Raw genomic sequence first — 144,179 nt, forward strand, 5'->3', positions numbered from 1 at the left:
TCCTAGAATTCATCAATGGTTGAGATCGATTTCAATCAGCGGTCAGGATTAAAGGTGAAGTTCAGTCATAAATGGAGATTTCCAAATTAAAGGGAGTTAACAGATTTAATTTGAGTAAAATAAAGAGTTAATTGATTCAATTTGAGTAGAAAAAGCAGTTAATAGGTTTATCTCATTTTTTGTCAATAGTGAACAGGAAATTTCCCTTTTTAAACTGAAGAGAGATTTTGTTGAGATATTTAATTTAATAAAATGACATATGCTCTCATAATTACTTGTTTTATTTAATTAAATAATCTTTAATTAATTAGAAACACTTTTCTTATTTAATTAAATAACTTCATTTAATTAATTAGGAATGGCTTCTCGTTTAACTAAATAACTTTGTTTAATTAATTAGAAGTAAGTACTCCATTTAATTAAATAATTTTGTTTAATTATTTCAAATATTTTTTCGAAACTAGTCAACTCAAGTCAATCGTGGTTAAATCTGGTCAACTTTTGGTCAAACTTGATCTTAGCGTATGTGAATATGAGCAAATGTGAGTATGAATTCCAGCAACAATTCGATGCAAATTCTCATTCAACCTTTCAAAATGAAGAGATGAGGGTCTCTTAAATAGACTTTCCTAAAATTCATCAACGGTTGAGATCGATTTCAATCAACGGTCAGGATTAATGGTGAAGTTCAGTCATAAATGGAGATTTTCAAATTAAAGGGAGTTAACAGATTTAATTTGAGTAAAATAAAGAGTTAACTGATTCAATTTGAGTAGGAAAAAGAGTTAACTAATTTAACTCATTTTTGATCAATAGTGAACTAGAAATTTCCATTTTTGAAGTGAAGAGAGTTTTTGTTGAGATATTTAATTTAATAAAATGACATATGCTCTCATAATTACTTTTTCTATTTAATTAAATAATCTTTAATTAATTAGAAACACTTTTATTATTTAATTAAATAACTTCATTTAATTAATTAGGAATGGCTTCTCATTTAATTAAATAACTTTGTTTAATTAATTAGAAGTAAGTACTGCATTTAATTAAATAATTTGGTTTAATTATTTTAAAAAAAATTTCAAAATTAGTAAACTCAAGTCAACCGTGGTTAAATCTGGTCAACTTTTAGTCAAACTTGATCTTTGCATATGTGAATATGAGCAAATGTGAGTATGAATTCCAACACCAATTCCATGCAAATTCTCATTCAACCTTTCAAAATGAAGAGGTGAGGGTCTCTTAAATAGACTTTCCTGGAATTCATCAACGGTTGAGATCGATTTTAATCAACGGTTAGGATTAAAGGTGAAGTTCAGTCATAAAGGGAGATTTCCAAATTAAAGGGTGTTAAAAGATTTAATTTAAGTAAAATAAAGAGTTAACTAAATCAATTTGGGTAGAAAAAGTAGTTAAATGATTTAACTCATTTTTGATCAATAGTAAACTGGAAATTTTCCTTTTTGAACTGAAGATAGATTTTGTTGAGATATTTAATTTAATAAAATGAGATATGCTCTCATAATTACTTTTTCTATTTAATTAAGTAATTTTTAATTAATAAGAGACAATTTTCTTATTTAATTAAATAACTTCATTTAATTAATTAGGAATGGCTTCTCATTTAATTAAATAACTTTGTTTAATTAATTAGAAGTAAGTACACCATTTAATTAAATAATTTTGTTTAATTATTTCAAAATTCTTTTCGAAACTAGTCAACTCAAGTCAACCGTGCTTAAATCTGATCAAATTTTGGTCAAACTTGATCTTTGCATATGTGATTATGAGCAAATGTGAGTATGAATTTCAGCAACAATTCGATGCAAATTCTCATTCAACCATGCAAAATAGAGAGATGAGGGTCTCTTAAATAGACTTTCTTAGAATTCATCAACGGTTGAGATCGATTTCAATCAATAGTCAAGATTAAAGGTGAAGTTCAGTCATAAATGGAGATTTCCAAATTAAAGGGCGTTAATAGATTTAATTTGAGTAAAATAAGGAGTTAACTGATTCAATTTGAGTAGAAAAAGTAGTTAACTTAATTAACTCATTTTTGATCAACAGTGAACTGAAAGTTTCCCTTTTTGAACTGAAGAGAGATTTTGTTGAGATATTTAATTTAATAAAATGAGATATGCTCTCATAATTACTTTTTCTATTTAATTAAATAATCTTTAATTAATTAGAGACACTTTTCTTATTTAATTAAATAACTTCATTTAATTAATAAGGAATGGCTTCTGATTTAATTAAATAACTTTGTTTAATTAATTAGAAGTAAGTACTCTATTTAATTAAATAATTTTGTTTAATTATTTCAAAAAAAAATTTGAAACTAGTCAACTCAAGTCAATCGTGGTTAAATCTGGTCAACTTTTGGTCAAAATTGATATTTGCGTATGTGAATATGAGCAAATGTGAGTATGAAATCCAACAACAATTCGATGCAAATTTTCATTCAATATTTCAAAATGAAGAGATGAGGGTCTCTTAAATAGACTTTTCTAGAATTCATCAACGGTTGAGATCGATTTCAATAAATGGACAGGATTAAAGGTGAAGTTCAATCATAAAATGAGATATCCAAATTAAAGGGTGTTAACATATTTAATTTGAGTAAAATAAGTAGTTAACTGATTCAATTTGAGTAGAAAAAGGAGTTAACTGATTTAACTCATTTTTTATCAATAGTGAACTGAAAATTTCCCTTTTTGAATTGAATAGAGATTTTGTTGAGATATTTAATTTAATAAAATGAGATATGCTCTCATAATTAATTTTTCTATTTAATTAAATAATCTTTAATTAATTGGAGATACTTTTCTTATTTAATTAAATAACTTCATTTAATTAATTAGGAATGACTTCTCATTTTATTAAATAACTTTGTTTAATTAATTAGAAGTAAGTACTCCATTTAATTAAATAGTTTCTTTTAATTATTTTAAAATTCTTTTCGAGACTAGTCAACTCAAATCAACCGTGGTTAAGTCTGGTCAACTTTTGGTCAAACTTGATCTTTGCGTATGCGAATATGAGCAAATGTGAGTATGAATTCCAGCAACAATTCGATGCAAATTCTCATTCAACCTTTCAAAATGAAGAGATGAGGGTCTCTCAAATAGACTTTCCTGGAATTCGTCAACAGTTGAGATCGATTTCAATCAACGTTCAAGATTAAAGGTGAAGTTCAGTCATAAAGGTAGATTTCCAAACTAAAGGGAGTTAACAGATTTAATTTAAGTAAATTAAGGAGTTAACTGATTCAATTTGAGTAGAAAAAAGAGTTAATTGATTTAACTCATTTTTGATCAATAGTGAACTAGAAATTTGCCTTCTTGAACTAAAGAGACATTTTGTTGAGATATTTAATTTAATAAAATGATATATGCTCCCATCATTACTTTATCTATTTAATTAAATAATCTTTAATTAATTAGAGACACTTTTCTTATTTAATTAAATAACTTCATTTAATTAATTAGGAATAGCTTCTCATTTAATTAAATAACTTTGTTTAAATAATAAGAAGTAAGTGATCTATATAATTAAATACTTTCGTTTAATTATTTCAAAATTCTTTTTGAAACTAGTCAACTCAAGTCAACCGTGGTTAAATCTGGTCAACTTTTGGTCAAACCTGATCTTGGCATATGTGAATATGAGCAAATGTGAGTATGAATTCCAACAAAAATTCGATACAAATTCTCATTCAACCTTTCAAAATGAAAAGATGAGAGTCTCTCAAATAGACTTTCCTAGAATTCATCAACGGTTGAGATCGATTTCAATCAGCAGTCAGGATTAAAGATGAACTTCAGTCATAAAGGAAGATTTTTAAATTAAAGAGAGTTAACAGTTTTAATTTCAGTAAAATACAGAGTTAACTGATTCAATTTGAGTCAAAAAAGGAGTTAACTGATTTAACTCATTTTTGATCAATAGTGAACTGGAAATTTCGCTTTTTGAACTGAAGAGAGATTTTTTTGAGATATTTAATTTTAAAAAATGAGATATGCTCTCATAATTACTTTTTTTATTTAATTAAATAAACTTTAATTAATTAGAGACACTTTTCTTATTTAATTAAATAACTTCATTTAATTAATTAGGAATGGCTTCTCATTTAATTAAATAACTTTGTTTAATTAATAAGAAGTAAGTACTCCATTTAATTAAATAATTTTGTTTAATTATTTCAAAATTCTTTTCAAAACTAGTCAACTCAAGTCAACCATGGTTAAATCTGGTCAACTTTTGGTCAAAATTGATATTTGCGTATGTGAATATGAGCAAATGTGAGTATGAAATCCTACAACAATTTGATGCAAATTTTCATTCAACCTTTCAAAATGAAGAGATGAGGGTCTCTTAAATAGACTTTCCTAGAATTCATCAACGGTTGAGATCGATTTCAATAAATGGACAGGATTAAAGGTGAAGTTCAATCATAAAATGAGATATCCAAATTAAAGGGTGTTAACATATTTAATTTGAGTAAAATAAGTAGTTAACTGATTCAATTTGAGTAGAAAAAGGAGTTAACTGATTTAACTCATTTTTTATCAATAGTGAACTGAAAATTTCCCTTTTTGAATTGAATAGAGATTTTGTTGAGATATTTAATTTAATAAAATGAGATATGCTCTCATAATTAATTTTTCTATTTAATTAAATAATCTTTAATTAATTGGAGATACTTTTCTTATTTAATTAAATAACTTCATTTAATTAATTAGGAATGACTTCTCATTTTATTAAATAACTTTGTTTAATTAATTAGAAGTAAGTACTCCATTTAATTAAATAGTTTCTTTTAATTATTTTAAAATTCTTTTCGAGACTAGTCAACTCAAATCAACCGTGGTTAAGTCTGGTCAACTTTTGGTCAAACTTGATCTTTGCGTATGCGAATATGAGCAAATGTGAGTATGAATTCCAGCAACAATTCGATGCAAATTCTCATTCAACCTTTCAAAATGAAGAGATGAGGGTCTCTCAAATAGACTTTCCTGGAATTCGTCAACAGTTGAGATCGATTTCAATCAACGTTCAAGATTAAAGGTGAAGTTCAGTCATAAAGGTAGATTTCCAAACTAAAGGGAGTTAACAGATTTAATTTAAGTAAATTAAGGAGTTAACTGATTCAATTTGAGTAGAAAAAAGAGTTAATTGATTTAACTCATTTTTGATCAATAGTGAACTAGAAATTTGCCTTCTTGAACTAAAGAGACATTTTGTTGAGATATTTAATTTAATAAAATGATATATGCTCCCATCATTACTTTATCTATTTAATTAAATAATCTTTAATTAATTAGAGACACTTTTCTTATTTAATTAAATAACTTCATTTAATTAATTAGGAATAGCTTCTCATTTAATTAAATAACTTTGTTTAAATAATAAGAAGTAAGTGATCTATATAATTAAATACTTTCGTTTAATTATTTCAAAATTCTTTTTGAAACTAGTCAACTCAAGTCAACCGTGGTTAAATCTGGTCAACTTTTGGTCAAACCTGATCTTGGCATATGTGAATATGAGCAAATGTGAGTATGAATTCCAACAAAAATTCGATACAAATTCTCATTCAACCTTTCAAAATGAAAAGATGAGAGTCTCTCAAATAGACTTTCCTAGAATTCATCAACGGTTGAGATCGATTTCAATCAGCAGTCAGGATTAAAGATGAACTTCAGTCATAAAGGAAGATTTTTAAATTAAAGAGAGTTAACAGTTTTAATTTCAGTAAAATACAGAGTTAACTGATTCAATTTGAGTCAAAAAAGGAGTTAACTGATTTAACTCATTTTTGATCAATAGTGAACTGGAAATTTCGCTTTTTGAACTGAAGAGAGATTTTTTTGAGATATTTAATTTTAAAAAATGAGATATGCTCTCATAATTACTTTTTTTATTTAATTAAATAAACTTTAATTAATTAGAGACACTTTTCTTATTTAATTAAATAACTTCATTTAATTAATTAGGAATGGCTTCTCATTTAATTAAATAACTTTGTTTAATTAATAAGAAGTAAGTACTCCATTTAATTAAATAATTTTGTTTAATTATTTCAAAATTCTTTTCAAAACTAGTCAACTCAAGTCAACCATGGTTAAATCTGGTCAACTTTTGGTCAAAATTGATATTTGCGTATGTGAATATGAGCAAATGTGAGTATGAAATCCTACAACAATTTGATGCAAATTTTCATTCAACCTTTCAAAATGAAGAGATGAGGGTCTCTTAAATAGACTTTCCTAGAATTCATCAACGGTTGAGATCGATTTCAATCAATGGATAGGATTAACGGTGAAGTTCAGTCATAAAATGAGATATCCAAATTAAAGGGAGTTAACAGATTTAATTTGAGTAAAATAAGGAGTTATCTGATTCAATTTGATTAGAAAAAGGAGTCAACTGATTTAACTCATTTTTTATCAATAGTGAACTGGAAATTTTCCTTTTTGAACTGAAGAGAGATTTTGTTCAGATATTTAATTTAATAAAATTAGATATGCTCTCATAATTACTTGTTCTATTTAATTAAATAATCTTTAATTAATTAGAGACACTCTTTTTATTTAATTAAATAACTTCATTTAATTAACTAGGATTGGCATCTCATTTAATTAAATAACTTTGTTTAATTAATTAGAAGTAAGTACTCCATTTAATTAAATAATTTTGTTTAATTATTTCAATTTTTTTTTAAAACTAGTCAACTCAAGTCAACTGTGGTTAAATCTGGTCAGCTTTTGGTCAAACTTGATCTTTGTGTATGTGAATATGAGCAAATGTTAGTATGAATTCCAGCAACAATTTGATGCAAATTCTCATTCAACCTTTCAAAATGAAGAGATGAGAGTCTCTTAAATATACTTTCCTAGACTTCGTCAATGGTTGAGTTCGATTTCAATCAACAGTCAGGATTAAAGGTGAAGTTCAGTCATAAAGGGAGATTTCCAAATTAAAGGGAGTTAACAGATTTAATTTGAGTAAAATAAGGAGTTAAGTGATTCAATTTGAGTAGAAAAAAGAGTCAACTAATTTAGCTCATTTTTGATCATTAATGAACTGAAAATTTCCCTTTTTGACTTGAAGAGAGATTTTGTTGAGATATTTAATTTAATAAAATGAGATATGCTCTTATAATTATTTTTTCTATTTAAATAAATAATCTTTAATTAATTAGAAACACTTTTCTTATTTAATTAAATAACTTCATTTAATTAATTAGGAATGGCTTATCATTGAATTAAACAACTTTGTTTAATTAATTAGAAGTAAGTACTGGATTTAATTAAATAATTTTATTTAATTATTTCAAAATTCTTTTCGAAACTAGTCAACTCAAGTCAACCGTGCTTAAATCTGGTCAACTTTTGGTAAAACTTGATCTTTCAGTATGTGAATATGAGAAAATGTGAGTATGAATTTCAGAAACAATTCGATGCAAATTCTCATTCAACCTTTCAAAATGAAGATATGAGGGTCTCTTAAATAGACTTTCCTGGAATTCATTAATGGTTGAGATCAATTTCAATGAACGGTCAGGATTAAAGGTGGAGTTCAGTTATAAAATGAGATTTTCAAATTAAAGAGAGTTAACAAATTTAATTTGAGTAAAATAAGAAGTTAATTGATTCAATTTGAGTAGAAAAAGGAGTTAACTGATTTAACTCATTTTTTATCAATAGTGAACTAAAAAAATTTCTTTTTGAACTGAAGAGAGATTTTGTTGAGATATTTAATTTAATAAAATGAGATATGCTCTCATAATTACATTTTCTATTTCATTAAATAATCTTTAATTAATTAGAGACACTTTTCTTATTTAGTTAAATAACTTCATTTAATTAATTAGGAATGGCTTCTCATTTAATTAAAAAAATTTGTAATGTAATGTTCATCAAAATCATACTCACACAGAAACTCCATCCACCTTCTTTGCCTAGCATTAAGGTTCGATTGAGAAAATATGTACTACAAGCTCTCGTGATCGAAATGAACCTCGAATCTATGACTTAGAAGGAAATGTCGCCATCTCACCAAGGTATTAACCACTGCTGCTAGCTCTAGGTCATAAGTAGGATAATTGAGTTCATGAGTCTTCAACTTCCTAGACTCAAAGCAGATAGGTCGTCCTTCCTGCATAGGGACTGCTCCTAAACCATCTAAAGATACATCGGTGCACACCACAAAATTTGCAACAGGATCTGGTACTGCAAGAATTGGTGCACTCGTGAGGGCTCTCTTGAGTTCTTCAAAAGCTCTACCACACTTCTCTATCCACTCGTACTTCTTCCCCTTTCTCTGAAGAGAAGTGATGGGGTGTGCCAATCTAGAATATCCTGAAATGAAGCGTCGGTAATATCCTGCTAGCCATATAAAGCTCCTCACTTCAGTAACACTGGTGGGTGCTGGCTAACCCATGATAGCCCTAATCTTTGAGTAAAATTAAATATGCTCTCATAATAAAATGAGATATGCTCTCATAATTACTTTTTCTATTTAATTAAATAATCTTTAATTAATTAGAGACACTTTTCTTATTTAATTAAATAACTTCATTTAATTAGTTAGGAATGGCTTCTCATTTAACTAAATAACTTTGTTTAATTAATTTCAAGTAAGTACTCCATTTAATTAAATAATTTTATTTAATTATTTCAAAAAAAAATTCAAAACTAGTCAACTCAAGTCAACCGTGGTTAAATTTGGTCAACTTTTGGTCAAACTTGATCTTTGCATATGTGAATATGAGCAAATGTGAGTATGAATTTCAACAACAATTCGATGCAAATTCTCATTCAACCTTTCAAAATGAAGTGATGAGGGTCTCTTAAATTGGCTTTCCTCGAATCCATCAACCGTTGAGATTGATTTCAATCAACGGTTAGGATTAAAGGTGAAGTTCAGTCATAAAGGGAGATTTCCAAATTAAAGAGAGTTAATAGATTTAATTTGAGTAAAATAAGGATTTAACTGATTCAATTTGAGTTGAAAAAGGACTTAACTAATTTAACTCATTTTTGATCAATAGTGAACTGAAAATTTCCCTTTTCGAACTGAAGAGAGATTTTGTTGAGATATTTAATTAAATAAAATCAGATATGCTCTCATAATTACTTTTTCTATTTAATTAAATAATCTTTAATTAATTAGAGACACTTTTCTTATTTAATTAAATAACTTCATTCAATTAATTAGGAATGGCTTCTCATTTAATTAAATAACTTTGTTTAATTAATTAGAAGTAAGTACTTCATTTAATTATTTCAAAATTATTTTCAAAACTAGTCAACTCAAGTCAACCGTGGTTAAATCTGGTCAACTTTTGGTCAAACTTGATATTTGTGTATGTGAATATGAGCAACTGTGAGTATGAATTCTAGCAACAATTCGATGCAAATTCTTATTCAACCTTTCAAAATGAAGAGATGAGGGTCTCTTAAATAGGCTTTCTTGGAATTCATAAACGATTGAGATTGATTTCAATCAACAATCAAGATTAAAGGTTAAGTTCAGCCATAAAGGGAGATTTTCAAATTAAAGGGAGTTAACAGATTTAATTTGAGTATAATAAGGAGTTAACTAATTCAATTTGAGTAGAAAAAGGAGTCAACTGATTTAACTCATTTTTTATCAATATTGAACTGAAATTTTTTCTTTTTGAACTAGAGAGAGATTTTTATTGAGATATTTAATTTAATAAAATGAGATATGCTCTCACAATTACTTTTTCTATTTAATTAAATAATCTTTAATTAATTAGAGACACTTTTCTTATTTAATTAAATAACTTCATTTAATCAATTAGGAATGACTTCTCGTTTAATTAAATAACTTTGTTTAATTAATTAGAAGTAAGTACTCTATTTAATTAAATAATTTTGTTTAATTATTTCAATTTTTTTTTTGAAACTAGTCAACTCAAGTCAGCCATGGTTAAATCTGGTCAACTTTTGGTCAAACTTGATCTTTGCATATGTGAATATGAGCAACTGGGAGTATGAATTCCTACAACAATTCGATGCAAATTCTCATTCAACCTTTCAAAATGAATAGATGAGGGTCTCTTAAATAGGCTTTCCTGGAATTCATCAATGGCTGAGATCGATTTCAATCAACGATCAAGATTAAAGGTGAAGTTCAGTGATAAAGGGAGATTTCCAATTTAAAAGGAGTTAACAGATTTAATTCGAGTAAAATAAGCAATTAACTGATTCAATTTGAGTAGAAAAAAGAGTCAACTTATTTATCTCATTTTTGATTAATAGCGAACTGGAAATTTCGCTTTTTGAACTGAAGAGAAGTTTTGTTCAGATATTTAATTTAATAAAATGAGATATGCTCTCATAATTACTTTTTCTATCTAATTAAATAATCTTTAATTAATTAGAGACAATTTTCTTATTTAATTAAATAACTTCATTTAATTAATTAGTAATGGCTTCTCATTTAATTAAATAAATTTGTTTAATTAATTAGAAGTAAGTACTCCATCAAATTAAATAATTTCATTTAATTATTTCAAAATTCTTTTCGAAACTAGTCAACTCAAGTCAACCGTGGTTAAATTTGGTCAACCTTTGGTCAAACTTGATCTTTGCGTATGTGAATATGAGCAAATGTGAGTATGAATTTCAACAACAATTCAATGCAAATTCTCATTAAACCTTTCAAAATGAAGAGATGAGGTTCTCTTAAATAGGCTTTCTTTGAATTCATCAATGGTTGAGATCGATTTCAATCAACGGTCAGGATTAAAGGTGAAGTTCAGTCATAAAGGGAGATTTTCAAATTAAAAGGAGTTAACAGATTTAATTTCACTAAAATAAGGAGTTAACTGATTCAATTTGAGAAGAAAAAAGAGTCAACTGATTTAACTCATTTTTTATCAATAGTGAAATAGAAATTTTCCTTTTTGAATTGAAGAGATATTTTGTTGATATATTTAATTTAATAAAATGAGATATGCTCTCATAATTAATTTTTCTATTTAATTAAATAATCTTTAATTAATTAAAGACACTTTTCTTATTTAATTAAACAACTTTATTTAATTGATTAGGAATGGCTTCTCATTTAATTAAATAACTGTTTAATTAATTAGAAGTAAGTACTCCATTTAATTACATAATTTTGTTTAATTATTTCAAAATTATTTGCAAAACTAGTCAATTCAAGTCAACCGTGGTTAAATTTGGTAAACTTCTAGTCAAACTTGATCTTTGAATATGTGAATATGAGCAAATGTGAGTATGAATTCCAGCAACAATTTGATGTAAATTATCATTGAACAACCTTTCAAAATGAAGAGATGAGAGTCTCTTAAATAGACTTTCTTGGAATTCATCAATTGTTGAGATCGATTTCAAACAACGGTCAGGATTAAAAGTGAAGTTCAATCATAAAAAGAGATTTCCAAATTAAAGGTAGTTAACAGATTTAATTATGAGTAAAATAAGGAGTTAACTGATTCAATTTGAGTAGAAAAAGGAGTTAACTCATTTAACTCATTTTTGATCAATAGTGAACTGAAAATTTTTCTTTTTGAACTGAAGAGAGATTTTTTTGAGATATTTAATTTAATAAAATGAGATATGCTCTCATAATTACTTTTTCTATTTAATTAAATATTATTTAATTAATTAGAGACACTTTTCTTATTTAATTAAATAACTTCATTTAATTAATTAGGAATGGCTTCTCATTTAATTAAATAACTTTGTTTAATTAATTAGAAGTAAGTACTCCATTTAATTAAATAATTTTATTTAATTATTTCAAAATTCTTTTCGAAACTAGTCAACTCAAGTCAACCGTGGTTAAATTTGGTCAACTTTTGGTCAAACTTGATCTTTGCGTATGTGAATATGAGCAAATGTGAGTGTGAATTCTAGGAACAATTCGATGCAAATTTTCATTGAACCTTTCGAAATAAAGAGATAAGGGTCTCTTAAATAGACTTTCTTGGAATTCATCAAAGGTTGAGATCGATTTCAATCAACGATCAGGATTAAAGGTGAAGTTTAGTCATAAAGGGAGATTTCTAAATTAAAAAGAGTTAACGAATTTAATTTGATTAAAATAAGGAGTTAACTAATTCAATTTGAGTAGAAAAAAGAGTTAACTGATTTAACTCATTTTTGATCAATAGTGAACTGGAAATTTCCCTTTTTCAACTGAAGAGAGATTTTGTTGAGATATTTAATTTAATAAAATGAGATATGCTCTCATAATTACTTTTTCTATTTAATTAAATAATCTTTAATTAATTAGAGACACTTTTCTTATTTAATTAAATAACTTCATTTAATAAATTAGGAATAGCTTCTCATTTAATTAAATAACTTTGTTTAATTAATTAAAAGTAAGAACTCCATTTAATTAAATAATTTCATTTAATTATTTCAAAATTCTTTTCGAAACTATTCAAGTCAAATCAATCGTGGTTAAATCTGGTCAACTTTTGGTCAAACTTGATCTTTGCGTATGTGAATCGGTAAAAACATAGATCTGTGTCACCGTTTGTGTTACAAAAACCTGTTTTAGTTACATCTCATTTCTCTATCAAAACTCAATTTTTAAAAAAAACTAAAAATACCTTTTTATAGATCTCAGATTTAATATCATCATTATATAAATTTTTAGTATTTTGATTAGTTATAATATGTTAAAATCTCAAAATATTATAAGTCCATATTTCAACATTTCAGAAGATGTTCTCTCAAAAAATGAAAAAAAAAAGTATATCATATAAAAAAAATTTAAAAAATTATATTTATCACTAGAGGAGAGAATCCTCTTCACGAATATGTAATTTTTTTCAAGAAGGTATAGATTTGAGAGGGAAGTTTTGACAGGAGGAAAAAACTGTTGGATTCTGACAAGGTCAAACTTGAGTACTGATAACAAAGAAAATATACATAAAAAATAATTATTTCTTTTTTTGTTCACTAGCTTTATAAAAGGTGACATAGGTTTGTGCTTTTACACGAATATGAGCGAATGTGAGTATGAATTCCAGCAACAATTCGATACAAATTCTCATTCAACCTTTCAAAATGAAGAGATGAGGGTCTCTTAAATAGACTTTCCTGAAATTCATCAACAGTTGAGATCGATTTCAATCAATGGTCAGGATTAAAGGTGAAGTTCTGTCGTAAAGGAAGATTTCCAAATTAAAAGGCATTAACAGATTTAATTTGAGTAAAATAAGGAGTTAAATGATTCAATTAGAGTAGAAAAAGGAGTTAACTAATTTATCTCATTTTTGATCAATAGTGAACTGAAAATTCCCTTTTTGAACTGAAGAGATATTTTGTTGAGATATTTAATTTCATAAAATAAGATATGCTCTCATAATTATTTTTTCTATTTAATTAAATAATCTTTAATTAATTAGAGACACTTTTCTTATTTAATTAAATAACTTCATTTAATTAATTAGGAATGGCTTCTCATTTATTTAAATAACTTTGTTTAATTAATTAGAAGTAAGTACTCCATTTAATTAAATAATTTCGTTTAATTATTTCAAAATTCTTTTCGAAACTAGTCAACTCAAGTCAACCGTGGTTAAATTTGGTCACCTTTTGGTCAAACTTGATATTTGCGTATGTGAATATGATTAAATGTGAGTATGAATTCCAGCAAAAAATAGATGCAAATTCTCATTCAACCTTTCAAAATGAAGACATGAGGGTCTCTTAAATAGACTTTTCAGGAATTCATCAACGGTTGAGATCGATTTCAATCAACGGTCAGGATTAAAGGTGAAGGTCAGTCATAAAGGAAGATTTCCAAATTAAATGGAGTTAACAAATTTAATTTGAGTAAAATAAGGAGTTCACTGATTCAATTTGAGTTGAAAAAGGAGTTAACTCATTTTTGATCAATAGTGAACTGGAAATTTTCCTTTTTGAACTAAAGAGAGATTTTGTTGAGATATTTAATTTAATAAAATGAGATATGCTCTCATAATAACTTTTTCTATTTAATTAAATAATCTTTAATTAATTAGAGGCATTTTTCTTATTTAATTAAATAACTTCATTTAATTAATTAGGAATGGCTTCTCATTTAATTAAATAACTTTGTTTAATTAATTAGAAGTAAGTACTCATTTTAATTAAATAATTTCATTTAATTATTCCAAAATTCTTTTCAAAATTAGTCAACTCAAATCAACTGTGGTTAAATCTGCTCAACTTTTGGTCAAACTTGATCTTTGCGTATGTGAATATGAGCGAATGTGAGTATGAATTCCAGCAACAAATCGATGCAAATTCTCATTTAACCTTTCAAAATGAAGAGATGAGGGTCTCTTAAATAGACTTTTCAGGAATTCATCAACGGTTGAGATCGATTTCAATCAACGGTCAGGATTAAAGGTGAAGTTCAGTCATAAAGGGAGATTTCCAAATTAAAGGGAATGAACATATTTAATTTGAGTAAAATAAGGAATTAACTGATTCAATTTGAGTAGAAAAAGGAGTTAACTGATTTAACTCATTTCTGATCAATAGTGAACTAGAAATTTCCCTTTTTGAACTGAAGAGAGATTTTTTTGAGATATATAATTTAATAAAATGAGATATGCTCTCATAATTACTTTTTCTATTTAATTAAATAATCTTTAATTAATTAGAGACACTTTTCTTATTTAATTAAATAACTTCATTTAATTAATTAGGAATGACTTCTCATTTTATTAAATAACTTTGTTTAATTAATTAGAATTAAGTACTCCATTTAATTAAATAATTTCTTTTAATTATTTCAAAATTCTTTTTCAAACTAGTCAACTCAAGTCAACCGTGGTTAAATTTGGTCAACTTTTGGTCAATCTTGATCTTTGCGTATGTAAATATGAGCAAATGTGAGTATGAATTCCACCAACAATTCGATGCAAATTCTCATTCAACCTTTCAAAATGAAGACATGAGGGTCTCTTAAATAGACTTTCCTGGAATTCATCAATGGTTGAGATCGATTTCAATCAACGGTCAGGATTAAAGGTGAATTTCAGTCATAAAAGGCGATTTCCAAATTAAATGGAGTTAATAGATTTAATTTGAGTAAAATAAGGAATTAACTAATTCAATTTGACAAAAAAATGAGTCAATTGATTTAACTCATTTTTTATAAATAGTAAACTAGAAATTTCCCTTTTTAAACTGAAGAGAGATTTTGTTGAGATATTTAATTTAATAAAATGAGATATGCTCTCATAATTACTTTTTCTATTTAATCAAATAATCTTTAGCTAATTAGAGACACTTTTCTTATTTAATTAAATTACTTCATTTAATTAATTAAGAATGGCTTCCCATTTAATTAAATACATTTGTTTAATTAATTAGAAGTAAGAACTCCATTTAATTAAATAATTTTGTTTAATTATTTCAAAAAAAAAATTGAAACTAGTCAAGTCATGTCAACCGTCGTTAAATCTGGTTAGCTTTTGGTCAAACTTGATCTTTGCGTATGTGAATATGAGCAAATGTGAGTATGAATTCCAAGAACAATACGATGCAAATTCTCATTCAACCTTTCAATATGAAGAGATGGGGGTCTCTTAAATAGACTTTCCTGGAATTCATCAATAGTTGAGATCGATTTCAATCAACGGTCAGGATTAAAGGTGAAGTTCAGTCATAAAGGGAGATTTTCAAATTAAATGGAGTTAACAAATTTAATTTGAGTAAAATGAGGAGTTAACTGATTCAACTTGAGTACAAAAAGGAGTCAACTGATTTAACTAATTTTTGAGCAATAGTGAATTGGAAATTTCCCTTTTTGAACTGAAGAGAGATTTTGTTGAGATATTTAATTTAATAAAATGAGATATGCTCTCATAATTACTTTTTTTATTTAATTAAATAATTTTTAATTAATTAGAGACACTTTTCTTATTTAATTAAATAGGAATGGTTTCTCATTTAATTAAATAAATTTTTTTAATTAATTAGAAGTAAGTAGTCCATTTAATTACATAATTTTATTTAACTATTTCAAAATTCTTTTCGAAACTAGTCAACTCAAGTCAACCGTGGTTAATTCTACTCAACTTTTGGACTTGATCCTTCCATATGTGAATATGAGCAAATGTGAGTATGAATTCCAGCAACAATTCGATGCAAATTATCATTCAACCTTTCAAAATAAAGAGATGAGGGTTTCTTAAATAGGTTTTCCTGGAATTCATCTACGGTTGAGATCGATATCAATCAATGGTTAGGATTAAAGGTGAAGTTCAGCCATAAAATGATATTTCCAAATTAAAGGGAGTTAACAGATTTAATTTGAGTAAAATAAGGAGTTAACTGATTCAATTTGAGTAGAAAAAGGAGTTAACTCATTTAAGTCATTTTTGATCAAAAGTGAACTGAAAATTTCCCTTTGTGAACTAAAGAGAGATTTTGTTGAGATATTTAATTTAATAAAATGAGATATGCTATCATAATTACTCTTTCTATTTAATTAAATAATCATTAATTAATTAGAGACACTTTTCTTATTTAATTAAATAACTTCATTTAATTAATTAGGAATTGCTTCTCATTTAATTAAATAACTCTGTTTAATTAATTAGAAGTAAATACTCTATTTAATTAAATAATTTTGTTTAATTATTTCAAAATTGTTTTCGAAACTAGTAAACTTAAGTCAACTATAGTTAAATCTGGTCAACATTTGGTCAAACTTGATCTTTGAGTATATGAATATGAGCAAATGTGAGTATGAATTCTAGCAACAATTCAATGCAAATTCTCATTCAACCTGTCAAAATGAAGAGATGAGGGTCTCTTAAATAGGCTTTCCTAGAATTCATAAATGGTTGAGATCGATTAAAATCAACGGTCAGGATTAAAGGTGAAGTTCAGTCATAAAAGGAGATTTTCAAATTAAAGGGAGTTAGCATATTTAATTTGAGTAAAATAAAGAGTTAACTGATTCAATTTGAGTAGAAAAAGGAGTCAACTAATTTAACTCATTTTTCATCAATAGTGACCTAGAAATTTTTGAACTGAAAAGAGATTTTGTTGAGATATTTAATTTAATAAAATGAGATATGCTCTCATCATTACTTTTTCTATTTAATTAAATAATCTTTAATTAATTAGAGACACTTTTCTTATTTAATTAAATAACTTCATTTAATTAATTAGGAATGGCTTCTCATTTAATTAAATAACTTTGTTTAATTAATTAGAAGTAAGTACTCCATTTAATTAAATAATTTTGTTTAATTATTTCAAAATTCTTTTTGAAACTAGTCAACTCAAGTCAACCGTGGTTAAATCTGGTCAACTTTTGGTCAAACTTGATCTTTGCGTATGTGAATATGGGCAAATGTGAGTATGAATTCTAGCAGCAATTCGATGCAAATGCTCATTCAACTTCTCAAAATGAAGAGATGAGGGTATCTTAAATACACTTTCCTGGAATTCATCAACGATTGAGATCGATTTCAATCAATAGTCAGGATTAAAGGTGAAGTACAGTTATAATGGGAGATTTTCAAATTAAAACGAGTTAATAGATTTAATTTGTGTAAAATAAGGAGTTAACTGATTCAATTTGAGTAGAAGATGGAGTCAACTGATTTAACTCATTTTTTATCAATAGTGAACTGAAAATATCCCTTTTTGAACTGAAGAGAGATTTTGTTGAGATATTTAATTTAATAAAGTGAGATATGCTCTCATAATTACTTTTTCTATTTAATTAAATAATCTTTAATTAATGAGAGACACTTTACTTATTAAATTAAATAACATCATTTAATTAATTAGGAATGGCTTCTCATTTAATTAAATAACTTTGTTTAATTAATTAGAAGTAAGTATTCCATTTAATTAAATAATTTCGTTTAATTATTTCAAAATTCTTTTCGAAACTACTCAACTCAAGTCAACCATAGTTAAATTTGGTCAACCTTTGGTCAAACTTGATCTTTGCGTATGTGAATATGAGCAAATGTGAGTATGAATTTCAGCAACAATTCGATGCAAATTCTCATTAAACCTTTCAAAATGAAGAGATGAGGGTCTCTTAAACAAGCTTTCTTCGAATTTATCAACGGTTGAGATTGATTTCAATCAACGGTCAGGATTAAAGGTGAAGTTCAGTCGTAAAGGGAGATTTTCAAATTAAAAGGAGTTAACAGATTTAATTTGAGTAAAATAAGGAGTTGACTGATTCAATTTGAGAAGAAAAAAGAGTCAATTGATTTAACTTATTTTTTATCAATAGTGAAATGAAAATTTCTCTTTTTGAACTGAAGAGAGATTTTGTTGAGATATTTAATTTAATAAAATGAGATATGCTCTCATAATTACATTTTCTATTTAATTAAATAATCTTTAATTAATTAGAGACACTTTTCTTATTTAGTTAAATAACTTCATTTAATTAATTAGGAATGCCTTCTCATTCAATTAAATAACTTTGTTTAATTAATTAGAAGTAAGTACTCTATTTAATTAAATAATTTCGTTTAATTATTTCAAAATTCTTTTCGAAACTAGTCAACTCAAGTCAACCGTGGTTAAATTTGGTCTACTTTTGGTCAAACTTGATCTTTATGTATGTGAATATGAGCAAATGTGAGTATGAATTCCAGCAACAATTCGATGCAAATTCTCATTCAACCTTTCAAAATGAAGAGAAGAGGGTCTCTAAATAGGCTTCCTGGAATTCATCAACGGTTGAGATCGATTTCAATCAACGGTCAGGATTAAAGGTGAAGTTTAGTCATAAAGGGAGATTTTCAAATTAAAGGGAGTTAACAGATTTAATTTTAGTGAAATAAGGAGTTAATTGATTAAATTTGAGTAGAAACAGGAGTCAACTGATTTAACTCTTTTTTTATCAATAGTGAACTGCAAATTTCCCTTTTTGAACTGAAGAGAGATTTTGTTGAGATATTTAATTTAATAAAATGAGATATGCTCTCATAATTACTTTTTCTATTTAATTAAATAACTTCATTTAATTAATTAGGAATGGCTTCTCATTTAATTAAATAACTTTGTTTAATTAATTAGAAGTAAGTAATCCATTTAATTAAATAATTTTTTTTAGTTATTTTAAATTTTTTTTTGAAACTAGTCAACTCAAGTCAACCGTGGTTAAATTTGGTCAACTTTTGGTCAAATTTGATCTTTGCGTATGTGAATATGAGCAAATGAGAGTATGAATTCCAGCAACAATTCGATGCAAATTCTCATTCAACCTTTCAAAATGAAGAGATCAGGGTCTCTTAAATAGACTTTCTTGGAATTCATCAACGGTTGAGATCGATTTCAATCAGCAGTTAGGATTAAAGGTGAAGTTCAGTCACAAAGGGAGATTTTCAAAATAAAGGGAGTTAAAAAATTTAGTTTGAGTAAAATAATGAGTTAACTGATTCAACTTGAGTAGAAAAAGGAGTCAACTAATTTAACTCATTTTTTATCAATAGTGAATTGAAAATTTCCCTTTTTAAACTGAGGAGAGATTTCGTTGGGATATTTAATTTAATAAAATGAGATATGCTCTCATAATAACTTTTTCTATTTAATAAAATAATTTTTAATTAATTAGGAATAGCTTCTCATTTAATTAAATAAATTTGTTTAATTAATTAGAAGTAAGTACTCCATTTAATTAAATAATTTTGTTTAATTATTTTATAATTCTTTTTGAAACTAGTCAACTCAAGTCAACCGTGGTTAAATCTGGTCAACTTTTGGTCAAACTTGATCTTTGTGTATGTGAATATGAGCAAATGAGAGTATGAATTCTAGCAACAATTCTATGCAAATTCTAATTCAACCTTTGAAAATGAAGAGATGGGGGTCTCTTAAATAGGCTTTCCTAGAATTCAACAACGGTTGAGATCAATTTGAATCAACGGTCAGGATTAAAGGTGAAGTTCAGTCATAAAATGAGATTTTCAAATTAAAGGGAGTTAACAGATTTAATTTGAGTAAAATAAGGAGTCAACTGATTCAATATGAGAAGAAAAAAGAGTCAATTGATTTAACTCATTTTTTATCAATAGTGAAATGGAAATTGCCCTTTTTGAACTGAAGACAGATTTTGTTGAGATATTTAATTTAATAAAATGAGATATGCTCTCATAATTACTTTTTCTATTTAATTAAATAATCTTTAATTAATTAGAGACACTTTTCTTATTTAGTTAAATAACTTCATTTAATTAATTAGGAATGGCTTCTCATTCAATTAAATAACTTTGTTTAATTAATTAGAAGTAAGTACTCCATTTAATTAAATAATTTCGTTTAATTATTTCAAAATTCTTTTCAAAACTAGTCAACTCAAGTCAACCATGGTTAAATTTGGTCAACTTTTGGTCAAAGTTGATCTTTGCATATGTGAATATGAGCAAATGTGAGTATGAATTCCAACAGCAATTCGATGCAAATTCTCATTCAACCTTCCAAACTGAAGAGACCAGGGTCTCCTAAATAGACTTTCCTGGAATTCATCAACGGTTGAGATCGATTTCAATCAACGGTCAGGATTAAATGTGAAATTCAATCATAAACGGAGATTTTCAAATTAAAGGGAGTTAACAGATTTAATTTGAGTAAAATAAGGACTTAACTGAGTCAATTTGAGTAAAAAAAGGAGTTAACTGATTTAACTCATTTTTGATCAATAGTGAACTGGAAATTTTCCTTTTTGAACTAAAGAGAGATTTTGTTATGATATGTAATTTAATAAAATGAGATATGCTCTCATAATTACTTTTTCTATTTAATTAAACAATCTTTAATTAATTAGAGACACTATTCTTATTTAATTAAATAACTTCATTTAACAAATTAGAAATAGCTTCTCATTTAATTAAATAAATTTGTTTAATTAATTAGAAGTAAGCACTCCATTTAATTAAATAATTTCGTTTAATTATTTCAAAATTCTTTTTCGAAACTAGACAGCTCAAGTCAACTGTGGTTAAATTTGGTCAACTTTTGGTCAAACATGATCTTTGCATATGTGAATATGAGCAAATGTGAGTATAAATTCCAACAACAATTCGATGCAAATTCTCATTCAACCTTTCAAAATGAAGAGATAAGGGTCTCTAAAATAGACTTTTCTGGAATTCATCAATGGTTGAGATCGATTTCAATCAACGGTTAGGATTAATGGTGAAGTTCAGTCACAAAGGAAGATTTCCAAATTAAAGGGAGTTAACAGATTTAATTTGAGTAAAATAAGGAGTTAATTGATTCATTTTGAGTATAAAGAGGAGTTAACTGATTTAACTCATTTTTTATCAATATTGAACTGGAAATTTCACTTTTTGAACTGAAGAGAGATTTTGTTGAGCTATTTAATTTAATAAAATCAGATATGCTCTCATAATTACTTCTTCTATTTAATTTAATAATCGTTAATTAATTAGAGACACTTTTCCTATTTAATTAAATAACTTCATTTAATTAATTAGGAATGGCTTCTCATTTAATTAAATAACTTTATTTAATTAATTAGAAGTAAGTACTCCATTTAATTAAATAATTTCGTTTAATTATTTCAGAATTCTTCTTGAAACTAGTCAATTCAAGTCAACCACGGTTAAATCTGGTCAACTTTTGGTCAAAGTTGATCTTTACATATGTGAATATGAGCAAATGTGAGTATTAATCCCAGCAACAATTCGATGCAAATTCTCATTCAACCTTTCAAAATGAAGAGATGAGGGTCTCTTAAATAGACTTTGCTGGAATTCATCAACGGTTGAGATCAATTTCAATCAACGGTCAAGATTAAAGGTGAAGTTCAATCATAAAGGGAGATTTCAAAATTAAAGGGAGTTAACAGATTTAATTTGAGTAAAATAAGGATGTAACTGATTCAATTTGAGTAGAAAAAGGAGTTAACTGATTTAACTCATTTTTGATCAATAGTGAACTGGAGATTTCTCTTTTTTAACTGAAGAGAGATTTTGTTGAGATATTTAATTTAATAAAATGAGATATGCTCTCATAATTATTTTTTCTATTTAATTAAATAATCTTTAAATAATTAGAGACACTTTTTTTATTTAATTAAATAACTTCATTTAATTAATAAGTAGGAGATAATTTCCACAGCTAGTCAAATTGTGATATGAATATCAGGATTTAACTGTGTGATTTTTGAGTCAAACTCGATGACCCATGTTTCATGAGTAGTGATTCAACATGAATCCATCTCTCATGAGAATAAATGGAACACTTAGCACTCATTGGATCTAGGTGATGCTCACAGGGGTGAAGCACCGGGACTTCCCGGGAGGTCACCCATCCCAGTACTACTCCAGCTTGAGCGCGCTTAACTACAGAGTTTCCTCCATAGCTAAACCCAAAGCTTGCAACCCCATTTGCAAAACCTTCACCAAGTGTTGTGCCTTATGAACCATTCATTAGAAAGCCCCTTAAGCTCATCAATTGATAAGTAGGAGATAATTTCCACAGCTAGTCAAATTGTGATATGAATATCAGGATTCATTTATTCTCATGAGAGATGGATTCATGTTGAATCACTACTCATGAAACATGGGTCATCGAGCTTGACTCAAAAATCACACAGTTAAATCCTGATATTCATATCACAATTTGACTAGCTGTGGAAATTATCTCCTACTTATCAATTGATGAGCTTAAGGGGCTTTCTAATGAATGGTTCATAAGGCACAACACTTGGTGAAGGTTTTGCAAATGGGGTTGCAAGCTTTGGGTTTAGCTATGGAGGAAACTCTGTAGTTAAGCGCGCTCAGGCTGGAGTAGTACTGGGATGGGTGACCTCCCGGGAAGTCCCGGTGCTTCACCCCTGTGAGCATCACCTAGATCCAATGAGTGCTAAGTGTTCCATTTATTCTCTTGAGAGATGGATTCATGTTGAATCACTACTCATGAAACATGGGTCATCGAGTTTGACTCAAAAATCACACAGTTAAATCCTGATATTCATATCACAATTCATTTAATTAATTAGGAATGGCTTCTCATTTCATTAAATAACTTTGTTTAATTAATTAGAAGTAAGTACTCCATTTAATTAAATTATTTCATTTAATTATTTCAAAATTCTTTTCGAAACTAGTCAACTCAAGTCAATCGTGGTTAAATATGGTCAACTTTTGGTCAAACTTAATGTTTGCGTATGTGAATAAGAGAAAATGTGAGTATGAATTCCAGCAACAATTCGATGCAAATTCTCATTCAACCTTTCAAAATGAAGAGATGAGCGTCTCTTAAATAGACTTTTCTGAAATTCATCAACGGTTGAGATCAATTTCAGTCAATGGTCAGGATTAAAGGTGAAGTTCGGTCATAAAAGGAGATTTCCAAATTAAAGGGAGTTAACAGATTTAATTTGAGTAAAATAAGGAGTTCACTGATTCAATTTGAGTAGAAAAAGGAGTTAACTGATTTAACTTATTTTTTATCAATAGTGAACTAGAAATTTTCCTTTTTGGACTGAATAGAGATTTTGTTGAGATATTTAATTTAATAATATCAGATATGCTCTCATAATATTTTTTTCTATTTAATTAAATAATCTTTAATTAATTAGAGACACTTTTCTTATTTAATTAAATAACTTCATTTAATTAATTAGGAATGGCTTCTCATTTAATGAAATAACTTTTTTTTATTAATTAGAAGTAAGTACTTCATTTAATTAAATAATTTCGTTTAATTATTTCAAAATTCTTTTCGAAACTAGTCAACTGTGGTTAAATCTGGTCAACTTTTGGTCAAACTTGATCTTTGCGTATGTGAATATGAGCAAATGTGAGTATGAATTCCAGCAGAAATTTGATGCAAATTCTCATTCAAACTTTCAAATTGAATAGATGAGGGTCTCTTAAATAGGCTTTCCTGGAATTCATCAATGGTTGAGATCGAGTTCAATCAACGGTCAGGATTAAAGGTGACGTTCAGTCATAAAGGAAGATTTTCAAATTAAAGGGAGTTAACAGATCTAATTTGAGTAAAATAAGAGTTAACTAATTCAATTTGAGTAGAAAAAGAAGTTCACTGATTTAACTCATTTTTTATCAATAGTGAACTTTAAATTTTCCTTTTTGAACTGAAGAGGGATTTTGTTAAGATATTTAATTTAGTAAAATGAGATATGCTCTCATAATTACTTTTTCTATTTAATTAAATAATCTTTAATTAATTAGAGACACTTTTCTTATTTAATTAAATAACTTCATTTAATTAATTAGGAATGGCTTCTCATTTAATTAAATAACTTTGTTTAATTAATTAGAAGTAAGTACTTCATTTAATTAAATAATTTCGTTTAATTATTTCAAAAAAAATTTCAAAACTAGTCAACTCAAGTCAACCATGGTTAAATCTGGTCAACTTTTGGTCCAACTTGATCTTTGTGTATGTGAATATGAGCAAATGTGAGTATGAATTCCAGCAACAATTTGATGCAAATTCTCATTCAACCTTTCAAAATGAAGAGATGAGGGTCTCTTAAATAGACTTTCTTGAAATTCATCAACGGTTGAGATTGATTTCAATCAACGGTCAGGATTAAATGTGAAGTTCAGTCATAAAGAGAGATTTCCAAATTAAAGGGAGTTAACAGATTTAATTTGAGTAAAATAAGGAGTTAACTGATTCAATTCGAGTAGAAAATGGAGTTAACTGATTTAACTCATTTTTGATTAATAGTGAACTCGAAATTTCCCTTTTTGAACTTAAGCGAGATTTTGTTGAGATATTTAATTTAATAAAATGAGATATGCTTTCATAATTACTTTTTCTATTTAATTAAATAATCTTTAATTAATTAGAGACACTTTTCTTATTTAATTAAATAACTTCATTTAATTAAATAGGAATGGCTTTTCATTTAAATAAATAACTTTGTTTAATTAATTAGAAGTAAGTACTCCATTTAATTAAATAATTTCGTTTAATTATTTCAAACTTCTTTTCGAAACTAGTCAACTCAAGTCAACCATGGTTAAAACTTGGTGAACTTTTGGTCAAGCTTGATCTTTGCATATGTGAATATGAGCAAATGTGAGTATGAATTCCATTAACAATTCGATGCAAATTCTCATTCAACCTTTCAAAATGAAGAGATGAACGACTCTTAAATAGACTTTCCTGGAATTCATCAACGATTGAGATCGATTTCAATCAATGGTCAGGATTAAAGGTGAAGTTCAGTTATAAAAGGGAGATTTCCAAATTAAAGGGAGTTAATAGATTTAATTTGATTAAAATAAGGAGTTCAATGATTCAATTTGAGCAGAAAAAAGAGTTAACTAATTTAACTCATTTTTGATCAATAGTAAACTAGAAATTTCCCTTTTTGAACTGAAGAGAGATTTTGTTGAGATATTTAATTTAATAAAATGAGATATGCTCTCATAATTACTTTTTCTATTTAATTAAATAATCTTTAATTAATTAGAGACACTTTTCTTATTTAATTAAATAACTTCATTTAATAAATTAGGAATGGCTTCTCATTTAATTAATTAACTTTGTTTAATTAATTAGAAGTAAGTACTCCATTTAATTAAATAATTTTGTTTAATTATTTCAAAATTATTTTCGAAACTGGTCAACTCAAGTCAACCGTGGTTAAATCTGGTCAAGTTTTGGTCAAACTTGATCTTTGCGTATGTAAATATGACCAAATGTGAGTATGGATTCTAGCAATAATTCGATGCAAATTCTCATTCAACCTTTCAAAATGAAGAGATGAGGGTCTCTTAAATAGACTTTCTTGGAATTCATCAACGGTTGAGATCGATTCCAATCAACGGTTAGGATTAAAAGTGAAGTTCAGTCAAAAAGGGAGATTTCCAAATTAAAGGTAGTTAACAGATTTAATTTGAGTAAAATAAGGAGTTAACTGATTCTTATCTGAGTAGAAAAAAGAGTTAACCGATTTAACTCATTTTTCATCAATAGTGAATTAGAAATTTTCCTTTTTGAACTGAAGAGAGATTTTGTTGAGATATTTAATTTAATAAAATGAGATATGCTCTCATAATTACTTTTTCTATTTAATTAAATAATCTTTAATTAATTAGAAACACTTTTATTATTTAATTAAATAACTTCATTTAATTAATTGGGAATGGCTTCTCATTTTATTAAATAACTTTGTTTAATTAATTAGAAGTAAGTACTCCATTTAATTAAATAATTTCGTTTAATTATTTCAAAATTCTTTTTGAAACTAGTCAACTCAAGTCAACCATGGTTAAATTTGGTCAAGTTTTGGTCAAACTTGATCTTTGCGTATGTGAATATGAGCAAATGTGAGTATGAATTCTAGCAACAATTCAATGCAAATTCTCATTCAACCTTTCAAAATGAAGAGATGAGGGTCTCTTAAATAGACTTTCCTGGAATTCATCAACGGTTAAGATCGATTTCAATCAACGGTCAAGATTAAAGTTGAAGTTCAGTCATAAAGGGAGATTTCCAAATTAAAGGGAGTTAACAAATTTAATTTGAGTAAAATAAGGAGTTAACTAATTCAATTTGAGTAGAAAAAGGAGTTAACTGATTTAACTCATTTTTTATCAATAGTGAACTCAAAACATCCCTTTTTGAACTAAAGAGAGATTTTGTTGAGATATTTAATTTAATAAAATGAGATATGCTCTTATAATTACTTTTTCTATTTAATTAAATAATCTTTAATTAATTAGAGACACTTTTCTTATTTAATCAAATAACTTCATTTGATTAATTATGAATGGCTTCTCATTTAATTAAATTACTTTGTTTAATTAATTAGAAGTAAGTACTCCATTTAATTAAATAATTTCGTTTAATTATTTCAAAATTCTTTTTCAAACTAGTCAACTCAAGTCAACCATGGTTAAATTTGGTCAACTTTTGGTCAAACTTGATATTTGCATATGTGAGTATGAGCAAATGTGAGTATGAATTCCAGCAACAATTCGATGCCAATTCTTATTCAACCTTTCAAAATGAAGAGATGAGGGTCTCTTAAATAGACTTTCCTAGAATTCATCAACGGTTGAGATCGATTTCAATCAACGGTCAGGATTAAAGGTGAAGTTCAGTCATAAAAGGAGATTTCCAAATTAAAGAGACTTAACAGATTTAATTTGAGTAAAATAAGGAGTTAATTGATTCAATTTGAGTAGAAAAAGGAGTTAACTGATTTAACTCATATTTTACCAACTGAAAATTTCTCTTTTTGAATTGAAGAGAGATTTTGTCGAGATATTTAATTTAATAAAATGAGATATGCTCTCATAATTACTTTTTCTATTTAATTAAATAATCTTTAATTAATTAGAGACACTTCTTATTAATTAAATAACTTCATTTAATTAATTAGGAACGTCTTCTCATTTAATTAAATAACTTTGTTTAATTAATTAGAAGTAAGTACTCCATTTAATTAAATAGTTTCGTTTAATTATTTCAAAATTCTTTTCGAAACTAGTCAACCGTGGTTAAATCTGGTCAACTTTTGGTCAAACTTGATCTTTGCGTATGTCAATATGAGAAAAATGTGAGTATGAATTCCAACAACAATTCGATGCAAATTCTCATTCAGCCTTTCAAAATGAAGAGATGAGGGTCTCTTAAATAGACTTTTTTGGAATTCATGAATGGTTGAGATTGATTTCAATCAACGGTCAAGATTAAAGGTGAAGTTCAGTCATAAAGGGAGATTTTCAAAGTAAAGGGAGTTAATAGATTTAATTTGAGTAAAATAAAGAGTTAACTGATTCAATTTGAGTAGAAAAAGGAGTTAACTAATTTAACTCATTTTTGATCAATAGTGAACTGAAAATTTCCCTTTTTGAACTGAAGACATATTTTGTTGAGATATTTAATTTAATAAAATCAGATATGCTCTCATAATTAATTTTTCTATTTAATTAAATAATTTTTAATTAATTAGAGACACTTTTCTTATTTAAATATGTCATGCCCTAAATTTACCCTAAATGTACATTAAGCACAATTTTTTAAAAAAAAATTATTATTATTATTATTCTTAATTAATTAATTTCATAAGCCTAAATAACCTCCAAAAGAAATATGTGTGTTACAACTATATCATCACTGAGTTGGACATCCCTCTGACATCTACAGACCCAGGGTTTGGAAAGAGAATACTCATACCTACTACTTCAATCTGTACTCCACATTTCAATGTCATCTTAACTAATTTGTCATATGAGTTAACATTTCTTCAATGCATGTAACCCTCAATTAACCATCCATTAGAACTATCATCAACTTTGATGCCAACTATGCTACTCTAGGCAATCGATTCAAATAACAATATATACATAATTAACACTTTTCTAGAGTATTTAAAATGTTCCCAAAATCAATGGGTGTATAGTTTTATTTTTTCATATCCCAACTTACATCTTTCATTGACATAGTTATTAATATTGAATTATCTATTTATTATTCATATTATATCTCTAATGCAAGCGACATCACATTTTAATATTAGGGTCAATACCTACTACAATTGAAATTGTAGTGAAAAGAATGATCAATTCATTTATATAAACATATATCATAAAAGAATGATTTTAAAAGATAATCTATCCTTACTAATACTAAGGTAACAAAATGAATGCATATGAACATATTAACTATCCATCTATCTAAAATACCCTATTAGTCATGGTCCATTAACTTGACTCCACTCACATTTCTTTTAAGAAGATGAAATACTTTTTCTTTAGCAAAGTTCCAAATCACCCTACTACCCACATGCTACTACCCCATAATCTTCTTCACTTACCCATAGACCAAGCAAATTCCTTGGTTTTCTCTCCATGGTGGACTCACTTACCAAAGTTTTGGCCAAGAAAAGCATAGGCACCTTTTCCATGAGTCAAATCCTATTAATTTTGAGCTAGAAGATATGCATTTCGAATTCCCATGTTAAATCGACTTGCTACTTGGTCCCATATTGTTGATAGTGTGGAGTTTATCCTAGTCTTAATTAGGTGGGTGAAGAAAGACATATAAAATGCCATAACTTCTTCCAAGGAAAATCAAGGTGTCAAGGACAAAATGGAAGCCATTCCCTCTTGTCAGAATTATGTCATAAACTTGCACAGTATTCCAATATAATATTTGAAGGCACAAAGTGCCTAGGGAATAGGTGGATGAAATAAGTCTTGGTCATGTCAGAGAAATTAAATACCTTGGTCTCCATAGCATATTAAATTGTTTTCTCATTCACCAACCCATGCTAGCCTAGGGTAGATAATATAGTAGGTTGTTTGTCACGCTATGTCTTGTTTAAAATATTACTTGGTGCTAGTTTAGGTTTGTTTAACATGAGCATTGTATATTTTTTTTAAAAAAAGTTTCTTTTGATTTGATAGGGTGTTGACTCGAGTTATGTGTCTCATATGAGGTCCCTTCTAATGCAATTAATATGATGGTTAGTTTATTATGTTAAAATATGCTTTATAGGTTATAGGGTCCTAGGAGTCTAAGGAATACTCTTGAATATTTTAATGTCTCTATTAATAGAAGAGATTTATTTTACTTTCTCATACATTTTCCAGAGGATAAAATGTGCACCTACAGCAAGCTTATGTCTTAACTCTTGTATATTTTATATCATCACTTGATTTTCTTCTTCTGTAATCTAGGATATTCAAGGTAAGTTATTGCAAGGATAATTAGGAGATAATTATAAACTAAGTATAGTTTTAAAATTGTGATTCATTTAGCATTCAAAACATTAACTTTATTCAATAACTCAACATTTCATGACAAGACTTTATATGAAGTTATCTGGATTATCCCTATCTATGAATTATGAAATTTAGAAACCATTTTCTCAACATTATCTTCTTATGCAGATCTAGATTTGAATGTACATTCACAATTGGTAAACAATGGAACTAAAATGATAATAGCAATCCACCAAGATAATCCTTCCTATGAATATTATCTCTTCTATGATATCAAATTTCTTTTGCATTCCACTCAAGAGCATCAAGTAATTTGGATCTCTGATTGGTGTTACCATCCAATAAAACAACAATATTATTACAATGAATTATCTTCAGTGATACGCTCATGATACACAAAAAGGTGGTGAAGTCAACATATCATAATATACACAATGGAAAATACTTTTACTACACATGAGCACTCACAACCTTTCCATTGACAATCAAACTAAGACATTAGCTTTCTCTTACAATACATTTAGGCTCACATAACAAAATGGAGTTTTTCTCTCTATCTCATCTCAATGTAATGTTGTCTTCTCCTCCTATGCACATGGAAGATAACAAGGACTCCAAGTTTCTAAGATTTTTCTCTAAGAACTTGCAAATGCATCACAACAAAACAACAAGGACCATGGGTGCTTTCCACCCAACCATAGGCCTCAAAGAGACCACCCACGCACTAGGGGAACAAGGCTCAAGCAAAATCCACATACACACTTGTAAGAAACATATACACCACATAACAAAACTGCAACAAATCCCATCCCAAGGATATTTCACAAAGGCTCACCATTGGAACCTTGAACATAGGGTGAAGGTAGAAACACAAGGAGGTTTACCATTTCATATCATATTTTCCATAAAACTCATGCCCTTTCGGGGCTAAATCAACAAAATACAAGGCCCTTTCGGGGCTTCATAATATCATGCCCTTTTGGGGCTTCATAAACATCTTCCACCACACACACTACCAACACAACATCCTCCACCACACACAACCAACAGCTTTAGCTTCCTACAAACCCATACTTCAGTTACTTCCTTCCTCACCAATTCTTTTTTTTTTTTTCTTATCCTCCCCCAAGGCAAAATATGAATATGACAATGGCATACAATGGAGCCCATACTCCAAGGTCCTCAACTATGCAATCCAACTGCTGCCCGTTCACCCTGGACTTTTCTTCCCTTCCCACAAGGGTGAGTGTAAGTCCCACACCCATAAGAACACTCGAGCACAACAAGAAAATAAAACCAAGTAGCAATAAAACAACAGATTTTCAAGAGCACATCACATTATCACAACACAATATCAACACCCATAATGCAACAAGGAAATAGAGGAAATCCAAACCTCATACTCACAATACTCCACACAATACAACAAGATGCACAATGGTGTCACACTAATCTACATGGAATGAACACCATTCAAACACTCACATGAATGCTACTCCACAATGCAATGCAATGCATACTCCATTGATAAACTCCACACTTGTAGATTGGCTTAACCATGCTAAAAGAAAGAAAAAGGAAAGGAAGCAAGCTTGAGATACCAACCTTGGTCCAAGCTAGGGTAAGGATAGTTGCAATAGAGCTCCCCTCCTCTCCCTCCAAAACCTAACTGTCTCTAAAATTAGATAGTGGCCAAGTGGTTTCTCATTTAGCCATACCTCTATATATATATATCCTTCTCATTTTCGGATTGCATAAAGAATGTCATTTTCATGGGGTCTCCTAGGTCCACTAGACACCCTAGATGTCATCAATAGCTCCCTAGCCTATAGTACTAACATGGGTGGGGTTAATTTCAATCCCAACTTACCTTAAAGTTACTTTATGACCCTCCCAAAGCTAGGTGATTCAAATTTCAAATTCCCCAAGGTGACGACCTTGTCCTTTTACTAACTAAGGCAATAATCAAATTCCTCAATTGAGGCATTTATCACGGAATAAGGTGGCCACATGATCCATTGACGAATAACATGTCATATCACATAACAAGCACAAGTGTCAAGTGATACACAAAATATCACATTATATTAAAAAAAATGACTTGTTTTACAATAATACATGAACTAGGCTACTACGCACACATACAATTCACATATACAAAATAAAACACATTACAATTAGGTTTGAATATTTTCCACTAATTCAACCTTGGTTATGTTATGTTTGTAGTAGTTTGAGCCCTAATTCTCCTTTAATCCATGGTCAAATTCCTGCACACTAAACTCGAGCGTCAGTAGTCCAAAAAAATCATATAAGCATATGTAAAATAAATCATTATCTCATTCAACATTAGACTTGAATATATTTCATCATCTCAAATTAACTTTCCCTTTCTTAATCATTTCAAATATAACCTTCAAAATATTAAAATATCAAAACTTACATATCACATTCGACATTTGAGTTCCATACTTCATTCCTTATAATTACATTACTTCTTCTAACAATTTTCATGTAAAATGCTCAAAATACTATAAAACTAAACTTTACTTATCAACATAACATGGTCAATTTAATATTCTGAATAACTTCATATTCTATGACAAGATGCTGAATCCATAACTATTGAATCCCTAGGTATGCGGGTTAGGTCTCAATGCATAACAAAATTTATCTTTTAACTCTAATTTCCACTTCAACATTACCTTCTTATATTACAAGCATTTCTACCATTCAATTTCTATTAAAGCAATGTCAATAGCTTACAACATGAAATAGAATCATTAAATGCATCAATTAGGTCATAATATGCAGAGGTAATTGTGGATCATCAAAATGCAGATATTAAAATGACATAACCCTACAGTCTTAAAAGTGTATCAAACATAGGATTAAAATCACCTAATGCAATTATCTCATTGGTACTATGACGAATTGGGTGAGGCCTCACAAATTAAATCTAGTCAACTTTTGGTCAAACTTGAGCTTTGCGTATGTGAATATTTGCAAATGTCAGTATGAATTCCAGCAACAATTCGATGCAAATTCTCATTCAACCTTTCAAAATGAAGAGATGAGGGTCTCTTAAATAGACTTTCTTAGAATTCATCAACGGTTGAGATCGATTTCAATCAACGGTCAGGATTAAAGGTGAAGTTCAGTCATAAAGGGAGATTTTCAAATTAAAGGGAGTTAACAGATTTAATTTGAGTAAAATAAGGGGTTAACTAATTCAATTTGAGTAGAAAAAGGAGTTAACTGATTTAACCCATTTTTGATCAATAGTGAACTGGAATTTCCCTTTTCAAACTGAAGAGAGATTTTGTTGAGATATATAATTTAATAAAATGAGATATGCTCTCATAATTACTTTTTCTATTTAATTAAATAATCTTTAATTAATTAGAGACACTTTTCTTACTTAATTAAATAACTTCATTTAATTAATTAGGAATGGCTTCTCATTTAATTTAATAACTTTGTTTAATTAATTAGAAGTAAGTACTCCATTTAATTAAATAATTTCATTTAATTATTTCAAAATTCTTTTCGAAACTAATCAACTCAAGTCAACTATGGTTAAATCTAGTCAACTTTTGGTCAAACTTGATCTTTGCATATGTGAATATGAGCAAATGTGAGTACAAATTCCAACAACAATTCGATGCAAATTTTCATTCAACCTTTCAAAATGAAGAGATGAGGGTCTCTTAAATAAACTTTCCTGGAATTCATCAATGGTTGACATCGATTTCAATCAACTGTCAGCATTAAAGGTGAAGTTCAATCATAAAGGCAGATTTCCAAATTAAAGGGAGTTAACAGATTTTATTTGAGTAAAATAAGGAGTTAACTAATTCAATTTGAGTAGAAAAAGGAGTTAACTAATTTAACTCATTTTTTATCAATAGTGAACTGGAAATTTCCCTTTTTGAACTGAAGAGAGATTTTGTTGACATATTTAATTTAATAAAATGAGATATGCTCTAATAATTAATTTTTCTATTTAACTAAATAATCTTTAATTAATTAGAGACACATTTCTTATTTAATTAAATAACTTCATTTAATTAATTAGGAATGGCTTCTCATTTACTTAAATAACTTTGTTTAATTAATTAGAAGTAAGTACTCCATTTAATTAAATAATTTCATTTAATTATTTCAAAATTCTTTCCAAAACTAGTCAACTCAAGTCAACCGTGGTTAAATCTGGTCAACTTTTGGTCAAACTTGATCTTTGCATATGTGAATATCAAAAAATGCGAGTATGAATTCTCGCAACAATTCAATGCAAATTCTCATTCAACCTTTCAAAATGAAGAGATGAGGGTCTCTTAAATAGACTTTCTTGAAATTCATCAACGATTGAGATCGATTTCAATCAACGGTCAGGATAAAAGGTGAAGTTCAATCATAAAGGGAGATTTCCAAATTAAAGGGAGTTAACAGATTTAATTTGAGTAAAATAAAGAGTTAAGTGATTCAATTTGAGTAGAAAAAGGAGGTAACTGATTTAACTCATTTTTTATCAATAGTGAACTAGAAATTTCCCTTTTTGAAATGAAGAGAGATTTTGTTGAGATATTTAATTTAATAAAATCAGATATGCTCTCATAATTACTTTTTCTATTTAATTAAATAATCTTTAATTAATTAGAGACACTTTTCTTATTTAATTAAATAACTTCATTTAATTAATTAGGAATGGCTTCTCATTTAATTAAATAACTTTTTTTAATTAATTACAAGTAAGTACTCCATTTAATTAAATAATTTTGTTTAATTATTTCAAAATTGTTTTCGAAAATAGTTAACTCAAGTCAACCGTGGTTAAATCTGGTCAACTTTTGGTCAAACTTGATATTTGCGTATGTGAATCTGAGAAAATGTGAGTATGAATTCCAGCAACAATTCGATGCAAATTCTAATTCAACCTTTTAAAATGAAGAGATGAGGGTCTCTTAAATAGACTTTCCTGGAATTCATCAACGGTTGAGATCGATTTCAGTCAATGGTCAGGATTAAAGGTGAAGTTTAGTCATAAAGGGAGATTTCCAAATTAAAGGGAGGTAATAGATTTAATTTGAGTAAAATAAGGAGTTAACTAATTCAATTTGAGTAGAAAAAGGAGTTAACTGATTTAACTCATTTTTTATCAATAGTGAACTAGAAATTTCCCTTTTTGAACTGAAGAGAGATTTTGTCGAGATATTTAATTTAATAAAATCAGATATGCTCTCATAATTTCTTTTTCTGTTTAATTAAATAATCTTTAATTAATTATAGACACTTTTCTTATTTAATTAAATAACTTCATTTAATTAATTAGGAATGGCTTCTCATTTAATTAAATAACTTTGTTTAATTAATTAGCAGTAAGTACTCTATTTAATTAAATAATTTCATTTAATTATTTCAAAATTCTCTTCGAAACTAGTCAACTCAAATCAACCGTGGTTAAATTTGGTCAACTTTTGGTCAAATTTGATCTTTGCGTATGTGAATATGAGAAAATCTGTTTATGAATTCCAGCAACAATTTGATGCAAATTCTCATTCAACCTTTCAAAATGAAGAGATGATGGTCTCTTAAATAGACTTTCCTGGAATTCATGAACGGTTGAGATTGATTTCAGGCAACGGTTAGAATTAAAGGTGAAGTTCAGTCATAAAGGGAGATTTCCAAATTAAAGAGAGTTAATAGATTTAATTTGAGTAAGATAAGGAGTTAACTAATTCAATTTGAGTAGAAAAATGAGTTAACTAATTTAACTCATTTTTGATCAATAGTGAACTAAAAATTTTACTTTTTGAACTAAAGAGAGATTTTGTTGAGATATTTAATTTAATAAATTGAGATATGCTGTTATAATTACTTTTTCTATTTAATTAAATAATCTTTAATTAATTAGAGACACTTTTCTTATTTAATTAAATAACTTCATTTAATTAATTAGGAATGGCTTCTCATTTAATTAAATAACTTTGTTTAATTAATTAGAAGTAACTACTCCATTTGATTAAATAATTTTGTTTAATTATTTCAAAATTCTTTTCAAAACTAGTCAACTCAAGTCAACTGTGGTTAAATCTGGTCAACTTTTCGTCAAACTTGATCTTTGCGTATGTGAATATAAGCAAATGTGAGTATGAATTCCAGCAACAATTCGATGCAAATTCTCATTCAACCATTCAAAATGAAGAGATGAAGGTCTCTTAAATAGACTTTCTTGGAATTCATCAACAGTTGAGATCGATTTCAATCAACCGTTAGCATTAAAGGCGAAGTTTAGTCATAAAGGGAGATTACGAAATTAAAAGGCGTTAACAGATTTAAATTGAGTAAAATAAGGAGTTAACTGATTCAATTTGAGTAGAAAAATGAGTTAACTAATTTAACTCATTTTTGATCAATAGTGAACTAAAAATTTTACTTTTTGAACTAAAGAGAGATTTTGTTGAGATATTTAATTTAATAAATTGAGATATGCTGTTATAATTACTTTTTCTATTTAATTAAATAATCTTTAATTAATTAGAGACACTTTTCTTATTTAATTAAATAACTTCATTTAATTAATTAGTAATGGCTTCTCACTTAAATAAATAACTTTGTTTAATTAATTAGAAGTAAATACTCCATTTAATTTAATAATTTCGTTTAATTATTTCAAAATTCTTTTCGAAACTAGTCAACTCAAGTCAACCCTGGTTAAATCTGGTCAACTTTTTGTCAAACTTGATCTTTGCGTATGTGAATATGAGCAAATGTGAGTATGAATTCCAACAACAATTTGATTCAAATTCTCATTCAACATTTCGAAATGAAGAGATGAGGGTCTCTTAAATAGACTTTCCTGGAATTCATCAACGGTTGAGATCAATTTCAATCAATGGTCAGGATTAAAGATGAAGTTCAGTCACAAAGGGATATTTTCAAATGAAAGGGAGTTAACAGATTTAATTTGAGTAAAATAAGGAGTTAACTGATTCAATTTGAGTAGAAAAAGGAGTTAATTGATTTAACTCATTTTTGATCAATAGTGAATTGAAAATTTTCCTTTTTAAACTGAAGAGAGATTTTGTTGAGATATCTAATTTAATAAAATGAGATATGCTCTCATAATTACTTTTTTTATTTAATTAAATAATCTTTAATTAATTAGAGACATTTTTCTTATTTAATTAAATAACTTCATTTAATTAATTAGGAATGCTTTCTCATTTAATTAAATAACTTTGTTTAATTAATTAGAAGTAAGTACTCCATTTAATTAAATAATTTTACTTAATTATTTCAAAATTCTTTTCGAAACTAGTCAACTCAAGTCAACCATGGTTAAATCTAGTCTACTTTTGGTCAGACTTAATCTTTGCGTATGAGAATATGAGCATATGTGAGTATGAATTCTAGGAACAATTCGATGCAAATTCTCATTCAACCTTTCAAAATGAAGAGATTGGGGTCTCTTAAATATACTTTCCTAAAATTCATCAATGGTTGAGATAGATTTCAATCAACGGTCAAGATTAAAGGTGAAGTTCAGTCTTAAAGAGAGATTTCCAAATTAAAGGGAGTTAACAGATTTAATTGGAGTAAAATAAGGAGTTAACTGATTCAATTTGAGTAGAAAAAGGAGTTAACTGATTTAACTCATTTTTTATCAATAGTGAACTAAAAAATTTTCTTTTTGAAATGAAGAGAGAATTTGTTGAGATATTTAATTTAATAAAATGAGATATGCTCTCATAATTACTTTTTCTATTTTATTAAAAAATCTTTAATTAATTAGAGATACTTTTCTTATTTAATTAAATAACTTCATTTAATTAATTAGGAATGGCTTCTCATTTAATTAAATAACATTATTTAATTAATTAGAAGTAGTGCATTTAATTAAATAATTTCATTTAATTATTTCAAAATTCTTTTCGAAACTAGTCAATTTAAGTCAACCATGGTTGAATCTGGTTGTCTTTTGGTCAAACCTGATCTTTGCATATGTGAATATGAGCAAATCTGAGTATGAATTCTAGCAAAAATTCGATGAAAATTCTTATTCAACCTTTCAAAATGAAGAGATGTGGGTCTCTTAAACAAACTTTCTTGGAATTCATCAACGGTTGAGATCGATTTCAATCAACGGTCAGGATTAAATGTGAATTTCAATCATAAAGGGAGATTTCCAAATTAAAGGGAGTTAACAGATTTAATTTGAGTAAAATAAGGAGTTAACTGATTCAATTTGAGTAGAAAAAGGAGTTAACTGATTTAAGTCATCTTTGATCAATAGTGAACTGAAATTTCCCTTTTTGAACTGAAGAGAGATTTTATTGAGATATTTAATATAATAAAATGAGATACGCTCTCATAATGACTTTTTCTATTTAATTAATTAGAGACACTTTTCTTATTTAATTAAATAACTTTATTTAATTAATTACGAATCGCTTCTCATTTAATAAAATAACTTTATTTAATTAATTAGAAGTAAGTACTCCATTTAATTAAATAATTTCGTTTAATTATTTCAAAATTCTTTTCGAAACTAGTCAACTGTGGTTAAATCTGGTCAAATTTTGGTCAAACTTGATCTTTGCGTATGCGAATATGAGCAAATGTGAGTATGAATTCTAGCAACAATTTGATGCAAATTCTCATTTAACCTTTCAAAATGAAGAGATGAGGGTCTCTTCAATATACTTTCCTTAAATTCATCAACGGTTGAGATCAATTTCAATCAACGGTCAGGATTAAAAGTGAAGTTCAGTCATAAAGGGAGATTTCCAAATTAAAGGGAGTTAACAGATTTAATTTGAGTAAAATAAGGAGTTAACTGATTCAATTTGAGTAGATCAAGGAGTTAACTAATTTAACTCATTTTTGACCAATAGTGAACTGAAAATTTCCCTTTTTGAACTGAAGAGAGATTTTTTCGAGATATTTAGTTTAATAAACTGAGATATGCTCTCATAATTGCTTTTTCTATTTAATTAAATAATCTTTAATTAATTAGAGACACATTTCTTATTTAATTAAATAACTTCATTTAATTAATTAGGAATGGCTTCTCATTTAATTAAATAACTTTTTTTAATTAATTAAAAGTAAGTACTACATTTAATTAAATCATTTTCTTTAATTATTTCAAAATTCTTTTCGAAACTTGTCAACCGTGGTTAAATCTGGTCAACTTTTGGTTAATCTTGATCTTTACGTATGTGAATATGAGCAAATGTGAGTATGAATTCCAGCAACAATTCGATACAAATTCTCATTCAACCTTTCAAAATGAAGAGATGAGGGTCTCTTAAATAGACTTTCTTGGAATTCATCAACAATTGAGATTGATTTCAATCAACGGTCAGAATTAAAGGTGAAGTTCAGTCATAAAGGGAGATTTTCAAATTAAAAGGAGTTAACAAATTTAATTTAAGTAAAATACGGAGTTAACTGATTCAATTTGAGTAGAAAAAAGAGTTAACTGATTTATCTCCTTTTTTATCAATAATGAACTGGAAATTTCCCTTTTTGAATTGAAGAGAGATTTTGTTGAGGTATTTCATTTAATAAAATGAGATATGCTCTCGTAATTACTATTTCTATTTAATTAAATAATCTTTAATTAATTAGATACAATTTTGTTATTTAATTAAATAACTTCATTTAATTAATTATGAATGGCTTCTCATTTAATTAAATAACTTTGTTTAATTAATTAGAAGTAAGTACTCTATTTAATTAAATAATTTCATTTAATTATTTCAAAATTCTTTTCGAAACTAGTCAACTCAAGTCAACCATGGTTAAATCTGTTCAACTTTTGGTCAAACTTGATCTTTGCGTATGTGAATATGAGCAAATGTGTGTATGCATTCCAGCAACAATTCGATGCAAATTCTCATTCAACCTTTCAAAATGAAGAGATGAGGGTCTCTTAAATAGACTTTCTTAGAATTCATCAACAGTTGAGATCGATTTCAATCAACGGTTAGGATTAAAGGTGAAGTTCAGTCATAAAGGGAGATTTCCAAATTAAAGGGAGTTAATAGATTTAATTTGAGTAAAATAAGGAGTTAACTGATTCAATTTGAGTAGAAAAAGGAGTTAACTCATTTAACTCATATTTGATCAATAGTGAACTGAAAATTTCCCTTTTTGAATCGAAGAGAGATTTTGTTGAGATATTTAATTTAATAAAATGAGATATGCTCTCATAATTACTTTTTCTATTTAATTAAATAATCTTATATTAATTAGAGAGACTTTTCTTATTTAACTAATTAACTTCATTTAATTAATTAGAAATGGCTTCTCATTTAATTAAATAACTTTGTTTAATTAATTAGAATTAAATACTCCATTTAATTAAATAAGTTCATTTAATTATTTCAAAATTCTTTTCGAAACTAGTCAATTTAAGTCAATCGTGGTTGAATCTGGTCAACTTTTGGTCAAACCTGATATTTGCGTATGTGAATATGAGCAAATGTGAGTATGAATTCCAAAAACAATTCTATGCAAATTCAAAATGAAGAGATGAGGGTCTCTTAAATAGACTTTTTTGAAATTCATCAACGGTTGAGATCGATTTCAATCAACGGTCAGGATTAGAGGTGAAGTTTAGTCATAAAGGGAGATTTCCAAATTAAAGCAAGTTAACAGATTTAATTAGAGTAAAATAAGGAGTTAACTGATTCAATTTGAGTAGAAAAAGGAGTTAAATGATTTAACCCATTTTTTATCAATAGTGAACTAGAAATTTCTATTTTTGAACCGAAGAGATGTTTTGTTGAGATATTTAATTTAATAAAATGAGATATGCTCTGATAATTACTTTTCCTATTTAATTAAATAATCTTTAATTAATTAGAGACCACTTTTCTTATTTAATTAAATAACTTCATTTAATTAGTTAGGAATGGCTTCTCATTTAATTAAATAACTTTGTTTAATTAATTAGAAGTAAGTACTCCATTTAATTAAATAATTTCGTTTAATTATTTCAAAATTCTTTTCGAAACTAGTCAACTCAAGTCAACCGTTGTTAAATCTGGTCAACTTTTGGTCAAACTTGATCTTTGCGTATGTGAATATGAGCAAATGTGTGTATGAATTCCACCAACAATTCGATACAAATTCTCATTCAACCTTTCAAAATGAAGAGATGAGGGTCTCTTAAATAGACTTTCCTGGAATTCATCAATGGTTGAGATCAATTTCGATCAACGTTCAAGAGTAAAGGTTAAGCTCACTCATAAAGGGAGATTTCCAAATTAAAGGGAGTTAACAGATTTAATTTGAGTAAAATAAGGAGTTAACTGATTCAATTTGAGTAGAAAAAGGAGTTAACTAATTTAACTTATTTTTGATCAATAGTGAATTGGAAATTTCCCTTTTTGAACTAAAGAGTGATTTTGTTGAGATATTTAATTTAATAAAATGAGATATGCTCTCATAATTACTTTTTCTATTTAATTAAATAACCTTTAATTAATTAGAGACACTTTTCTTATTTAATTAAATAACTTCATTTAATCAATTAGAAATGGCTTCTCATTTAATTAAATAACTTTGTTTAATTAATTAGAAGTAACTACTCCATTTAATTGAATAATTTCGTTTAATTATTTTTAAATTTTTTCTGAAACTAGTCAACTGTGGTTAAATTTGGTCAACTTTTGGTCAAACCTGATATTTGCATATGTGAATATGAGCAAATGTGAGTATGAATTTCAGCAACAATTCGATGCAAATTCTGATTCATCCTTTCAAAATGAAGAGATGAGGGTCTCTTAAATAGACTTTCCTAGAATTCATCAACGGTTGAGATCGATTTCAATCAATGGTGAAGATTAAAGGTGAAGTTCAGTCATAAAGGGATATTTCCAAATTAAAGGGAGTTAACAGATTTAATTTGAGTAAAATAAGGAGTTAACTGATTCAATTTGAGTAGAAAAAGGAGTTAACTGATTTAACTTATTTTTGATTAATAGTGAACTGAAAATTTCCCTTTTTGAACTGAAGAGAGATTTTGTTGAGATATTTAGTTTAATAAAATGAGATATGTTCTCGTAATTACTTTTTTTATTTAATTAAATAATATTTAATTAATTAGAGCCACTTTTCTTATTTAATTAAATAACTTCATTTAATTAATTAGGAATGGCTTCTCATTTAATTAAATAACTTTGTTTAATTAATTAGAAGTAAGTACTCCATTTAATTAAATAATTTCGTTTAGTTATTTAAATTTTTTTTTGAAACTAGTCAATCGTGGTTAAATCTGGTCAACTTTTGGTCAAACTTGATCTTTGCGTATGTGAATATTGTTGGAAATATTCAAGATATGACAAGTTACTGAGAGGGGAGGGGTGAATCAGTAACTTCTAAAACTTCAAACAATAAAACTGCATACTGATATATTCACCATTCATCCAAGTAACCTACTTTAAGCATGAAACAAAATCATTTGCAATACTTGAACACACAGATTTGGTGACCCAGAAACCTTCCAAATGGAAATTAAAACTGGGGTGGGGATGAAACCCACAAAGCTTCGTTATTGCAATATGAAGTTGGCCGGTTAAGGCTTACAATGACCACTTCTGGTGATCTGCCCTGTTAGGAGCACAAAGGATTGCTAGATCCACCTTGTTAGAGGATTTACAAACATACAATAAAGTATGCACTCTGTTAGGAGATTTACAAAAGACTGTTAAGTCTACCTTGTTAAAGGATTTACAAAAACTGATTCACCTGTTAGAATGAAACAGTGGATCTGATTACTACTGATTGCTGATAAGATCCGCTATGCTCTGATTCACCTTGATGTGATAGATAAAACTTTTCTACTCCAAAACTTGACCTTGCTGAATACCTTCACAACTCAGCACACATACTTTCGCACGCATGTATTTCTTTCACATTTTCATTCATTACCATTACATTTGAATGATACAATACATTGCATATATATACCATCCAAATAAATAATACATGCAAGGTCGGCCAAAAAAACAAGTGCAAATCTCTATACAAAGTCGGCCCAAGGTAAAAACTCGGGTTCACTGAACTGACTCGGTGTCCTTCTGATACTCGGCGTCCACTGCGTTACTCGACATCATCATGCACTCGATAGAAGTGAAGGAACGGTCCATACTAAACACTTCGAGTAGTTCTGAACTCGGTAACCACTGGAGACTCGGTAGAAGAGATGTCACTCAGTGAACACTTCTATCTGAACTGTAGCTCGGTGATCAAAGGAAACACTCGATAGAACCTTGTGACTCGGTGATAGTTAGTTTCCTTGATAACCGTCTGAGCTCGGTAAAATTAATTTCCTTGATAACCTCAGGAGCTCGGTTATCATGAAGTTCTCGGTCAATACTAAGTACATCTTCACTCGATCAAAACTGATTCCTTTCTTTACCTCTAACACTTGGTAAACATTGGCTGCTTTGTTCACCTCGATCACTCGGTAAACACTGACTTCTTTGTTCACCTCGATCACTCCGTAAACACTGAGAACTAGGTAAAGCTTGGCTTACAAAGGAATGTCCGATGAGAGCTCAGTAAGCATTCAGAATCCAATAAGTGTTGTAACTAATGATAAAAATGTATTATAATGCCAACAATCAGGAAATTTCAATCAACGGTCAGGATTAAAGGTGATGTTCAGTAATAAAGGGAGATTTTGAAATTAAAGGGAGTTAAAAGATTTAATTTGAGTAAAATAAGGAGTTAACTAATTCAATTTGAGTAGAAAAAGGAGTTAACTGATTTAACTTATTTTTGATCAATACTGAACTGGAAATTTCCCTTTTTGAACCGCAGAGAGTTTTTGTTGAGATATTTAATTTAGTAAAATGAGATACGCTCTCATAATTACTTTTTCTATTTAATTAAATAATCTTTAATTAATTAGAGACACTTTTATTATTTAATTAAATAACTTCATTTAATTAATTAGGAATGGCTTCTCATTTAATTAAATCACTTCGTTTAATTAATTAGAAGTAAGTACTCCATTTAATTAAATAATTTCATTTAATTATTTAAAAATTCTTTTCGAAACTAGTCAACTGTGGTTAAATCTGGTCAACTTTTGGTCAAACTTGATCTTTGCGTATGTGAATATGAGCAAATGTGAGTATTAATTCTAGCAACAATTCGATGCACATTCTCATTCAACCTTTCAAAATGAAGAGATGACGGTCTCTTAAATAGACTTTTCTTGAATTCATCAACGGTTGAGATCGATTTCAATCAATGGTCGGGTTTAAAGGTGAAGTTTAGTCATAAAGGGAGATTTCCAAATTAAGGAGTGTTAATAGATTTAATTTGAGTGAAATAATGAATTAACTAATTCAATTTGAGTAGAAAAAGGAGTCAACTGATATAACTCATTTTTTATCAATAGTGAACTGGAAATTTCCCTTTTTGAACTAAAGAGAGATTTTGTTGAGATATTTAATTTAATAAAATGAGATATGCTCTCATAATTAGTTTTTCTATTTAATTAAATAATCTTTAATTAATTAGAAGCACTTTTGTTATTTAATTAAATAACTCCATTTAATTAAATCATTTCGTTTAATTATTTCAAAATTCTTATCAAAACTAGTCAACTCAAGTCAACCGTGGTTAAATCTGGTCAACTTTTGGTCAAACTTGATATTTGCATATGTGAATATGAGCAAATGTGAGTATGAATTCCAACAACAATTTGATGCAAATTCTCATTGAACCTTTCAAAATGAAGAGATGAAGGTCTCTTAAATAGACTTTCCAAGAATTCATCAACAATTTAGATTGATTTCAATCAATGGTCAGGATTATAGGTGAAGTTCAGTCATAAAGGAAGATTTCCATATTAAAGGGAGTTAACAGATTTAATTTGAGTAAAATAAGGAGTTAACTGATTCAATTTGAGTAGAAAAAGGAGTTCACTGATTTAACTCATTTTTTATCAATAGTGAACTGGAAATTTCTCTTTTTGAACTGAAGAGAGATTTTGTTGAGATATTTAATTTAATAAAATAAGATATGCTCTCATAATTACTTTTTCTATTTAATTAAATAATCTTTAATTAATTAGAGACAATTTTCTTATTTAATTAAATAACTTCATTTAATTAATTAGGAATGGCTTCTCATTTAATTAAATAACTTTTTTTAATTAGTTAGAAGTAAATACTCCATTTAATTAAATAATTTCGTTTAATTATTTCAAAATTCTTTTCAAAACTAGTCAACTCAAGTCAATCGTGGTTAAATTTGGTCAACTTTTGGTCAAACTTGATCTTTGCGTATGTGAATATGAAAAAATGTGAGTATGAATTCCAACAAAAATTCGATGCAAATTCTCATTCAACCTTTCAAAATGGAGAGATGAGGGTCTCTTAAATAGACTTTCCTAGAATTCATCAACGGTTGAGATCGATTTCAATCAACGGTCAGGATTAAAGGTGAAGTTCAGTCATAAAGGGAGATTTCCAAATTAAAGGGAGTTAATTTGAGTAAAATAAGGAGTTAACTGATTCAATTTGAGTAGAAAAAGGAGTTAACTGATTTAACTCATTTTTTATCAATAGTGAACTGAAAATTTCCCTTTTTGAACTGAAGAGAGATTTTGTTGAAATATTTAATTTAATAAAATTAGATATGCTCTTATAATTACTTTTTCTATTTAATTAAATAATCTTTAATTAATCTAAGTAAACCCACAATAGTGGGTTACACTTTTTTTCCTAAACTGACAATGAACTATGAATTTTCAAGAAAACTTTCACTTTCAGATGTAAATTGTCATTTAACGGTTAGGAATTTGAAGATGAACTAAACTAGAGTCTTTTAGGATTTTCTATTTAGAATCTAAATATATATATATATATTTTAAATTTGACTTGATCTGATTGAATTATTTTTTCTCCCATGAAAACTGGTATGTTATCAAAAACCTGGCTTTTAAAAAGTGACATTGTTTTTGACACACAACTTTTTTTCTACAATAGATATCAATGTGATTGTTTTAAATTTAGTTTGTTAACATCCATACCAAAACCATAGAGGTGATCTGATGTTTTTATCCTTAGTATTTCATATTTTATTAGCATTTAAAGTTGACCTAACATGAATCTGGACATACATGGCTTTTGACACATGTAACTTATTATATATTTACCTAATTTCAAAATTTCTTCTTTTGATTGATAGAGGACTTGAATACAAAGACCGTAGTTATTTTTCAAATTTATTTTTCTCTTAGTTACTATTTTTCCATGAGCATTCAATATAGAGATTTACTTTTTAGAACGAACCTCTATTCAATTCACATGCAAAAACGTATACCTAACAAATTCAAAATGTATCAAATTCATAGTCATTAGAAAGCTGGTTTAGAAAAATTCTATCATGAAAAATGACATGATTTCAATGCTCCATTTGGACCTAGTAATTGAGCCTAGAAGCCATGAAAATAACTGAAATTATTATAGAATTTGCAAAAGACATCTAGTTTTCTAGTTTTGATAGAAACTAACTTTCTATCGAAAGTTTTTACATAGTTTCGATAGAAACTGTTAATATTTAGTTTCGATAGAAACAAAATAGTTTCTATCGAAACTATTTAGGTTGATTTTTTTTTTCCTAAATAGTTTCGATCGAAACTATTAAGGACCCTTTTCTTCCATTTACTTAGTTTCAATCGAAACTAGGGTGCAAATTAGTTTCAATAGAAACTATATGGATACTTTCTATCAAAAGTTTTTATGAAAAAAAATCATCTTTCGTGATTTCAGAGGAATTACTTCCTCCGAAAAAGTGTAACCCACGATTATGGGTTCACCCAGAGACACTTTTCTTATTTAATTAAATAACTTCATTTAATTAATTAGGAATAGCTTCTCATTTAATTAAATAACTTTGTTTAATTAATTAGAAGTAAGCACTCTATTTAATTAAATACTTTGGTTTAATTATTTCAACATTCTTTTCAAAACTAGTCAACTCAAGTCAACCGTGGTTAAATCTGGTCAACTTTTGTTCAAACTTGATCTTTGTGTATGTGAATATGAGCAAATGTGAGTATGAATTCTAGCAACAATTCGATGCAAATTCTCATTCAAACTTTCAAAATGAAGAGATGAGGGTCCCTTATAGAGACTTTCCTGGAATTCATCAACGGTTGAGATCGATTTCAATCAACGGTCAGGATTAAAGGTGAAGTTCAGTCATAAAGGGAGATTTCCCAATTAAAGGGAGTTAACAGATTTAATTTGAGTAAAATAAGGAGTTAACTGATTCAATTTGAGTATAAAAAGGAGTTAACTGATTTAACACATTTTTTATCAATAGTGAACTGGAAATTTCCCTTTTTGAACCAAAGAGAGATTTTGTTGAGATATGTAATTTAATAAAATGAGATATGCTCTGATAATTACTTTTTCTATTTAATTAAATAATTTTGTTTAATTAATTAGAAGTAAGTACTCCATTTAATTAAATAATTTCATTTAATTATTTCAAAATTCTTTTCGAAACTAGTCAACTCAAGTCAACCGTGGTTAAATCTAGTCAACTTTTGCTCAAACTTCATCTTTGCGTATGTGAATATAAGAAAATGTGAGTATGAATTCCAGCAACAATTCGATGCAAATTCTCATTCAACCTTTCAAAATAAAGAGATGAGGGTCTCTTAAATAGACTTTCCTAGAGTTAATCAATGGTTGAGATCGATTTCAATCAACGGTTAGGATTAAAGGTTAAGTTCAGTCATAAAGGGAGATTTCCAAATTAAAGGGAGTTAACAAATTTAATTTGAGTAAAATAAGGAGTTAACTGATTCAATTTGAGTAGAAAAAGGAGTTAACTGATTTAACTCATTTTTGATCAATAGTGAACTAGAAATTTCCCTTTTTGAACTGAAGAGAGATTTTGTTGAGATATTTAATTTAATAAAATGAGATATGCTCTCATAATTACTTTTTCTATTTAATTAAATAATCTTTAATTAATTAGAGAAACTTTTCTTATTTAATTAAATAACTTCATTTAATTAATTAGGAATGGCTTCAAGCGGACTGGCAAAGCGCAAGGGGTGGAGCTCTGTGAGGCATTTTCGCTCCCTACGAGGCTAGGGCCTGCATGCCCTTGCATGTTGGTCCAGATTCACCCTCTTTGTTTTGGGATTGCATGCAGGGATGAGGGTTTGAGTAGAAGGAGGGAGCAAGCTACATTTTTACTGTTGGTTTATTGTGTGGAGGTGTAGCCAGCCGGGTGTTGACATTTTGCGGGCGTTTTCCTTCAATGGTGGTGGGGGAGACACAGCAGTGAACGACTGGGTCTGATTTCTGCCTTGGCTTGGTGCTATTGTCTTTAAATCCAGGCATGGGGCAATTGGATTCCCTTAAGACTCAAATTTTGTTTGAAGATTTGGAAATGCCTAATACCTGTTGTCAAATGCGAGGGGAGGCTAAAGGCTAGATGGATAATATTCCTTCTGGCGAGAATGTGACTTCTTCAAAAGGTTCTATCCAAATTAAGAAGATGAATGGGTGTTTGGAAAGATCTGATGATCGACCAGTATTGATTATTCAACCAGAGAAAATCTCGGAAGATGTGGAGTATTGGAGTATGTGCTCATATGCAAGTTTTTGGGTCTCCGACTCCCTCTCCATGTGTTGGAATCATGGGCACACAGTATGTGGAATTCAGAAGGGGATATGGAAATTCTTCTAGTAGCTAACAACTATTTTATGGTTATTTTTTCATGCATGTCAGACAGGAACAAAGTATTCGAAGGAGGTCCATACTTTTTTAACCAAGTTGGGCTATTTATCAAGCCCTTGCACACTGGATTCAACTCCGCTGAAGAAATCCCATCTCAGGTCCTTGTGTGGATCTGGTTGCCACATCTACCACTGGAATTTTGGAGAGAGGATATTCTTCATTCGATTTCTCTTCTGCTTGGGAAACCAATTGGATCAGCTTCCCAAACCCAAGATCGAAAGGTAATTTCATATGCACAAATCTGTGTGGAGGTTGATGTTGTTAATCGACTGCCTGATTCTATGGAAATTTGCTTAGGTCCTTCCTCATGGATTCAGTAGTTGGACTATGAAACTCTACCCTTCAGATGCAGGATTTGTCGTGAGTATGGGCACTTACAACGTAAATGCCCTCGAAATAAATTTGCTCAATCATCAACAACCACTTTGCCAAACCCTAAGGATGACAAGGGTAAAGCCCCTATGCCATCTGGTCCCTCTGCAGATAAGGAGGGTTTTATCCCAGTAAAGCCATGAAATAAAGGTAAGGGGCAGAAGAGAACGTAGACGAATAGACAAAATGATGATACCTTCAACAGGTTTAATGTGTTGGAGAACTTGATATAGGAGGAAGGTATACATGTTGAGATATCCCCGGGTGAGGGTTCTCTTTTGGAACCCCAGCTAGAGGAAGTTGGGAATCTAGTCCAGATTCCTAAAGAAGTACAAGGCTAGCCAATGGGTCTAGATGAATTGGTTCAGGAGTTATGTTATGACATTCCTAGTGGTTCACATCCTCGTGATGGTCCAAATATCATAGCCTCCACCCATCCTAACAAAAAAGGAGTGACTAACAGCACAAAAGGCTCTAAAGTTGCATCCACATTGGGCTTACAAAAAAAGCCCTTTAAAAAGGGGGTTTTAGAGAAGCCTTACGAAGAGTGGAAGGAAGACAGATCAAGAGAAAGTTAAGATGATAGGTGAGACTTTAGTTGAGGCAGGGTTTGTGAAGCCCATTGACTCCCATTTTTTGCAATCTTCTAAATGATTGTTATCTCTTGGAATGTTAGGGGGTTGAACAACATCCCTAGACAAAAGGTTGTTCGTAGATTGATAGATTCTCACTCTCCAGATATTATTTTCATTCAAGAAACTAAACTCTCAATTGATGAATTGAATAGTTGTGGGCCGAAGTTATGGCCCTATGGTAGCTGGTAGGCAGTAGGTGCTCAAGGAAACTCAGGTGGTCTTGCTTGTCTTTGGAATCCCAAGAAGGTGACTCCCTTGTGGTTGATTGTGAGTAGGTCTTCCATCTCTTTTATGGCTTCTCACTTTGAGACAGGTGAAAGGTGCTCGTTCTCCAATATTTATGCTCCTAGTGATTTGGTAGGAAAATCTTTTTTGTGGTCACATACTATATTTGTTCGATCTTTAGATCCTTTCCTTCCTTGGATTGTTGCCAGAGATTTTAATGCTGTTACTAGTCTTGAGGAAAAGAGAGGTGGGTCTTCTCGATTGGGTCCTTCTTCTAGTATGCTTAGAGATAATATTAGCTCTTTGAATCTTATTGATGTTAAGCCTGGTTCTAGCATGTTCACCTGGAATAATAGAAGGAGTGGGATGGAGGCTATCTCAGAAAGGCTTGATAGGTTCCTTGTGTCTTGTTTTTGGATGAATATTAGATGGTCTACCAATTCTGATATTCTTGACTGGAGAGGCTCTGACCACTGGCCTATCAGGCTCTCTGTCACTCCTTTCAAGACTGCTAAGAATCCCTCCTTCAAGTTTCAGCTGATGTGTTTGAGAGATCCTTCCCTTCAGAATCTTATGATAGCCTGGTGTTATGAGGGTAGGCCTCCTCATGGTACTTCCATGTTCACCTTTGAGAAGCACCTTCAACATGTGAAATTCAAGCTGAAACAATGGAATAATTAGTGCTTTGGAAACCTTCAAGAGCATTTAAAAGATGCCCAAGCTAGGCTAGATGGTATCACTTGTCAGATCAGGGACCATGGAATGACTCTAGATTTAGTATCTGAAGAATCCTCAGCTTTAAAAGAGGTTGAAGAATGGGAGCATTGAGAGGAAATAATTTTGAAGCAAAAATCTTGGGTAGATTGGCTATAGGAGGGAGATAGAAACACTTCTTTCTTCCACAACACTATTAAAGCTCGCAGGTTTGGAAACTCCATTACTTCTATTGTTTCTTCTTCTGGAGATCATCTCTTTTCCAGGGAGGAAATTTCTTTAGAAGCCACTAATTACTTCTCTCAACTCTTCTCAAAGGAGGAACCTCTTTCCTTGATTGAGAGAAAGACTATTTTAGAATGTATTCCCCATCTTGTGTCTTGTAGTATGAACAGAGATTTGTTTAAACCTGTTACGCTTGAGGAGCTGGAAAAGGTGGTATTTGCTATGAAGAAAGGTAAAGCCCCGGGCCCAGATGGATTTCCCATTGAATTTTTTCAAGAGTTTTGGGAAATTATTAAATTTGATCTTCTAGATGTTGTTCAGGAATCATCTCATAATAAACAAATGCTCAAGTCTTTGAATGCTACTTTCCTGACTCTCATCCCCAAGATTGATGGGGCTAATAGGTTGGATCAATTCAGACCTATTTCTTTATGTAATGTCACATACAAAATTATCATCAAATTAATTGTTGAAAGGCTTAAGCCTTTCGTGGCCTCTTTGATATCCGAGGAGCAGGGAGGCTATGTTAATGGTAGACAGATTCTATATGGTGTAGTTATTGCTTCAGAGGCTATTCATTCTATGGCTACGTCCAAGGAAAAAGCTATGTTTATTAAGCTGGATTTAGCTAAAGCTTACGACCAAGTTAGTTGGGAGTTCCTGAAACATGTGCTTCTTGCTTTTGGATTTGACAGGGAATGGGTGGATTGGGTTCTCAGCTGTGTGACTTCCACATCCTTTTCTGTTCTTATTAATGGAGAACCAACTAATCTATTCTTTGCTTCTCGGGGGCTTCGATAGGGAGATCCTATCTCTCCATATCTATTTATCATTATGGCAGAGGCTTTGGGTAGATTTATAAAATCTCAAGTTGAGCAGGGATTTGTCCAGGGGTGGAAGTGGCACAATAATATTCCAGCATATACGCACCTCCAGTTTGTGGATGATACTGGATTGATGGGTTTGGCTACCATTAATGAAGCAAGAAACTTTAGAATGATTTTGGACACTTATTTGAAAGCCTCTGGACAGCATATTAATGAAGGTAAATCATCTATTTATTTCTTTAATACTCCTCAGGCGATTCAGGTTAGGATTGCTAGAATTCTCAAGTTTCAGGTTGGATCCCTTCCATTGATTTATCTAGGAGTTCCTCTATCCCTTGGGGCTCAGCTGAAAGAGTATTGGCAAGGTCTATTGGACAAATTTCGTAGCAAGGTGAGTCACTAGACTCATAGATGGCTCTCTTCTGCTGGTAGGGTCATCCTTCTCAAGACTGTGATTCAGGCTCTTCCTATTTATAGGTGTCTTGTGCAAACTCCTCCCATTGGAGTTATGAAAGACTTTGATGCTCTGTCACAACAATTCCTTTGGATAGGAAATCTCCTCTCTTCTAAATGGTGCTTGGTCAAATGGGACATTGTTTGGCTGCCTAAATTTGCTAGAGGATTAGGCCTTAAATGTGTGGCTCTTGGTGTCAAGGCTTTGGCAGCAAAGTTATATTGGCAGTGGTGCAAGAATCAAGATCAAGATTGGGATAAGATTCTAGCTTATAAGTACTTCCCAGGAGTGGAACTTCGGGATATTCCTAGACTGGAGCTGGATGGTAAGGGATCCTTTATTTGGGAAACTCTTAAAAGAGAAGCTCCTCTCATCAAAGATGGCCTCTTCTGGATATGTAATAAAGGATCTTGTGGGATTTTCTGGCATGACTCTTGGGATGGCTATCCTCCCATTCTCTCCAGCTATCCACACTTTAGCCTCTATATCAGATTTTTTCAGCTACAGGATGGACCAAAGTAGTTCAATTCAAAACTTTGAGGAGGTGTGGCTCGATGGTTGTGGCTAATTGGAAGGATCCTTAGGATTGGCCCCCGGGGGTCTCTTCAGAAATTCGGGTGGAACTGACCAATCTTCTCTCAGTTAGGTTGTGCAGCTCTTCTATGGACAAAGACATCCTAGCTTGGGGTCCCAACCCTAAAGGTACTTTCAGTGTAGCCCAAGGATATGCTCGACTGGATAGTGAATGCAATGAATTTTAGGAAATTTCCTGGTGGAGGAAAGTTTGGAATAGGTTCTCATGGCCTAAATGTAATTTTTTTCTTTGTCTGGTTGCTCAAAAAAAAGTCTTACTTGGGATAACCTCCAGAAAAGAGGGTTTCAAGGTCCTTCTTTCTGTCCCCTCTGTAGGTGGCATGGAGAGGATGTTTCTCATTTATTCTTCTTATGCCCTCTCTCTAGATAAATTTGGCATAAGTGGTGGGAAGCATGGTGTCATGGATGCATTCATGCTGCATCTCTTATTGAGTTTTGGGATAGTCTTCGTAGGCCCCTTGCGAGAAATTTTTTCCTCTAGGTGGACTGGGCTGTTGGACCTTCTTTCATTCTTTGGAATCTTTGGCTAGAGCATAATCACTGGATCTTCTGTAACTCCAACTTAGGAGTTACCAAACTATGGCAGTTGATCTTAAGCAGGCTTCAAGAGACCATCTATGCTAAATGTGATATGACAAAGCCAGTGGATCTTGTTGATTCTAGGATTGTTAGGAATTTGGGATCGGTGGACAAAGGTTTGGGAAGTAGAAGCAGTAAGAAACTTTAGCCACTAAAAAGAAAAGTGAGCAGGATGGGTAGATGGAGACCTCCACCAGATAATGTCCTAAAAATCAACACCGATGGCTCCTCCCGAGGTAATCCTGGACAAGCGGGTGTAGGAGGAATTGGGAGAGATGCGAAAGGCAAGGTTGTTTTCATTTTCTTCGTTCATAAAGGAGTTCATTCCAATAACGTGATGGAAGCCTTGGCCATTAAGGTGGCTTCAGTGCAGGTTTGTTCTCTTGGATGGAGGAGAATTATGTGTGAATCAGACTCTTAGATTGTTGTGGACATGATTAGTAATCAGAGAATAGATGGTTGTAACTGGCATATTGCCCCTCTTGTTAGAGAGATTATTCACTTGAGCAACTTTATGGAAGAGATCTCCTTTTGTCATATTCCTAGGGAATGGAATGAAGTTGTTGACGTCTTGGCTAAATGGGCTTCAGAGAAGGGAGCAGGTTGGGATATTTCCGATAGAGATGATCTTCTTGTTGATTGTGTGGGGAATTTTGAGCTTTTAGTGGATACGGATAGATATTAAAGGCTTTTGAGTGTGGTTTGGCAAACTGGGCCTGAGGCCTTTGTAATTGGTCTTTTCTGAATAAATTTTTACCCCTTTTTTAGAAAAAAAAAATGAAAATTAGGAATGGCTTCTCATTTAATTAAATAACTTTGTTGAATTAATTAGAAGTAAGTACTCCATTTAATTAAATAATTTCGTTTCATTATTTTTAAATTTTTTTCGAAACTAGTCAACTAAGGTTAAATTTGGTCAACTTTTGGTCAAACCTGATCTTTGCATATGTGAATATTAGCAAATGTGAGTATGAATTCCAGCAACAATTCGATGCAAATTCTCATTCAACCTTTCAAAATGAAGAGATGAGGGTCTCTTAAATAGACTTTCCTAGAACTCATCAACGGTTGAGATCGATTTCAATCAATGGTTAGGATTAAAGGTGAAGTTGAGTCATCAAGGGATATTTCCAAATTAAAGGGAGTTAACAGATTTAATTTGAGTAAAATAAGGAGTTGACTGATTCAATTTGAGTAGAAAAAGGAGTTAACTGATTTAACTCATTTTTGAACAATAGTGAACTAGAAATTTCCCTTTTTGAACTGAAGAGAGATTTTATTGAGATATTTAATTTAATAAAATGAGATATGCTCTTATAATTACTTTTTCTATTTAATTAAATAATCTTTAATTAATTAGAGACACTTTTCTTATTTAATTAAAGAAATTCGTTTAATTAATTAGGAATGGCTTCTCATTTAATTAAATAACTTTGTTTAATTAATTAGAAGTAAGTACTCCATTTAATTAAATAATTTACTTTAATTATTTCAAAAAAAAATTTGAAACTAGTCAACCTTGGTTAAATTTGGTCAACTTTTGGTCAAACTTGATCTTTGCGTATGTGAATATGACCAAATGTGAGTATGAATTTCAGCAACAATTCGATGTAAATTCTCATTCAACCTTTCAAAATGAAGAGATGAGGGTCTCTTAAATAGACTTTCCTGGAATTCATCAACAGTTGAGATCGATTTCAATCAACGGTCAGGATTAAAGGTGAAGTTCAGTAATAAAGGGAGATTTTCAAATTAAAAGGAGTTAACAGATTTAATTTGAGTAAAATAAGGAGTTAACTGATTCAATTTGAGTAGAAAAAAGAGCTAACTGATTTAACTCATTTTTGATCAATAGTGAACTGGAAATTTCCCTTTCTGAACTGAAGAGAAATTTTGTTGAGATATTTAATTTAATAAAATGAGATATGCTCTGATAATTACTTTTTCTATTTAATTAAATAATCTTTAATTAATTAGAGACACTTTTCTTATTTAATTAAATAACTTCATTTAATTAATTAGAAATGGCTTCTCATTTAATTAAATAACTTTATTTAATTAATTAGAAGTAAGTACTCGATTTAATTAAATAATTTCGTTTAATTATTTCAAAATTCTTTTCGAAACTAGTCAACTCAAGTCAACCGTGGTTAAATCTGGTCAACTTTTCGTCAAACTTGATCTTTGCGTATGTGAATATGAGCAAATGTGAGTATGAATTTCAGAAACAATTCGATGCAAATTCTCATTCAACCTTTCAAAATAAAGAGATGAGGGTCTCTTAAATAGACTTTATTGGAATTCATCAACGGTTGAGATCGATTTCAATCAATAGTCAGGATTAAAGGTTAAGTTCAGTCATAAAGGGAGATTTCCAAATTAAAGGGGGTTAACAGATTTAATTAGAGTAAAATAAGGAGTTAACTGATTCAATTTGAGTAGAAAAAGGAGTTAACTTATTTAACTCATTTTTTATCAATAGTGAACTGAAAATATCCCTTTTTGAACTGAAAAGAAATTTTGTTGAGATATTTAATTTAATAAAATGAGATATGCTCTCATAATTACTTTTTCTGTTCAATTAAATAATCTTTAATTAATAAGAGACTGGCTTCTCATTTAATTAAATAACTTTGTTTAATTAATTAGCAGTAAGTAGTCCATTTAATTAAATAATTTCGTTTAATTATTTCAAAATTCTTTTAGAAACTAGTCAATTTAAGTCAACCGTGGTTAAATCTGGTCAACTTTTGGTCAAACTTGATCTTTGCGTATGTGAATATGAGCAAATGTGAGTATGAATTTTAGAAACAATTCGATGCAAATTCTCATTCAACCTTTCAAAATAAAGAGATGAGGGTCTCTTAAATAGACTTTATTGGAATTCATCAACGGTTGAGATCGATTTCAATCAACAGTCAGGATTAAAGATTAAGTTCAGTAATAAAGGGAGATTTTCAAATTAAAGGGAGTTAACAGATTCAATTTGAGTAAAATAAGGAGTTCACTGATTCAATTTGAGTAGAAAAAAGAGTAAACTGATTTAACTCATTTTTGATCAACAGTGAATTGGAAATTTCCATTTTTGAGCAAAAGAGAGATTTTGTTGAAATATTTAATTGAATAAAATGATATATGCTCTCATAATTAGTTTTTTTATTTAATTAAATAATCTTTAATTAATTAGAGACACTTTTCCTATTTAATTAAATAACTTCAATTAATTAATTAGGATTGGCTTCTCATTTAATTAAATAACTTTGTTTAATTAATTAGAAGTAAGTACTCCATTTAATTAAATAATTTCGTTTAATTATTTCAAAATTCATTTCGAAACTAGTCAACTCAAGTCAACTGTGGTTAAATTTTGTCAACTTTTGGTCAAACTTGATCTTTGCGTATGTGAATATGAGCAAATGTGAGGATGAGTTTCACCAACAATTCGATGCAAATTCTCATTCAACCTTTCAAAATGAAGAGATGAGGGTCTCTTAAATAGCCTTTAATGGAATTCATCAACGATTGAGATTGATTTCAATCAACAGTCAGGATTAAAGGTGAAGTTCAGTCATAAAGGGAGATTTCCAAATTAAAGGGAGTTAACAGATTTAATTTGAGTGAAATAAGGAGTTAACTGATTCAATTTGAGTAGAAAAAGGAGTCAACTGATTTAACTCATTTTTTATGAATAGTGAACTGGAAATTTCTCTTTTTGAACTGAAGAGAGATTTTGTTGAGATATTTAATTTAATAAAATGACATATGCTCTCATAATTACTTTTTCTATTTAATTAAATAATCTTTAATTACTTAGAGACACTTTTCTTATTTAATTAAATAACTTCATTTAATTAGTTAGGAATGGCTTCTCATTTAATTAAATAACTTTGTTTAATTAATTAGAAGTAAGTACTCCATTTAATTAAATAATTTTATTTATTTATTTAAAAATTCTTTTTGAAAATAGTCAACTCAAGTCAACCATGGTTAAATCTGGTCAATTTTGGTCAAACTTGATCTTTGCGTATGTGAATATGAGCAAATGTGAGTATGAATTCTAGCAACAATTCGATGCAAATTCTCATTCAACCTTTCAAAATGAAGAGTTGAGGGTCCCTTAAAAAGACTTTCCTAGAATTCATCAATGATTGAGATTGATTTCAATCCACAGTCAGGATTAAAGGTGAAGTTCAGTCATAAAGGCATATTTCCAAATTAAAGGGAGTTAATAGATTTAATTTGAGTAAAATAAGGAGTTAACTAATTCAATTTGAGTAGAAAAAGGAGTCCACTGATATAACTCATTTTTGATCAATAGTGAACTGGAAATTTCCCTTTTTCAACTCAAGAGAGATTTTGTTGAGATATTTAATTTAGTAAAATGAGATATGCTCTCATCATTACATTTTCTATTTAATTAAATAATCTTTAATTAATTAGAGACACTTTTCTTATTTAATTAAATAACTTCATTTAATTAATTAGGAATGGCTTCTTATTTAATTAAATAACTTTGTTTAATTAATTAGAAGTAAGTAATCCATTTAATTAAATAATTTCATATAATTATGTCAAAATTGTTTTTGAAACTAGTCAACTCAAGTCAATCGTGGTTAAATATTGTCAACTTTTGGTTAAACTTGATCTTTGCGTATGTGAATATAAGCAAACGTGAATATGAATTCCAACAACAATTCGATGCAGATTCCCATTCAACCTTTCAAAATTAAGAGATGAGGGTCTTTTAAATAGACTTTCCTGAAATTCATCAACGGTTGAGATCGATTTCAATCAACGGTCAGGATTAAACGTGAAGTTCAGTCATAAAGGGAGATTTCCAAATTAAAGGGAGTTAACAGATTTAATTTGAGTAAAATAAGGAGTTAACTGATTCAATTTGAGTAGAAAAATGAGTCAACTGATATAACTCATTCTTGATCAATAGTGAACTTAAAATTTCCCTTTTTAAACTGAAGAGAGATTTTGTTGAGATATTTAATTTAATAAAATGAGATATGCTCTCATAATTACTTTTTCTATTTAATTAAATAATCTTTAATTAATTAGTGACAATTTTCTTATTTAATTAAATAACTTCATTTAATTAATTAGGAATGGCTTCTCATTTAATTAAATAACTTTTTTTAATTAATTAGTAGTAAGTACTCCATTTAATTAAATAATTTCGTATAATTATTTCAAAATTGTTTTCAAAACTAGTCAACTCAAGTCAATCATGGTTAAATCTGGTCAACTTTTGGTCAAACTTGATCTTTGCATATGTGAATATGAGCAAACGTGAGTATGAATTCCAACAACAATTCGATGCAAATTCCCATTCAGCCTTTCAAAATGAAGAGATGAGGGTCTCTTAAATAGACTTTCCTGAAATTCATCAATGGTTGAGATTGATTTCAATCAACGGTCAGGATTAAACATGAAGTTCAGTCATAAAGGGAGATTTCCAAATGAAAGGGAGTTAACAGATTTCATTTTAGTAAAATAAGGAGTTAACTGATTGAATTTGAGTAGAAAAAAGAGTTAACTGATTTAACTCATTTTTGATCAATAATGAACTGGAAATTTCCCTTTTTGAACTGAAGAGATATTTTGTTGAGATATTTAATTGAATAAAATGATATATGCTCTCATAATTACTTTTTCTATTTAATTAAATAATCTTTAATTAATTAGAGACACTTTTCTTATTTAATTAAATAACTTCATTTAATTAATTAGGAATGGCTTCTCATTTAATTAAATAACTTTGTTTAATTAATTAGAAGTAAGTACTCCACTTAATTAAATAATTTTGTCTAATTATTTTAAAAAAATTTTCGAAACAAGTCAACTCAAGTCAACTGTGGTTAAATTTGGTCAACTTTTGGTCAAAATTTATCTTTGCATATGTGAATAATGAGCAAATTTGAGTATGAATTCCAGCAACAATTAAATGCAAATTCTCATTCAACCTTTCAAAATGAAGACATGACGGTCTCTTAAATAGAGTTTTCTAGAATTCATCAATGGTTGAGATCAATTTCAATCAATGGTTAGGATTAAAGGCGAAGTTCAGTCATAAAGGGAGATTTCTAAATTAAAGGGAGTTAACAGATTTAATTTGAGTAAAATAATGAGTTAACTGATTCAATTTGAGTAGAAAAAGGAGTCAACTGATTTAACTCATTTTTGTTAAATAGTGAACTGGAAATTTCCTTTTTGAAACTTAAGAGGAATTTTGTTGAGATATTTAATATAATAAAATGAGATACGCTCTAATAATTACTTTTTCTATTTAATTAATTAATTTTTAATTAATTAGAGACACTTTTCTTATTTAATTAAATAACTTCATTTAATTTATTAGGAATGGCTTTTTATTTAATTAAATAAGTTTGTTTAATTAGTTAGAAGTAAGTACTCCATTTAATTAAATAATTTTGTTTAATTATTTCAAAATTCTTCTCGAAACTAGTCAACTCAAGTCAACCGTGGTTAAATCTAGTCAACTTTTGGTTAAACTTGATCTTTGCGTATGTGAATATGAGCAAATGTGAGTATGAATTCCAGCAACAATTCGATTTAAATTCTCATTCAACCTTTCAAAATGAAGAGATGAGGGTCTCTTAAATAGACTTTCCTGGAATTTATCAATGGTTGAGATCAATTTCAATCAACGGTCAAGATTAAAGGTGAAGTTCAGTCATAAAGGGAGATTTCCAAATTAAAGAGAGTTAACATATTTAATTTGACTAAAATAAGGAGTTAACTAATTCAATTTGAGTAGAAAAAGGAGTCAACTGATTTAACTCATTTTTGATCAATAGCGAATAGAAAATTTCCCTTTTAGAACTGAAGAGAGATTTTGTTGAGATATTTAATTCAATAAAATGAGATATGCTCTCATAATTACTTTTTTTATTTAATTAAATAATATTTAATTAATTCGAGACACTTTTCCTATTTAATTAAATAACTTCATTTAATTAATTAGGAATGGCTTCTCGTTTAATTAAATAACTTTTTTTAATTAATTAGAAGTAAGTACTCCATTTAATTAAATAATTTCGTTTAATTATTTCAAAATTCTTTTCGAAACTAGTCAACTCAAATCAACTGTGGTTAAATCTGGTCAACTTCTGGTCAAACTTGATCTTTGTGTATGTGAGAATGAATTCCAGCAACAATTTGATCCAAATTCTCATTCATCCTTTCAAAATGAAGAAATGAGGGTCTCTTAAATAGAAATTCCTAGAATTCATAACCGGTTGAGATCGATTTCAATCAACGATCAGGATTAAAGATGTAGTTCAGTCATAAAGGGAGATTTCCAAATTAAAGGGAGTTAACAGATTTAATTTGAGTAAACTAAGGAGTTAACTGATTCAATTTGAGTAGAAAAAGGAGTCAACTGATTTAACTCATTTTTGATGAATAGTGAACTGGAAATTTCCTTTTTTGAACTGAAGAGAGATTTTGTTGAGATATTTAATTTAATAAATTGAGATATGCCATCATAATTACTTTTTCTATTTAATTAAATAAACTTTAATTAATTAGAGATAATTTTCTTATTTAATTAAATAATTTCATTTAATTAATTAGGAATAGCTTCTGATTTAATTAAATAACTTTGTTTAATTAATTAGAAGTAAGTACTCCATTTAATTAAATAATTTTGTTTAATTATTTTAAAATTTTTTTTGAAACTAGTCAACTTAAGTCAACCGTGGTTAAATCTTGTCTACTTTTGGTCAAACTTGATCTTTGCATATGTGAATATGAGCAAATGTGAGTATCAATTCCAGCAGCAATTCGATGCAAATTCTCATTCAACATTTCCAAATGAAGAGATGATGGTCTCTTAAATAGACTTTCCTTTAATTCATCAAAAGTTGAGATCAATTTCAATCAACGGTCAAGATTAAAGGTGAAGTTTAGTCATAAAGGGAGATTTCCAATTTAAAGGTAGTTAACATATTTAATTTTAGTAAAATAATGAGTTAACTGATTCAATTTGAGTAGAAAAAGGAGTTAACTTATTTAACTCATTTTTTATCAATAGTGAACTGGAAATTTTCCATTTTGAACTGAAGAGATGCTTTGTTGAGATATTTAATTTAATAAAATAAGATATGCTCTCATAATTACTTTTTCTATTTAATTAAATAATCTTTAATTAATTAGAGGCACTTTTATTATTTAATTAAATAACTTCATTTAATTAATTAGGAATGGCTTCTCATTTAATTAAATAACTTTGTTTAATTAATTACAAGTAAGTACTCTATTTAATGAAAGAATTTCATTAAATTATTTCAAAATAATTTTCGAAACTAGTCATCTCAAGTCAACCGTTGTTAAATCTGGTCAACTTTTGGTCAAACATGATATTTGCGCATGTGAATATGAGCAAATGTGAGTATGAATTCCAGCAACAATTTGATGTATATTCTTATTCAACCTTTCAAAATGAAGAGATGAAGGTCTCTTAAATAGACTTTCTTGGAATTCATCAACGATTGAGATCGATTTCAATCAACGGTCAGGATTAAAGGTGAAGTTCAGTCATAAAGGGAGATTTGCAAATTAAAGGGAGTTAACAGATTTAATTTGAGTAAAATAAGGAGTTAACCGATTCAATTTGAGTAGAAAAAGGAGTCAACTGATTTAACTCATTTTTGATAAATAGTGAACTGAAAATTTCCTTTTTTGAACTGAAGAGAGATTTTGTTGAGATATTTAATTTAATAAAATGAGATATGCTCTCATATTTACTTTTTCTATTTAATTAAATAATGTTTAATTAATTAGAGACACTTTTCTTATTTAATTAAATAACTTCATTTAATTAATTAGGAATGGCTTCTCATTTAATTAACTTTTTTTAATAGACCCCCTTTTGATAGACCTCGTAGACATGTAGGAGATGACATCAGGGAATTGATTCGACTTGGACCACCATTGTTTACCGGTACCACTGAGGGTCCAGTAGCAGAGGCATGGTTGCAGAGCTTACAACGGTGCTTTGGGTTACGCCCTTATGGGAGTAATCTAAAAGCACGACTAGCAGTTCATCAGTTGAGAGGGGATGCCTCCAACTGGTGGCATCAGGAGGAGATCATTGGTGGAGTGAGGATGGACACCCTCACATGGGAATCTTTCTTAGAAAGATTTTGTGAGAGGTACATGTCAGAGCATTTTTGGCAGAAGCAGATAGAGGAGTTCCATTCTCTTTATCAGAGAGGCCTTACAGTGGCTCAGTACGAGAGTAGGTTTCTCGAGCTCCCTCCCTATGTGGAATACATGAAGGACAAGAAACTTTGGGTGCATCGCTTTATCATGGGTCTAAATTTCTCTCTTCAGGGCCTAGTTAGGATGGCCTTCCCTACCACTTTCAGACAGGCAGTGGAGATAGCACTAGTTGCTGAGGACACTCGAGGGAGGCAGGAGTCACGGGATCGGCCTCAGAACTGAAACTTCTTCCAGCAGAAACCCCCTTGGAAAGGGAATCAGAATTATACAGCAGGGTCCTCTAGGGGCCAACAGTCTCAGCAGCCAAAACCCCAGCAGTAGCAATAGAAGAAACCTTCTCATGGATATCAGGGCTCTAGGCCCAAGCAGTGGCAGTCACAGGGTCCTAGGCAGAGCAAAAAGTACAGGTCCCACAGTCTCAGTCAGTGAAGACTCGGCAGTCTTCTAGGGGAGGATTTAGCAGATCTAGCAGATCAGGAAGCCCACAATAGTCTGGGTCACAGGGTGCACGATCTTATTCTTGCGGACCATGCTACACTTGTGGTGGCATGGGTCATATAGCTAGGGAGTGTCCGCAGGGACAGGCATCCAGTGGTCAGAGCAAGGCATTTTCAGAGCCGACAGTTGGTGACATGGGTAGATCCCATAGAGTTTTTGCAGCGGTTGACAACCGCTAGGCTGAGCATCAGGCCACAGTTATCGAGGCTACAGGTATTATACAGGGCCATATGGTTGCAGTTTTATTTGATTCTGGAGCTACTGACTCTTTTATATCTGCATTTGTAGTGGAGCGTTGCGGGCTAGTGGCAGTTAGACAGGATGTTAGTTTGGAGGTAGAGTTAGCCTCAGGAGCTAGAGTGTCAGTTAGTTCCATGGTGCAGAGTTGTCAGATGCAGATTGGAGACATGTCCACTAGGACTGACCTACGCATTACCCCTCTAGGTTCTTATGATGTTGTCCTTGGCATGGATTGGCTTTCTGCCCATAGCGCCAAGGTGGATTGTTGACAGAAGAGGGTGGAATGTGTGGATGATGATGGTATCTCTAGGGAGATCTTCAGAGTGAAGAGGCTAGTGTCCCTTCATATGATTTCTGCTATGTAGCTTAGACGATGCATGCGAAAGGGTTGCCAGTTATTTGCTATCACTATCAGTGACCGAGAGGAAGAATCAGAAAGGGAGCCATCCCTTGATGATTTTCCAATCCTTCAGGAGTTTGCAGATGTGTTTCCCTCAGAACTTCCTGGTATGCCTCAATCACGGGCAGTGGATTTCCACATAGACCTAGTGCCAGGAGCTGAGCCAATTTCGAGAGCACCTTATAGGATGACTACTCATGAGCTTAGTGAGCTAAAGGCTCAGTTGGAGGAACTCTTGGAGAAGGGGCATATACAACCTAGTGTGTCACCTTGGGGTGCACCGGTGATTTTCGTCAAGAAGAAGGATGGATCACTTAGGTTGTGTATCGATTAGTGGCAATTGAATAAGGTGACCATCAAGAATTGATATCCTCTTCCCAGAATTGATGATCTCTTTGACCAGTTGCAGGGTGCCCGAGTATTTTCAAAGATTGACCTAAAGTCGGGTTACCATCAGTTGAGGATTGTGGATAGTGATATCCCCAAGACAGCTTTTCGTACTAGGTATGGCCACTACGAGTTCACCGTGGTACCTTTCGGCCTTACGAATGCTCCAGCTGTATTCATGAGCCTCATGAATGGAGTATTTCGTACCTTTTTGGATAAGTTTGTGGTTGTGTTTCTTGATGACATTTTGATTTATTCTCATGATGAGAGAGAGCATGAAGAACACCTGAGACAGGTATTGCAGAGGCTGAGAGAGAATCAGTTGTTTGGTAGCTTGTCGAAGTGTGCATTTTTCAGACCCAAGATACACTATTTGGGTCATGTCATATTGGGTGATGGTGTCTCAATAGACCCATCAAAGATCAGGGCTATCATGGATTGGCCAGCACCCACCAGTGTTACCGAAGTGAGGAGCTTTATGGGGCTAGCAGGTTACTACCGACACTTCATTTCAAGATTCTCTAGGTTGGCACACCCCATCACTTCTCTTCAGAGGAAGGGGAAGAAGTATGAGTGGATGGAGAAGTGTGGTAGAGCTTTTGAAGAGCTCAAGAGAGCCCTCACGAGTGCACCAATTCTTGCAGTACTAGATCCTGTTGCAGATTTTGTGGTGTGCACCGATGCATCTTTAGATGGTTTAGGAGCAGTCCTTATGCAGGAAGGATGACCTATTTCCTTTGAGTCTAGGAAGTTGAAGACTCATGAACTCAATTATCCTACTCATGACCTAGAACTAGCGGCAGTGGTTCATGCCTTGGTGAGATGGCGACATTTCCTTCTGGGTCATAGATTCGAGCTTCATTCTGATCACCAGAGCTTGTAGTACATATTTTCTCAGCCGAACCTTAATGCTAGGAAAAGAAGGTGGATGGAGATTCTGTGTGAGTATGATTTTGATGTTCATTACATCAAGGGAAAGGAGAATGTGGTTGCAGATGCCTTAAGCAGAAGGCGCCATGAACTTTCATCTGTGACTACTTGCACCGACTTGAGAGAGCAGATCTTGCAACACTTACCAGCTGATGAACTTTATGTAGAAGTCAGTTAGTACATTCTCAAAAACCCTTGGAAGGGAAGTTTGCAGAATATTCTTTGGAGTCCGATGGAGTTTTGCGTCATAGGGGATGAATGTATGTACCTTCCATTGGAGGTTTGCGCGAGCTCATTGTACTTGAGGCTCACAGAGCACCTTATGCAGCGCACCCCAGTGTTAAGAAGTTACATGCAGATTTGAGGTAGTTGTATCATTAGCCAGGCATGAGAGTGTAGATTGCTAGCATAGTTGCGAGATGCCTCGAGTGCTAGAGGGTGAAGGCAGAGCATCGTCATCCTGGCGGGCTTCTCCAGCCGCATGAGATTGCAGTGTGGAAATGGGACACTATATCTATGGATTTTATTGTTGGTCTTCCTATGTCATCTCATCACCATGATGCCATTTTGGTGATAGTCGACACATTGACCAAGGTTGCTCATTTCTCACCCATGCGTACTACATTTACAGCACGAGACATAGCTTAGGTGTTCTTGCGGGACATTGTTAGACTTCATGGTGTTCCCCGTAAGATCATATTTGACAGAGACTCTTTGTTCACTTCTTCATTTTGGAGAGAGTTGCAGTCGGCTTTGGGCACTAGGCTCAATTTTAGTACAACATACCATCCTCAGACCGAGCGAGTGAATCAGGTTTTGGAGGACATGCTACGTATGTACATGATGGACCATCAGGTCAAATGGGAGGAATACCTTCATCTTGTCAAGTTTTCCTATAACAATGGGCATCATTCTTCCATAGGTATGCTGCCGTATGAGGCTTTGTACGGGAGACCATGTAGGACACCCTTGAGTTGGGATAGGATCGAGGATTAAGTATCTATTGGTCCCCAGTTAGTAAAGGAGATGGAGCAGTAGGTGACCCTGATTAGATAGCGCCTGAAAGGGGCACAGGATAGGCAGAGAAAGTATGCAGATGCGAAGAGGATAGATTGAGAGTATCAGGTTGGTGATAGAGTGTTCCTGAGGGTTCGACCACACAAGAGTTCGATTCATTTCGGAAAGGGCTCTAAGTTGGCACCTCGGTTTGTTGGGCCATTCGAGATCCTTGAGAGGATAGGACCTGTTGCTTACCATTTAGCTTTGCCACCTAGCCTGTCATGCATCCACGATGTGTTTCATATTTCAGTACTTAGAGGATACATTTATGATGAGTCTCATATTATTGATTGGGATGCTTTATAGGTGGAGTCAGATGGGCAGCTAGCACTGGAGCCTATCTGCATTATTGCCCGACGGACCCTAGCACTTTGAGGCCGAGAGCTGGACTAGGTTAGGGTCCAATGGGATTGTTACGATGAGGTCACAACTTCATGGGAGGATGCAGCGCAGATGCGATCTCAGTACCCATACCTTTTTGATGAACTCCAGGAGGAAGTTCATGCCTAGTGGGGGAGGATGTGAGGCCTCGCCCTGACCCATCATAGCATAGTGATACATTACTCTTATTTTGTTATCCGTGACTCGAGATGTCGAGACATTATTAGATGCTTAGAACATATTTTATTATTTCATGTTGTGTGATGTTATTTCCAGATATATTTGATGATTGTCATTTAATGCTCATGTATATGTATGTTGATGAAATCAGTAAAATGTGGGATTAACACATTGAGTTGGAATCTTTATGATTAAGGATATAAGTAGGATGCAAGAAAACCCTGATTTATGTATGTTTCAAATTATGTAAATTTCTGATACGTATATATATGTACATGTGATTTTCGGGACTACTGATGTGTGCAATGATGTGCAGATATTTAGCCTAGAAACCCTACGGAGGAACAAAATTGATCTCCATGTGCTAAAATTTGGAAACCCTATTGTTCGTAATTATGCTCTTTCAGTGTCGCTTGACACTCATAAAAATTTTACGTGCTTAAATTGCTAGTTAGAGTTGTTAGATGGACCTATTTTATTCCTAGATTTTATTTTGTCCCTTAACCTCTTTCCTAAGGCTTTTAACATGTTTTTATTCTAACCTTTGGGTATGGGTATGGGTTAGGGGTCTTTTCCAACCCCTAAGCCCCTAGCTTTGACTTTTGAGGGCACTCAAAAAGTCCCTTTTTGCCTTTGTGCGAAAATTGCAAGTGGTTGTCATGAGTTGTCTTACCCCACCTCCTCTTAGGGTTTAACCATGGTGTAGGTTCAGTTAGGAGTTCCTAGTGTGGCTAGTGGGTGGAAATAGTTATTGCTCCTTTTGGGTGGTTGAGTTGGAGGCTTATTTAGAGGCCTTCCTTGGTCTAGTGGTGTGGTTACCCAATCTCTACATTTAGAGAAGATTTCTTGAAGCTTGAAGGAAGGAGGGATACTCTACTCAAATTGGTTCATTGCCATTACCTCTTTGTGAAGGTAGGAAACTCCCATTTCTCTTATTCAGTTTTTATGATTTGTTTCATGTTCTTGTTACCTTGTTATTGTTTTACTGTTGTATGGTTGTGGGTATGTTGGGAAGTTTTGTAAACCTTGTTATTTTGGTTGTTTTCCTTTCTTGTTAATGTTTGAAATTTTGAGTTTCCTTGCATGGGTGTTTTGGTATTACTCACCCTAGGAGAGGGTAGAAGTGACCAATTTTGGGAGAGGTCTGTTTAGTTGGACTCCAACCTATGTAGAGTCTCTTCTCAGGATGAGAAGAGGGATAAAGGGTAGGGTGTTATGGGCCCCTACCCGTCAGCACAAACCTGGTATGAGTATGGCAAGTTTAAATGGAAGAACGGAAGTTCTTGGTTATTGGCCCCGGTTGGGCATCTGAATTGGTGTTGTGCTTGACTTCTCCAGTTGGAAGAATCCACCTCTCCCTAGTCTTGATTCACTATGAATCTTATTGTGTAAACCATGTATGATTATGCATGCTTGATGTTCTTTTGGTTCTGCTTGGTTGTCACTCGATTAGTTATTGGTTTCCTCCATGGTTCTTGAAATGAGATTCAGAAGACATTACAAACTCCTTGATTATGATCATGAAGAAAATTTGATAAAATTATTGAAAATTGGGATTGAGATCCTATTGTAAATTGTATTTTTTTTAAAACCTATTATATGGCAACGAAGCCGGGTTTTCTTCCTGATTCTTTCCCGGCTGAGCCTTGAATCAGGTTGATAATAAAATAATTGATTGAGTAAATTTACTTCTCTTAAAATTTTCGTATTTTATGTTGTCATATGAATGGGTATCAGAGATAAGATGCAACAATGATGTTCAATTATACATGATTCAATTTGTGATGTATGGTGATGCCTCTATTCATATGGACCGTAGAGAGAGATGTTGCTAATCCATGTAAATGTATGGTGTCTTTATCAAGTTGAAATGATTTAGTTCATGGTTGATTGTGTTGAAAATAAATTTACAAGAACATGTAGGAAGAATTATGTCAAGAGATCCAAGCTAAAATTGAAACATGATAGAGAAATAACTTTGTGTATTTTGATACTCACTTCAAAAAGGAATGGAGCATTATCATTGTGATCTCTTATTTTCTCAAATGCCTTAAGACTAGTTTAGTCATCTTGTTGTTCCAATGTTGATCCATCAGTTTATTAAATAGTTAAATGAATGTGTAGATGGTTATTTCATGAAATGTGGATTCATTGAAAATGCATGGCCATTTGAGGTTCATGGAAATAATAGAGTTGAAATTTATAAGAGAATGTATACACCTATTGCTGTAATATAGCTGCAAAGAAATATACAATGAGTTTCAAGAGAGAAAGAGAAGACAAATTATCAAATACCCACTTACAGGATGCTGGAAATTGTATGGGGAAGTAATTTACTTTCTTGATTGAACAAAGAATATTCCCCTTTGGATCCCTTGTTTCATATTAAATTTTCAAAATTTATAATCAAAAAGAAAGATTATGATTAACTAAATAAGCATTACACTAATAACTTAATATCTAAATATCCCCTCTTCACCTATAAAACTTTATGAACTTATTGCTCTCCTTGGCCTTGCACGTCAGTTTAAGCTTGCCTTTCTAAGGTCTTTAGTGTTTGCCTCATGTCATAGTGGATGGGATGGGTGGGTGACGTCACCTTGCCACCTTGTCCCATCCCCATCCTTCTCCAATCCTAGCGGCCAGTTTGGGTTGGTGGCTTTTATGTTGAAAAGGGTATGGAGGTGGTCACTTTAATTTCCTAGAAATCCCCTTGCTCATCTATGATCACGTGCCCACCCTTGGGATTGCGTTCCCCTTCCTTGGGCTACGTGAAAACATTGGGAGGAGAGATCAATGTCAACACATGACATTAATATTTGGACGCTGGCCTAGCTTGAGAGTAGTATTCATGTTCTAGTGATGATTGTTTTAAAAACTTCAGACCTCATCCCCTCTGTGTACCTTCTTCTTGATGTGCAGGCTTGGGGTTGCGTGGGGCCTAGGGTGAGGTGAAGGGAGGGGTCAAATCGACCTGTCTCATAAGCTAGTGTTATGATTAGTGGTTAGGGTAGGATAGCTGGGATTAGGATAGACTAGAGTTAGTAGGGTAGAGTTAATTGTGTTTAGGTGTAGGTTAGTTTATTTGATTCTTTAGTTTTAGCTCTTTTATTAATATCATTTTATACATATTATTTTATATATGTATTTTATAATTGTAGTTAGCATTTTAGAATATGTTTTAGTATAGATTTAGATAATTTAGTATTTATTAGATGGTTGTTTCCTTATGTTGTTTTAGTTTAAAGTTGTAAAGAGAAATATGCTTAAATAAAGTCTTAAGTTAGCATTACGTATGAAGTTAATTTATAACCACTTAGTTATATAGTTAGTTTAGAATGAAACCTTGAATTGTTATAGTATTATTAGTTGATTTAATAAAGTTTAAAGATATTTTATGTTTTGCTCAAGGACTTTTTTTGTAATTGTTAATAATTTTTAGTTACTTAGTTAGGAGTTAATTTTATAAATACTAATTTATTTAGTTTTAATTTAAATAAACTCTAACTGCCTTAGCCATTGAATAGTTTAAATTTATCGATTAATTGGCTATTTAAGTAAGCTTTAATGTAGGTTTGATTGATTCATTAAAGCAAGTAATTTTAATTCTGAATTCAAGTACATTGTTATGTAAGTAATTTTGATTGCATATCATTGCAAATTAATGTAATATCATAGGTTGTCGATATCAAACTTGTAACAAAGTTTTAAAAATCTGAACGATGTGATCGTTCTCATGTTTTTAATCTTAAAGACGTAATGTAGAGAACCTATACTAAAACTATTATCAATCATTTCAAACCTAGGGCATGATAAATTATTAATTCAAAAAATTTGTGTGTGTGTTTTTGCCTTCAAGTTTTTGGGCATGACATTTTGGTATCAGAGCCAGGTTGTTTCAACACTAGGAACCTTAAACCATTATGCTTCCTAAACTTAACTCAAACTTTTAATTGTGTAGATGACGCCTGTTACTCGCAACCGGCGAGGCAGAGGTCATAAGATTGGGGGTGGTAGAGCGGGACAGGAGGGTGGACCACCACCACCTCCACCACCATCGCCACCACCACCGAACCCAAATCAGGACATAATTGATGCACTCCAGACTTTGATCGGTGTAGTTCAACAGAGAGTGGTACCTATAGTTGAGCCAGTCCAGCAGATTCCAGTAGTGGAAGCAGAGGGACCCGGAGGAGGCGAGCCCAGAGTCAGAGAGAGGACTAGGAATCCCCCACTGAGATAGATAGAGGGTCAGGGTGAACACGAGGAAGAGTCCATACACTAGAGAGGACCCCCTTTTGATAGACCTCCTAGACATGTAGGAGATGACATCAGGGAATTGATTCGACTTGGACCACCATTGTTTACTGCTACCACTGAGGGTCCAGTAGCAGAGGCATGGTTGCAGAGCTTACAGCAGTGCTTTGGGTTACGCCCTTATGGGAGTAATCTAAAAGCACGACTAGCAGTTCATCAGTTGAGAGGGGATGCCTCCAACTGGTGGCACCAGGAGGAGATCATTGGTGGAGTGAGGATGGACACCCTCACATGGGAATCTTTCTTAGAAAGATTTCACGAGAGGTACTTGTCAGATCATTTTCGACAGAAGCAGATAGAGGAGTTCCATTCTCTTTATCAGAGAGGCCTTACAGTGGCTCAGTACGAGAGTAGGTTTCTTGAGCTCCTTCCCTATGTGGAATACATGAAGGATGAGAAACTTCGGGTGCATCGCTTTATCATGGGTCTGAATTTCTCTCTTCAGGGCCCAGTTAGGATGGCCTTCCCTACCACTTTCAGACAGGCAGTGGAGATAGCACTAGTTGTTGAGGATACTCGAGGGAGGCAGGAGTCACGGGATCGGCCTCAAAACCGAAACTCCTTCCAGTAGAAACCCCCTTGGAAAGGGAATCAGAATTATACAGCAGGGTCCTCTAGGGGCCAATAGTCTCAGCAGCCAAAACCCCAGCAGCAGCAACAACAGAAACCTTCTCATGGATATTAGGGCTCTAGGCCCAAGCAGTGGTAGTCATAGGGTCCTAGGCAGGAGCAGAAAGTACAGGTCCCACAGTCTCAGTCAGTGAAGACTCAATAATCTTCTAGGGGAGGATTTAGTGGATCTAGCAGATCAGGAGGCATGGGTCATATAGCTAGGGAGTGTCCGTAGGGACAAGCATCCAGTGGTCAGAGCAAGGCTTTTTCAGAGCCGACAGTTGGTGACATGGGTAGATCCCATAGAGTTTTTGTAGCGGTTGACAACCGCTAGGCTGAGCATCAGGCCACAGTTATCGAGGCTACAGGTATTATACAGGGCCATATGGTTGCATTTTTATTTGATTTCGGAGCTACTGACTCTTTTATATCTCCATTTGTAGTGGAGCATTGTGGGCTAGTGGTAGTTAGACAGGATGTTAGTTGGGAGGTAGAGTTAGCCTCAGGAGCCAGAGTGTTAGTTAGTTCCATGGTGCGGAGTTGTCAGATGCAGATTGGAGACATGTCCACTAGGACTGACCTATGCATTACCCCTCTAGGTTCTTATGATGTTGTCCTTGGCATGGATTGGCTTTGTGCCCACAGCACCAAGGTGGATTGTTGAAAGAAGAGGGTGGAATGTGTGGATGATGATGGTATCTCTAGGGAGATCTTCGGAGTGAAGAGGCCAGTGTCCCTTCATATGATTTCCGCTATGCAGCTTAGACGGTGCATGCGAAAGGGTTGTCAGTTATTTGCTATCACTATCAGTGACCGAGAGGAAGAATATGTTCAGTGGGGCACCATGTCTATATTTGAGGTGACTCGGGTCTCGTCGTGAAAAAGTATGTTGAAAGGCACAAACTAACATAAAACAAATCAACATTCACCATCTTGAGCTCATGGATGTAAGAGTCCATAATGATGATTCTACAATCCAGAATTGTCATGTGGCACATATCGAAGGATTGGAGTGCTTTTTCATCATTTGTCCTAGCTTTACTTTGGAGCTCTCATCGTGAATCATTGAAAGATCAAAAAGCCATTAGTGAGCTTTTTATTGGGTTTAACTTTCAGTATACTAGTTTGCCAAGGAATAAATCTAAGTCATCTGACATGTCTTGTATATGGGCTTTATCACTCAAATGAGATCCCTCAGTTCTGATATTCAAAATGTGCATGTAACACTTTGATGGAAATCATGTGCCAACTATTTGACCGAACAAAACTCTATATTGACTGCATTAGCACGATAGATTAAGTTCCATGTAGCTATAATAAAAAGGGGCATGAGTGCAATATAACCATCGAATAGATTTTTGATGGAAAGGAAAGAAAAACTGAGTTCAGTCCATTCAACCGACATCCATGGGAAGTTAAATCTAAGTGCAAAGTGAAGGCTATAGAAAACCCGAGGGTGTCTTTTCCTTCTAAGTTCTGGATTGAACATGCGTGGTTACATTGTTGGGATAAGACTTTCTCGAAGATCCAGTTTAGACAACACAGAAGCGAAGTGTGGACCCTGCTTATGCTAGAAGGAGGCCGGTGCAAGGCAAAGACATCAGATGTAAAATACACTCTTAGTTCATTCTTTCTATAAACCCGCAGACTTAAATTGCATAAACATGAAAGATATATACCCCAATGCCAAACACGTAGAGCAGGTTTCATAGTATAATATAATCTAATACATCTATTTTGGTATAAAGTTTTCGCATTGAAAATTACCATTACAGTATCCCGAATTGAAGAAAGATACATGCGAAACGCCCTTCAGAGTGCTCCAAATTCATCACATTCAATCCATGGAGTCCAAACCGAACCCGATTAAAATGTTTTAAATCTGTAATATGATTGTTACAATTATTATTCACTTTGAGGGATATCGAGCCTGTTATATGGTGTTAGAGGTAGCCCGAGTCGCCCCAAATTTGTGTTTTTTTTAAATATAACATGCACTCCTTGATGTATGAAGAACCCACGAGTCTGTCTACAGCCACATATATGCACATGAGGAGATACTCGAATACATGTTTAGACATGGGCATTATAAAGATGAAGGCTTGCTTTTCTTTCCTCCAAATATTGTTTCTACACCTCCACAATCTTTTGTACACCAGCAACCACTAAGTCTTCATTGCCACAAAGGCAAGATTCAGTAGCAACAGATTATGGAACAATTGATGATCTTTGCGAATTATGCATTGGCCATGGGGCTATGCCCATGTTAGAGCATGTTATTGCATTGAGAAGTATTGGATCTAGCATACAAAAAATAGATGTGAATCGACACACAGAGCTAATGCTTTGGCCTGTATTACAATTTGAAGACCAATACCATCATCATAACACATAATAATCAAAAGACATGAGGGCATCCCAAATGCAGCTTTAGCCTCAAGAAGACATTAGGCTTATTTCATACCCAACTAAACATTCTTACAAGATCCTAAGTAGTGGACATCTGTCAGTCAAGTTTAATTCACATATATCTAAAGTCCATCTAATAAAGGAAATTCTAATGCCCCAGGAGATAAAAAGATGGGTGGAGATAATCCCAAGAATCAGTTTTTTTAAAACGAAATAGGAACCAACAGCAAAAAAAAAGGGAATAAAAGAGCCAGTGAAAGAAAGAGAAAGGGTTCTAGTTTTTGGAATTCTTCCAACTTCCAAAACTGCAGACTTTGGGCTTCAGGCAAGGAAGGAGGAAATTTTGATAGAATAGTTCCATCTTCTAGGTTCCACTTTGGTTTCAGGCAGCTACAGACTGTGTGCTATTAAAAGGTGGGAAGATTTTTCAATCCTGAGGGAAGGAATACAGACTTTGAAGCTGCAACAGAATAGAGCTTCACTTGCTAAACTTTGTGTTAGTGATCAAAGAGGAATTTGATTTTGAAATGTAATGTAGGGGAGATGCTTTTCATTTTCTGATGCATGTGTAATTGGATATTTGTAGTCTTTTACATCTTAAAGAGGGGAGGTTTGAAAGATATCTACAAATCAGAACTTTGAGTCTATGTAGTTTTCTTTCCACTTATGGTTATGTTGCTATAAATTTCAGTTTTCTTTAAGTGCATCAAATGTGTTGTTTTCTGTATGCATTTTGATATCAGGATCTTCTGGAAGCTTTGGTTCACCTTTTCTCGGGAAGATGGAAATTGTTCTTTGACTTTATCCTTTGTAATGTAGAGTATAGCAGGTTAACTTTGTGTAATCTATTTTATCCTATTTCCTTTCTTTTTAGTTCTTAGGTTTCACATCTACTCTGTGTTTATAGGTAGATGTTAGATATCCTTTCATGCTTTCTAGTAAAAGCACCCACATTTAATTCATTGTAAATCTTGCACGGGGAGTTGTACCCAATAAAATTCAGAGGAAGGTTGTTAATCTAATAATAACCTATCCAATTGTTGGTGTTAGTTTGTCCTTTCACTTGGGCATTCAGGGTCAGATTTCCACACATTCTCTCGAAGGACAATCTGTTCACTAACAGATATTTAATTTAATAAAATGAGATATGCTCTCATAATTACTTTTTCTATTTAATTAAATAACTTCATTTAATTAATTAGGAACTGGTTCTCATTTAATTAAATAACTTTTTTTAATTAATTAGAAGTAAGTACTCCATTTAATTAAATAATTTCGTTTAATTATTTTCAAAACTAGTCAACTCAACTCAACCATGGTTAAATCTGGTCAACTTTTGGTCAAACTTGATCTTTGCATATGTGAATATGAGCAAATGTGAGTATGAATTCCAACAACAATTTGATGCAAATTCTCATTCAACATTTCAAAATGAAGAGATGAGGGTCTCTTAAATAGGCTTTTTTGGAATTCATCAACGGTTGATATCGATTTCAATCAACGGTAAGGATTAAAGGTGAAGTTCAGTCATAAAGAGAGATTTCCAAATTAAAGGGAGTTAACAGATTTAATTTGAGTAAAATAAGGAGTTAACTGATTCAATTTGAGTAGAAAAAGGAGTCAACTGATTTAACTCATTTTTTATCAATAGTGAACTGGAAATTTCCCTTTTTGAACTGAAGAGAGATTTTGTTTAGATATTTAATTTAATAAAATGAGATATGCTCTTATAATTACTTTTTCTATTTAATTAAATAATCTTTAATTAATTAGAGACACTTTTCTTATTTAAATAAATAACTTCATTTAATTAATTAGGAATGGCTTCTCATTTAATTAAATAACTTTGTTTAATTAATTAGAAGTAGGTACTCCATTTAATTAAATAATTTCATTTAATTATTTCAAACTTCTTTTTGAAACTTGTCAACTCAACTCAACTGTGGTTAAATCTGGTCAACTTTTGGTCAAACTTGATCTTTGCATATGTGAATATGAGCAAATGTGAGTATGAATTCCAACAACAATTTGATGCAAATTCTCATTCAACCTTTCAAAATGAAGAGATGAGGGTCTCTTAAATAGGCTTTCCTAGAATTCGTCAATGGTTGAGATCGATTTCAATCAACGGTCAGGATTAAAGGTGAAGTTCAGTTATAAAGGGAGATTTCCAAATTAAAGGGAGTTAACATATTTAATTTGACTAAAATAAGGAGTTAACTTATTCAATTTGAGTAGAAAAAGGATTCAACTGATTTAATTCATTTTTGATCAATAGTGAACTGGAAATTTCCCTTTTTGAACTAAAGAGAGATTTTGTTGTCATGCCCTGCCAAGGGATCCAAAGAATTAACCTAGAATTTCACTAAGTTTGGTAACACTTTTTTTTTTTTAATAAAAAAAAAATGAAAGTAAATGCCACATATAACTTGTACATAATAACGGAAGCAATAGCAATGTCCATCTAAAAGTAAACATAACATACATAACCAATTTCATTCTTTAAGAATCCCTTAACGTTGAGTTACACCTAAATTAACTAACATACATGAGTCCATCTAGTAAAATATCCACATGAAATAATAATGATAAGTCCAATGTTCATACATTACATTTCCAAATGCTCAATCATTCACTGTACATGTCACAGGGTATGAAGGCTTAAAAGAATATACATATGTGAAATAAGGTACATCATCCTATTCCAATCCATGATACATTAAAGACAATCACATGATACACATGATACATCATCATAGAATACATATACATCCATCGTAAGATCAAACATAACTAACTAAGTGTACGATTCCTCCCAACCGTTAATAGCATCATTAGACCATCGTGGGCCCTAGCCATCCCTCCGTGCGTAACATCCCAAATCACCGAAGATATCATCAGTATTAACATAATAGGAATGTCACTCCTAACATATACAACATCATATGTAGAAAGTAATCTAACATGCAAATATAAGCATAAGATAACATCATCTAACATATGCTAATCATCAATGAAAGGATACATATCCACCATCACAAAGGATGCATCAGCCACGATGTCTCAATGAATCTCAAATGATAAGAGTGGAAAATACACTACCAGCCGACCGCGTGGTACCTAAGTGGTCCACTCCCACCATGCTGAGGAGATAATCTCAAGTCCAAAATAGGCTATCCATAACACATAGCGCAAACCTTTATAGTCCAAGAATCCTAAAAGTATACTAACTCAAAGGTTCCAATCACAAAACTGACATCTACTTCCCAGAGGCACACAATGACATGTAGGAACCTACTATGCAAGCATGAAAGTGTCATCACATTTATCACATACAAGTTACCTTGGCAGTTAGCTAAACTCCACGGGTCCATACTGATCTCATGTGGCCAATATTATCCTCTCATACTGACAAGGCATACTATGGAATGCAAGGTCGCAACCATGCATTCTCACTACTCCCATCCTAGCCTATACAAGCACTCAAGGCATGGGCGAGAAAAAATCACTTATCTTTTTAGGTTCATTCAGTTAGTATTAGGTGTGAATGTTATCATTTATTAATCCAACTTACAATGAGTTACCCTGGCAGCCTCTTAGGGCCCCGACCCCCATTGCAAGCCACTTCCCGTCACTACATGCAGATATCCTACCCTAATGCTCATGGAATCATAAATCTCAAAATCACAAAAATAATCCATAATAAAATCATCAAATAAAAGTATCAAATCTCCATGAGCAAACATCCATAGAAAATCATGACCACAATAGCTCTCTATTGGCAACTAAAGCATCACTGATAATCAAAAGTATCCAATGGTTCTCAATTACCAAAATATATCTCAAACACACTGATCGAAGACTCCAAAAATGGTTGAGTCAAACATGTCACAACATGACATCATCAAGAATAAATCCACATTTCAGTCCCATCATGGCGACTAGAAAATAACAAAGGATAACTGATCGATGACCATAAATAATGGTTAAGTCAAGTGTCTCATAAATAAGAATCTCAACTATAACAATCAGTATTCACATCCAATACATAGAGCATTCCATCACATAACCATGGTTGGGTTATAAAGATCGAGATTAAAACATCATCATGGCATCACAATCACATAACCCCCAAGCCTTTGGTAGATGTCCTATACTGGTCAACACTTGTCAACCCAAAACTCAAAACAATAGCATAAAGAATACACAATGTAAACACATGTTTTGGTTTTGTTAAGTTTACAACTTAAATGCAAAAGTCTTAGTTTACGTTCCAAGTTGGATAATAAATGGAGAAACATTTTGTATGTTTTCCTAGCCCACGTAATTGTTGATAGATAAAAGTTTTTCCCTCTAACTCTTAGAACTCAATTATCTAAATGTTTTTAAGAATATACGTTATACGTTATACGTTATTCTAGTATTGATTTATCATAACTCAATTTATAATATTGAAAAGGGCTAAAATATTTGATAATTTAAATGTTATAACTTTTAAATTTACCTTAATTAGACTAAATTCTAATTAATTAATTTTGATTAATTAAAACCCATATTATTTATTTAAAAACTCTAAATAACTTTGAATATTAAAATTTCATTATTATTACATATATATATATATATATATATATATATATATATATATATATATATATATATATATATATTTACATATATATATAATAAATAACATATAACAATATTTACTAATGCATATAACAATTAATATTTAATTTTAATACAAAATCAAATTTTGTTTAAGTGACTTATAACAAATCCAAATGTATTTATAAACAAAGGCGAGTTTATACTCGCACCACCATTTATATACGGCAGCGCCGTGCAGCCTGCCTCTATCGCAGGGCCTGTGATGGCAGTCACAGTACCTGCGATAGCAGGCCCGCTGCCGGCGGCTCTAAAGAATGGGTCGAGTCGAATAAAAACCCTCGCCCTTCTTAAAACAAAGGTTTTGAAAACAAAAATTTTGCATACGAATATATTTTTCACAAATCGTTTACTATGAACGATTTCAGACTTATAAATATATTATATATTTTTGAAAAACGTTTCAAATAACGATTTTTTTATATATAATTTTTAAAGAATAGTTTGCAAATTCGCAGAATTTAATTATCACAGCATATATATATATATATATATATATATATATATAATTATAATTATAATGTGTGTATATATATATATATATATATATATATATATATATATATATATATATATATATATGTATGCAGATACGAAAATATAAACATGTATATTTTACAATGAGCATATACACAATCTATTTAAAGATTCTAATTTTTAGAATTTTCCTATAAATCATTTGGCCTCAAAATTTATCCATTAAATCATTTAATGGTTTTGGCTGTGAATTTAAACCCTAGCCCCGTGTTCTTTTCTGATTTATGCTATATAAAATTTTCAAATAAACTAAATTACCCATATGCATAAAAAAAAAATGAAATTCCTTAGAAAACATATGGAAGACACGAAGAAGATAGGCAATGCATGATGCGGAAATAGCATAATTAAAATCACAAGAATCTACCCGGATTCTAATGTTAATTCGCTCTTCCTCAGAAAACCCGCAGAGCAAGCTCCCTTCTTCAGAGTTCTTGAGTCCTCCAATGCTCCAATTGCTCTCCACGCTATCTCTAAGCTTCTATGAATGCCTAAATATAAAGAGCTCTCAAGAAACCTTTGGAATGCTTCTTGAAATAGCTGGAAGGTGTCACCAACTAAGCATGGGTCTTTTCCAACCTTTTTGATGAGTCATAGAGTTGTAGACACCTTGTGCTTAATTGATGCACTAACCCCCGTGTTGTTGACACATGTTAATTCCCATGCAAGATTATAACTCCAATTTACTTTTTAAATAATTTCTATTTAAATTTTATAAATTTCATTTTAATTTTTATAACTTTTATTATTATTATTTTATTTATTACTTTATTATTATTTTATAATTATTGTTAATTTTAATTTCTAGTTTTCTTTTATTTAATTCCTTTCCTCAATAATTCACATTTAATTAATCACAATCAAAATATCAAAGATCATGATATTTTATTAATTTTCTCAAATAAATAATTTATTAATTAAATCTATTTATTAAGACTTAATTAATGGAAAATTCACCATAGACCTCCAAGATAAAATATGAAAACCCATCATAGAACAAATCATACATAATAAATCTAAAGGGTTAAAAATTATGAAATATGTCATCTGACACATTCGGTGGGTATTCAACTCTGATAATTGTCCTAACTCACTAGGACAAATGGTTTTTATGTTTGAGATTTGGACTTGAGAATTTATCTCCCTTCTCTTATCATTGAGATAGTATAATAGGGTACGCTCATCTTGGCAATTCAGGGAAGTTGATACCTGATACCTGCAACTTGTAGAAAAACTATGCATGTACATACAATATATAATGGTAAGCTAAACAGACAATGGCAAGAAGTGGTGCATCGTGTAGATCCTGACTAAGTAGGTGACTATGAATCCCTTCCTTAACCACATACAAAATGCCATACAATAAGAAAACACACACACCATACACATGCAAGTATAGGGTAAGTAACCATAATAAAACATATGAGATAATAAACCATCTAACTAATCATCATTAATAACTAAAAACAATGTAATGATCATCATACATACATGAAATGTAAAGTCTAAATGATCTCATCATATATCAACTGAATCCCTATCATAATATCTGATAGTGTCAAAACAACACCACTAAACCATCAACATAAAACTAGTCTACATAGTCTGATAATAATAGCAACAATAAGTCTAGAAAAGATGTAAACGAGGGTAGGCCCTACATCCACCCCTCCTTGAATTAGGCTTACTCCTGGAAGCCTACAAAAAAATAGGGATATAACTCCCTCAATCTAGCTGCATCCTCCCAAGTAGCTGAAGAATCATCAGTAGGGTCCCATTGGACCCTTACCTTCTCGATGGTTCGACCCCTGAGGGTCAACTCCCATTGCTCTAGAATACAACCTGGCTCCAAAGCCAGCTGCCCATCCTCTACCTGCAACGCATTCCAATCAAGAACATGCACAATATTAGGAATATACTGCCTAAGCACTGAAACATGGAAAACATCATGAATGCGAGCTAGATTGGGCGGTAGAGCAAGATGGTAAGCAACCGGGCCAATCCTCTCCAAAATCTCAAATGGTCCCACAAAGCGAGGTGCTAGCTTAGAACCCTTTCCGTACCGGATCAAACTCTTTCACGATCGCACTCTCAAGAAAACCTTATCATCCATAGCAAACTGCTTATCAATCCTATGAGCATCGGCATACTTCTTCTGCCTATCCTGCGCCGTAGTCAAATGCTCACAAATATGCACTACCTGTTGCTCCATATCATGAAGCATCTCAGGTCCCAATAGAATGCGATCCTCGAGGCTGTCCCAACTCAATGGTGTACAACAAGGACATCCATATAATGCCTGAAAAGATGCCATGCCAATAGAACTATGATACCCATTGTTGTAAGAAAACTCCACTAGGTAGAGATAGTCCTCCCAATGTGTCTACCTATCCATCACATATATCCATAACATATCCTCCAAAACCTTGTTCACCCTCTCTGTCTGACCATCAGTCTCTGGATGATATGCCGAATTGAAGTTTAGCTGCATTCCAAGCTCATGGTGCAACGATGTCCAAAATGCAGATGTGAATACATGATCCCTATTAGAAATGATCTTTCTAGGAATACCATGTAATCTCACAATGTCACGCATGAAGACATTCGCTACAGAAGCTGCTATGTAGGAAGACCTGATTGATGAAAAATGTGCCACCTTAGTCAACTAATCAATAGTAACCATGATAGCATCATGACGTCGAACTGTCATAGGTAATCTTACTATAAAATCCATGGAGATGATATCCCATTTCCAAGAAGGAATGAGGTTAGGCTGCAATAGTCCTGCTAGGTGCTAGTGTTCTGCTTTGACTCTTTGACACTCAAGACACCTAGCCACAAAATCAGCAATATCTTGCTTCATCCCGGACCAAAAGAACAAACGTCTCAAATCAGCATGCATCTTCTTGACACCTGGATGTGTTGAGTAAGGTGTACGATGGGCTTCTGCCAGAATCAAGATGTGAAGCTCATCTAGTAATGGCACATAAATCCTCCCCAAATGTCTCAAAAGACCATCTAATTCTCGAACGTAATCTGCAAACTTACCTTCCAAGGGTCTTCCTGAATCTATCTCTCTGCACACTTCCTGATACTAGGAATCCATAGGAAGTACCTAAAGAATCTGACTCCTCAAATCCACACTAAGAGTCATCGATGTTACCACATGTCTCCTGTGACTCAAAGCATCTTCCACCACATTCTCCTTACCCTGAATGTACTTAACCACAAAATCATACTCGCATAAAAATTCCATCCATCGTCTCTAGGGAGCATTCAAATTAGGCTGAGTAAAAATGTATTGAAGACTATGATGATCACTATGTAGCTCAAATCTGTGCCCCAACAAGAAATGTCTCCACCTTGTCAAAGCATGAACTACTATTGCTAACTCAAGATTATGTGTAGGGTAATTTAACTCATGATCCTTGAGCTTGTGTGATTCATACGCAATCACCCATCCATTCTGCATCAACACTGCTCTAATTCCTTCAAGAGAAGCATCTGTACACACCATGAAATCACCTTCTGGTTTAGGTACAGCTAAAATTGGTGCACTAGTCAAAAGCTCCTTGAGCCTCTGAAATGCTTCCTCACATTTCTCTGTCCACACAAACTTCTTACCTTTCCTCTGAAGAGAAGTGATAGGATGTGCTATCCTAGAGAAGTTCTGGACAAATCTGTGATAATAACCAGCTAAACCCATGAAACTATGAATCTCTGACACATTAGTTGGGGTAGGCCAATCTATTATTGCATGAATCTTTGCAGGATCCATTAAAATACCATCACTTGAGATAACATGCCCTAAATACTGAATCTTCAATTTGAAGAATTCACACTTAGCGGCATTTGCATAAAGTTGATTGCCTCTCAAACACTACAATACCAACCGCAGGTGTTCCTCATGCTCCTTCTGAGTCTTAGAAAATATCAATATGTCATCAAGAAACACGAGAACTGTAGTGCCTACCCCTAGTCCACATTTTGTTATCATTGCTGAACTCTTGTAGGGCTAGTTGATGGTTAGCAACATTGTTTTGAGATTATCAGATATTATGCTATAGATTCAGTTTACTATGTGATGAGATTACTTAGATTTTACATTTCATGTATGTATGATGATTATTTTTAGTGTGCGCAAATTGTTGATGATGATTATTACATTGCTTTCAATTATTAATGATGATTAGTAAGATGATTTATTATAATATGTGTTTTCTTATGGATACTTACCCCATACTTGCATGTGTATGGTGTGCATGTTTGCTTTGCGTGTCTAATATGGTTAAGGAAGGGAGTCATAGTCACCTGCTAGTCGAGATCTACACGATGCACCACTTCCTTCCATTGCCTATTTAGTTTAGTATATATTGTATTTGTACATGCATGGTTTTTATGCAGGTTGCAGGTACCGAGTATCGACTTCCCTGAATTGCCAAGATGAGCGTACCCTATCACACTATCTCAATGATAAGAGAGGGGAGATAAATTCTCAAGTCCAAATCCCAACCCTTTAAGCCATTTGTTCTAATTGAAAAATTATGACAAGTATCTGAGTTGAGTACCCTCTGAATACGTTGGATAACGTAATTCGTGATTTAAACCTTTGGTTTGATTTTGTATGTATTTTGGCTATGATGGATTTTCATATTTTTACCTTATGAGTCTTTGATGTATTTTCTATTAATTAAGCCTAATTAAAAGATTTGATTGATGGTTTAATTAAATGGAAAATTAATATGATATTTTAATATTTATTTTATTTAATTAATTGAAAAATTAATTAAATAAAATAATTAAATTTGAAGATAAAATAATTAAACTTTAAAAGTTGGAATGTGACAATATTTATTTTAATAATAATATATTTGGAGTTCATTTTTAAATAAATGACTAAATAATATTATTATTAAAGCTAATAAATATTTTAGCAATTAAGTTTTGGAAAATGAAATTTAAAAGTGGAAGATATATTTAAATTAATAAAAGATTCTAAATCTCGTGTGATTAAAATATAAATATATTAAGATTGCAAAGTGGAATTATTAAAGTTTGTGCATGAGATTTAATAAATAAATAAATTAAATTGGGAAGAGTAAATTAAATATTATATTAATTAATGTGCATTATTTTTATGTTTTCTCACATAGGAGTTGGCAAATTCTTGGGAGTTGTCATATAGACAACACTGGAGTTTGCACTCTAAGAATGCACAAGTTGTCTACACTTGGAAGTTAGCATTTTATTTGAGCACATGGTGTCTACAACCTTAAGACTTATCTAGAAGGTTGGAGAAGGCTCATGTTTGATTGTCATGCTTATCTTCTAGTTGTTTCTAGAGACACTCTAGATGCATCTTAGAGGCCTTTAAATTGAAGCTCTCCTAGTGTGTTTTGGCAAGTTAAAAGCTGAATGGAATCTTAATGCAAGCTACAAGCTACAAGCTTAATGGAAACTACAAGCTTCAAGCTAAAATGGAAGCTTCAAAGCTTACATGCATTGGAGAAGATTCATATGCTCGTATATTTTCTATTTGCTTCTATGCTCCTTCTAGCACTTCTAGTCACTTGGAGGATTCAGTTGGCTTGGATCTTGGAGGAATTGCGAATGATGGAGAAGGAAGGGATTTTCTATGGACTTCTGAGGCATGGAAAGTTAACATCAGTGTCCAGGTGCACTCTTGATATTCTCATATTCTCTTTGCACTATTTCTCTTCCTGTCTTCATCATGTTTGTTATATGTGTCTAAATACTCTCTAGATTTTTTGGTTAGTTGAGTAGAAAACAATAGGAAACCCTAGATCTAATTAAGGAAGAAATTAAATCTAAACGGGTTTGGGTTCGATTTAGAATCAAATTGATTAATGGATTTGAAAAGGGTTTCTAATTCTATAGTCAAACCTATTAGAGAAATTAATGAATTACCATCGAAATGAAAAGCCCTTTTTGTTTAAAAGTTATATATATATTTATGTTCTTAGAATATAAAATCTGCATACTCATATATATATATATATATATATATATATATATATATATATATATGTATATATACACACACACACACACACACACACATATATATAGATACATATATATATATATATAGATACATATACATATACATATACATATACGTATATACATATATATATATATATATATATATATGTATACATTTGTTAAAAATAAATGCGATAGAAAGAAAACCTTTATTAATATCGAATCGCATAAAAACATGTCACAGGGTACCTGCTATGCAGTGTACCCGTGACATAGTACTGCCTTGATGCAGTGGTCACAGGGTACCTGCGTGAGCAAAGTACCCGCAACGGGTTGACGTCAGAAGGACTGTCATGACGGAAGTCACATCGTGACAGTCGCTTCAATAACAATAATGGTTTTTATATTAATTTTGATTACATTTTAAAAAAAAAAACGTTTATATTATATGATTTGTGAAATCATTTTTAATTATTTCGATTATCACATATAAGTTATTATTAGATATTAATAAATTTCAAATATGGAATATTATATATATTTTAATAATCATTATCATTAATTACTAATTTTATGATTATTAATAAGTCGTTAATTAGTTATTAATGACTAAAATTAATAAGTTGTTATTATAATTAAGTGATTTAGATTATGGTAATATTTAGTCATCTTAATTGAGTTGGTGAATTATAGGTTCCATTAACTGATTTAATTAATTATGAATTAATAAAGGGGTTGATACCTTAAGTTGGAAAATTACATATAGATGTTAACAACTAATGATAAGTATGGTTTATTAATTTAATAATAATTTGTTAATTATTATTAAATAAAAAAGAGATATTGAATTGTTAGAGAATGGAGGATTTCTTTTTAATATATATTAAATAACATTTAGAGATGGTAATTTAATAGTACGAGATGATTTTAAATTAAGTGACTACAATTTGAATTATTATATCGATTATAAATTATTGATATGCCTTAAAGGTTAGCAAAATCTTAACTAATGAAGTTTACAGAAGGATTCTCTAGATCGATTATCTATAGATGAGTTTAGTATTTATTAATGTTTGTTAGGTTTAACAAACTATTAATAAATAATGGTATTAATGGCTTAAATAGTTAATTAAATTATAATTAGCATACCATGGGAGAAATTTATTTGAAATGATAATATTTGGTATTGGGGATTTATTACGTCTTGTTATTAAATATTAACAAGTTGTTATTATTGAACTATTAACATGTATATTAGAGATTTGAGTTATAGTTGACTTTTATCTTATAAAATTATAGTTAGTGATTAGTCAACTGATATTAATTGGAATGTTGCTATGGTTATGCAATTATTAATTAAATCAATTAACTAGAGTTAATTAGATTTAATTAATAATTAAGTTATATTTGATATAATTCTTCTAACAGGATTGTAGATTATCTATATTGAAGTTGATAAGTCCTATGACTTGAATTATGACTTTAGATATTATATGGTTGTCAACAGTGATAACGATTAAATTAAAAGACTCAAACTTTAGTAATACTTAATTAAGTTTCTAATTGAAAACTATTAGAAGGTTAATAGGTCATGGATGATGTACCTATGTTAATTGATTGATTTAATTGATCATTTTAATTAAGTTATAATATTCTTATTCAAAGATTGATAATTGGCTTTCTTATATGATAACGAATAATGATCCTTGATTTGTGTGAAAAATTGAAGTAACATTATAGGAAAGTGAATCAATTAGAATATGGATCATAGTTAAATAAAGAGAACAAGTTGATTTAGGGTCAATGATGATCAGTTTAGTGAATATTTATCCTTAAGTTATCCTTAAAATATTATTTCTAATTAATGGAAGGATAATGCTATGGGGGAACAAATGGGTTGACTTGTAAGTCAAATGATGAAACTTAGACACTTGAAGTATACTTGAAAATGGAAACTGGAAATCCCTACACTTGATTCAACTATGTAAGATAGCAAAACCAAAATATGTGTTTGCATCGTGTATTCTATATGCTTCTTGTTTTGGATTTTCGGGTTAACTAGTGTTGACCAGTCCTAGGTTGTTACCAGAGGCTCAGGGGTTATGAGATGTGCTGGCATGTTGATTTTATTTGGTCTCGATCTTTATAAGCCCAACCATGGTAATGTGATCGTATGCTCTATAAAATGTTTGTAATCGCTGATTGTTATTGTTCATTAGTCTTCATGTGTGAAGCTGAGATCTATGTGTGTGAGACACTTGAGCTAATCATTTTTGAGTCATCAATCAATTATCTTTGGATTATTTTCTAGTCGCCATGATGGGACTGAAATGTGGATTTATTTCTTGATGATGTCATGTTGTGACATGTTTTGACTCAACCATTTTGGAGTCTTCGATCAGTATGATTTTGAGATATTCTTGGTTGCTTGTTGAGAACCAATGGATGTGATGATTTATTTTTCTTATTGAGAACCAATGGATACTTATGATTATTAGTGATGCCTTCAGTTGCCAATAGAGAACTGTTGTGGTCATGATTTTCTATGGATTCTTTTCAGATGCTCATGGAGATTTTGATGATTCTTATCTTGGAGATTTGATGATTCTTATAATGGATATTTGATGCTTATATTGTGGATATTTCATAATTATTTTTATGGATTATCTTTTGGATTTCTTTACAGTCGCTTGTACAGGACTGTGGTGATTTATGATTCCATGAGCATTAGGATAGGTAATCTACTTGTAGTGTCAGGAAGTGGCTTGCAATGGGGGCCGGGGCCCTAAGTGGCTGCTAGGGTAACTCATTGTAATTTTGGTTAATAAGTGATAACATTTACACACTAAATGGGGATTAAATGAACCTAAAGAGATAATTGTTTTGGTTCTCGCCCATGCCTTGAGCACTTGTATAGGCTAGGATGGGAGTAGTGAGAACACATGGTTGCGACCTTTCATTCCATAGTATGCCTTTTCAGTATGAGAGGATACTAGTGGCCGCATGAGATTTGTATGGACCCATGGAGTTTAGCTAACTGCTAGGGTAACTTGTACGTGATAAATGCGATGACACTTTCTCGCTTGCAGAGTAGGTTTCCTACATGTCATTGTGTGCCTCTGGAAATTAGATGTCAATTTTGTGTGTGTTGGAACCTTTGAGTAGTATACTTTTTAGGATTCCTGGACTTAAAGAGATTTATGCTTTGTGGTTTTGGTATCTTGTTTGGGACTTGAGATTATCTCTTCAGCATGGTGGGAGTGGACCATTTAGGTTTCACACAGTCGGGTGGTAGTATTTTTCCACTCTTATCATTTGAGATCCGTCTGAGACACCGTGGCTGGAGCATTCTTGGTTGGTATTTATCTTCATTATGTTCTTGGATCGTTATGATAGATGATATACCTTATGATGTATGTATTTATAGGTATGTTTCTTAGATTGATGGTTTGCATATGTTAGATGATGGTATCCTATGCTTTACTTTGCATGTTAGTAGGATGTTTTTAGGAGTGACATTCCTACTATGATAATACCGATGATCTCTTTGGTGCTTTGGAATGTTACGCATGGAGGGATGGCTAGGATCCATGATGGTCTAATGATGCTATTTACGATTGGGAGGAACCGTGCACTTAGTCAGTTATGTTTGTGATGTATGGTTATCTTTTATGATGGATGTTTATATCTTTATGATGATGATGTATCATGTATGGTTAATGGTTTCATTATGTTAATGCATCATGGATTAATATTGGATGATGATGTACTTTATTTACATGGATGTTTATTCTTTTAAGCTTTTCATACCTTGTAACATGTATAGTGGATGATTGAGCAATCTAAAATGTACACTTGTATATGGTTTAAGAACATTGGATGTATCCATGTTATTTTATTATTTAGGATGTAATCTTAGATGAATAAGATATGATTGGATCTTTAAAGAATGTAATTTTTTATGAATGTTATGTTATTTTCAGTTGGATGTTACTATTGCTTCCGCAAGTGTTGTGTATGGTTTTACTTTCATGTTTAAAAAAAAAAATTGTTTGGCAAACTTAGTGAAATTCTTTGGATCCCTTGGCGGGGAATTACAAGAACAAACTTGTCAAGATATGATCAAAAAACACCATTCATCAAACTCATGAACACTGATGGAGCATTAGTCAACCCAAAAGGTACCACTGTGAACTCATAATGCCCATAGCACGTTCGAAAAGTGGTCTTATGAATATTGGCTTCCTTAATACGAAGCTGGTGGTATCCTGACTTAAGGTCAATCTTGGAGAATACTGTAGCTCCCTTGATCTAACCAAATAAGTCATCAATCCTAGGCAAAGGATACCTGTTCTTAATAGTCACCTTGTTCAACTATCTGTAGTCAATACAAAGGCGCAAAGAACTATCTTTCTTCTTCACAAAGAGCATTGGAGCTCCCCATGGTGATACACTAGGTCGAATGCTCCCTTTAGCCAGAAGTTCCTCTAGCTAAAGATGTAGCTCACCACGTTTCTGAGTAGTCATACGATAAGGAGCTTTAGAGATAGGCTCTGCTCCAGCAATTAAATCAATGCTAAAATCAATGTCCCTCTTTGGAGGCATGCTTGGAATCTCACTTGGAAAGACATCTGCGTACTCTTGTAAAATCGAGTGATCATCATACATACATGAAATGTAAATTCTAAATGATCTCATCATATATCAACTGAATCCCTATCATAATATCTGATAGTGTCAAAACAACACCACTAAACCATCAACATAAAACTAGTCTACATAGTCTGATAATAATAGCAACAATAAGTCTAGAAAAGATGTGAACGAGGGTAGGCACTACATTTGTTGAGATATTTAATTTAATAAAATGAGACATTCTCTCATAATTACTTTTTCTATTTAATTAAATAATCTTTAATTAATTAGACACACTTTTCTTATTTAATTAAATAACTTCATTTAATTAATTAGGAATGGCTTCTCATTTAATTAAATAACTTTGTTTAATTAATTCGAAGTAATTACTGCACTTAATTAAATAATTTCGTATAATTATTTCAAAATTCTTTTCGAAACTAGTCAACTCAAGTCAATCGTGGTTAAATCTGATCAACTTTTGGTCAAACTTGATCTTTGCGTATGTGAATATGAGCAAATGTAAGTATGAATTCCAGTAACAATTCGATGCAAATTCTCATTCAACCTTTCAAAATGAAGAGATTAGGGTCTCTTAAATAGACTTTCTTGGAATTCATCAACGGTTGAGATCGATTTCAATCAACGGTCAAGATTAAAGGTGAAGTTCAGTCATAAAAGGAGATTTCCAAATTAAAGGGAGTTAACAGATTTAATTTGAGTAAAATAAGGAGTTAACTAATTCAATTTGAGTAGAAAAAGGAGTCAACTGATTTAACTCATTTTTGATCAATAGTGAACTAGAAATTTCCCTTTTTGAACTAAAGAGAGATTTTGTTGAGATATTTAATATAATAAAATGAGATGTACTCTGATAATTACTTTTTCTATTTAATTAAATAATCTTTAATTAATTAGAGGCACTTTTTTTATTTAGTTAAAAAACTTCATTTAATTAATTAGGAATGGCTTCTCATTTAATTAAATAACTTTGTTTAACTAAGTAGAAGTAAGTACTCCATTTAATTAAATAATTTCGTTTAATTATTTAAAAATTGTTTTCAAAACTAGTCAACTCAAGTCAACTATGGTTAAATCTAGCCAACTTTTGGTCAAACTTGATCTTTGCGTATGTGAATATGAGCAAATGTGAGTATGAATTCCAGCAACAATTCAACACAAATTCTCATTCAACCTTTCAAAATGAAGAGATGAGGGTCTCTTAAATAGACTTTCCTAGAATTCATCAACGGTTGAGATCGATTTCAATCAAAGGTCAGGATTAAAGGTGAAGTTCAGTCATAAAGGGAGATTTCCAAATTAAAGGGAGTTAACATATTTAATTTGAGTAAAATAAGGAGTTAACTAATTCAATTTGAGTAGAAAAAGGAGTTAACTGATTTAACTCATTTTTGATCAATTATGAACTGGAAATTTCCCTTTTTGAACAGAAGAGAGATTTTGTTTAGATATTTAATTTAATAAAATGAGATATACTCTCATAATTACTTTTTCTATTTAATTAAATAATCTTTAATTAATTAGAGACACTTTTCTTATTTAATTAAATAACTTCATTTAATTAATTAGGAATAGCTTCTCATTTAATTAAATAACTTTGTTTAATTAATTAGAAGTAAGCACTCTATTTAATTAAATAATTTGGTTTAATTATTTCAACATTCTTTTCAAAACTAGTCAACTCAAGTCAACCATGGTTAAATCTGGTCAACTTCTGGTCAAACTTGATCTTTGCGTATGTGAGTATGAGAAAATGTGAGTATGAATGCCAGCAACAATTCGATGCAAATTCTTATTCAACCTTTCAAAATGAAGAGATGAGGGTCTCTTAAATAGACTTTCTTGGAATTCATCACTAGTTGAGATCAATTTCAATCAATGGTCAGGAATAAAGGTGAAGTTTAGTCATAAAAGGAGATTTTCAAATTAAAGGGAGTTAACAGATTTAATTTCAGTAAAATAACGAGTTAACTGATTCAATTTGAGAAAAAAAAGGAGTCATCTGATTTAACTCATTTTTTATCAATAGTGAACTAGAAATTTCCCTTCTTGAACTGAAGACAGATTTTGTTGAGATATTTAATTTAATAAAATAAGATATGCTCTCATAATTACCTTTTCTATTTAATTAAATAATCTTTAATTAATTAGAGGCACTTTTCTTATTTAATTAAATAACTTCATTTAATTAATTAGGAATTGCTTCTCATTTAATTAAATAAATTTAATTAATTAATTAGAAGTAAGTACTCCATTTAATTAAATAATTTCATTTAATTATTTCAAAATTCTTTTCGAAACTAGTCAACTCAAGTCAACCGTGGTTAAATCTGGTGTACTTTTAGTCAAACTTGATCTTTGCGTATGTGAATATGAGTAAATATGATTATGAATTCCAGCAACAATTCGATGCAAATTCTCATTCAACCTTTCAAAATGAAGAGATGAGGGTCTCTTAAATAGACTTTCTTAGAATTCATCAATGGTTGAGATCGATTTCAATCAACGGTCAAGTTCAGTCATAAAGGGAGATTTCCAAATTAAAGGGAGTTAACAGATTTAATTTGAGTAAAATAAAGAGTTAACTTATTCAACTTGAGTAGAAAAAGGAGTCAACTGATTTAACTCATTTTTGATCAATAGTGAACTGGAAATTTTTCTTTTTGAACTGAATAGAGATTTTGTTGAGATATTTAATTTAATAAAATGAGATATGCTCTCATAATTACTTTTTCTATTTGATTAAATAATATTTAATTAATTAGAGACACTTTTCTTATTTAATTAAATAACTTCATTTAATTAATTAGGAATGGCTTCTCATTTAATTAAATAATTTTGTTTAATTAATTATAAGTAAGTACTTCATTTAATTAAATAATTTTGTTTAATTATTTCAAAATTTTTTTCAAAACTAGTCAACTCAAGTCAACCGTGGTTAAATTTGGTCAACTTTTGGTCAAACTTGATCTTTGCGTATGTAAATATGAGCAAACGTGAGTATGAATTCTGGCAACAATTCGATGCAAATTCTCATTCAACCTTTCAAGATGAAGAGATGAGGGTCTCTTAAATAGACTTTGCTGGAATTCATCAACGGTTGAGATCGATTTCAATCAACGGTCAGAATTAAAGGTGAAGTTCAGTCATAAAGAGAGATTTACAAATTAAAGGGAGTTAACAAATTTAATTTTAGTAAAATAACAAGTTAACTGATTCAATTTGAGTAGAAAAAGGAGTCAACCGATTTAACTCATTTTTTATCAATAGTGAACTGTAAAATTTCTTTTTTTGAACTGAAGAGAGATTTTGTTGAGATATTTAATTTAATAAAATGAGATATGCTCTCATAATTACTTTTTCTATTTAATTAAATAATCTTCAATTAATTAGAGACACTTTTCTTATTTAATTAAATAACTTCAATCAATTAATTAGGAATGGCTTCCCATTTAATTAAATAACTTTGTTTAATTAATTAGAAGTAAGTACTCCATTTAATTAAATAATTTCGTTTAATTATTTCAAAATTCTTTTCGAAACTAGTCAACTCAAGTCAACCGTGGTCAAATCTGATCAATTTTTGGTCAAACTTCATCTTTGCATATGTGAATATGAGCAAATGTGAGTATGAATTCAAGCAACAATTCGATGCAAATTCTCATTCAACCTTTCAAAATGAAGAGATGAGGGTCTCTTAAATAGACTTTTTTGGAATTCATCAACGGTTCAGATCGATTTCAATCAACGGTCAGGATTAAAGGTGAAGTTCAGTCATAAAGGGAGATTTCCAAATTAAAGGTAGTTAACAGATTTAATTTGAGTAAAATAAGGAGTTAACTGATTCAATTTGAGTAGAAAAAGGAGTTAACTGATTTAACTTATTTTTGATCAAGAGTGAATTGGAAATTTCCTTTTTTGAACTGAAGAGAGATTTTGTTGAGATATTTAATTTAATAAAATGAGATATGCTCTCATAATTACTTTTTCTATTTAATTAAATAATCTTTAATTAATTAGAGGCACCTTTTTTATTTAATTAAATAACTTCATTTAATTAATTAGGAATGGCTTGTCATTTAATTAAATAACTTTGTTTAATTAATTAGAAGTAAGTACTCCATTTAATTAAATAATTTTATTTAATTATTACAATATTCTTTTCGAAACTAGTCAGCTCAAGTCAATCGTTGTTAAATTTGGTCAACTCTTGGTCAAACTTGATCTTTGCGTATGTGAATATGAGAAAATGTGAGTATGAATTCCAGCAACAATTCGATGCAAATTCTCATTCGACCTTTCAAAATGAAGAGATGAGGGTTTCTTAAATAGACTTTTCTAGAATTCATCAAAGGTTGAGATCGATTTAAATCAACGGTCAGGATTAAAGGTGAAGTTCAGTCATAAAGGGAGATTTCCAAATTAAAGGGAGTTAACAGATTTAATTTGAGTAAAATAAAGAGTTAACTGATTTAATTTCATTAGAAAAAGGAGTTAACTGATTTAACTCATTTTTTTATCAATAGTGTGCAAAAAATTTCCCTTTTTGAACTGAAGAGAGATTTTGTTGAGATATTTAATTTAATAAAATGAGATATGCTCTCATAATTACTTTTTCTATTTAATTAAATAATCTTTAATTAATTAAAGACACTTTTCTTATTTAATTAAATAACTTCATTTAATTAATTAGGAATGGCTTCCCATTTAATTAAATAACTTTGTTTAATTAATTAGAAGTAAGTACTCCATTTAATTAAATAATTTCGTTTAATTATTTGAAAATTCTTTTCGAAACTAGTCAACTCAAGTCAACCGTTGTCAAATCTGGTCATCTTTTGGTCAAACTTTATGTTTGCGTATGTGAATATGAGCAAATGTTAGTATGAATTCAAGCAACAGTTCGATGCAAATTCTCATTCAACCTTTCAAAATGAAGAGATTAGGGTCTCTTAAATAGACTTTTTTGGAATTCATCAACGGTTGAGATCGATTTCAATCAACGGTCAAGATTAAAGGTGAAGTTCAGTCATAAAGGAAGATTTCCAAATTAAAGGGTGTTAACAGATTTAATTTGAGTAAAATAAGGAGTTAACTGATTCAATTTGAGTAGAAAAAGGAGTTAACTAATTTAACTCATTTTTTATCAAGAGTGAACTTAAATTTCCCTTTTTGAACTGAAGAGAGATATTGTTGAGATATTTAATTTAATAAAATGAGATATGCTCTCATAATTAATTTTTCTATTTAATTAAATAATCTTTAGTTAATTAGAGGCACTTTTCTTATTTAATTAAATAACTTCATTTAATTAATTAGGAATGGCTTCTCATTTAATTAATGTCATGCCCAAACTACGAGGGAAAAATACACAATTTTTTTTTTCTAATATTTATAATGCTCGAGCTGATAAGTTTGCGATCACATTACATGAAAAGATTCACTTTATTACATCATAAGTTTATAAATTCTTGTGGAGGAATACATTGTTTAAATTGAAGCTCTCGATATAACAATAATATCGACGTTTCCTTAGTTCCATATTAATCTTAAAACAATAAATTTAAACTTTACTCTATATCATTATAATCAAGATAGATTTAACAATTATTACATAGCATCTTTTATCTCGTATAAAGTTAACATTATAAGAAAGAAATTTTAATCAAGTTCAACTAGATCAAGTTCAATTACAAATCTCATAGACAATTATCGATTTACATTTTAATCGATATTGAAAAGTCGCTAAGAAAAAATAATTAACTAGAATTAAAACATATTATATTCATATAATTTATTTACTTTAGATATTTCGACTACTTAAACATAATAAAAATTAACTATCAAACTCTTACCAATATTAAAATTTAAACAACTAATGACTAACTCAATTCTAATTAATCATGAAATTAAAATTTTTCTAAGATAAGTAACCAACTAAGTTAATTAAAACTAAACTAGAAAACCAATATCTACCAACTAAAAAATGTTTATGAAATTAAAACTAATGTTACAAAAATTTAACATAAATATATAATCTAATTAATTCCTAATACTATAAATAAAAAAACTAACTTATATTTAAAACTATCTTAAAGTAATCACAAATAATAACAACAAAAATAAAATAAATAAAAACAAACTAAACTATTCAATAACTAACCTAAAATACCCCACGTATCCCTAAAAAAAAATGTGCCCCTCTTATTCTACCCACACCTAAGCCTTGCTCCTCACACTCTCCCAGCCTCAATCTCACGCAAGACAAGGCTACATGTGGGCCAAGGCAAGTAAATACGTTTGCTGGCCAAAACAAACGTAGGCTAAGGAAAGAGAAAAGTTTATTGGCCATACTTCAAACTGAAAATTTTATTGGCCAAACTTCAACTAACTTACCCACTTGACCATGCATTACGTTTCCCATGTTCTCATGCGTTGACCAAAGAAACAAAACAGTAATAAAGGATAAGGTAAGACTATTGACAACTCTCTTTTCACAGCTACCAACCCAAGCCTGTCTAAATCAAGGATTTCTAAGGCTGCGTAATCAATGAAGGGGGTACAAGTGACATCACTTGCCACAATAAAGAAATTGAATTTTTTTAAAAAGCTTTACAACCTCCTTCTAAAAACTAACACCAAAAGAGAGGGTTAACTGGATAAAGTTGATTTGTTTATATTTTAAAATATAAGTCTTGTCAAACCTCAAGGAGATAAGGGAAAGCATTGAAGACAAAAAGTAATATAGGTAAGAATAGATATTATTTTATTTTATTTATATAAATATATATCTTTAGTCTTTTATATATTTTTTTGAAATAAAATAGAACATATTTTAGATATTAAAGATATTTTAAAGAATCTTTTAAAGATTCTCTGTTTCAAGAGGATGATTTAAATTTGCTTCCCAACATACCCACAACCATACAACCAGTGAAACAAAAACAAGGTAACATGAACATGAAACAAAACATAAAAACTGAATGAGGGAGATGAGAATTTCCTACCTTCACAAAGAGGTAATGGCAATGAACAAGTTTGAGTAGAGTATCTCTTTTTCCTTCCTTCAACCTTCAAGAATTCCTCTCTAAATGTAGAGATTGGGTAACAACCTCCACAAGTCCAAGAAGGGCCTCTAAATAAGCCTCCAACTCAACCACCAAAAGGAGCAATAACTATTTCCACCCACTAGCAAATCTAGAAACTCCTAACTCAACCTACACCATGGTTAAACCTTAAGTGGAGATGAGGTGAGGTAACTCAAGATAACCATGGTCAATTTTCACACAAAGGCAAAAAGGGACTTTTTGAGTGACCTCAAAAGTCAATAAAAGGGGCTTAGGGGTTGGAAAAGACCCCTAACCCATACCCATACCCTTTGGGTATAAAAATATCAAGTTTTAAGCCTTAGGAAAGAGGTTTAGAGCCAAATAAAAATTTAGGAATAAAATAGGTCCATCTAACTATTCTAACTTGCAAATTAAACACTAATCCAGATTAAGGGATGACTAACCTCGATTAAGAACCTAATAGAAAACTGACACTAACTAAACCAACTTGGGTCCAAAGGTTAAACAACTAACCCTAAACATCACACCGCAACACATAAACATTTTATGAGTGTCAAGCGACACTGAAAGAACATAATTATGAACATTAACATTCACTAAACAAAGAGGACGCATACATATATCTCATAATACAATACGTGAATTATGAACAACAAGGCTTCCAAAATTAGCACAAAGAGATCAGTTCTGTTCCTCCGTATGGTTTCTCAGCTAAATATCTGCACACTCATTGCACACATCAGTAGTCCCGAAAAATCACATGTACATAAATGTATACGTATTAAGAAATTAACATAAATTCAAACATACATCAATAAGGGTTTTTTCATCCTACATAATTCTTAACCATTTAAAATATCTTAAATCAAAGTCTTAATCCTACATTTACTGATTTCATCAACATACATATACATGAAGCATTAAAAGAAAATCATCAAATATATCTGAAAGTAACATCACACCACATGAAATAATAAAGTATGTTCTAAGCATTAGATAATGCCTTGACATCTCGAGTCGTGAATATCAAAAAAAAAAAATAGTAATGCATCACTACGCTATGATGGGTCAGGGCGAGGCCTCACAATTAAATAACTTTGTTTAATTAATTAGAAGTAAGTACTCCATTTAATTAAATAATTTTGTTTAATAATTTCAAAATTCTTTTCGAAACTAGTCAACTCAAGTCAACCGTGGTTAAATCTGGTCAACTTTTGGTCAAACATGATCTTTGCGTATGTGAATATGAGCAAATGTGAGTATGAATTCAAGCAACAATTCGATGCAAATTCTCATTCAACCTTTCAAAATGAAGAGATGAGAGTCTCTTAAATAGACTTTCCTGGAATTCATCAATAGTTGAGATCGATTTCAATCAACTGTCAGGATTAAACGTGAAGTTCAGTCATAAAGGGAGATTTCCAAATTAAAGGGAGTCAACGGATTTAATTTGAGTAAGATAAGGAGTTAACTGATTCAATTTGAGTAAAAAAAGGAGTAAACTGATTTACCTCTTTTTTGATCAATAGTGAACTGGAAATATCCCTTTTTGTACTGAAGAGAGATTTTGTTGAGATATTTAATTTAATAAAATGAGATATGCTCTCATAATTAATTTTTCTATTTAATTAAATAATCTTTAATTAATTAGAGACACTCTTCTTATTTAATTAAATAACTTCATTTAATTAATCACGAATGGCTTCTCATTTAATTAAATAACTTTGTTTAATTAATTAGAAGTAAGTACTCCATTTGATTAAATAATTTCATTTAATTACTTCAAAATTATTTTTGAAACTAGTCAACTCAAGTCAACCGTGGTTAAATATGGTCAACTTTTGGTCAAACTTGATCTTTGCGTATGTGAATATGAGCAAATGTGAGCATCAATTCTAGCAACAATTCGATGCAAATTCTCATTCAACCTTTCAAAATGAAGAGATGAGGGTCTCCTAAATAGACTTTCCTGAAATTCATCAACGATTGAGATCGATTTCAATCAACGATCAGGATTAAAGCTCAAGTTCAGTCATAAAGGGAGATTTCCAAATTAAAGGGAGTTGACAGATTTAATTTGAGTAAAATAAGGAGTTAATTGATTCAATTTGAGTAGAAAAAGGAGTTAATTGATTTAACTCATTTTTGATCAATAGTGAACCAGAAATTTCCCTTTTTGAACTGAAGAGAGATTTTGTTGAGATATTTAATTTAATAAAATGAGATATGCTCTCATAATTACTTTTTGTACTTAATTAAATAATCTTTATTTAATTAGAGACACTCTTCTTATTTAATTAAATAACTTCATTTAATTAATTAGAAATGGCTTCTCATTTAATTAAATAACATTGTTTAATTAAATAGATGTAAGTACTCCATTTAATTAAATAATTTTGTTTAATTATTTCAAAATTCTTTTCGAAACTAGTCAACTCAAGTCAACCGTGGTCAAATCTAGTCAACTTTTGGTCAAACTTGATCTTTGCGTATGTGAATATGAGCAAATGTGAGTATGAATTCAAGCAACAATTCGATGCAAATTCTCATTCAACCTTTCAAAATGAAGAGATGAGAGTCTCTTAAATAGACTTTTCTCAAATTCAGTAACGGTTGAGATCGATTTCAATCAACGGTCAGGATTAAAGGTGAAGTTCAGCCATAAAGGGAGATTTTCAAATTAAAGGGAGTCAACAGATTTAATTTGAGTAAAATAAGGAGTTAATTGATTCAATTTGAGTAGAAAAAGGAGTTAACTCATTTAACTCATTTTTGATCAATAGTGAACTGGAAATATCCCTTTTTAAACTGAAGAGAGATTTTGTTGAGATATTTAATTTAATAAAATGAGATATGCTCTCATAATTAATTTTTCTATTTAATTAAATAATCTTTAATTAATTAGAGACACTTTTTTTATTTAATTAAATAACTTCATTTAATTAATTAGGAATGGCTTCTCATTTAATTAAATAACTTTATTTAATTAATTAGAAGTAAGTACTCCATTTAATTAAATAATTTCGTTTAATTATTTCAAAAGAAATTTCAAAACTAGTCAACTCAAGTCAACCGTTGTTAAATCGGGTCAACTTTTAGTCAAACTTGATCTTTGTGTATGTGAATATGAGCAAATGTGAGTATGAATTTCAGCAACAATTCGATGCAAATTCTCATTCAACCTTTCAAAATGAATAGATGAGGGTCTCTTAAATAGACTTTCTTGGAATTCATCAATGGTTGAGATCGATTTCAGTCAATGGTTAGGATTAAATGTTAAGTTCAGTCATAAAGGGAGATTTCCAAATTAAAGAGAGTTAATAGATTTAATTTGAGTAAAATAATGAGTTAACTGATTCAATTTGAGTAGAAAAAGGAGTTAACTGATTTAACTCATTTTTGATCAATAGTGAATTTGAAATTTCCCTTTTTGAAGTGAAGAGAGATTTTGTTGAGATATTTAATTTAATAAAATGAGATATGCTCTCATAATTACTTTTTCTATTTAATTAAATAATCTTTAATTAATGAGAGACACTTTTCTTATTTAATTAAATAACTTCATTTAATTAATTAGGAATAGCTTCTCATTTAATTAAATAACTTTGTTTAATTAATTAGAACTAAGTACTCCATTTAATTAAATAATTTTGTTTAATTATTTCAAAATTCTTTTTGAAACTAGTCAACTCAAGTCAACCATGGTTAAATTTGGTCAACTTTTGGTCAAACTTGATCTTTGCGTATGTGAATATGAGCAAATGTGAGAATGAATTCCAGCAACAATTCGATGCAAATTCTTATTCAATCTTTCAAAATGAAGAGATGAGGGTCTCTTAAATAGACTTTCCTCGAATTCATCAACGATTGAGATCGATTTCAATCAACGGTCAAGATTAAAGGTGAAGTTCTGTCATGCCCAAACTACGAGGCAAAAATACACAAACTATTATTATTATTTATTTTTTAAAGATAATTTTAATAATTATTATAATACTCACGTTTGATAAGTTTTGCGATCACAGTTTAAGTATAGGTTCTCTACGTTACGTCTTAAGATTATAAACATGAGGACGATAACATCGTTAAGATTTTGAAACTTTCGTTACTAGATTTATATCGATAAAATTATGATATTACATTAACTTATAATGATATGCAAAAAAAATTACTTAAATAACAATGTACATGAATTTGGATTTTAAATTACTTGCAATATCAAATCAATCAAACCTACATTATAACTTATTTAAATAGCCAATTAATCGATAAATTTAATCTACTTAATGGTAAAAAAAAAATGATTAAATTACATTTAAATTAAAACTAACTAAATTAGTATTTACAAAATTAAACAAAACTATGTAACTAAAAATTATCAACAAATGACAAAAGAAGTCATTAACAAAACATAAAATAACCTTAAAACTTTTTTAAAAAAATTAAACTAATTATACTTTAACAAATTAAAGTTTTTAAACTAACTATTTAAAATTAAAATAACAATATATAAAAAAAATAAACTAAACTAACATGCTAAAAATTAAATAACTTAAAATTAAAGATAACTATACTAATTAAAATTAACTCTAAACTAAACTAAGCCATATTTTAAATTACTAACTACATTGAATCTAAAATTACATTGAATTAAATACTACTCATATCAAACTAAACTAATATAATATCCTAACACAACAAAAAAACTACTAACTAAACCTACCTACTAACTAACACCTAAACTAACCCCTAGAAAACACATACACCAACTACTCCTCACATCCTACCCTACTCCCATGTCAAATCAACCCTCCCTCACCAAAGTCTAACATTACTTACTACCCACGACTGACAGCACACACTTCCCAAAATGGAGCTCTTACCTAACACCAAGGGAGAATAACATAGCAAAGATAAACACCATATACTTTAAAACCTTCCTGCCAATAAATCTGACGGCAACACATCACCATAGGCACTCTTACCACAAGTACGTAAGTGTTTCAGAGCGCTTCCCAAGTACACTAACCTTGCGTCAGTGATAGTCCCCTCCCCACACTCACATGACTTGGGTGAAAACCCAGATGGTCGCCCAAGGAGAAAAGCAAACTTGCTTTAAAAACTTTACAAATTTAAAACACTAAAATCTAAGGCCAAAGTAGGGCAGGGGTGAATTACGTCATCCTCATGATGACAAAAGACTTTGATAATTAAACCCCCCCCCCCCTCTACCAAATCTCAACTAACGCCCAAGGAGGATGTTAGACATTGAAGACATAAAGTTTCTTAAGTAAGTTAGGATATTTGTTATATTGGAATTTTCTTCTCTTTTTTTTTTAAAAAAAAAAATTCTTTGTTTATTCCATATTATATCTAATTTAAAACAAACAATATAAAAAAAGCAATAAGATAATAAGAGAATCTAATAGATTCTCTGTCTCAAGGGAGAGCATTTAAATTGCTCCCCATACAAAATCCAGAGAGTTTTTGCTCTCTTGACACTTTTTTTTTTTTTTTTTTGTCTTATATTTTTCTAAGTAAGAATTTTCAGTTGACTTAATAGCCAAGGGGGGGGGAACTTTTTTTGAAAGCAAGACAAAGGATTGATGCAACAAAATATACCAAGGATATGAATCAACTGATTTATTCAATAATACAAGAATGGTTGATTTGATAATCATGATAGCTTACTCTATATTCATAATATGATTTCCTTATTATTGTTTTTTTCTTTTATGGATTTAAACATAGATTTAATCCTTGTGACACATTCATACAAGATTCATTGATATCTCAAACAACTTAAATTGAATCGTCAACTCTAATCATTTTCTTTTCTCAACATAATTTTCATATTTAACATATAAGGAACTTGAAAATTTTCTCAATTAAACCATCATTAAATCATCTTATTCCTGATGTGCATCCATCAAATTTGAAATTACGATTAAATCACAAGATAAACAATTATACTCAACACCAATTTTATTGGAAAACCTAATTCAAAGGCTCAGCCGAAAAAGAACCAGGAAGAAAACCCGGCTTCGTTGCCATTTACAACAAGCTTAAAATACAAATTACAATAGGATATCAATCCCAAATTTCAACAATTAAATTGAATTTTCTTCATGACCCTCATCAAGGGATTTATAATGTTTTCTGCAACTCATTATTTGCACCATGGATGGAACAGAATTCTAATCAGGTGACAACAAGCATGACCAAGAACAACTCAAACAAGCATATTCATACAAATTTTTCACAAAGGGATTCACAATGAATCAAAAAATAGGGAAAGGTGGATTCTTCCAACCAGGAGAAGTCAAGCACAACACCAAACAGATGCCCAATCGAGGCTATAAACCAAGAACTTTCGTTCTTCCATTTCAACATACCATAATCATACAAAGTTTGTGCTGACAGGTAGGGGCCCATAACAACCTACCCTTTCTCCCTCTTCTCATCCTGAGAAGAGACTCTACACTGGTTGGAGTCCGACTAAATAGACCTTTCCCAAAATTGGTCACTTCTGCCCTCTCCAAGGGTGAGTAATACCAAAACACCCATGCAAGAAAAATCTCAAAAAAATTGCAAACATAAACATGAAAGGAAATAACATGATTTTCAAATCTTCTCAACATACCCATAACCATACAAACATTCAAGCAACAACAAGATAGCATAAGCATAAAACAAACATGAAATTTGACCAAGGGAGATGAGAATTCCTACTTGCACAAAGAGGTAATGGCAATTGAACAAGTTTGAGTAGAGTTTCCCCTTCCTTCCTTCAATTTTCAAGAACTCCTCTCTAAATGTAGAGATTGGGTAACCACCTCAACTAGTCCAATGAAGGCCTCTAAATAAGCCTCCAACTCAACCACCCAAAAGGAGCAATAACTACTTCCACCCACTAGCAATTCTAGAAACTCCTAACTCAACCTACACTATGGTTAAACCCTAAGTGGAGGTGAGGTGAGGTGACTCAAGATAACCACTTGCAATTTTCAGACAAAGGCAAAAAGAGACTTTTTGAGTGACCTCAAAAGTCAATAAAAGGGGCTTAGGGGTTGGAAAAGACCCCTAACCCATACCCATACCCTTTGGGTATAATTATATCATGAATTAAAGCCTAAGGAATTGGTTTAGAGCCAAACAAAAGCTAAGAATTAATTAGGACCAACTAACAACTCTAAAATGCAGATTAAACACTAATTCGGATTAAGGAAAGACTAACCTCAATTAAGAACCCAAAATAAAACTGACACCAACTAAACCAACTTGGGTCAAAAGGTTAAACAACTAACCCTAAACAACACACTGAAGCACATAAACAATTTACGAGTGTCAAGCGACACTAAAAGAACAATATTTACGAACATTAACATTCACTGAACAAGAAGATGCATACATATATCTCACAAAACAATACGTGAATTACGAATAACAAGGTTTCCAAAATTAAAACAAAGAGATCGGTTATGTTCCTCCATAAGGTTTCTCGGCTAAATATCTACACACTCATTGCACACATCAGTAGTCCCGTAAAATCACATGTACATATATACGTATCAAAAATTCACATAAATTGAAACATACATCAATCAAGGTTTCTTGCATCCTACCTATATCCTTCATCATAAAGATTCCAAAATTAATGTGTTAATCCTAAATTTTACTTAATTCATCAACATACATATACATAAAGCATTAAATGACAGATATCAAATATCTGAAAAATAATATCACACAACATGAAATAATATGATATGTTCAAGTATCTGATAATGTCTCGACATCTCGAGTTGTGAGTATCAAAATGATAAAGTAACATCTAAGGCCATGAAGGGTCAGGACGAGGCCTCACAAGTTCAGTCATAAAGGGAGATTTCCAAATTAAATGGAGTTAACAGATTTAATTTGAGTAAAATAAGGAGTTAACTGATTCAATTTGAGTAGAAAAAGGAGTTAACTGATTTACCTAATTTTTGTTCAATAGTGAACTAAAAATTTCCCTTTTTGAACTGAAGAGAGATTTTATTGAGATATTTAATTTAACAAAATGAGATATGCTCTCATAATTACTTTTTTTATTTAATTAAATAATCTTTAATCAATTAGAGACACTTTTCTTATTTAATTAAATAAATTCATTTAATTAATTAGGAATGGCTTCTCATTTAATTAAATAATTTTGTTTAATTAATTAGAAGTAAGTACTCCGTTTAATTAAATAATTTTCTTTAATTATTTCAAAATTCTTTTCGAACCTAGTTAACTCAAGTCAATCGTGGTTAAATCTGGTCAACTTTTGGTCAAACTTGATCTTTGCGTATGTGAATATGAGCAAATGTGAGTATGAATTCAAGCAACAATTTGATGCAAATTTTCATTCAACCTTTCAAAATGAAGAGATGAGGGTCTCTTAAATAGACTTTCCTCGAATTCATCAACGGTTGAGATCGATTTCAATCAACGGTCAGGATTAAAGGTGAAGTTCAGTCATAAAAGGAGATTTCCAAATTAAAGGGAGTTAATGAATTTAATTTGAATAAAATAAGGAGTTAACTGATTGAATTTGAGTAGAAAAAGGAGTTAACTGATTTAACTCATTTTTTTTATCAAAAGTGAACTAGAAATTTCCCTTTTTGAACTGAAGAGAGATTTTGGTGAGATATTTAATTTAGTAAAATGAGATATGCTCTCATAATTACTTTTTCTATTTAATTAAATAATCTTTAATTAATTAGAGACACTTTTCTTATTTAATTCAATAACCTCATTTAATTAATTAGGAATGGCTTCTCATTTAATTAAATAACTTTATTTAATTAATTAGAAGTAAGTACTCCATTGAATTAAATAATTTTGTTCAATTATTTCAAAATCATTTTCAAAACTAGTCAACTCAAGTAAAGCATGGTTAAATCTGGTCAACTTTTGGTCAAACTTTATCTTTGCGTATGTGAATATGAGAAAATGTGAGTATGAATTCCAGCAAGAATTCGATGCAAATTCTCATTCAACCTTTCAAAATGAAGAGATGAGCGTCTCTTAAATAGATTTTTTTGGAATTCATCAACGGTTGAGATCGATTTCAATCAACGGTTAGAATTAAATGTGAAGTTCAGTCATAAAGGGAGATTTCCAAATTAAAGGGAGTTAATAGATTTAATTTGAGTAAAATAAGGAGTTAACTGATTCAATTTGAGTAGAAAAAGGAGTTAACTGATTTAACTCATTTGTTATCAATAGTGAACGGAAATTTCCATTTTTGAACTGAAGAGAGATTTTGTTGAGATATTTAACTTAATAAAATGAGAAATGCTCTCATAATTACTTTTTTTATTTAATTAGATAATCTTTAATTAATTAGAGGCACTTTTCTTATTTAATTAAATAACTTCATTTAATTAATTAGGAATGACTTCTCATTTAATTAAATAATTTTTTTTAATTAATTCGAAGTAAGTACTCCATTTAATTAAATAATTTCTTTTAATTATTTCAAAAGTCTTTTCGAAACTAGTCAACTCAAGTCAACCGTGGTTAAATCTGGTCAGTTGTTGGTCAAATTTGATCTTTGTGTATGTGAATATGAGCAAATCTGAGTATGAATTCCAGCAACAATTCGATGCAAATTCTCATTCAACCTTTCAAAATGAAGAGATGAGGGTCTCTTAAATAGACTTTCCTGGAATTCATCAACCGTTGAGATCGATTTCAATCAACGGTCAGGACTAAAGGTGAAGTTCAGTCACAAAGGAAGATTTACAAATTAAAGGGAGTTAACAGATTTAATTTGAGTAAAATAAGGAGTTAACTGATTCAATTTGAGTAGAAAAAGGAGTTAACTCATTTAACTCATTTTTGATCAATAGTGAACGAAAATTTCTATTTTTGAACTGAAGAGAGATTTTGTTGAGATATTTAACTTAATAAAATGAGATATGCTCTCATAATTACTTTTTTTATTTAATTAAATAATCTTTAAATAATTAGAGGCACTTTTCTTATTTAATTAAATAACTTCATTTAATTAATTAGGAATGGCTTCTCATTTAATTAATTAGAAGTAAGTACTCCATTTAATTAAATAATTTTGTTTAATTATTTCAAAAGTGTTTTCGAAACTAGTCAACTCAAGTCAACCGTGGTTAAATCTGGTCAGCTGTTGGTCAAATTTGATCTTTGTATATGTGAATATGAGAAAATCTGAGTATGAATTCCAGCAACAATTCGATGCAAATTCTCATTCAACCTTTCAAAATGAAGAGATGAGGGTCTCTTAAATAGACTTTCCTGGAATTCATCAACGGTTGAGATCGATTTCAATCAACGGTCAGGACTAAAGGTGAAGTTCAGTCATAAAAGGAGATTTCCAAATTAAATGGAGTTAATAGATTTAATTTAAGTAAAATAAGGAGTTAACTGATTCAATTTGGGTAGAAAAAAAAGTTAACTGATTTAACTCATTTTTTATCAATAGTGAACTTGAAATTTCCCTTTTTGAACTGAAGAGAGATTTTGTTGAGATATTTAATTTAATAAAATGAGATATTCTCTCATAATTGCTTTTTCTATTTAATTAGATAATCTTTAATTAATTAGCGACACTCTTCTTATTTAATTAAATAACTTCATTTAATACATTAGGAATTGGTTCTCATTTAATTAAATAACTTTGTTTAATTAATTAGAAGTAAGTACTCCATTTAATTAAATAATTTCGTTTAATTATTGAAAAATTCTTTTCAAAATTAGTCAACTCAAGTCAACCATGGTTAAATCTGGTCAACTTTTGGTCAAACTTGATCTTTGCGTATGTCAATATGAGAAAATGTGAGTATGAATTCTAGCAACAATTCGATGCAAATTCTCATTCAACCTTTCAAAATGAAGAGATGAGGGTCTCTTAATTAGACTTTCTTGGAATTCATCAACGGTTGAGATCGATTTCAATCAACGGTCAGGATTAAAGGTGAAGTTCAGTCATAAAGGGAGATTTTTAAATTAAAGGGACTTAACAGATTTAATTTGAGTAAAATAAAGAGTTAACTGATTCAATTTGTGTAGAAAAAGAAGTTAACTGATTTAACTCATTTTTGATCTATAGTGAACTGGAAATTTCCCTTTTTGAAATGAAGAGAGATTTTTTTGAGATATTTAATTTAATAAAATGAGATATCCTCTCATAATTACTTTTTCTATTTAATTAAATAATCTTTAATTAATTAGAGAAACTTTTCTTATTTAATTAAATAACTTCATTTAATTAATTATGAATGGCTTCTCATTTAATTAAATAACTTTTTTTAATTAATTTGAAGTAAGTACTCCATTTAATTAAATAATTTTGTTTAATTATTTCAAAAAAAAATTTGAAACTACTCAACTCAAGTTAACCATGGTTAAATTTGGTCAACTTTTCGTCAAACTTGATCTTTGCATATGTGAATATGAGCAAATGTGAGTATGAATTGCAGTAAAAATTCGATGCAAATTTTCATTCAACCTTTCAAAATGAAGAGATGAGGGTCTCTTAAATAGACTTTCCTGGAATTCATCAACGGTTGAGATCGATTTCAATCCACGGTCAGTATTAAAGGTGAAGTTCAGTCATAAAGGGAGATTTCCAAATTAAAGGGAGTTAACAGATTTAATTTGAGTAAAGTAAGGAGTTAACTAATTCAATTTGAGTAGAAAAAGGAGCTAACTGATTTAACTCATTTTTTATCAATAGTAAACTGGAAATTTCCTTTTTTGAACTGAAGAGAGATTTTGTTGAGATATTTAATTTAATAAAATGAGATATGCTCTCATAATTACTTTTTCTATTTAATTAAATAATCTTTAATTAATTAGAGACACTTTTCTTGTTTAATTAAATAACTCTATTTAATTAATTATGAATGGCTTCTCATTTAATTAAATAACTTTGTTTAATTAACTAGAAGTAAGTACTATATTTAATAAAATAATTTCGTTTAATTATTTCAAAAAACATTTCGAAACTACTCAACTCAAGTCAACCGTGGCTAAATCTGGTCAACTTTTGGTCAAACTTGATCTTTGCGTATGTGAATATGAGCAAATGTGAGTATGAATTCCAACAACAATTCGATGCAAATTCTCATTCAACTTTTCAAAATGAAGAGATGAGGGTCTCTTAAATAGACTTTCCTGGAATTCATCAACAGTTGAGATCGATTTCAATCAACAGTCAGGATTAAAGGTGAAGTTCAGTCATAAAGGAAGATTTTCAAATTAAAGAGAGTTAACAGATTTAATTTGAGTAAAATAAGGAGTTAACTGATTCAATTTGAGTAGAAAAATGAGTTCACTTATTTAACTCATTTTTTATCAATAGTGAACTGAAAATTTCCCTTTTTGAACTAAAGAGAGATTTTGGTAAGATATTTAACTTAATAAAATGATATATGCTCTCATAATTACTTTTTCTATTTAATTAAATAATCTTTAATTAATTAGAGACACTCTTCTTATTTAATTAAGTAACTTCATTTAATTAATTACGAGTGGCTTCTCATTTAATTAAATAGCTTTGTTTAATTAATTAGAAGTAAGTACTCCATTTAATTAAATAATTTCATTTAAATACTTCGAAATTCTTTTTGGAACTAGTCAACCCAAGTCAACCGTGGTTAATCTGGTCAACTTTTGGTCAAACTTGATCTTTCCATATGTGAATATGAGCAAATGTGAGTATGAATTCCAGTAACAATTCGATGCAAATTCTTATTCAACTTTTCAAAATGAATAGATGAGGGTCTCTTAAATAGACTTTCCTTGAATTCATCAATGGTTGAGATCGATTTCAATCAACGGTTAAGATTAAAGGTGAAGTTCAGTCATCAAGGGAGATTTTCAAATTAAAGGGAGTTAACAGATTTAATTCGAATAAAATAAAGAGTTAACTAATTCAATTTAAGTAGAAAAAAGAGTTAACTAATTTAACTCATTTTTTATCAATAGTGAACTAGAAATTTCCCTTTTTGCACTTAAGAGAGATTTTGTTGAGATTTTTAATTTAATAATATCAGATATGCTCTCATAATTGCTTTTTCTATTTAATTAAATAAACTTTAATTAATTAGAGACACTCTTCTTATTTAATTAAATAACTTCATTTAATTAATTAGGAATGGCTTCTCATTTAATAAAATAACTCTGTTTATTAATTAGAAGTAAGTACTCCATTTAATTAAATAATTTCGTTTAATTATTTCAAAATTCTTTTCGAAACTAGTCAACTCAAGTCAACCGCGCTTAAATTTGGTCAACTTTTGGTCAAACTTGATCTTTGCGTATGTGAATATGAGCAAATGTGAGTTTGAATTCCAGCAACAATTCGATACAAATTCTCATTCAACCTTTCAAAATGAAGAGATGGGGGTCTCTTAAATAGACTTTGTTTGAATTCATCAATGATTGAGATCGATTTCAATCAACGGTCAAGATTAAAGGTGAAGTTCAGTAATAAAGAAAGATTTTCAAATTAAAGGGAGTTAAAAGATTTAATTTAAGTAAAATAAGGAGTTAACTGATTCAATTTGAGTAGAAGAAAGAATTAACTGATTTAACTCATTTTTGATCAATAGTGAAATGGAAATTTCCCTTTTTGAACTGAAGAGAGATTTTGTTGAGATATTTAATTTAATAAAATGAGATATGCTATCATAATTGCTTTTTCTATTTAATTAAATAATCTTTAATTAATTAGAGACACTCTTCTTATTTAATTAAATAACTTCATTTAATTAATTAGGAATGGCTTCTCATTTAATTAAATAACTTTGTTTAATTAATTAGAAGTAAGTGCTTGATTTAATTAAATAATTTCCTTTAATTATTTCAAAATACTTTTCAAAATTAGTCAACTCAAGTCAATCGTGGTTAAATCTGGTGAACTTTTGGTCAAACTTGATCTTTGCGTATGTGAATATGAAAAAATGTGAGTATGAATTCCAGCAACAATTCGATGCAAATTCTCATTCAATCTTTCAAAATGAAGAGATGAGGGTCTGTTGAATAGACTTTCCTGAAATTCCTCAACGGTTGAGATCGATTTCAATCAATAGTCAGGATTAAAAATAAATTTTAGTCATAAAAAGAAATTTTCAAATTAAAGGGAGTTAACATATTTAATTTGAGTAAAATAAAGGAGTTAACTGATTCAATTTGAGTAGAAAAAGGAGTTAACTGATTTAACTCATTTTTTATCAATAGTGAACTGAAAATTTCCCTTTTTGAACTGAAGAGAGATTTTGTTGAGATATTTAATTTAATAAAATGAGATATGCTCTCATAATTACTTTTTCTATTTAATTACATAATCTTTAATTAATGAGAGACACTTTTCTTATTTGATTAAATAACTTCATTTAATTAATTAGGAATGGCTTCTCATTTAATTAAATAACTTTGTTTAATTAAATAGAAGTAAGTACTCCATTTAATTAAATAATTTCATTTAATTATTTCAATAAAAAATTTGAAACTAGTCAACTCAAGTCATCTGTGGTTAAATCTGGTCAACTTTTTGTCAAACTTGATCTTTGCGTATGTGAATATGAGCAAATGTGAGTATGAATTCTAGCAAAAATTTGATGTAAATTCTCATTCAATCTTTCAAAATGAAGAGATGAGGGTCTCTTAAATAGGCTTTCCTGAAATTCATCAATGGTTGATATCGATTCCAATCAACAGTCAGGATTAAAAATGAAGTTCAGTTATAAAGGCAAATTCCTAAATTAAAGGGAGTGAATAAATTTAATTTGAGTAAAATAACAAGTTAACTGATTCAATTTGAGTAGAAAAAGGAGTTAACTGATTTAACTCATTTTTGATACATAGTGAACTGAAAATTTTCCTTTTTGAACTGAAGAGAGGTTTTCTTGAGATATGCTCTCATAATTGCTTTTTCTATTTAATTAAATAATCTTTAATTAATTCGAGACAATCTTCTTATTTAATTAAATAACTTCATTTAATTAATTAGGAATGGCTTCTCATTTAACTAAATAACTTTGTTTAATTACTTAGAAGTAAGTACTCCATTTAATTAAATAATTTCGTTAAATTATTTCAAAATTCTTTTTCAAACTAGTCCACTCAAGTCAACCGTGGTTAAATCTGATCAAATTTTGGTCAAACTTGATCTTTGCGTATGTCAATATGAGCAAATGTGAGTATAAATTCTAGCAACAATTTGATGCAAATTCTCATTCAACCTTTCAAAATGAAGAGATGAGAGTCTTTTAAATAGACTTTCCTTGAATTCATCAACGGTTGGGATCAATTTCAATCAACGGTCAGGATTAAAGGTGAAGTTCAGTCATAAAATGAGATTTTCAAATTAAAGGGAGTTAACAGACTTAATTTGAGTAAAACAAGGAGTTAACTGATTCAATCTGAGTAGAAAAAGGAGTTAATTGATTTAACTAATTTTTGATCAATAGTGAACTGAAAATTTCCCTTTTTGAACTGAAAAGAGATTTTGTTGAGATATTTCATTTAATAAAATGCGATATGCTCTCATAATTACTTTTTCTATTTAATTACATACTCTTTAATTAATCAGAGACACTTTTTTTATTTAATTAAATCACTTCATTTAATTAATTAGGAATGACTTTTCATTTAATCAAATAACTTTGTTTAGTTAATTAGAAGTAAGTACTCCATTTAATTAAATAATTTCGTTTAATTATTTAAAAATTCTTTTCGAAACTAGTCAACTCAAGTCATCCGTGGTTAAATCTGGTCAACTTTTTGTCAAACTTGATCTTTGCGTATGTGAATATGAGCAAATGTGAGTATGAATTCTAGCAAAAATTTGATGCAAATTCTCATTCAATCTTTGAAAATGAAGAGATGAGGGTCTCTTAAATAGACTTTCCTGGAATTCGTCAACGGTTCAGATCGATTTCAATCAACAGTCAGGATTAAAAATGAAGTTCAGTCATAAAGGGAAATTTCTAAATTAAAGGGAGTTAACAGATTTAATTTGAGTAAAATAAGGAGTTAACTAATTCAATTTGACTAGAAAAAGGAGTTAACTGATTTAACTCATTTTTTATCAATAGTGAACTAAAAATTTCCCTTTTTGAACTGAAGAGACATTTTGTTGAGATATTTAATATAATTAAATGAGATATGCTCTCATAATTAATTTTTGTATTTAATTAAATAATCTTTAATTAATCCGAGACACTTTTCTTATTTAATTAAATAACTTCATTTAATTAATTAGGAATGGCTTCTCATTTAATTAAATAACTTTATTTAATTAATTAGTAGTAAGTACACAATTTAATTAAATAATTTCATTTAATTATTTCAAAATTCTTTTTGAAACTAGTCAACTCAAGTCAACCGTGGTTAAATCTGGTCAAGTTTTGGTGAAACTTGATCTTTACGTATGTGAATATGAGCAAATGTGAGTATGAATTCCAGCAACAATTTGATTTCAATTCTCATTCAACCTTTCAAAATGAAGAGATGAGGGTCTCTTAAATAGACTTTGTTGGAATTCATCAATGATTGAGATCGATTTCAATCAACGGTCAGGATTAAAGGTGAAGTTCAATCATAAAGAGAGATTTCCAAATTAAAGGGAGTTAACAGATTTAATTTGAGTAAAATAAGGAGTTAACTGATTCAATTTGAGTAGAAAAAGGAGTTAACTGATTTAACTCATTTTTGATCAATAGTGAACTAGAAATTTACCTTTTTCAACTAGAGAGAGATTTTGTTGAGATATTTAATTTAATAAAATGAGACATGCTCTAATAATTACTTTTTCTATTTAATTAAATAATCTTTAATTAATTAGAGACACTTTTCTTATTTAATTAAATAACTTCATTTAATTAATTAGGAATGACTTCTCATTTAATTAAATAACTTTGTTTAGTTAATTAGAAGTAAGTACTCCATTTAATGAAATAAATTCATTTAATTATTTCAAAATTCTTTTCAAAACTAGTCAACTCAAGTCAACCATGGTTAAATCTAGTCAGCTTTTGGTCAAACTTGATCTTTGCGTATGTGAATATGAGCAAATGTGATTATGAATTTCAGCAAAAATTAGATGCAAATTCTTATTCAACCTTTCAAAATGAAGAGATGAGGGTCTCTTAAATAGACTTTCCTGGAATTCATCAACGGTTGAGATCAATTTCAATCAACAGTCAGGATTAAAAATAAAGTTCATTCATAAAGGGAAATTTCCAAATTAAAGGGAGTTAACAGATTTAATTTAATTAAAATAAGGAGTTAACTGATTCAATTTGAGTAGAAAAAAGAGTTAACTGATTTAACTCATTTTTGATCAATAGTGAATTAGGAATTTCTCTTTTTGAACTGAAGAGAGATTTTGTTGAGATATTTAATTTAATAAAATGAGATATGCTCTCATAATTACTATTTCTATTTAATTAAATAATCTTTAAGTAATTAGAGACACTTTTCTTATTTAATTAAATAACTTCATTTAATTAATTAGGAATGGCTTCTCATTTAATTAAATAACTTTGTTTAGTTAATTAGAAGTAAGTACTCCATTTAATTAAATAATTTCGTTTAATTATTTCAAAAAAAATTTTGAAACTAGTTAACTCAAGTCAACCGTGGTTAAATTTGGTCAACTTTTGGTCAAACTTGATCTTTGCCTATGTGAATATGAGCAAATGTGAGTATGAATTTCAGCAACAATTCGATACAAATTCTCATTCAACCTTTCAAAGTGAAGAGATGTCGGTCTCTTAAATAGACTTCCCTGGAATTCATCAACGGTTGAGATCGATGTCAATCAACGATCAAGATTAAAGGTGAAGTTCAGTCATAAAGGGAGATTTCCAAATTAAAAGGAGTTAACAGATTTAATTTGAGTAACATAAGGAGTTAACTGATTCAATTCGAGTAGAAAGAGGAGTTTACTAATTTAACTCATTTTTTATCAACAGTGAACTGCAAATTTCCTTATTTGAACTGAAGAGTGATTTTGTTGAGATATTTAATTTAACAAAGTGAGATATGCTCTCATAATTACTTTTTCTATTTAATTAAATAATCTTTAATGAATTAGAGACACTTTGCTTATTTAATTAAATAACTTCATTTAATTAATTAGGAATGGCGTCTCATTTAATTAAATAACTTTGTTTAGTTAATTTGAAGTAAGTTCTCCATTTAATTAAATACTTTCATTTAATTATTTCAAAATTCTTTTCGAAACCAGTCAACTCAAGTCAACCATGGTTAAATCTGGTCAACTTTTGGTCAAACTTGATCTTTGCATACGTGAATATGAGCAAATGTGAGTATGAATTCTAGCAACAATTCGATGCAAATTCTCATTCAACCTTTTAAAATGAAGAGATGAGGGTCTCTTAAATAGACTTTCTTGGAATTCATCAACAACTGAGATCGATTTCAATCAACAGTCAGGATTAAAGGTGAAGTTCAGTCATAAAGGCAGATTTCCAAAAGAAAGGGAGTTAACAGATTTAATTTGAGTAAAATAAGGAGTTAACTGATTCAATTTGAGTAGAAAATGGAGTTAACTGATATAACTCATTTTTTATCAATATTTAACTGGAAATTTCCCTTTTTGAACTGAAGAGAGATTTTGTTGAGATATTTAATTTAACAAAATGAGATATGCTCTCATAATTACCTTTTCTATTTAATTAAATAATCTTTAATTAATTAAAGACACTTTTCTTATTTAATTAAATATCTTCATTTAATTAAATAGGAATGGCTTCTCATTTAATTAAATAAATTTGTTTAGTTAATTAAAAGTAACTACTCCATTTAATTAAATAAATTTGTTTAATTATTTCAAATTTTTTTTCGAAACTAGTCAACTCATGTCAACTGTGGTTAAATCTGGTCAACTTTGGTCTAACTTGATCTTTACGTATGTGAGTATGAGCAAATGTGAGTATGAATTCCAGCAACAATTCGATGCAAATTCTCATTTAACCTTTCAAAATGAAGAGGTGAGGGTCTCTTAAATAGAATTTCTTGGAATTCATCAACAGTTGAGATCGATTTGAATCGATGGTCAGGATTAAAGGTGAAGTTCAGTCACAAAGGGAGATTTCCAAATTATAGGGAGTTAACAGATTTAACTCATTTTTTATCAATAGTGAACTGAAAATTTCCTTTTTTGATCTGAAGAGAGATTTTGTTGAGATATTTAATTTAATAAAATGAGATATGCTCTCATAATTAATTTTTCTATTTAATTAAATAATCTTTAATTAATTAGGGACACTTTTCTTATTTAATTAAATAACTTCATTTAATTAATTAGGAATGGCTTCTCATTTAATTAAATAACTTTGTTTAGTTAATTAGAAGTAAGTACTCCATTTAATTAAATAATTTCGTTTAATTATTTTAAAATTCTGTTCGAAACTAGTCAACTCAAGTCAACTGTGGTTAAATCTGGTCAACTTCTGGTCAAACTTGATCTTTTCATATCTGAATATGAACAAATGTGAGTATGAATTTTAGCAACAATTCGATGCAAATTCTCATTCAACCTTTCAAAATGAAGAGATGAGGGTCTCTTAAATAGACTTTCCTGTAATTCATCAATGGTTGAGATCGATTTCAATCAACAGTTAGGATTAAAGGTGCAGTTCAATCATAAAGGGAGATTTCCAAATTAAAGATAGTTAACAGATTTAATTTGAATAAAATAGGGAGTTAACTGATTCAATTTGAGTAGAAAAAGGAGTTATCTGATTTAACTCTTTTTTTATCAATAGTGAACTGAAAATTTCCCTTTTTGAACTGAAGAGAGATTTTGTTGAGATATTTAATTTAATAAAATGAGATATGCTCTCATAGTTACTTTTTCTATTTAATTAAATAATCTTTAATTAATTAGAGACACTTTTCTTATTTAATTAAATAACTTCATTTAATTAATTAGGAATGGCTTCTCATTTAATTAAATAGCTTTGTTTAACTAGTTAGAAGTAAGTACTCCATTTAATTAAATAATTTCATTCAATTATTTCAAAAAAAAATTTGAAACTAGTCAACTCAAGTCAACCGTGGTTAAATCTGGTCAACTTTTGGTCAAACTTGATCTTTGTATATGTGAATATGAACAAATGTGAGTATGAATTCCAGCAACAATTTGATGCAAATTTTTATTCAACCTTTCAAAATGAAGAGATGAGGGTCTCTTAAATAGACTTTCCTAGAATTCATCAATGGTTGAGATCAATTTCAATCAACGGTCACAAAGGGAGATTTCCAAATTAAAGGAAGTTAGCAGATTTAATTTGAGTAAAATAAAGAGTTAATTGATTCAATTTGAGTAGAAAAAGGAGGTAACTAATTTAACTCATTTTTGATCAGTAGTGAACTGGAAATTTCCTTTTTTGAACTAAAGAGAGATTTTGTCGAGATATTTAATTTAATAAAATGACATATGCTCTTTTAATTACTTTTTCTATTTAATTAAATAATCTTTAATTAATTAGAGATACTTTTCTTATTTAATTAAATAACTTCATTTAATTAGTTAGGAATGGCTTCTCATTTAATTAAATAACCTTGTTTAATTAATTAGAAGTAAGTACTCCATTTAATTAAATAATTTCATTTAATTATTTCAAAATTGATTTTGAAACTAGTCAACTCAAGTCAACCGTGGTTAAATCTAGTCAACTTTTGGTCAAACTTGATCTTTGCATATGTGAATATGAGTAAATGTGCGTATGAATTCAAGCAACAATTCGATGCAAATTCTCATTCAACCTTTCAAAATGAAGAGATGAGGGTCTCTTAAATAGACTTTCCTAGAATTCATCAATGGTTGAGATCAATTTCAATCAACGGTCAGGATTAAAGGTGAAGTTCAGTCATAAAAGGAGATTTTCAAATTAAAGGGAGTTAACAGATTTAATTTGAGTCAAATAAGGAGTTAACTGATTCAATTTGAGTAGAAAAATAAGTTAACTGATTTAACTTATTTTTTATCAATAGTGAACTGGAAATTTCGCTTTTTGAACTGAAGAGAGATTTTGTTGAGATATTTAATTTAATGAAATGAGATATGCTCTCATAATTACTTTTTCTATTTAAATAAATAATATTTAATTAATTAGAGACACTTTTCTTATTTAATTAAATAACTTCATTTAATTAGTTAGGCATGGCTTCTAATTTAATTAAATAACTTTGCTTAATTAATTACAAGTAAGTACTCCTTTTAATTAAATAATTTTGTTTAATTATTTCAAAATTTATTTCTAAACTAGTCAACTCAAGTCAACCATGGTTAAATCTGGTCAACATTTGGTCAAACTTGATCTTTGCGTATGTGAATACGAGAAAATGTGAGTATGAATTCTGGCAACAATTCGTTGCAAATTCTAATTCAACCTTTCAAAATGAAGATATGAGGGTCTCTTAAAATACACTTTCCTAGAATTCATCAACGGTTGAAATCGATTTCAATCAACTGTCAGGATTAAAGGTGAAGTTCAGTCATAAAGGAAGATTTCAAAATTCAAGGGAGTTAACAGATTTAATTTGAGTAAAATAAAGAGTTAACTGATTCAATTTGAGTAGAAAAAGGAGTTAACTGATTTAACTCATTTTTGATCAATAGTGAACCAGAAATTTCCCTTTTTGAACTGAAGAGAGATTTTGGTGAGATATTTAATTTAATAAAATGAGATATGCTCTCATAATTAATTTTTCTATTTTATTAAATAATCTTTAATTAATTAGAGACACTTTTCTTATTTAATTAAATAACTTTATTTAATTAATTAGGAATGGCTTCTCATTTAATTAAATAACTTTGTTTAGTTAATTAGAAGTAAGTACTCCATTTAATTAAATAATTTCATTTAATTATTTCAAAAAAAATTTTGAAACTAGTCAACTCAAGTCAACCGTGGTTAAATCTGGTCAACTTTTTGTCAAACTTGATCTTTGCGTATGTGAATATGAGAAAATGTGATTATGAATTTTAGCAACAATTCAATGTAAATTCTCATTCAACCTTTCAAAATGAAGAGATGAGGGTCTCTTAAATAGACTTTTCTAGAATTCATCAACGGTTGAGATCGATTTGAATCAACGGTTAGGATTAAAGGTGAAGTTCAGTCATAACAGGAGATTTTCAAATTAAAGGGAGTTAACAGATTTAATTTGAGTAAAATAAAGAGTTAACTAATTCAATTTGAATTGAAAAATGAGTTAAATGATTTAACTCATTTTTGATCAGTAGTGAACTAGAAATTTCTCTTTTTGAACTGAAGAGAGATTTTGTTGAGATATTTAATTTAATAAAATGAGATATGCTCTCATAATTACTTTTTCTATTTAATTAAATAATCTTTAATTAATTAAAGACAATTTTCTTATTTAATTAAATAACTTCATTTAATTAATTAATAATGGCTTCTCATTTAATTAAATAACTTTGTTTAATTAATTAGAAGTTGTAATACCCCAAAATTTGCTCATTGCCATTTCAACCAATTCTGTTCTATTTTTTATCAATCCTAAGACCTATTCTAATAGGCAATCCTTATTCGGCTACTCGCTAGTTGACTTAATTGTCAGATGTAGAAAACCCAAATCTACATTCATCATACTCTTTATTTAATTTTTATAGTATTGAATCATATTAGTCACATTAAACCTATTGATTAATATTTAATTTTATTACTAAGTATTTATACTTTAATTAAATTAAATCATATCCTAAGGCTAATTTACTGTGGAATTAAATTTATTTACTTTAATAAATGTGCCTATTTTAATTAATTAAACAAAATTATTTAATTAAATGGAGAAAGATATTTCTAATTAATTAAATGGAGTTATTTAATTAAATGGGAAGTCATTGCTAATTAATTAAATGAAGTTATTTAATTAAATGAGAAAAGCATCTTTTATTAATTAAATAAAATTATTTAATTAAATGAAAAAGGTAATTACGAGAGCATATCTCATTTTATTAAATTAAATTTGGAAGAGAAGCTATGACGCGTCATAAGATTCCTCAACCCACTTAAAGCCAAGAATCTATGATGAGTAAGCCAAACAGGGACATGCGTAAGAGGTAATAATGACTGAATTTCATCTTCAATCCTCACCGTTGGTTGAATTCGATCTCAACCGTTGATGGATTCTAGGAAAATCTATTTAAGAGACCCCTCTCTCTTCATTTCAAGGAGGATGAATTTGGAGAATTTGCATCGAATTGCTGCTGGAATTCATACTCACATTTGCTCATACTTTTTTACTTACATTTCTTGCATGCATTCTCATTCTTAGTTTAATCTCATTTTAGTTTAATCATGCATATGCTTAATCTAGTTTGCTTTATTTGCTCTTAGATTATATTGTATCTTTCATTCTAGATTAATTTGCATTCTCATATAGATTAGTCATATTTTCTTTCAAATCCTTCATTCTTAAAGGGTCTGGTTGCTTAAACACCTCGAATCTGAGGATATCTTACAAGCAATTTTTTTTAGATAGAAGGCAACAGGTCGCTTTGCAAGGCTGATTTTCGGATGAACAATCCAATGTTCATTCCAGGATGAATCCGCATACAATGACTGTGTTGAAGTGTCTATGAGGTTCAGAGGCCCACATTTCATAGGTACATTTTTGGTGCCCACCTTGGGGCAACCCACCTTTGCTTGCTGGTTTTTGTGCATATATGTTTGCAGACTCAAAGAAACCCTGAATTTGAAAGATTTGCTCATATCTTTCAAATGGATACAGATTTTGATCTAAATTTTTTTTTGCAGGGCGATGATATATCCAAGAAGCTTTAATCCAATTTTTAGACTTTTCTAAAATGTTTTCGAGCTTTTATGATATTTTCTTAATTTTTCATAAAAAATCATTTTTAGGCATAAATTAGCACATTTTTCGGAAAAATTTACAGTTTTGGAATTCACTTAGAATTTTAAATAGATTTGGTTCTTTGTGTTTTAATTTTAGAGGTCATATTATGGCTCAATAATTCAATTTGCAAAAATTGGTCTGTTTTGACAAAACAACTCCCTAGGGCACAAATTAAAAGATCTTTTCAAAAAAATTTCATTTTTGGAATGCTCTCTAATTTTTGATAGGGGTTACTTTTCTGTATTTTGAGTTTTGCATCCAAATTCATATCATGTAGACCCTATCTTTATGACTAAGTCAAAAATTAATTGAAAAAAAAAAGGCATTGAATGAATAGTTTGCATTTCATTTTTACAATGAATCAATGCATAATGTGGGATTTCATTTGGGTTACTTGCTAATTATCATCAATCTTAAAAATTATATTTTCAGATCTAACCTTGATTTTGCATGAGTTGACATATATTGCATTCATGAGTTTGTTGCTTTGTTCGTTGTGAGCGAGCGATCAAGTGTAAACGAAAGGTACAACAAAGAAAAGATGTGTTGCGAGGATTTCCAGGTAATTTTCTTTGACTGATAATGCTTCATTTGGAGCTAAAATGAACATCTCTTTTATCAAGCTTGTGTGTGTATTTTCTTTCATGTTCTCATTTTACAACACATGCATAATTTGATACTAGGTTGTGATCTCCATTAGTTTCCATTTAGCAAGCTTAGTTACTTGTGATAGATCTAATTAGCTATCTTGGGTTATTGGACTCACTAATCCACCAGCCCCTCATTCCACCCTGTGGTTGCAAGCTTAGCACGATGTTAAACGGGGAGGGGTCTATAGGACAGAAGCGTTAAATGTTCCACTAGATAACCCTTTTGTGCTTTTTAGAACTCACTAGTTTCTGAGTTGTGGACTCGTTTTGGCTTGTGTGAGGGGTTAAATGTTCTACATCTTTGGACTCACCTCGCATTAGTTAAAGCGTTAAGTGTACCACCTTGTGCTCTTTGGTTGCTTTTGGATAGATTTTCTTTCAGAAATTAACATCTGTACACACATAATAATTAGGCCTCATGAAAACTATTCGTGGATCTTGAGAGAGTGGGTTCCTAGTGAAACTCCTCTCTACGATGGATTCCTTGTAGGTGGGGACGATACTTTGAGCATCTCACAGATAGATGAATCTTCAACTTGTTGATTGAGGCATCCTTTCTTCGGAGAGGTTGATAGATCACTGGGAGTTGATATCATAGATCTTTAAGAGATACTCTTAGTTTAGCGTGTCAGATTAATCTATCTGCTTTGATTGGGCTAGTGAAAAGGTGTCAAAACCTTGGATCTAGAAGCTAAGTCCCCTTGTGGTACACTATTGTGAGTCAGTCACCTTTAGAGAGGGTTAACCGTAGCAGACAATCCCTTTGCAAGGCAAACTACATTGACAGAACCTCAAGCAGTAATAACCATTTTTGCCATGGTAGTGATAACCGCTATATAAATATTCTTGTGGAAGAAATCTCCACGGGTGTGGTTCATTGTGGGTTGTCAGATCTCCCCAAAAGCTCTTGAAGATTAAGTTCTCAGACTGTGTCAAAACCTCGATGCACTGGGATTGGAGGTCACTCCTGTGAGTTATAAAAGTTGCAGAGTCAAACCATTACTAAAAACCTTAGAGAGGCCAAACTTTTTCATTTTCTAGGAATGTGTGCAATGATTGTAAAACTCTTTGAAAACATACACAATTAGCTCTCTTAGGGATTAGCAAAAACTAAGTCACTTGATTGTTCATGCGCAAGGTTGCTTTTGCCCTTGCTCATTGTTTTCAGACATGCTTGAAATCACCTGCTTGCTGTTCTACATGCCTGTTAATCTGCCTGGTTACTGCAATAAATCAACAATTTGTCCAAAATTGTCTGAAATCTTCAAAGTCTTTTCAAAATCTATTTTAGTTATCAGTCTGATTTCTATTTTTGCACACAGTTTGCAAAATTTTGTGCGAATACTTGTTGTCCTACTACTTCTTCAGGTAGCTTTGTCCAAGTTCTAATGCAAACAGTTGCACATCTCCATGCGAGATCTTTATGCTATCCAAGTTAACCTTGCACTACTTTGTGTGGCCTATAGCAAATCCTCGTGTGAAATGTTTATGCTATCTTGAGTCTTTGCATGGCCCTATGTACTTTCTCATGTGCTTCTTAGAGGATCTTCATGTCAAATCTTGAGTCTAAACTATCAAGTTAGTCTGTTAGAGCTATCTGTGCTTTGTACCAAGTCTATTTCTTGCATTAGTTTATTTTTTTTCTATCTGCAAACATTCCTCAAATAGTGGCATCTCGCTTAGCTAATGACTTTTGATCCATACTTTAATTAGTCTTGTCTCTTAGTTATCTTGCTCTTGTCCTTTAGTGCTTGTTGTACTCCATGTTATGATAGTCATAATATTTAGCTATTCTAGCCTTCAAATCAGACTATTCATGCCTTAGTATACAACACTCTTATCTTTTCCCATTGAGACTAAGTTCTAGTGTGGTCCTTGTCTAAGCTTTTGCTTTTTGTCATTGTCTATGACTATGGAAACTTGACTTATGTTCTAAAACTTGACTGTCACTACTTGAAACATAGTACATCAAAATGGCTAACAACAAATGCACTAAATCCAATATTCCTATTGAGGAAGAAGGGATTCTGATTACAAACATGAAGAAACAAATTGACACAATAAGTGCTCAACTCCAAACACTAAAAGAAGAGGAAAATGCATCATCAAACAAATTCTCCTTGAGAGAAATTTTCCCTTCCTCCTATGACAATCAAAAATCACATTCTTGTGATCTTGAATCCAAGACATCTGAGAACACCTCACATACAGCCAAGAAATCTAGGAATATCTTTGAAAACAAACCTTGGGAACCTAAACCAAAGCGTGATTTCACACCTTTTAGAAAATCTTATGAATTAATCTTGGAAGAACTTCTTGAAGAAAAACTCATTACTTTACCTAAGCTCACTTTGGCGAGAGTTTCCTTTATGAGTACTATTGTGTCTATCATAGACATAATTTACATAAAACTTCCCATTGTAAGGAGCTGAAAAACAAGATCCAAGATCTCTTTGACAATGGTATAATTCAAAATTCTAAGCTCTCAACTACTAAATATTATACTCTCAAGAAGGATCAACCTCATGAAACCATGTCTAATAACAATTCAAACACAACTTCTACTTCCTCCAACATACATCCACTTTCTCAATTGTCCAATCTTTCCAACATATATTCACCAAAAGAACTCACTACTCCTCAGTTGACTATGTGTACCCTCAAGGACTACCTTTAAAGGAAACTCAAGCTAATCTTAACTTAGCTGCAAACCTCTCCCATACTACACAAAACAAAGATCCAAAACCTCCATGTGTTGCTCCTCCTATTATCCCCAATCCAACTATTCCTCCATTGTCCCTTCAAGAGCCTGTTATGGAGACTCTAGAAATATATTCAAATATAGATTCAGATACTCCCTCATCCTTGGATTTGGTTTCATGTCAAGAGGACCACTTAAATGATGAAGAAAAAAGTGTTAATCAAGACCAATATTCCTTCATCCCCTTTCAAGTCTTCCAAGATCTCGTGCCTCCATCTCAAAAGCCACATAGTCCTCCATCTCCCATGTCATGCACCTCTACTAAGAAAGATCAAGATATTCCTTCCACTGTCCTTAAGGAGATTATAAAAGACCAAGAGAAGGATACTTTTCCTATGTTACCTAAAATTCCTTTTGAAGAGAAAAGTGTTTCCTCGCTCTCTTATTCTACCTTGCTACATTCACTTCCAAACTATGCTCAAGCTTTAAATACTCTCACCAAAGGTATTGCTCCTATAACAGTTATTCATAAATCTATTGATGACTTTGGTCATATTGCTCACTCTAAAGATGTTGATATCCCTACTCATGGTCCATTCACATCTTCTAAATCTATCCTTGGTCCCTACCCATCCAAGCTAAAACATTCAAGTCTTCCATCCATATTGGGACCTTATGTTCCTCTATCTCATATTGCCACTACTAGCTCATTACACGTTCTTCCTACCCTACCCCAAGATCAACAAAGATACACATACTTGAACTCTTCACATTCACCTTTCCATCCAAACCAATCATATTGGCCTCATTCATCCACAAGTCCCAAGTCCTTTGGAAGCAATTTGGATGATCAACTCAAACACAAGTGCATGAATCCATCCTCAAAAGTTCACTATGTCTCCTCTAATCGACATGTGAATGTCAAGAAGAAAAAAAGAAAAAAGAGACCACAAAGGTCCACTATTCAAAGAGCTCAAACAAAAATAATGTGGATTCTTAAATTTGTTCTTGAAGAAATGCATTCCAAAGCATCTAATGAAAAATCAAAAGCTATATGGATTCCTAAGTCTCTTTTGAAGGACTTGAATATTGAAAACAAATCAAAGTTGACATTCAAGTTTCCAAAGGCTTCCACTCCATCTTCTTCCCAACATCTTCCTAAAAAGGTGTCAAAACTTTCTACTCCACCTTCCTCCAAAATGGCTTTTCTACCTCATATATGTAAGCCTCAATCTATTCCATCCATATTTCCTCCATCATTCCACTACCCTTCAAGGTGTGTGTCAATGTTGATCTTGCCCACTTTTTCTTCTCCCCTTGCACATCCCTTTCAATACCCTATCCACTCCACCTTCTATACTCCCCCTTTTATCCTTCCATCTCATTTATCTCGTCCATGGCCTAAACCTTGTCCTCCATATACCTTTTCTACTATCTCCCTCCATTACCTTATCAGCATCTTTGAGCGTACCTTGCTATGGCCTTGGCTTATCATAACTTATCTTTCTTATAGGAGTGCTATCTCATTTGAGAAAGGTTTGAATTCTTTCCAAAAATTCAAAAAATTCAAAAAATTCAAAAAAGAAAAGAAAAAAAAAAGTGCCTTGGTGAAAACCTAGAAACAGGTGCCTTGGTAGCAAAAGTCCATACATACATATATCTATGTATACATGCAATGTATATATAGATATATGTATGTATGGATGCATGCATGCGTACATATATATGTATGCATCCATACACATATATGTATGCATGCATATATATACATCAATACATACATGTATGTATGCATGTATACATAGATGCATGCATGGATGTATGCATCCATGGATGCATAGATGAATGCATGCATGTATGCATGCATACAAGATATATACATGTATACATGTATGTATGAATGTATGCATCCATACATACATATATCTATGTATATATTGCATACATCCATAGATATGCATGCATGCATATATATATATATATATACATGCATGAATGCATAGATATATCTATGCATGTATGCAATGTATACATAGGTATATGTATATATCTATGTATGCAATATGTATGTATACATGTATGAATGCATCCATCCATACATACATGTATCTACGTATACATACATATTGCATATGCATGCATACATGCATCTATGTATACATACATGTATCTATTTATGTATACATGTATGCATGCATCATGCATACATCGATAGATACATGTATTTATGTATGTATGCATGTATACATAGATGTAGGGATGTATGTATGCGTCCATGGATGCATGCATGGATGGATGCATCCGTACATCCATGTATCCATGCATGTATACATGCATGCATACATATATGTATATGAATATGCATATGTATATGTATGTATATGTATATGTATATGTATGTATGTATGCATGCATATGTATATGTATATGTATGTATGTATCCATGCATGCATCCATACATGCATGCATACATACATACACATACATACATACATACATGTATGTATGTATATTGCATACATATATGTATGCATGCATGCATCATACATACATATATGTATGTATGTATGCATGCATGTATACATACATACACACACATGCATGCATGCATGCATCATACATACGTATATGTATGTATGCATACATGTATGTATGGATGTGTATATATGTATACATACATATATACATGTATGCATGTATGTATGTATGTATTGACACACACACATGCATGCATGCATCATACATACGTATATGTATGTATGTATGTATGTATGCATCCATGCATACATACATACATAGCATACATGCATAGATATAAATAAATTCGTCCTATGGTGAAAACCACTTCTTGTGGCACCTTGGATAAGTACCATGATGAAAACCTGGCAAACAGGTGTCATGCGTAATTCTTCCATCCATGACATCCTATCATGATCTTGCCTATCCTTCAAATGTCCTCATTCCTGAAGTCATTCACTCATAACCTCCATAACAAACTTTTTTTTCCTATTCAGTTAACCCTTTGGTCATGATCAACGAAAGAAAGAAGAAAACTCAGTTCTTAGCAATCACTTGACATGGTCATTTTCTTTGGTTACTTACATGATAGCCTTCATTACACCGTGAGCTTATATCCTTTTCCCTAGCTTGGGTAATCTTGTGAAGGCTTTCCTTGAGGGTAACATTCACCACTTCACATTCCTTGCCTATCCATCTCTTCTTATCCACTCGCTTGCTACTACATCTTGTCCTACACCTTGCTAGACACTGAAACAAAATCAAGGTGATCCTTCTTGAGAGCTAGTAATCTCTGAAAAAAATCCTAAAAATCAGAAAAAGTCCTGAAAAAAATTGTTACCCTAGTGAAAACCTAGCAAATAGGTGCCTTGGTAACACCAAAAAAATAAAAAAAGAGAAAAATACAAAAAAAAGAGAAAAAAGAGAAAAATACAAAAAAACTGAAAAACAAGAAAAGTGCCATTGGTGAAAACCTGGAAACAGGCATCATGGTAGCAAAAAAAAAAAAAAAAAAAAAAGAAAATCTTGCCAAGAAGGTGAAAACCTGGTAAACAGGCGCCTCTTGTTCCCAATGCTTCATCTTGCAGCGCATGTTCTAGCTATTCTGTACAGTCGCTTTCACACTTTTTCTTTCCTGCTTTTCCTGCTCATGTATCCATGGATTGAGTCTTGTTAGAGCTCGGGGCATCCCCCCTTAGTGTCACTCTTTCTGAGGTTCTCCTCATAGAATCTCTTTCGCAATAGTCACCAGCTGTTTCAACTGCGTCTGCCTACTATCGCTAGTGTCACTCTTTTCGAGGTCCTCCTCATAAAATCTCTTTCGCGATAGTCACCAGTTGTTTCAACTGTGTCTACCTACTGTCGCTAGTGTCACTCTTTTCGAGGTTCTCCTCATAGAATCTCTTTCGCGATAGTCACCAGTTGTTTCAACTGCGTCTGCCTACTGTCACTAGTGTCACTCTTTTCAAGGTTCTCCTCATAAAATCTCTTTCGCGATAGTCACCAGTGGTCCTCATTGTGTCTCCCTAATATCACTAGTGCCACTCTCTTCAAGATTCTCCTCATAGAATCTCTTTCGCAATAGTCACCAGTTGTTTCAGCTGTGTCTACCTATTGTTGCTAAGTTCATGTCTCTAGATTCCTTTATGGAAGATCTCTCTTGCGTCAGTCACCGGTCATTCAAGCTGTGTCTATCTACTGTTGCCTAGTCCTCTTTAGGTTCTTGATCGTGAAGATTCCTCTTTGACATCAGTCACTAGTCATTTTGACTGCGTCTGCCTACTATTGTCACCCTACTGAAGAGATTTCTTTCGAATGTATTTTGGACATCGACACTTGACATCAATCCCGAAAACAATGAACTCAAAAATGATATACTTGTTTGGATATGTTGAGCATTTTTTTTGTTTGCTTTTTTTTTCTTTATCATATCCCTTCGAGCAACTCGATGATGTCATCTTTGACTAGAGAAGTAATGACTGGGGGCATGATCTTTTCTTTGCTTTCTATTTGCGGTTTAGTTCCAATAAGTTGATCTATTCCTATAAAAGGGGTGTCCACTATAAGAGCCTCCATCTCGTATTGGATGGTCATGTGTACCTCGACTCCTTTTATATGAATACATCAATAATGTTGGTTCTTCTCCTTGTTTGTTGGAGTGAACTCTTCATGCTATAGTAAATACTAATACTCATCTTGCTAAGTGAACGTACGGGTCACTGCGAGTATATTTAGCACACTTCTATCTCAGGTTACGAATGCAAGGGTCATTGCGGACAGAATGAATACTAAATACTTAGCATAAGAAAGATCTCCCGTGTGTTTGGTGTGCCTATTACACAAGAAACATTTAGGTCATCTTAGCGTTTATGCTTTGATGCTTATGTTAACTTGCTACATTAAAAGGGACAAATGTTCTAGTCATTCTGGCTTCTTGTGCCTCGAATGCTTACATTTAATATTGACAAAACAATAACGTATGTTATATTCATATTTTCATAATTGCAATGTCAGTGGGAATTGTATAACCCACGAGCTTTGTTAGATATCCGGTGATGATAAATTGTCGAGGCTTGGTAACCAGACCTAGGGTTGCATCTAGTTTAAGGTTGCATCTAGCCTAGGGTTGCATTTAATATATTCTTGCATTACATACTTCACTTGCATAAGCATGTGATTCAATTGCAAATCTACTTTCACCTTCTCTGATGAGGGACTGCAGATCTCTTCAAAGCATCATGTTCTTCACGACTGCACAAATGATTGATTAATCACTCTTTTGGGTACTTTGGTTGCTCTAAACCCATTTTCGGGATTGAATTCAAAATCTGCTACACTTAAGTCACTCAAAACTGCATTTTAAAATTTTGGGACCAATGTGATTGAACACTTGTGCAGTCCAAATTTTTTGGATACTTTGTGATTCTTGGAATCTTTTCAACTCAAACTTGGTCTTTTGGACCTCGAAATCACTTCGGATCAACTTTCCAATGTCTTTAGATCATTCTAATCTCTTCAAATTTTCTTCAGATCATTCTGATCTCTTCAATTTCTTCTGATCATTCTGATCTCCTCATATTTTCTTTAGATTGTTCTGATCTCTTCTACATTCTGTTGAATCTCAAAATTGATATACTACTTCACATCATATTTCTGGTGTGTCATCTTTCGATTTCGCTCCTGAGGGGGCAGGATGATTACATCATTGAATACTTATTGCTTAGGGCATCTCGTTCCCATCTTATGTCCTCGTCACTTGGGGCATCTCATCACTTGGGGCATCTTGCTCCCTCTTATCTGGCATCTTTGTCATCTACTTCATCTTTTCATCATTTGATCACATCTTATAACATTTTTGATCTGAGTCTGATGGATAGGTATTGGGACAGTCTAAAACCCAACTCCTAAGGATCAAGCCTTGTTTTGGGGATGATTCTACGAGTCATGATTGGACCTTGTTATCTTTTATCAATCTCAGGTATCTAGGTGTTCTATCTGGATCCTTGAAGGTTAAGCTCCGTTCTGGAGATAATCTTCTAAATGCTTTCAATCTCAGGTATCTAGGTGTTCTATTTGGATCCTTGGAGGTTAAGCTCCGTTCTAGAGATAATCTTCTAAATGCTTTCAATCTCAGGTATCTAGGTGTTCTATCTGGATCCTTGAAGGTTAAGCTCCGTTCTGGAGATAATCCTCTAAATTTTTTCAATCTTAGGTATCTAGGTGTTCTATCTGGATCCTTGAAGGTTAAGCTCCGTTCTAGAGATAATCTTCTAAATGCTTATCAATCTCAGGTATCTCGGTGTTCTATCTGGATCCTTGAAGGTTAAGCTTCGTTCTGGAGATAATCTTCTAAATGCTTATCAATCTTAGTTATCTAGGTGTTCTATCTGGATCCTTGAAGGTTAAGCTCCATTCTGGAGATAATCTTCTAAATTCTTATCAATCTCAGGTATCTAGGTGTTCTATCTAGATCTTTGAAGGTTAAGCTCCGTTCTGGAGATAATCTTCTAAATACTTTCAATCTCAGGTATTTAGGTGTTCTATCTGGATCCTTGAAGGTTAAGCTCTATTTTGGAGATAATCTTCTAAATGCTTTCAATCTAGGGTATCTAGGTACTCTGCCTAGATTCCTTGGGATTAAACTCTATTCTAGAGATGGTCCTTAAAATCTTATCAATTGGTCTCCATGTCATCAATTACAGAACCAATCTCGTTCTCTTAATCTTCGCATCACGCTTTTTTGATTTTCTTTGAATTGAACATGCTGCTTGCACATTCATTCAAAGAGGGGCAAAATGTAATACCCCAAAATTGGCTCATTGCCATTTTAACCAATTTTGATCTATTTTTTATCAATCTTAAGACCTATTCTAATAAGCAATTCTTATTCGACTACTCGCTACTTGACTTAATTGTCAGATGTAGAAAACCCAAATCTGCATTCATCATACTCTTTATTTAATTCCTATAGTATTGAATCATATTAGTCACATTAAACCTATTGATTAATATTTAATTTAATTACTGAGTATTTATACTTTAATTAAACTAAATCATATCCTAAGGCTAATGTAATATGGAGTTAAATTTACTTAATTTAATAAATGTGCCTATTTTAATTAATTAAACAAAATTATTTAATTAAATGGAGAAAGCTATTTCTAATTAATTAAATGGAGTTATTTAATTAAATGGGAAGTCATTGCTAATTAATTAAATAAAGTTATTTAATTAAATGAGAAAAACATCTTTTATTAATTAAATAAAATTATTTAATTAAATGAAAAAGGTAATTACGAGAGCATATCTCATTTTATTAAATTAAATTTGGAAGAGAATCTATGACACGTCATAAGATTCCTCAACCCACTTAAAGCAAAGAATCTATGACGAGTAAATCAAACAGGGACATGCGTAAGAGGTAATAATGACTGAACTTCATCTTCAATCCTCACCATTGATTGAAATCGATCTCAACCGTTGATGGATTCCAGGAAAATCTATTTAAGAGACCCCTCCCTCTTCATTTCAAGGAGGATGAATTTGGAGAATTTGCATCGAATTGCTGCTGGAATTCATACTCACATTTGCTCATACTTTTTTACTTACATTTCTTGCATGCATTCTCATTCTTAGTTTAATCTCATTTTAGTTTATTCATGCATATCCTTAATCTAGTTTGCTTTATTTGCTCTTAGATTACATTGCATCTTTCATTCTAGATTAATCTGCATTCTCTTATAGATTAGTCATATTTTCTTTCAAATCCTTTATTCTTAAAGGGTCTGGTTGCTTAAACACCTCGAATCTGAGGATATCTGACAAGCAATTTCCTTTAGATAGAAGGTAACAGGTCGCTTTCCAGGGCTGATTTTCGGATGAACAATCCAATGTTCATTTCGGGATGAATCCGCATACAATGACTGTGTTGAAGTGTCTGTGAAGTTCAGAGGCCCACATTTCACAAGTATAGAAGTAAGTACTCCATTTAATTAAATAATTTCGTTTAGTTATTTCAAATTTTTTTTAAAAACTAGTCAACTCAAGTCAACCATGGTTAAATTTGGTCAAATTTTGGTCAAACTTGATCTTTGCGTATATGAACATGAACAAATGTGAGTATGAATTCCAGCAACAATTCAATGCAAATTCTCATTCAACCTTTTCAAATGAAGAGATGAGGGTCTCTTAAATAGACTTTCTTGGAATTCATCAACGGTTGAGATCGATTTCAATCAACGGACAGGATTAAAGGTGAAGTTCAGTCATAAAGGGAGATTTCCAAATTAAAGGCAGTTAACAGAATTAATTTGAGTAAAATAAAGAGTTAACTGATTCAATTTGAGTAGAAAAAGGAGTTAACTGATTTAACTCATTTTTGATCAATAGTGAACTAGAAATTTCCATTTTTGAACTGAAGAGAGATTTTGTTGAAATATTTAATTTAATAAAATGAAATATGCTCTCATAATTACTTTTTTTATTTAATTAAATAATCTTTAATTAATTAGAGACACTTTTCTTATTTAATTAAATAACTTCATTTAATTAATTAGGAATGGCTTCTCATTTAATTAAATAACTTTGTTTAATTAATTACAAGTAAGTACTCCATTTAATTATTTCAAAATTCTTTTCAAAACTAGTCAACTTAAGTCAACCGTGGTTAAATCTGGTCAACTTTTGGTCAAACTTGATCTTTGCATATGTGAATATGAGCAAATGTAAGTATGAATTCTAGCAACAATTTGATGCAAATTCTCATTCAACCTTTCAAAATTAAGAGATGAGGGTCTCTTAAATAGACTTTCTTGAAATTCATCAATAGTTGAGATCGATTTCAATCAACGGTCAGGATTAAAAGTGAAGTTCAGTCATAAAAGGAGATTTCCAAATTAAAGGGAGTTAACAGATTTAATTTGAGCAAAATAAGGAGTTATCAAATTCAATTTGAGTAGAAAAAGGAGTTAACTGATTTAACTCATTTTTTATCAGTAGTGAACCAGAAATTTCCCTTTTTGAATTGAAGAGAGATTTTGTTGAGATATTTAATTTAATCAAATGAGATATGCTCTCATAATTACTTTTTCTATTTAATTAAATAATCTTTAATTAATTAGAGACACTCTTCTTATTTAATTAAATAAATTCATTTAATTAATTAGGAATGGCTTCTCATTTAATTAAATAAATTTGTTTAGTTAATTAGAAGTAAGTACTCCATTTAATTAAATAATTTTGTTTAATTATTTCAAAATTCTTTTCGAAACTAGTCAACTCAAGTCAACCGTGGTAAAATCTGGTAAACTTTTGGTCAAACTTGATCTTTGCGTATGTGAATATGAGGAAATGTGAGTATGAATTTCAGCAACAATTCGATGCAAATTCTCATTCAACATTTAAAAATGAAGAAATGAGGGTCTCTTAAATAGACTTTCCTGTAATTCATCAACGGTTGAGATCGATTTCAATCAACGGTCAGGATTAAAAGTGAAGTTCAGTCATAAAGGGAGATTTCCAAATTAAAGGTAGTTAACAGATTTAATTTGAGTAAAATAATGAGTTAACTGATTCAATTTGAGTAGAAAAAGGAGTTAACTGATTTAACTCATTTTTGATCAATAGTGAACTGGAAATTTCCCTTTTTGAACCGAAGAGAGATTTTGTTGAGATATTTAATTTAATAAAATGAGATATGATCTCATAATAACTTTTTCTATTTAATTAAATAATCTTTAATTAATTAGAGACGCTTTTCTTATTTAACTAAGTAACTTCATTTAATTAATTAGGAATGGCTTCTCATTTAATTAAATAACTTTGTTTAATTAATTACAAGTAAGTACTCCATTTAATTAAATAAATTTATTTAATGATTTTAAAATTCTTTTTGAAACTAGTCAACTCAAGTCAACCGTGGTTAAATCTTGTCAACTTTTGGTAAACTTGATCTTTGCGTATGTGAATATGAGCAAATGTGACTATGAATTCCAGCAACAATTCGATGCAAATTCTCATTCAACCTTTCAAAATGAAGGGATGAGGGTCTCTTAAATAGACTTTTTTTTAATTCATCAACAGTTGAGATCGATTTCAATCAACGGTTAGGATTAAAGGTGTACTTCAGTCATAAAGGGAGATTTTCAAATTAAATGGAGTTAACAGATTCAATTTGAGTAGAAAATAGAGTTAACTGATTTACCTCATTTTTAATCAATAGTGAACTGATTCAATTTGAGTAGAAAAAGGAGTTAACTCATTTAACTCATTTTTTATCAATAGTGAACTGAAAATTTCTCTTTTCGAACTGAAAAGAGATTTTGTTGAGATATTTAATTTAATAAAATGAGATATGCTCTCATAATTACTTTTACTATTTAATTAAATAATCGTTAATTAATTAGAGACACTTTTCTTATTTAATTAAATAATTTTATTTAATTTATTAGAAATGGCTTCTCATTTAATTAAATAACTTTGTTTAATTAATTAGAAGTAAGTACTCCATTTAATTAAATAATTTAATTTAATTATTTCTTTTCAAAACTAGTCAACTCAAGTCAACCGTGGTTAAATGAGGTCAACTTTTGGTCAAAGTTGATCTTTGCGTATGTGAATATGAGCAAATGTGAGTATAAATTCAAGCAACAACTCGATGCAAATTTTTATTCAACCTTTCAAAATGAAGAGATGAGAGTCTCTTAAATAGACTTTTTTTGAATTCATCAACGGTTGAGATCGATTTCAATCAACGGTCAAGATTAAAGGTGAAGTTCAGTCATAAAGGGAGATTTCCAAATGAAAGGGAGTTAACAGATTTAATTTCAGTAAAATAATTAGTTAACTGATTCAATTTGAGTAGAAAAAGGAGTTAACTGATTTAACTCATTTTTGATCAATAGTGAACTCGAAATTTCCCTTTTTGAACTGAAGAGAGAATTTGTTGAGATATTTAATTTAATAAAATAAGATATGCTCTCATAATTACTTTTTCAATTTAATTAAATAATCTTTAATTAATTAGAGACACTTTTCTTATTTAATTACATAACTTCATTTAATTAATTAAGAATGGCTTCTCATTTAATTAAATAACTTTGTTTATTTAATTATAAGTACTCCATTTAATTAAATAATTTTGTTTAATTATTTAAAAATTCTTTTCGAAACTAGTCAACTCAAGTCAACCGTGGTTAAATCTGATCAACTTTTAGTCAAACTTGATCTTTGCGTATGTGAATATGAGCAAATGTGAGTATGAATTCTAACAACAAGTCAATGCAAATTCTCATTCAACCTTTCAAAATGAAGAGATGAGGGTCTCTTAAATAGACTTTCTTGGAATTCATCAATAGTTGAGATCGATTTCAATGAACGATCAAGATTAAAGGTGAAGTTCAGTCATCAAGGGGGATTTCCATATTAAAGGAAGTTAATAGATTTAATTTGAGTAAAATAAGGAGTTAACTAATTCAATTTGAATAAAAAATGAGTTAACTAATTTAACTCATTTTTGATTAATAGTGAACTGAAAATTTCCCTTTTTGAACTGAAGAGAGATTTTGTTGAGATATTTAATTTAATAAAATGAGATACGCTCTCATAATTACTTTTTCTATTTAATTAAATAATCTTTAATTAATTAGAAATACTTTTTTTATTTAATTAAATAAATTTATTTAATTAATTAGGAATGGCTTATGATTTAATTTAATAACTTTGTTTAATTAATTAGAAGTAAATACTCTATTTAATTAAATAATTTCGTTTAATTATTTCAAAATTCTTTTCGAAACTAGTCAACTCAAGTCAACCGTGGTTAAATCTGATGAATTTTTGGTGAAACTTGATCTTTACTTATGTGAATATGAGAATATGTGAGTATGAATTTCAGCAACAATTCGATGCAAATTCTCATTCAACTTTTCAAAATAAAGAGATGAGGGTCTCTTAAATAGACTTTCCCGAAATTCATCTACAGTTGAGATCGATTTCAATCAACAGCCAAGATTAAAGGTAAAGTTCAGTCATAAAAGGAGATTTTCAAATTAAAGGGAGTTAATAGATTTAATTTGATTAAAATAAGGAGTTAACTGATTCAATTTGAGTAGAAAAAAGAGTTAACTCATTTAACTCATTTTTGATCAATAGTGAACTGAAAATTTCCCTTTTTGAACTGAAGAGAGATTTTTTTGAGATATTTAATTTAATAAAATGAGATATGCTCTCATAGTTACTTTTTCTATTTAATTAAATAATCTTTAATTAGTTAGAGACACTTTACTTATTTAATTAAATAACTTCATTTAATTAATTTGGAATGGCTTCTCATTTATTAAATAACTTTGTTTAATTAATTAGAAGTAATTACTCCATTTAATTAAATAATTTTTTTTAATTATTTCAATTTTTTTTTCAAACTAGTCAACTCAAGTCAACCGTGGTTAAATCTAGTCAACTTTTGGTCAAACTTGATCTTTGCGTATGTGAATATGAGCAAATGTGAGTATGAATTCTAGCAACAACTCAATGCAAATTCTCATTCAACCTTTCAAAATAAATAGATGAGGGTCTCTTAAATAGACTTTCCTAGAATTCATCAACGGTTGAGATTGATTTCAATCAACAATCAATATTAAAGGTGAAGTTCAGTCATAAAGGGAGATTTTCAAATTAAAAGAAGTTAACAGATTTAGTTTGAGTAAAATAAGGAGTTAATTGATTCAATTTGAGTAGAAAAAGGAGTTAACTGATTTAACTCATTTTTGATCAATAGTGAACTAAAAGTTTCCCTTTTTGAACTGAAGAGAAATTTTTTTGAGATATTTAATTTAATAAAATAAAATATGCTCTCATAATTAATTTTTTTATTTAATTAAATAATCTTTAATTAATTAGAGACACTTTTCTTATTTAATTAAATAACTTCATTTAATTAATTAGGAATGGCTTCATTTAATTAAATAAATTTGTTTAATTAATTAGAAGTAAGTACTCCATTTAATTAAATAATTTCGTCTAATTATTTTAAAATTCTTTTCAAAACTAGTCAACTCAAGTCAACCGTGGTTAAATCTAGTCAACTTTTGGTCAAACTTTATCTTTGTGTATGTGAATATGAGCAAATGTGAATATAAATTCAAGTAACAACTCGATGCAAATTTTCATTCAACCTTTCAAAATGAAGAGATGAGGGTCTCTTAAATAGACTTTTTTGGAATTGATCAACGGTTTAGATCGATTTCAATCAACGGTCAGGATTAAAGGTGAAATTCAGTCATAAAGGGAGATTTTCAAATTAAAGGGAGTTAACAAATTTAATTTGAGTAAAATAAAGAGTTAACTGATTCAATTTGAGTAGAAAAAGGAGTTAACAGATTTAACTCATTTTTGATCAATAGTGAACTCAAAATTTCCCTTTTTGAACTGAAAAGAGATTTTGTTTAGATAATTAATTTAATAAAATAAGATACGCTCTCATAATTACTTTTTCTGTTTAATTAAATAATCTTTAATTAATTAGAGACACTTTTCTTATTTAATTACATAACATCATTTAATTAATTAGGAATGGCTTCTCATTTAATTAAATAACCTTTTTTAATTAATTAAAAGTAAGTACTCCATTTAATTAAATAATTTTGTTTAATTATTTCAAAATTCTTTTTGAAACTAGTCAACTCAAGTCAACCGCGGTTAAATCTGATCAACTTTTGGTCAAACTTGATCTTTGCGTATGTGAATATGAGCAAATGTGAGTATGAATTCCAACAACAACTCGATGCAAATTCTCATTCAACCTTTCAAAATGAAGAGATGAGGGTCTCTTAAATAGACTTTCTTAGAATTGATCAATAGTTGAGATCGATTTCAATGAACGGTCAAGATTAAAGGTGAAGTTCAGTCATAAAGGGAGATTTCCAAATTAAAGGGAGTTAACAAATTTGATTTGAGTAAAATAAGGAGTTAACTGATCTAATTTGAGTAGAAAAGGAGTTAACTAATTTAACTGATTTTTGATTAATAGTGAACTGGAAATTTTCCTGTTTGAATTGAAGAGAGATTTTGTTGAGATATTTAATTTAATAAAATGAGATATGCTCTCATAATTACATTTTCTATTTAATTAAATAATCTTTAATTAACTAGGTATACTTTTCTTATTTAATTAAATAACTTCATTTAATTAATTAGGAATGCCTTCTCATTTGATTAAATAACTTTGTTTAATTAATTAGAAGTAAGTACTCCATTTAATTAAATAATTTTGTTTAATTATTTTAAAATTCTTTACAAAACTAATCAACTCAAGTCAACCGTAGTTAGATCTGATCAATTTTTGGTCAAACTTGACCTTTACTTATGTGAATATGAGCAAATGTGATTATGAATTCCAGCAACAACTCGATGCAAATTCTCATTCAACCTTTCAAAATAAAGAGATGAGGTTCTCTTAAATAGACTTTCTTGAAATTCATTAACAGTTGAGATCGATTTCAATCAACGGTCAAGATTAAAGGTGAAGTTCAGTCATAAAGGGAGATTTCCAAATTAAAGGGAGTTAATAGATTTAATTTCAGTAAAATCAAGAGTTAATGTATTCAATTTCAGTAGAAAAAGGAGTTAACTGATTTAACTCATTTTTGATCAATAGTGAACTGAAAATTTCCCTTTTTGAACTGAAGAGAGATTTTGTTGAGATATTTAATTTAATAAAATGAGATATGCTCTCATAATTACTTTTTCTATTTAATTAAATAATCTTTAATTAGTTAGAGACACTTTTCTTATTTAATTAAATAACTTGATTTAATTAATTAGGAATGGATTCTCATTTATTAAATAACTTTGTTTAATTAATTAGAAGTAAGTACTCCATTTAATTAAATAATTTTGTTTAATTATTTCAATTTTTTTTCGAAACTAGTCAACTCAAGTCAACTATGGTTAAATCTGGTCAACTTTTGGTTAAATTTGATCTTTGCATATGTGAATATGAGCAAATGTGAATATGAATTGTAGTAACAACTCGATGCAAATTCTCATTCAACCTTTCAAAATGAATAGATGAGGGTCTCTTAAATAGACTTTCCTAGAATTCATCAACAGTTGAGATCGATTTCAATCAACAGTCAGGATTAAAGGTGAAGTTCAGTCATAAAGGGAGATTTTCAAATTAAAGGGAGTTAACAGATTTAATTTGAGTAAAATAAGGAGTTAACTGATTCAATTTGAGTAGAAAAAGGAGTTAACTGATTTAACTCGTTTTTATCAATAGTGAACTGAAAATTTTCCTTTTTGAACTGAAGAGAGATTTTGTTGAGATATTTAATTTAATAAAATAAGATATGCTCTTATAATTAATTTTTTTATTTAATTAAATAATCTTTAATTAATTAGAGACACTTTTCTTATTTAATTAAATAACTTCATTTAATTAATTAGGAATGGCTTCATTTAATTAAATAAATTTGTTTAATTAACTACAAGTAAGTACTCTATTTAATTAAATAATTTCTTTTAATTATTTTTATATTTTTTTCAAAACTAGTCAACTCAAGTCAACCGTGGTTAAATCTGGTCAACTTTTGGTCAATCTTGATCTTTGCGTATGTGAATATGAGCAAATGTGAGTATGAATTCTAGCAACAACTCGATGCAAATTTTCATTCAACCTCTCAAAATGAAGATATGAGGGTCTCTTAAATAGACTTTCTTGGAATTCATCAACAGTTGAGATCGACTTGAATCGACGGTCAGGATTATAGGTGAAGTTCAATCATAAAGGGAGATTTCCAAATTAAATAGAGTTAACACATTTAATTTGAGTAAAATAAAGAGTTAACTGATTCAATTTGAGTAGAAAAAGTAGTTAACTGATTTAACTCATTTTTTATCAATAGCGAACTCGGAATTTAGCTTTTTGAACTGAAGAGAGATTTTGTTGAGATATTTAATTTAATAAAATGAGATATGCTCTCATAATTATTTTTTCTATCTAATTAAATAATCTTTAATTAATTAGAGACAAATTTCTTAGGTAATGCCTGCCCTTAGTTCACATTTTGTTATTGTTGTTGAACTCTTTTAGAGCTAGTTTTATGTTATTGACTAGCATCATTCTTTTGAGATTATCAGATATTGTGCTATGGATTCAGTTTATTATGTAATGAGATTACTTAGACTCTACATTTCATGTATATATAATGATTATTTTTAGTGTTTGCAATTATTGATGATGATCATTACATTTCTTTCAGTTATTAATGACGATTAGTAAGATGATTTATTATCATATGTGTTTTCTTATGGATACTTACCCCATACATGCATGTGTATGGTGTGCATGTTTTCTTTTGTATGGTGTGTCTGATGTGGTTAAGGAAGGGAGTCGTAGTCACCTACTAGTCGAGATCTACACGATGCACCACTTCCTGCCATTGCTTGTTTAGTTTAGCATACATTGTGCTTGTACATGCATGGTTTTTATGCAGGTTGTAGGTACCGTGACACCTTTCAGCAGTTTCAAGAAGCATTCCAAATGTTTCTTGAGAGCTCTTGATATTCAGGCATTCATAGAAGCTTAAAAAAAAAGCTTAATGGAAGCTACAAGTTTAATGAAAGCTACAAGCTTAATGGAAGCCATTAGCTACAAGCTAAAGGAGAAGCTTCAAGCTTACATGCATGGGAGAAGATTCATATGCTCATATATTTTCTACTTGCTTCTATGCTCCTTCTAGCACTTCTAATCACTTAGAGGATTTGATCGGCTTGGATTTATGGAAAAATTGCAAATAATGGAGAAGGAAGAGATTTTCTATGGACTTCTGAGGCATGGCAAATTAGCATCAGTATCCAGGTGCACTCGTGATATTCTCATATTCCCTTTGCACTCGTTCTCTTCCTGTCTTCATTATATCTGTTTTATGTGTCTGAATACTCTCTGTGATTGAATCTACTATTTGAAATTGGAATCTAGATATTTTATTTGGATGAGAAGAAAATTATAGAAAAACCCTAGTTCCAAATGAGAAAGAAATTATATTTTAATCTGGTTTGGGTTTGAATTTATATTAAATTAGAAAGACAAGATTTGGAATTAAAATAGAAATTTTATGGTGAAAATTTGAATGATTAGATGTAATCTTTCTATCAATTATATTTTTAGATGCATCTGAACAAACCCATTTATGGTTAAATTTAGAGAATAATTATTTTAAGAGGAAATTCTTAATTCACCACAAATTGTCTTGTCGCTGCCTTTTGGATAGACCCGAACTTAGTCATTGATAACTTTTAATCATGATCGAATTTATTCGATCGATCTGGTCAGAATTGGCACAACTTGGCCCTCTCCAACATATTTAAATTTCAGCCCGATCCAACGGTTCATTAGGGAGATATGGCCATCGTACTGAGACTGTTTTATTCAAAAACGGATATCTCTTCATTTCCCATAACCAAGAGTACTTTATGCTTAAACTTCACAAGAATAATATATCAAACCATGAAATGAATTAAAGATATTATTGCAATCTTCCTTTATTAGAATCTTATTAATATGCATTAGTTTTATATGGTCTATTATCTAATCTAATTAAATCAAATTTAATTAAGATTAGTTAATAGTAGAAGAAGTGTAATTAATTAATAGTCAATCTAAGTAAATGGATTTTTAAATGAAAAAAAATTAAAAGAAAAGAGATTTTAATATAGTTTATATAGTGAGCTTTTTATAATGTATAGTGAATATTGTTTAATATATATTAAACAATTTTAGAGTTGTTTAATGAAGATGATAATGTTAAGAATTTGAAGATTATTTATGTTAAAATCTACAATGAGTCTTATTAGTTTGTGATAGGGATGTTTTTCAAACAACTTTTATATAGACAAAATATTATTAAGATATTATGTTGATTTAAATTTAGAAACTCTAAATGATATTGGATTAAGATTGAATTATTATGTTATTGGTTAATACGTTTATGGTTTTAAGAGTTAGCTAATGAAGTTCTATGTAAAAGTTCTCTAGATTGATTATTTATAGTTGTGATAAGTTTATTATTTATTAATGTTTGTTGGGTATAACAAACTATTAATAAATAATAGTATAAATAGTTTAAATAGTTATCAACTAATACGAAAAGAGTTACACTAAAGGAGATTAGTTAATGATCGAAGTACTGTAAAAGATATTAATCAAATTGAATTGGTTAATAATTTGGAAGATTATCAGTTAACTGAATCAACGTACATAGAGATAAGTTATTTGAGATAATAATTCTTGGTATTGATGATTTATTATAACTTGTTATTATTAAAATATAAATGAGAACATTGTTGCAGAGTGATGTATGTGATCATTAAAGATTTAATAATAAGATTCCCAATATAGTTTGTCATTAAATATTAACAAGTTATTATTATTGAATTATTAATATGATTATTTGAGTATTGAATTATAGTTGACTTTTAACTTACAGAATTCTAGTTAGTTATTAGTCAACTGATGTTAATTAGAACGTTGCTATGGTTATAAAATTATTAACTAAATCAATTAATGAGAGTTAATTAGATTTAATTAATAATTAGGTTATGTAATAGATATTTATTTGATATAATTCTTTTAATGAGATTGTAGAAATATTGATATCAAGTTGATAGGTCTTATTCCGATGACTTGAATAATGACTTTAGATATTTTAATAGTGAAAACTTAGTAATATATAATTGAGAATTATTAGAATGATAAAAGGTCAAAGATTGTGAACCGATATTAATTGATCATTCTAATGAAGTTATAATCTCTTATTCGAAGAATTATAATTGGTCCTCTTATAATATAACGAATAATAATTTTAGAAAAGTTGAAAGGTTAATCAATTAGAATATGGATAATGGTTAAATATAGAGGACAATTTAATTAAAGGTCAATGATGATCAATTTAGTGAATATTTACCCTTAAGTTATTCTTAGAATGTAATTCTTAATAATGGAAGAATAATGCTTTGGGGAACAAATGGGTTGACTTGTAAGTCAAATGATGAAACTTAAGACACTTATAAATATACTTGCAAACAGAAAAATGGAAACCCCTATACATTATTCAACTATGTGAATTTAGTAAACCAAAACATGTGTTTGCATCGTGCATTCTATATGCTTCTTATTTTGGGTTTTGGGTTTACTAGTGTTGACCAGCCCTAAGTTGTTACCAGAGGCTCGGGGGTTATGAGATGTGTTGGCATGTTGATCTTATTTGGTCTCGATCTTTATAAACTCAACCATGGTAATGTGATCGTATGCTCTATGAAATGTTTGTATTTATTCATTAGTCTTCATGTGTGAAGCTGAGATATATGAGACACTTGAGCTAATCATTTTTGAGTCATTGATCAATTATCCTTGGATTATTTTCTAGTCGCCATGATGGGACTGAAATGTGGATTTATTTCTTGATGATGTCATATTGTGACATGTTTGACTCAACCATTTTAGAGTCTTCGATCAGTATGATTTTGAGATATTCTTGGTTGCTTATTGAGAAGCAATGGATATTGTGATTTATTTGAGATATATTTTGATTATTGAGAACCAATGGATACTTATGATTATTAGTGATGCCTTCAGTTGCCAATAGAGAACCGTTGTGGTCATGATTTTCTATGGATGCTTTTCAGATGGTCATGGAGATTTGATGATTCTTATCTTGGAGATTTGATGATTCTTATTATGGATATTTGATGCTTTTATCATGGATATTTGATGATTCTTTTTATGGATTATCTTTTGGATTTTCTTTACAGTCGCTTGTATAGGACTGTGGTGATTTTATGATTCCATGAGCTTAGGGTAGGTAATCTACTTATAGTGTCAGGAAGTGGCTTGCAATGGGGGCCGGGGCCCTAAGTGGTTGCCAGGATATCTCATTGTAAATTTGGTTAATAAGTGATAACATTTACACACTAAATAGGGATTAAATAAACCTAAAAAGATAATTGTTGATGTTCTCGCCCATGCCTTGAGCGCTTATACAGGCTAGGATGGGAGTAGTGAGAATGCATGGTTGCGACCGTGCATTCCGTAGTATGTCTCGTCAGTATGAGAG

The sequence above is a fragment of the Cupressus sempervirens genome, chromosome 11, assembly GCF_028749045.1.
Source record: "Cupressus sempervirens isolate cs-2001-9-10 chromosome 11, ASM2874904v1, whole genome shotgun sequence".
NCBI lineage: Eukaryota > Viridiplantae > Streptophyta > Pinopsida > Cupressales > Cupressaceae > Cupressus > Cupressus sempervirens.